This window comes from Bubalus bubalis, chromosome 10, assembly GCF_019923935.1.
Source record: "Bubalus bubalis isolate 160015118507 breed Murrah chromosome 10, NDDB_SH_1, whole genome shotgun sequence".
In the NCBI taxonomy this organism is placed as follows: domain Eukaryota; kingdom Metazoa; phylum Chordata; class Mammalia; order Artiodactyla; family Bovidae; genus Bubalus; species Bubalus bubalis.
The window spans coordinates 90,490,263-90,634,441 of record NC_059166.1 but is presented as its reverse complement, the minus strand read 5'-3'; positions in this window follow the sequence as shown (position 1 = coordinate 90,634,441).

Here is a 144,179-nt window from a genome sequence, read left to right as displayed (position 1 = left end):
TGGTGATGGACAGGGAGGCCTGGCGTGCTGCGATTCATGGGGTCACAAAGAGTCTGACACGACTGAGCGACTGAACTGAACTGAAATCCATGATGATGCCCTGTGATTGGTATTCAATGTACAAACCTAAGAGAGAGATCTCAAACCATCACACACAAAAAATGACTCCTGTTATTTCAGCCTTCCCTTGTAGGTCCAGTTGTATGTGTGTTTTAAACAGTCCAGAGAACATTTTCTTCATTTTCTTTTCCTGAGACTGTGGTTTCTGGTGCAAAGAGCAAGGCAGAACTGAATGAAATTTGTGCTGCCTGAGGGTCTTCAAAGGAGTTTTCCAAATGACTCATGAATCAATAACTGATAGACTCAGCCATGCAGGGCATTTGTTTGTTGTCTCTGATAGTTTGAATCCCTTTTCTTATAAACAAATTCCTCTTGAATAGTAAAGGATATCAAATAAAACCTCATGGTAGTGCCCCAGAAGCTGGTTCTCTCTTGGCAGTTAAGCTCTGTTCAGTTAAGATAGACGGGGACCTGCTGGTTGTAATTAATTAAAAACACTCCAAAGTCTAGCTTTAAATAAAAAACCGAGACCAGAAAGCACATTCTCAGAGTATGTACTTATTTGTTACTGTGGTTATGGGGAGATTTCAGACAAATAAATCTAACATTGTCTTAGACAAGGAAAGAGTCCTAGTGGTTTAAATAAGTATTTAAAATATTTGGCTTCATAGATCTGCCTTTGCTCTAAGGATAAATTCTGAACCCTTTTGATTAATCTTTGAAGATGGAAAATGTATTTCCTCTTAACATACATCTTTCTTCACTGACTTGGGCTGTGATAACAAGAGCGGGACACATATCCCTACTCCTACTTTTTCTTTTTAAAGAAAATTTTTTTTGTTAAATAGTATTTAAGGATATTGGAGAAGGCGATGGCACCCCACTCCAGTACTCTTGCCTGGAAAATCCCATGGATGGAGGAGCCTGGTAGGCTGCAGTCCATGGGGTCGCTAAGAGTCGGGCATGACTGAGCGACTTCACTTTCACTCCACTTCAGAAAATTCAGAAAAACTCAATCAAAAACAGCCCATATTACTCTCACATTCCAACTTACTCAACAAGGATTATATATTCCATGCAGTTTGGCACCTATTCTTCTTGAGTTATATGTGTTATTTTATGTTATCATATCTTATGGCTTTCTATATTGTCTTCCATCTTATCTAACTCTGAGCTATTGTTGTCCATACTGACAGCTTGAAAACCAAGGGGCCCTCCACTAATCTCTGTGGCCTTGTCTGAATTTTATAGTTTCCTTCTTATGTGCCCTTTCTTTCTCTCCATTTCTTCTGATCTTCCTCTAACTAACTGTGTTATTTTAGACAAGTTATTTGCTCCCTCTGGGTATCAGTTTAAAAAAATATTTATAAATAAAAGTTACTGGACTTGGACTATGACAAAGAGCTTATATTACTTTCTCCATGATTTGCTTGCAGCAACTCTTATTTATAATGGCTGCCTCTTAACTGAATGTCTCTTTGGTGTAGAGACTCACATTCTTAGAGCTGAGATACTCGGGCAATGGACAGAGGCACTGTGGAGAAATTACAATAGTCACCAATGGCAATAAACATGAAGTCATTCATTTTGAACATGGCATAATGGTTTACAAACCTTTTAAAAAATCTAAATAGGTTTGGTGCACATCTATCATGATTTTCCCAAGAAGTAATCTCATTTCTACCAAAGCACTTTGTTGTCTATATCGCTTTACCTTAAGGATTGTATTTTGTTTTAATTCTTGTTAGAATATCTTTTAACTTGTAAAGATTAATCTGAATGTGGCTAATAATGGTTATTGGATTAAACACTCCTCTCACACAACCACTAAAAACTAAACAAGCTCAAGACAATGACAGCAGTTTTTTCAGTAACCACTGATTGTCAGGCTGCAATGTCACCCTCTCTAGGGACCCACCATGGGTGTGCAGAGGTCAGAGTGAACCTTTTTTCAGAAGTATGGAGAACTTCTGACATCAAAAACTCAGCATCTGTGCAGAGATGCAGAATTGAATCTCACAGACAGAGATTTGGGTGAAGTAGAAAAGAATAGCTTTATTGCTTTGCCAGGCAAAGGGGACAGGCTAGGGGGACAGGGTGGGTTCATGCCCCAGAAATGGTGTTTTTCCACCAGGGAGGATTTAATGTGGAGTTTTATGGCAATGGTTCCAGGGTGGGGTTGTTGATAATATTAGGGTGTGTGCAAGCTCTTCTAATCTGGTTTCAGGCTATCTTTTTTTTTTAAATTAATTTATTTTTTATTGAAGAATAATTGCTTTACAGAATTTTGCTGTTTTCTGTCAACCCTCAACATGAATCAGCCATAGGTATACATATGTCCCCTCCCCCTTGAACCTCTTTCCCCAACCACTCCCCATCCCACCCCTCTAGGTTGATACAGAGCCCTTGTTTGAGTTTCCTGTGGTCTCAGGCAATCTTCTTGATGAGCTTCTCTGGTTCTTTTAGTCTGGCCTCAGGTGGTCTTCTCTGGTATGAAGAATGCTGACATCTTCCATTTGTTGGGTTTTAGTTATACAAAGAGCTTAAAGACATTGTTATGTGTTTCCCTTGAGACGGAGTCAGGACCCTGCTCCAAGGCTGCACTATTGTTTCTTCGCTGCTTCTCCCTTGACTCTGCACCCCTTTCATTCCTGGATTAGTAACTGTTCAAATCTGCCCTTTGAAGAAGGATCATGGAGGCTGGAGTCTGCTTCCTACAAGAAACAAGGGACACAGAAAAGCTTCTGTGCCCAGGAGCCCCACAGGGTCCTGCTTGGTTTCAGGCAGTCCTGACAAAGTCAAGAACCTTGAGTTCATTTTGATTCAGCTTTCAATGTCAGGGTTAAGAACATTCAAATGATATAAGAACAAAGAACCTTCAAGGCTCTATAGATTATAGACACTAAGAAGATATGTTCAATTGACTTTGCTTCAAGAAATTTAAGTAGCTTCACAAGCCAAATTCATGATGATAACATTTAATTAATTAAAGATTTGAGAAGAGAAGACAAAGGGGAGAATGATATAAGGATTCCTACTTCCTCACCTCTCCCCCCCTACCCCCTAATACATCTGACTTTCATCATAAACTAAGAAAATTGAATAGATTATGCTAAAAGTACTTACTGCTGATATGGCTAAGTTACAACTGGCATATGGTCTTTCTGTCCTAGTAAACATAATATGTTGCTTAATCCAGGAGTGACCCTAAATGTCAGCAGCAGAATAGTTGCCTGATTGGCAAAAGTTCCGAATGATTGAGATGGTTTCTGTGAAAAATGTCAATCCTTTCCCTGGGGAGAGTCTGTGATGCAGTTGTGTGGGCAACAGCAGGCTTGGGTCGAGCCAGCAGGGGGTCAGGAGAGAGCCAGACAGATGTCAGGGTCTGAGTTAAGCCAGTGATTTGGGAGTCAGGAAATGAAGACCTAGGAGTCAGCAATTTAATGTGGCCAAGAACAAGGTGGAGGTCAGGAAACCAGGATGTCAGACAGAGCCGGGAAGAAGCAGTTAGGTCTGGGAGTGAAAAATGGAAGAAGGAGAGCTTCAGAAGTTCAGATAGCTTGCAGATCTGCTATAGCACAAGCAAATAAAACAGAAATAAGAATTGGACCAGCAAATGTATAAGATCACTTTTGTAATTTTGTACTTTGTCTAGCAGGTTTGGTGGAGAAGGCAATGGCACCCCACTCCAGTACTCTTGCCTGGAAAATCCCATGGACAGAGGAGCCTGGTAGGCTGCAGTCCATGGGGTCGCTAAGAGTTGGACATGACTGAGCGACTTCCCTTTCACTTTTCACCTTCATGCATTGGAGCAGGAAATGGCAACCCACTCCATTGTTCTTGCCTGGAGAATCCCAGGGACAAGGGAGCCTGGTGGGCTTCCGTCTATGGGGTTGCACAGAGTCGGACATGACTGAAGCAACTTAGCAGCAGCAGCAGCAGGTTTGGGCTTGGTGTATGCTACCAGGTAATTTGAAAAGACTCTGATGCTGGGAAAGATTGAAGGTGGGAGGAGAAGGGGAAGACAGAGGATGAGATGGTTGGATGGCATCACTGACTCAATGGACATGAGTTTGGGTAAACTCCGGGAGTTGGTGATGGACAGGGAGGTCTGGCATGCTGCAGTCCACGGGGTTGCAAACAGTCGGACATAACTGAGTGACTGAACTGAACTGAACTGAACCCCAGGGACTCGAGTAATATGGTTTGTTCCAAATTCCTTCACCATCTTCTGATCCCTAAACTTTACTTCTTCACCTGTTAATGCAGATTCAGTTGTTTGCATTTCACAGGTCTTTTGAACACACAGGTTTGTTCATTTTGTGATAATTCAGTTTTAAAACTTTTGTCATTATATGGTGTGTATCAATAAAATGTTTCATTAAAAATGCTTGTATATACACATACATACATGTGACTGCAAGACAGTATAAAATATTTGGTGGTTTGAAAAATGAAATATGATATAGGGAACAGTGCTTTTAAATGGATTCTTGATAAAGTCACAAGTGACATTTGAACAATTCTTTAAACTTGGTTGTACATAACTGAGTTTGTTTGGCATATAATCATTTTTTTTTTTTTTTAAACACAGGCATATGCTGCTTTCTTTGTGAAGGTAATGTGGTTACAGTTGGGCTTACATAACCTCAAACAGTAAAACCTTCAGGCCCATGAATGAAAACAAGCTGCTACAATATATCAAACACCCAGATTGGCAAACATATATTTCTCTTTAGATAATTGTTGAAAGTTTAAATTCTTTTGCTTGGAATTATACAATTACCATTTCCCAAACTATGGGAGATTCTGGGTTGCTAATAGGTATTAAGGTACAAAAAACTTCCATTGCAGCTTAGTTTAGGAAGCAAATAGCCAGGATTTTTTTTTTTTTTTTTTTTAATCCTGGACTTCTCAGAGATTTTCACTTCTAATGTGCTTTGGAATTCTTTAGAAGTAAGTGGAAATTTGCATGTTTTTTGAATAGAACCATATTTTCATGAAACAAGTCGGGACATACTAATGTAGCATTTTAGGGTCCACAGTTTAGGTTGAAAGAAAAGAGTTAGTTGGCATATCAGTTGATATTGGTATTCCACAAAGTAAGAAATTATTATACTCTCCATAATCCTTAAGCCACTGTTACTACTTTACTTGGAAGCTAGGATTCAGTGATTTACTTGTGATTCAGTCCAGTAGACACTAACTGTCTCATGTACATATTTTGTGCTCCAGCTTCTGCACTTAGTAAAGTTAGGTTTAACTATAAGTACCTAAAAGAAGTTTGGGGATTTTTTAATGAAATTATATGAAAGATAGGCATTTTGATGAAGTTTTAATTACTCTAGTTGACTAAGGAGTATGGAATTTGGAAAGATAATTTATAAGTAGTGAATCAGAATTCTTCTGGCCTGGATTTTACTGACAGTGTTCAGTAAGAACACAAATTTTTATTCTCAAAGACATCTTCTCCACCTTTCATTCACTGAAAATACTGAAAGCATTCACAAGTGATGAACCTCACAACTTGTCTCCCTGCCCTCTGTCTGATCTTTCTTGTCGCCAGATTTCTTTTTCAAACACTAGTCTAAATTAGATGTCAGCAAATGTTTTCTGTAAAGGTCAGATAGTAAGTATGTTGGATTTTATGAGTCTTATAGTTTTTGTATGGGTTTCCCTGGTGGCTCAGATGATAAAGAATCTGCCTGCAGTGCAGGATATCTGGGTTTGATCCCTGGGTCAGGAAGATCCTCTAGAGGAGGGCATTGCAAGCCACTCCTGTATTCTTGGCTGGAGAATCCCAAGAATAGAGGAGCCTGGTGGGTTACAGTCCATGGGGTCACAAAGAGTCAGACACAACTGAGTGACTAAGCACACACACAGAGTCTTGGTATCTCTTGCAACTACTCAACTCTCCCACTGTAGAGCAAAAGCAATCGTAGATAATATATGAAGAATGTGTGTGTGGCTATGTTCCAGTACATTTTATTTAGAAGAACGGGCACAGTGGGCCAGGTTTGAGCCTTGGGCAATTTGCTGATTTCTGGGCAAAATCATGTCATTTAATGGTTTCCCACTGCAACAGAAAGAAATCCATTGTATCTAGCCTGGTGCACATCACACTTTATACTCTGGTCCCAGTCTATCATTCTACCATCATTTTTAATTACATGCATGCCAAACAGTCCTCTAGTGCATTGTGCTGATTACTTCCTGGGTGGTTCACACCAACAGGGGCTTTGCTCCTCAGCAGCTCTGGTATCCTGTCCTTCCATCTAAACCAACATCTTTGCTACAGCTGACCCTGACCTAGGATCATGTCTTGGATTGTACAGGCACTATGAAGTTTCAGTACCAATAACCAGAGAGGCCTATATTTAACCTGTTGAGTTGTCACCAGAAAACAGACATGTTGAGATATTTCCATTTATGCAGATTATGTAAAAGATACAGATTGATTTTTTTTCTTTTTTGATAGAAATGAACTATGGTGGTAGATACACAAACTTACATATGTGGCAAAATTGTGCAAAATACACATACAATTCAAATATATACACATGCAAATGAGTACAAGCAAAGCTGGAAGAATCTGAATAAGACTGGTAGATTTTTTTCAGTGTCAATAATCTGGTTATTATGTTACACTACAATTTGTGAGCTGCTACCATTAGAGGGAATTGAGTAAAGGGCACTTGAACTCTCTCCTATTTATTACAGCTGTAGATGAGTTTATAAGGATCTCAATAAAAATTTCAGCTTTTTTTTTTACTTTTCATTTTTTATTTTCTAGATGTAGTGGTTTTGCCATACATTGACATGAATCAGCCACAGGGGTACACGTGTTCCCCATCCTGAACCCCGCTCCCACCTCTCTCCCCATCCCATCCCTTTGGGTCATCCCAGTGCACCAGCCCTGAGCACCCTGTCTCATGCATCAAACCTGGACTGGTGGTCTGTTTCACATATGATAATATACATGTTTCAATGCTATTCTCTCAAATCACCCCACCCTCGCCTTCTCCCACAGAGTTCAAAAGACTGCTCTATACATCTGTGTCTCTCTTGCTCTCTTTCATATAGGGTTATTATTAATATCTTTCTAAATTACATATATATATATGTGTTAGTATACTGTATTGGTGTTTTTCTTTCTGGCTTACTTCACTCTGGATAATAGGCTCCAGTTTCCTCTACCTCATTAGAACTGATTCAAATATACTCTTTTTAATGGCTGAGTAATATTACATTATATATATATATACCACCACTTTCTTATCCATTTGTCTCTGATGGACATCTAGATTGCTTCCATGTCCTGGCTATTATAAACAGTGCTGTGATGAACATTGGGGTACACGTGTCTCTTTCAATTCTGGTTTCCTCGGTGTGTATGCCCTGTAGTGGGATTGCTGGGTCATATGGCAGTTCTATTTCTAGTTTTTTAAGGAATCTCCACACTGTTCTCCATAGTGGCTGTACTAGTTTGCATTCCCACCAACAATGTAAGAGGGTTCCCTTTTCTCCACACCCTCTCCAGCATTTATTGATTGTAGACTTTTGGATTGCAGCCATGTTGACTGGCGTGAAATGGTACCTCATTGTGGTTTTGATTTCTCTGATAATGAGTGATGTTGAGCATCTTTTCATGTGTTTGTTAGCCATCTGTATGTCTTTTTTGAAGTAATGTCTGTTTAGTTCTTTGGCCCATTTTTTGATTGGGTCATTTATTTTTCTGGAGTTGAGCTGCAGGAGTTGCTTGTATATTTTTGAGATTAATTCTTTGTCAGTTGCTTCATTTGCTATTATTTTCTCCCATTCTGAAGGCTGTCTTTTCACCTTGCTTATAGTTTCCTTCATTGTGTGAAAGCTTTTAAGTTCAATTAGGGACCATGTGTTTATTTTTGCTTTTATTTCCAGTATTCTGGGAGGTGGGTCATAGGGGATCCTGTTGTGATTTTTGTCAGAGAGTGTTTTGCCTATGTTTTCCTCTAGGAGTTTTATAGTTTCTGGTCTTACATTTAGATCTTTAATCCATTTTGAGTTTATTTTTGTCATTATTATGTTACACTACAATTTGTGAGCTGCTACTCTTAGAGGGAACTGGGTAAAGGGCACTTGAGATCTTTCCTATTTATTACAGCTGTAGATGAGTTTATAATGATCTCAGTACAAATTTCAGTTTTAAAAAAAGACCCACCAGGATTTATACAGGTCTTAATCCCTTTACACAAACATTTCCCTTTTACAACTGTGAATCGTTTGCATTTTCAAAAAATAACTTTCTTGTGTTAATTTATGTTTGAAATTGTTGCTTTAGTTCCACTACTTCCAGTCTTTTCTCCTGTCTGTATTTTCATATTTCTCTTCTTTACCCTCCACATCCATCATTCTCTTTTAGCTCTCCTCTTGGTCCCTTTCCTCTCTATCCTGGAAGAGTTTTGACATTGCTTCTCTAGAGTCTACAGCATAGACTTGACTTTCTATAGTGTTAACTCTTTACTGTTGATTCTGATTATTTTATGTTTACGTTTTTACTTCCTTAGACATTTTTTATCTAAGTTATTTGATATTTTTAATATGCATTTTCAATTCTGAGTTATTAAACACATTTATTAAATTGTTAACAAATTCAAAATAGCAGCCACAGTTTATTAAATCTATAGTTGATGGAAAATGAGAGGGGTGACATAGCACATGTATATTATTATCTGTTATTTCATCGGGAAACATTTTCAGTTCTGAAGATGATAGAAACGACAATATAGTTAAGGGAGATACAATAGAAGAATGAGATAATTGAAAAAAATGTTAATAGATTCACAGAATAGAAAAAATATTGTTTTGGTTTAAGACATCTTAAGTTTTGAGTGCTCATTCATTCATTCTATGAATATTTGTTGGTGGCCTACTATGTTCTAGGCACTGTTTGAAATTCTGGAATATATGGATGTTAAAGATGTTAGGAATAAATACCTTTGATTAGTATTGCAAATGTTAGACCATTAAACATTTGAAACATCTGCCACAGCCTATCCCTCTGACTCTATTTCGGGTGAGTGTATTTTTTTTGTATGTGTGTGATAATGCTTGGTATTGGGCATTAAAGTGCTATCTCGTGTGGAAAAACACTTAGCAATGATGTTGTTGTTATTTCAGATGTTGTTCTTAGAGTTCCATTTGATTTGATGCTTTCTGTCAGTTGGCTTCTCAATGTTAATGTCTCTACCAGACAGAAATAATCTGTTATCCCTAGAATACTTGCCAAATTTAATTCAAATTAATTCTGAAGTGAAAGATGACACATTTAATCCAGTAAATACACTGGTGATCATTTGAAAATACATTTTAAAAAGTGACTTTGCCAACCAGATGGTGTCTCCACACAAATAGCTAGATCTTGAAGAAATAACTCTTTACAAAGTAAATTTATTTTGTTGGGGTTGGCTCCCAGCAGGAGTGGATCATCTTCCTTATTCTTTGACCAATAATGGTTCCTGACAGTGCACTTGACCCCACCCAAAGTGGAGGTCCCTGTACAGGGTCAATGATGGTGACTAGGAAAGCTGTTCTGGGTGTTGTCTGCCTCTGTCCTGAGGGCCTTCTCTACAGGGAGCCTCCCACTGATGCCACTCAAGTGATAGACTGTTTCCAGCACTCTGGGTTCAGATCTGTAGACCAGCTCTCACTGCCTGGGGAGTGGGCAAGTGGCCTATTGCCTGGACTGTTTTTCTTTCTTGTGTTCTGTGTCAATGTGCTTTGGAGTGGGAGGACCTCATACTTGGATGAAAGTGTGGGAGGAAAAGGGGGAAAGAGGGCATTTGTGCTGTTTTGATTCTGAGTTACCTAGGCTCACCTAAGCTGGGCAAAAGGAGTCTTCAGGTGTGGTTTAGTGCAGACTCAGAGCAATAAAGTGTTTACTTGATATCATCGCCTTCTGTGTATGCATATTTCTCAGAACCTTGCAGGGAGAGGAGACAGTTTAAGGACAGGATTTTGAATTAATTTCCCATGACTGAGCCACATTTTTCTTTATTTTTGTAGGCATATATTTGTGTCACTTGTTGACATAACTTGCATGTGCTTTGAAAGAACATAAACTTGCACGTGTATTTGAGTAAAGAACTAAATTTTGTTTATTTTCATATTATGAAATGATATACACGTGGCAAAAAAAAAAAATCAAACAAACAAAACATATATCTAGTTAAAAGTGACTATTAGACCCTTAACCCACAGTTTCATTCAACAGAGATAAATCCTTCCAGAGATTTTTCATGTATATACATCGATGAATAATTTAAAAACATGTTAAAATATTAAAATAGATCATTTAAAAACACATATGCACATGAGAATAAATGATTTTATTATTTGCTTTTCTAAATTAAACAATGTCTTAAGGATTGTTTCATAGCAACACATAGAGATCTACCTCATTCTTTTAATGGCTACACCATTTTCACTTCAGGGATATAGAGTAATTTTTTCAATGAGAAATTTATTATTTCAAAGATAATAAATGTCACATTGAATGGATAGTGTTGGGTTGAAGATATTTCTCCCAAGGTTAAGACATAATTCAGACTTACCTCCCTCCTTTCTTTCCTCTGGAAAATAAAATTCAACTCTACATATGTTGTTGGAAAGATGAGTTTTGGTGATTCTAATGTTAATTTAACATCAGCTAGAATAATAACAACGAAAAGAATCCTAATAACCAAAATTGTGGCTGGATAATATTCTAGGGTATTAATTATATCTCAAATATATCCTCTTTTCACAGTGCCTGATAATGCCTTCTTTCGCAGTCCATGTCTCTAGACAATAGTCACCTGCATCAGAAGTATCCAAATGACTAGGAAATTTATAGAGAAAGCCCAATGCTTGAAATGTCAAATTTCAAGCAATTTGGTTGGAAGATTCAGAGGTTTTTCCAATTCTCAGAAACTTGGACTGGAAAAGAGGAAAAGAAAGGCAAAGGACTTACTCACAAGAGAGGAAGGAATGTGGAAAAAGCCCAGAAAGGGTGGGAGTGGTCGCTGGGAGCTGAGGAATGGGGACTCAGCTCTGGGTAAACATCCTGTTCCCAGAGACCCTCTCCAGTTCTCAAGCTTCTTCTCCCTGCTCCTCCTCTAGCTAATCATCCATGAGCAGTCTTGGAAAGAAAAGCTGTTCTCGGCAGTTTGGGGGTCTCGGACACCCCAGGGAGTGGGAAAGGTGGTAACTGCAGTATCAATCATAATGCAGACATTTCTATCTTTTGAAGGCTTACTATGTACAGGTTCTATGTGTGAGTTCTTCCCAGGCATTATCTCAGCAACCATAGGGGATCGATGTATGGATATATACCCTACAATATATATGAAATGTGATATATATCATATATGTAGTATGTAATATGTAATCTATTAAATATCTATATGGCTAGGGAAGATGGAATTTTTCTGATTTTACAGATGAAGCTGAATTATGAAGCTGTTTGTTCAAAGTTTCATAGCTAATTAAGCAGAGTCAGTATCTGAATTCAGGCAATCTCACTGTGGAGCATGAACTCTTAAACATTGAACCACATTGCTTTCCTTGATTTCAAAAAGGTATGTACATCCTCACAGTGGAGATGAGTCAAAGGCAGGAGATGTAAAAAAGAATATGATTGGAGGCAAGGGCCCTAGTTGTCTAGACTATGATGCCTAAGGATTTTTTGAGAAAGATAAATAAGGAAGGTATAATAAAGTCACCCAGGTAAAGCAATGCAATTCAACCAATGAAAGTGGCTTTGGGTGGGAGATGGAGCTCAGCATAAGGGAGGAGGCACAGTTAGTTTAAGTGGCCAGGTAACAGTGGAGAGGCGGGCAGTTTGTCTTGAAATGGAATTTATATTTGCGACCCTGACATAAAGAGTCATTTTTTTTTTTTTTTCCTGAAAGCTGGTGTCTGTAACAAAGATCTCAAGAAGAAAAGACCATAACATCGTTCATTACTACATTTTGCAATTGTAGTTTGCTACTTATTTCTTTCCTAGACTAGGACATCTTTTGGATGGTGATTTGTGCATATGAATGGACTATCTGAAGCATCACAGAGAACTCAGATGGGAGTTGTGACTGTTGATTGTTTACTACTCACCATCTCTGCTTTCTTCTGCCAATAGCCCCAACTTTCATCTGGGTGCTTATCCCCAACCCCCAATCCAAGCCTCAGCTAATTACTTTTTTATATTTCTGTAGCAACAATGATTGGTTCAGCCATGCATATGTGACCTAAGCCATTCCAATAAAAATATATTACAGTTTTTCTAGAAATAGAGTATTGGTGCTCATTTCATCTCTTTATTTCTTTTATCAAGTCGTGCCTGAGGCAGGACCTCCCCTGAACTTTCCAGTTACGGAAGACAAAAGTTTATCTTTTTGTGATTGGGTTTTATATCATTTGCAATCAAAAGAATTCTAATCAATAAATAAAGAAGGAAAAAGAAATGATAAAGTATCTTTTTAAGACTTCCCTGGCAGTCCAGTGGTTAATACTCTGTGCTTTCACTGCAGGGGGGCATGGGTTCAATCCCTGGTTGGGAAAAAAAGATCACACATCCTGTGTGGTGTGGCCAAAATAAACACATAAATAAATAAAGAAGGACAATTCTCTCTTATCCATTGGGCAAGGGAGCAGAAATGATCAGTGATGAATGCAGGCTATTTCTTTTTTGAGAGTACTATAAAAGTATCAAAATATGTAATAGTGGTATTAAAAAATTAGTATGAAATTACTTTTAACTATTCTAAATGATTAACTCTCAGTTTTCTTGTGAATAAATAGCAAGTAGGATACACTACTATTAGTACTGTGCTGAACTCAAGATAAATTCCTGAAAAATAGCATGGAGATTACATAATCTTTGAGTTCAGTTCAGTTCAGTTCAGTTATTCAGTTGTGTCCAACTCTTTGTGACCCCATGGACTGTAGCACACCAGGCTTCCCTGTCCATCACCAACTGCCGGAGTTCACTTAAACTCATATCCATTGAGTCAGTGATGCCATCTAACTTTCTCATCTTCTGTCATCTCCTTCTACTCCCACCTTCAAACTTTCCCAGCATCAGGGTCTTTTCCAATGAGTCATTTCTTTGTATCAGGTGGCCAAAGTATTAGAGTTTCAGCTTCAACGTCAGTCCTTCTAATGAATATTCAGGAGTGATTTCCTTTAGGATGGACTGATTGGATCTCCTTGCAGTCCAAGGGACTCTCAAGAGTCTTCTCCAACACCACAGTTCAAAAGCATCAATTCTTCAGCACTCAGCTTTCTTTATAGTCCAGCTTTCACATCCATACATGACTACTGGAAAAACCATATCTTTGACTAGACAAACTTTTTTGGCAAAGTGATATCTCTGCTTTTTAATATGCTCTGAAGGTTTGTTATAGCTTTTATTCCAAGGAGCAAGCATCTTAATTTTATGGCTACCGTCACCATCTGCAGTGATTTTGGAGGCACCCGCAAAATAAAGTCTGTCATTGTTTCCACTGTTTCCCCATCTATTTGCCATGAAGTGATGGGATCAGATGCCATGATCTTGGTTTTATGAATTTTGAGTTTTAAGTCAACCTTTTCACTCTCTTCTTTCACTTTCATCAAGAGTTTCTTCAGTTCTTCTTCACTTTCTGCCATAAGGATGGTGTCATCTGCATATCTGAGGTGATTGGTATTTCTCCTGGCAATCTGTGAGTAGCATGAGCTATAAACCACCCCATAGAACAACTTACCATTCTTAGTTTCAGTGCAATATTTATGTTCTGTGAATTATTTAAAGAAATATATAGAGATGGAGACAAAAGTGGAGGGTAGAAGGATGTGAGTTCAGTGCTTCTTATGAAAACATCAAACTCATAACTAACTGCTGAATAACCATTGTCAAAAAATTCTGGAACCTACCAAAAAGATAACCTACATCAAAAGATAAAGAAAAAGCTACAGTGAGACAGTAGAGGGGGCAATCATGACAAAATAAAATTCTATACCTGCTGGGTGGGCAAACTAGAAAATAATTATACCCCAGAAGTTCTCCCACAGGAGTAGATGTTCTAAGCCTCATGTCAGGCTAACTAGCCTGGGTGTCTGGCAATGTGAAGAGGAGCCCTCAGAGAATCTGGCTTTAAAAGTCAGTGAGGTTTGATCACAGGAATTCCACAGGTCTTGTGTTCACTGAGACCCAGGGTAAAAAGCAGTGACCTCATGAGAGACTGGACAAGACTGTCTGATAGTACTGGGGGGTCACCTGCTGAGACGGGGGGAAGTCATGGTGCACTGCAGGGTCAAAGACATTCTTTGTAGCAGTTCTGAGGCGTGTGCATTGGTGTGAGCCCTGCTGGAGACTATATTTTCTTACCAAGATTTGGCCCCAACAACAGTCTGTAGGCACCAGTGCTGGGATGCCTCAGGCCAAACAACCAATAGGAAGCAAAATAATCTCATACACAGTGCTTAAATTCTTCTGAGACCATAACCCTCTGGACATGCCCCTTATCATGGCCTTGTGCTCCAGAGGGACAAGACCCAGCTCCAACTAGCAGTGGGAAGGCCCTTCTCAGTCAGAAGCCTACACAAGCCTGTTAGACAGACTCATAAATCGGGGTAGACAGCCAAAGCAAGAAAAACAATAACCATGCAGCCTGCAGAATGGAAACCACCATCACAGAAAATTAGACAAAATGAAATGACAGAGGAATATGTCCCAGGTGAAAGAACAAAATAAAGTCCCAGAAGAACAGCTAAGTGAAGTGAAGATAGACTTCTCATTAAAGAATTCAGAGTAATGATAGTAAAGATGATCTAAGATCTTGGAAAAAGAATGAAGGCACAGATCAATATGATATAAGAAATATCTAACAAAGACCAAGAAGAACTAAAGGGTAAACAAAAAGAGATTAACAATGCAATATCTGAAATGAAAAATACACTAGAGGGAATCAACAGCAGGATAACTGAGACAGAAAAACAGATAAGTGAGCTGAAAGACAGAATGGTGGAAATCATGGCTGTGAATAAAGAAAAAAGAATGAATAGAAATAAAGACACTCTAACAGACCTCTGAAACAGCATTAAACACACTAGCATTTGCATTATAGGGATTCCATAAGGAGAAGAGAGAAGTGATAATAGCTGCAACTTCCCTGGTGGTTCAGACGGTAAGCGTCGGCCTACAATGTGGGAGACCTGGATTCTATCCCTGGGTTGGGAAGATTCCTTGGAGAAGGAAATGGCAACCCATTCCAGTACCCTTGCCTGGAAAAATCCCATGGGTGGAGGAGCCTGGTAGGCTACAGTCCATGTGGTCGCAAAGAATCAGATACGACTGAGCAACTTCACTTTCACTTTTTCACTTTCCCTAACATGGAAAGGACATAGTCATCCAACTCCAAGAAGCACAGAGACTCCCAAGCAAGATAAACCCAAGGAGGAACACACCAAGACACAAAGCAATCAAACTGACAAATACTAAAGACAAAGAATAATGTTAAAAGCAACAAGGGAAAAACAACATAACATACAAAGGAAGTTCCAAAAGATTTTCAGCTGATTTCTTAGCAGAAACTCTGCAGACCAGAAGCGAGTGGCATAATATATTTAAGGTGATGAAAGCGTAAAACCTACAATCAAGAATACTCTCCCCAGCAAGGCTCTCATTTAGATTCAACAGAGAAATCAAATGCTTTAAAGACAATAAAAAGCTAAGAATGCAGCACCACCAGATCAGTTTTGCAACAAGTGCTTCTCTATGTGGAAAAGAAAAGGCCACAATTAGAAATAAAAAAATTACAAATGGAAAAGTTAACCCATAAAGGCAAACATATGGTATAGATAGGGGATAATTTATCCACTAATATGATATTAAATCCAGTAATTGTGAGAAGATGAGAGAACAAATGGAGGATATTGGAAATTCATTTGAAATCAAAAGACCAGCAACTCAAAGCAATCTTGTTTATATATAGACTGCTTTATCAAAACCTCATGGTAACTGCAAACTGAAAATCTACACTAGATATACACACATAAAAGAAAAATAAATCAAAATACAACACAAAATTTAGTCACAAGAGAAGAGAACAAAAGAGAAGGGAAAGGAAGAACACCTACAAAAACAAATCCAAAACAAGAAAATGACAGTAAGGGCATGCTGTTGCTGCTGCTGCTGCTGCTAAGTCACTTCAGTCATGTCTGACTCTGTGCCACCCCAGAGACAGCAGCCCACCAGGCCCTGCTGTCCCTGGGATTCTCCAGGCAAGAACACTGGAGTAGGTTGCCATTTCCTTCTCCAATGCATGGAAGTGAAAGTGAAGTCGCTCAGTCGTGTCCGACTTTTAGCAACCCCATGGACTGCAGCCTACCAGGCTCCTCCGTCCATGGGATTTTCCAGGCAAGAGTACTGGAGTGGGGTGCCATCGCCTTCCCCGAGTAAGGGCGTACATTTTGATAATTACCTTAAATGTATTAAATGCTCCAACCAAAATATATAGACTGGCTTGAATGGATACAAAAGCAAACCTGTAGACATGCTGTCTTCAAGAGAACCATTTCAGATTTAAGGACACATGCAGACAGAAAGTGAGGGCATGGAAAAGGGTATTCCATGCAGATGGAAATTGAAAGAAAACTGGAGTAGCAAAACTCATATCAGACAAAATAGATTTTAAAATAAAGGCTGTTACAGGAGATAAGGAAAGACAATATATAATGATTGAGAGATAAATCCAAGAAGAAGATAAAGCAACTCTAAGTATTTATATACCCAACATAGGAGCATCTCAATATATAAGGCAAGTTCTTACAGCCATAAAGGAGAAATGTACAGTAACACAAGGGTACTGGATGACTTTTACACCTCTCTTTCATCAATGAACAGACTATCCAGACAGTAAATTAATAAGAAAACTTACAAGCCTTAAATGAATCATTAAAACAGACGGACCTAATTGATGTATCTTCAGGACATTTCATCCAAACGCAGAAGAATATACTTTTTTCTCAAGTGCATGTAGAACATTCTCCAGGACAGGTCACATCTTGGGTCACGAAACAAGCCTCAGAAAATATAAGAAAAGTGAAATCACATCAAGAAACTTTTCTGACCACAACACTATGAGATTAGAAGTCAGCTACAGGAAAAAACTGTAAAGAACACAAACATGTGGAGGCTAAGCAATATGCTACTGAACAACCAATGGGTCACTGAATAAGTCAAAGAGAAGATTAAAAATTACCTAGAGACAATTACAATGAAGACATGACAATCCAAACTTATAGGATGAAGCAAAAGCAGTTCTAAATAGCAATACAATCTTACCTTAGAATAAGAGAAGTATCTTAAACAACTTAACGTTACACCTACAGCAGTTAGAGAAAGAAGAACGAACAAAATCCAAAGTTGGTAGAAGGAAAGAAGTCATAAAAATCAGAGCAGAAATAAGTGAAATAGAGATGAAGAAAACAATAGCAGAGGTCAATGAAACTAAAACCTGGTTCTTTGAAAAGATAAAAAAAATTGATAAACCTTACCCAGATCCATCAAGAAAAACAGGATAGGGGTCAGTCAAATTAATAAAATTGGAAATTACAAAGAAGTTACGATGGACATCACAGAAATACAAAGCATCATGAGAGATTACTGCAAGCAACTATATGTCAATATAATGGACAGCCTAAAAGAAATTGAACAAATTCTTAGAAAAGTCCTGTCTCTGAAGACTGAATCAGGAAAAAATAGAAAATATGAGCAATCTCAAGTACTAAAATTGAAACTATGATTTAAAAACTCCCAACAAGCAAAAGTCCAGGGCCGGATGACTTGAGAGGTGAATTCTAGAGTTAACACCTATTCTTCCAAAACGCTTCTAAAAAATTGCAAAGGAAGGAAAACTTCCAAAATCATTCTATGAAGCCACCATCACCCTGATACCAATATCAGACAAAGATATCATGTAAAAAAGAAATTACAGGCCAACATCAATGATGAACATAGACTCAAAAATCCTCAGCAAAATACTAGCAAACTGAATCCAACAATATATTAAAGGGATCATATACCATGATCAACTGGAATTTATTTCAGGGGTGCAAGGTTTTTTCAATATATGCAAATAAATCAGTGTTATACTCCACATGAACAAATTAAAACATAAAAACCATGATCATCTTGATAGATGTAGAAAAAGTTTCTGACAAAATTCAACATCCATTTATGATAAAACTCTCCGGAATGTGGGCACAGAGAAAACATACCTCAACATGATAAAGACCACATATGACAAATAGAAAGGCTAAATAATTTTGTGAAGAAAAATGGACATCACAGTTAATTTTTTTCAAAAATATTCTTATTTATATTGCCTTTTATTCAAGTTATTCAAAGATAGTGATTGTAATATTTTACACTTTTTATTTTAATGACTTTTTCTGCCTCAATTAGAATCATACTTTGAAATCAGTAAATTCCTAAAATTATTGTTTCTCTCCTTGGAAAATTTAACAGATGCTAGAACATCATACCTAGAAAAGCATGATGAATAGAAAAATATAATCAAGAAAAACTGAGAATTATGGTCATGGTAATTATTTTGTGTATAGGCAAAAATATTAAATTTACATAAGTACGCTGCTTGGACAATAGAATCTTAAACTTCTTAACTTTTCTTGATGATTTGGAGTAGTTAAATAAGGAATTGTTATTAATAACGTAAGACAGTCCAGCCTAGATTTTTTATTGGAAACAAGGAAAAATGAACATGCTTTAATTGTTATGGATGCATCTTACTAAAGGATATACTTTTTATAAATTACATGAGTAAACATTTTTCCTCACAGTAATATCTTTTAGTATATTTTGTTTTGTAAAAAAGAAGACATTTAATTTTTAGTGTAAAAACCAGAAAGAAGTAAAGCCTGCCAGGAAGCACTAAAGATTTCATTTTACATCCCTATAGTCCTGATTTTTCCGTTGTGGATGAGTGACTTAGTTTTATAGTCTCTTTAAGAGCATATATTTTCAGAAAACCAAATCATCTTTCTTCCATTGTGACCTTCTAAAAACAACTAGTATAGAAGGGAATGACCTTAGCAAAATCTCTTTGTCTTGAGGTACAAATATTATATCTTTTTACATTTTAGAAGGTAGGAACTTTAAATGTGAATTTTTCTGTGTAGACTGAAGTCATTATATGGTGAGAATGTTAGGAAAACAATTTTATTTATAGCAGACATCTGATTACCTATATTTTAGTGAACTTATCTTTATAGTAGACATTCACTTATCTAGAATCTAAGTATCCAGAAATCTGAACTATTCAGATTTCTCCCCCTGCCCCTAACTCGCTTTATGAGAGAATTGGAGCTAATCCACGGTCGAGCAAGGTATACAGCGGTAAACTGAGGATGGGGAATTCGAGGTCCATTTCACCTAGGGAAGGTAGCTGGTCTGATATTTTGGATATATGGAAAGAAGACCTGAAAGTGATGCGACTGACCCGTCTAAGAGACCACGTTGCAGTGTCTGTGCCGCTACTGTACCCACTGTGAGCATGTAGTGTCATCCAGGCATTTTCTGTCAGTGTAAGTGAGGGTGCAGGTAACATAGACCAAGTGGAGGCAGCAGCCGCAAGTGTTGGGAACTCAGTGATGTAGAGCTGAGGGTAAGGGAGGGGATCTGGTTATTGTGAGGACCAGCCCATGGTCGTTCGTGTGAGGACTGCAAACTCCTTGAAAGCAAGGGGGCAGCTTCCAGTTGTTTCTGTGGTTTCCCTAACATACTCTTCAGTGCATTGTAGGTACTCAGTCTATTTCTGGTAAATGAGAAAAAAAGGTAGAGACCTAAGTACACGGTGTACATGTGATGTAATTAAAGTTATTCAGAAACTGGGTGTGAAGGAAGGACTTGGAATATAAGGTGCGAAGAAAATTGGTCTCTGGTGGATGGGAAAAAGAAAGCAACAAGACACAAGGGTACCATTAATTCATTCAACTGCTGCGTATTTACCAAACACTCACTCTGTGGTCTGTGTTGTACTAGCGTTTACAGAGAGGTGAACAATACAGATAAGGTTTTCCCTCATTGATTCTAAATTTCTGGCTTGGGAAAGATTGTCCCATTGCTAAGAGGGAGAGCTACATTCTGTTTTAAACCCGTTAATATTCCAACTGGACTTTTGTCCTTACCATTTTGGCCAGACCATCCTTATTAAGGTCACTGGTGATTTCTAACTGGTCAGTGGTTAATTCTAATCTTTCATCTTACCCTCCTATTAGAAGTGTTGGACAGAGTTGGTGATTCTTTTGTTGACTGACTTTGCTGACTTTGAAACTTTAAGGGAGTGACTGCTAATCTCTGCTTGCCTAGGTTAAATTTTTAAAAGAAGGACATATTTATTTTTAATATAGTCTGAGTATGTTGTTGATCAGAAATTATTTCAGATAGTTCATGTGTTCTTGAAATAGTCTCTGATGGTATCGCTGAAATTTACACTCATAGGACTCACTGATATGAGTAAGACATGTTATTAACACTTCCAGATGTACAAGCTGGATTTAGAAAAGGCAGAGGAACTAGAGATCAAATTGCCAACATCCATTGGATCATAGAAACAGCAGGGAGTTCAAGAAAAAAACATCTCTGTCTGCTTCACTGACTATACTAAAGCCTTTGACTGTGTGGATCACAACAAACTGGAAAATTCTTAAAGACACGGAACTAGCAGACCACCTTACGTGTCTTCTGAGAAACCTGTATGCAGGTCAAGAAACAACAGTGAGAACTGGACATGGAACAACAGGCTGGTTCAAAATTGGGAAAGGAGTACATCAAGGCTGTATATTTTCACCCTGCTTATTTAACTTATATGCAGGGTACATCATGAGAAACACTGGGCTGGATGACTCACAAGCTGGAAACAAGATTGCCGGGAGAAATATCAACAACCTCAGATATGCAGATGATACCACTAGAGGCCTAAAGCCAAGAGGAACTAAAGAGCCTCTTGATGAGGGTGAAAGAGGAGAGTGAAAAAGCTGGCTTAAAACTCAACATTCAAAAAACAAAGATAATAGCATCTGGTCCTATCACTTCATGGCAAATGGATGGGGGAAAAGTGGAAACAGTGGCAGATTTTATTTTCTTGGGCTCCAAAGTCAATGCAGACAGTGACTGCAGCCACAAAATTAAAAGACAGTTGCTCCTTGGAAGGAAAGCTATGACATACCTAGACCGTATATTAAGAAGCAGAGGCATCACTTTGCCAACAAAGGTCCATCTAGTCAAAGGTATGGTTTTTCCAGTAGTCATGTATGGATGTGAGAGATGGACCATAAAGAAGGCTGAGCACTGAAAAACTGATGCTTTTGAATTGGTGCTGGAGAAGACCTTTGCGTGTCCTTTGGACAACAGGGAGATCAAACCAGTCAATGGTAAAGGAAATCAACCCTGACTATTCATTGGAAGGGCTGATGCTGAAGCTGAAGATCCAATATTTTGGCCACCTGATGCAAAGAGCTGACTCATTGGAAAAGATTCTGATGCTGGGAAAGATGGAGGGCAGGAGGAGAAGGGGGCGACAGAGGATGAGATGGTTAGATGGCATCACCGACTCAACGGACATGAGTTGAGCGAACTCTAGGAGATAGTGTAGAACAGGGAAGCCCAACATGCTGCAGTACATGGGGTCATAAAGAGTCAGACACGACTTAGTGACTGAACAACAACAAGAGTATTCAGAAGAGGTGTGAGGAAAGCCAGGAAGATTTAGAGCTGCTGATGGAATCTCTCAGTCTATGTTCTTTCTCCACTTTTAGATTAGTTAGTTTTACTATTAATGATATTAAAATTTCTTAATACTTTCAAACATCCCTTAACTTAGCTTTTGTGATTTATTCTTTTTCTTCTACTTTGCATTTTTCCTTCAGATTTTGTTTCCTTACTTGCTAATGTATTCAAGTTTTGCAATTTGCATGACATTGTTTTCTCTACATAGTCATGCTATAAACCCATTTGCATGACCAAAATTAGTCCTGAGGTCTAGTCTTGCCCCTGAAAAAAATAAGTTAAGGATGCTTCCCCAAATGTGGCAGAATCGCTTTAGTCCTGTGTGAGTTAAAAGGACCTACATTAATAGTGTAGTTGAATAGTGTAGTTGAAATGTTGGTAATTTTGAATCCCTTAATGGGTTGCATTAAAAAAAAAAGCAACAACCAAAAACACATCTCTTTTTTCCCCCATTTGATGTTTCCACTGTTAAAAAGACAGAGTAAACGCCTCTCAGGCTTACAAAGGGCTATTCTTTTCCAGCAATGTCTGGAGTGTAGGAGTGAAACTGGGAGTGAGGTTGCATTAACTTATTTCATCAATTAACATTTCTGTGCATGTTTCTCAAGTGCTGGCTTCTTTTGTGAGTTGGGTCTGGGGAACACAGAGCTCTGCATCTGAAGTCCCCAGTCCAGTCCTTTCTGTTGGATTTTTTTCCCCCAAAAGCACCACCAGGGAAGTGTGTGGACTAGTTTGGAGTCTGTAGATCCTGATCACCATGGCAGAAGCTTGAAGAATACCAAGGCCAAACTATGAATGTAATTCATATGTGTTACCTCTGTAAAAATATCTGCCTTGTACTTCAGGTTGAAGTACATTATTGATTCCATAGGGTTTGGTTTATTTTATTGGAGAAAAGTTTTACAGTGCAGACATGATAGTGTGTGACATGGGAGCAAATGTGAAGGCAAAGCCCGAAGAAGGATTCCAGGGCGAGCTAGGGATACTGGCAGACTGGGAAAGTGAGATCACATTTTTATGTGGGGAGATTCCTCAAAACAAAACAAATGACAATAGAGCAAAGTAATGGAAGACATGAGCTGTCTTCTAAATTTTGCCCAGGGCAGACTCAGCCTGACTCACACTCAGCCTTTTGACTTCTAAAGCATGTCCTTTGACCCGTGATCACTCACTTAAGACATAAAGCAGCTGGGTCTTGTGGTTGAAAGTTTGGTGACCTGGGAATTTCAAACAATAAACAGCTAAACCGAGTTTACCGTAAAATAAACAAAATGCATCTTAATTTAGCCTGGAAATATTTAACTGAATAGAGCTCTCTGACTAGGCTTGATAAGGTCTTGGGAAATTGGTGTCAGTCCAGCAGAGAAAAGTACTACAAGGTCAGGTCATTCAAGACTGTGGTTTTATATAACACAAGGAGCCCAGCCTGGAGCTCTGGGATGACCTAGATGGGGTGGGATGGGAGGGGGAGGGAGGCTTAAGAGGGGGGATATATATATATATATATACTGATTCTTGTTGTTGTATAGCAGAAACCAACACAACACTGTAAAGCAATAACCCTTCAATTTTAAAAAAAAAGATTATGGTTAATTGGTCTTTATAATTAGAAAATTTTATAAAAGATGAATTTATTGGGATGACAAAATTGAATGATTTATGAGACAATGATAATTTATGAGACAGGGCTTCCCTGGTGGCTCAGATGGTAAAGAATCTGCCTGCAATGCAAGAGATCTGGGTTCAACCCCTGGTTGGGGAAGATGCCCTGTAGAAGGGAACCCACTCCAGTATTCTTGTCTGGAAAATCCCATGAATGGGGGAGACTAGTGGTCTATAGTCCATGGGATCACAAAGAGTTGGACACTACTGAGTTACTAACACTTTCACTTTCTTCATGAGACCATGCAGAAATGGTCTACATGCAATGCCAATAATTGCATATATGTGCAAAAGTGCTGTAACAGCAAATGGAAAAAAAAACCCTTCAGTTCAGTTCAGTTCAGTTGCTCAGCTGTGTCTGAATCTTTGTGACCCCATGAATCGCAGCATGCCAGGCCTCCCTGTCCGTCACCAACTCCCGGAGTTTACCCAAACTCATGTCCATCGCGTTGGTGATGCCATCCAGCCATCTCATCCTCTGTTGTCCCCTTCTCTTCCTGTCCCCAGTCCATCCCAGCATCAGGGTCTTTTCCAATGAGTCAACTCTTCGCACGAGGTGGCCAAAAACCTTAATATACAGTATATAATTTTATTCTTTCTGGGGTAAATATGAAGATGCAGGGTTTCTAAAACCCTGCACAATGCCCCATCCTGGCATTGTGTCTTATATGTATAACAAAAATTCTTCATGTTGTGACAAAGATCCAACAAAGTATTGATTGTAATTTATGTTTTTTTTTTTTCCTATAATGCAAGAAAATAAAAATTCTTTGAAGTATGAGGTGGTTAAGCTTCACTTATTTGCCTGAAATATTATTGTTTCATTTCTGTATCCTCTCCCCTTGCATCTAATTATTTACCAATTTTTGGCAGTTCTTTTACGTGCTCTCTCACACACATTTCTTTTCTTCCATCTCCACTGCTGTTGCCTGTTTCAGCCAGTTGCTCTTTAATTTGCATTTCTTCTGGGGATTGTCGCAACTGCATCTCCCTGCATCCAAGCCCTCCTCATGTTTCATACCTTAGTTAAAATATGACATTTTCATTCACTTTATAATAGTTATTCTGGTAGGTGTGAAGTGGTATCTCATTGTGGTTTTAACTTGTGTTTGCTGAGTGAATAGTGAGTTTGAACACTCTTTTTGTGTTTATTGGACATTTGGATATCTTGCTTGTGAAATGCCTTTCAAATAAATCTCTTGCCAATTTTTCAGTTAGATTATCTTATTTAAATTAAGTTATGACAGCTTTTTGTATATTATGGTAATAAACTCTTTGTGAATTGTATGTTTGGTGAGGGTTTTCTACTGATCTATGGCTTTCTTTTTTACTCTTTTTATGGTATCTTGATAAGAAAATTTTACTAATTTAAATATTTCCCAATTAATCAATCTTTTCCTTCATAATTATGATATTTTAAGTATTATTTAAGAAATAACTGCTGGCAGGAAAGTCATAAAATAAGCTCATATGTTATATCTTATAAACTTTATTTTTTTTTCACATTTAGATGCACAATCCATCGGGAATAGATCATTAAGAGTGTGAAGTAGGAGTTAAATCTCACTTTTTTCCCTGTGGATGTCAGATTGTCACTATACCATTTACTAAATAAAGGCTTTATATACTTCTCTGTAGTGCCACCTTTATCATAAACCATGTTTCTATATATGTGGGGGTCTTTTTTATGACTCTTTATTCTAGTCCATTGGTCCAAGAGGGTAACAGGCAGGAAGGCCAGGGGTCTCCAAACGCAGGAAATAGCCTGCAAGTGTCAGACATTTTTATCTCTCTTAAGCGGCAGGAGGAAACAAACTAGTGATATTTTTTTCCTTCTCTATACAAATTTAAAAGGAGGTTTCTGTTAAAATACTGTGTTGCCATAATGACATCTGATTTCACCTGAAGTTAACTATTCTCAAACCTTGAGATAACCAATGCATTTTTCTTATGGAAATGTTTGTCTTAAGCTATGTTAATGTACTATGCATTTACCCCAAACTCTATCTTTGGTTCTACCTAATGACTCAGAACCTACTTGACAAACCAACATGTTATACTCAGATATTGTTCCCCTAATCTATGTAAATGAAACTATTTGTATGGTAATCTGCCCTTCTACAAGATTCAAGTTAATCATTTTATGGCCTGGGATGAACCTTTTGGTGCCAAGATTATCCCAAAATGCATCTTATGGGTGAGGGGCCTGGTACGATTCTGAGTTTTAAGACATTCCTTTCTTTCATTAACAGACTGCTAGTGACTATATAACATCCAGCTGAAGACTAGCAGGGGGGTGCTCTTTCTGCCCCCTTCTGATGCCTATGTCAGAAGCTTTCTCTATCTTCTTTATACTTTAATAAAACTTTATTACATAAAAGCTCTGAGTGATCAAGCCTCGTCTCTGGCCCCAGATTGAATTCTTCTCTGGAGGCCAGGAATCCTGGCGTCTTTTCATTCAGCAACAACCTTTCGGGTCTACTTATCAAAACTTTGTAATGTCCATCTTTGCCTGCTGATTTTCTTGGAAAGAAAAAGTATTTTTCTGGATTCATCTCAGGAAAACACAAGGGTAGCAAAATATATTAACAGTTTATATATAATTATATATGCTGTTTATTGAGGCATAATTTATATATAGTAAAATTCACTTTTAGCTGTATAGTCTTATGACTTTTGACAAATTCATACGGGTATACATACATTAGAAAAATCAAGGGATAGAAGATTTCCAACACCCCTGAAATTAACTCAGGCCCCTTGTAGCCAGCAATTTTCCCTACTCTCAGCTTTTGGCAAGCTCTGATTTATTTTCTGTTCATACAGCATTCATTCTGTTAGTTTCTTTTGCAGAGCAGATATATTTAATTTGGATGAAGTCCACTTTATCAATTTTTCTTTATAGATCATGCTTTTGGCCTTGTGTCTAAGCAATCTCTCCTAATATCGCAAAATTTTTCTGCTTTTGTTTTACATTTCAGTCTATGATCTGTTTTGAATTTTTTGTAAAGATGTGAAATATGAGTCAAAGATTTTTTTTTTTGCATGTGGATATTCAATTGTTAAAGTACCAGTTATTGAAAGACTTTCTTTCCTCCAATGAAATGGCTTTGCACATGTATCAAAACTCAGTTGACAATATATGTAGGTTTTTCCTATATCTATTTGCCTTTTTATGTTTATTTTAAATTCAGTTTGTAAATTTGTATTAAAATATCCTTCCAGGATTTGATTGGAATTGCATGAAATGTATGGTCAGTTTAAAGATAACTGACATCTTCACAATATGGAATTTAAACTATGAATATAGTATATCCTTCATTTTCATGTAGATCTTTAAAATTTTATCAGCATTTTATAGTTTTCAGCACATAGATCTTGCATATATATATTTTTTAGGTTGATACCTAAATAATTCATACTATTTGATGCTATTATATACTTTTTTAAAAGTTTACTTTCTAATTGTTCTTTCATAGCATATAGAAATACCGTTGAATTTTTGTATACTTGTCTTATACCATGTAAACTTTCTAGACTCACATCACTTTTAGCATTTTTGTAGATTTAGGGGGATTTTATCTGTAAATAATTGCTTTAGTTTGAAAAGTTGTGTCCCCTAAAAATCCGCATGTTATAATCATAACTCCCAAGAGTTAGTTGCTCAGTTGTGTCTGACTCTTTTGTGACCCCATGGACTGTAGCTCGCCAGGCTCTTCTGTCCATGGGATTCTCCAGGCAAGAATATGGAGTGGGTAGCCATTCCTTTCATGCATTGGAGAAGGAAATGGCAGCCCACTCCAGTGTTCTTGCCTGGAGAATCCCAGGGACGGCGGAGCCTCGTGGGCTGCCGTCTATGGGGTCGCACAGAGTCGGACACAACTGAAGCCACTTAGCAGCAGTAGCCATTCCTTTCTCTAGGGGATCTTCCCAGCCCAAGGATTGAACCTGGGTCTCCTGCATTTGCAGGCAGATTCTTTGCTGTCTGAGCCACCAGGAAGCCCCATAACTCCCAAAGGAGATGATAATAGGAACTGGGGCTTTAGGGAAGTGATTAAATTATGAGGGTACAATTGCCTTGAGTGGGATTAGTGCTCTTATAAAAGAGGCTCTGGAGAGCTCTCCAGCCCCTTTCACCCTGGAAGGATACAGAAAGTCTTTACCTGAAAGAGAGCCCTCACTTACCCATGCCAGCACCCTCATCTTGAATTCCAGCCCCCAGAACTATGGGAAAAAATGTTATAATTTTTTATGAACCACTGGGTGGGTTCATAAGCCACCCAGTCTCTGGTATTTGGTCTAAAATCCACAGAGCAAATGGACTAAAATAATAATAATGTGGCCTATAAATAAAGATGGTTTTATTTTTTCCTTTCCAATTTACTGGATTTTAATTTCTTTTTTTTAATTTTATTTTATTTTTAAACTTTACAATATTGTATTGGTTTTGCCAAATATCGAAATGAATCTGCCACAGGTATACATGTGTTCTCCATCCTGAACCCTCCTCCCTCCTCCCTCCCCATACCATCCCTCTGGGTCGTCCCAGTGCACCAGCCCCAAGCATCCAGTATCGTGTATAGAACCTGGACTGGTGACTTGTTCCATATATGATATTATACGTATTTCAACGCCATTCTCCCAAATCATCCCACCTTCTCCCTCTCCCACAGAGTCCAAAAGACTGTTCTATACATCAGTGTCTCTTTTGCTGTCTCGTACACAGGGTTATTGTTACCATCTTTCTAAATTCCATATATATGCGTTAATATACTGTATTGGTGTTTTTCTTTCTGACTTACTTCACTCTGTATAATAGGCTCCAGTTTCATCCACCTCATTAGAACTGATTCAAATGTATTCTTTTTAATGGCTGAGTAATACTCCATTGTGTATATGTACCACAGCTTTCTTACCCATTCATCTGCTGATGGACATCTAGGTTGCTTCCATGTCCTGGCTATTATAAACAGTGCTGCGATGAACATTGGGGTACACGTGTCTCTTTCCCTTCTGGTTTCCTCAGTGTGTATGCCCAGCAATGGGATTGCTGGATCATAAGGCAGTTCTATTTCGAGTTTTTTAAGGAATCTCCACACTGTTCTCCATAGCGGCTGTACTAGTTTGCATTCCCACCAACAGTGTAAGAGGGTTCCCTTTTCTCCACACCCTCTCCAGCATTTATTGCTTGTAGACTTTTGGATCGCAGCCATTCTGACTGGTGTGAAATGGTACCTCATAGTGGTTTTGATTTGCATTTCTCTGATAATGAGTGATGTTGAGCCTCTTTTCATGTGTTTGTTAGCCATCTGTATGTCTTCTTTGGAGAAATGTCTATTTAGTTCTTTGGCCCATTTTTTGATTGGGTCATTTATTTTTCTGGAATTGAGCTGTAGGAATTGCTTTTATATTTTTGAGATTAGTTGTTTGTCAGTTGCTTCATTTGCTATTATTTTCTCCCATTCTGAAGGCTGTCTTTTCACCTTGCTTATAGTTTCTTTTGTTGTGCAGAAGCTTTTAAGTTTAATTAGGTCCCATTTTTTTATTTTTGCTTTTATTTCCAATATTCTGGGAGGTGGGTCATAGAGGATCCTGCTGTGATGTATGTGGGAGAGTGTTTTGCCTATGTTCTCCTCTAGGAGTTTTATAGTTTCTGGTCTTACGTTTAGATCTTTAATCCATTTTGAGTTTATTTATTTCTTTTTCTTTTCTTATTTGCATTGGCTAGTGCATCCAGTATGATGTTAAATATCACTGGTGAGAACAACTACTCTTGTCTTGTTCTTGATCTTAGGAGGAAATAATTGTCTTTAACCACTGATTGTGATGTTGCAGTAGCTATTTTTGTGGATGTTTCTTATCATATTAGGAAACTCTCATTCTGTACTTAGTTTACTGAGAGTTTTTTTTTTTTTTTAAATCAGGAAAATCTGTTGGATTTTATTAAATGTTTTTTTTTTTTTTTTCTGCAACAGTTGAGATGACCATACAATTTTTCTTCTTAGTCTGTTGATATGGTGAATTATATTATCTGATTGGATTTTCTTTTTTGAATGTTAAATTAGTCTTGCAGTGCCTAGATAAACCTTACTGATCATGAGGTTTGTATATTTTAAAAATATTGCTGGATTTGCTTTGCTTCCATTTTATTGAGACTCTTTTTATGTATGTTCATGGAGAGATAGCTTTCTCTAATTTTGTTTACATATATATATATATATATATTTTTTTTTTTTTTCTAGTATTGTTGTCAGGGTAATGCTATCTTCATAAAATGAGTTGAGAAGTGTTCTCTCCTCCTCTGTAATCTGGGAAAAAATTTTTTTTTCAAGTTATAGGTTTTCTTCCTTAAATGTTTGATAGCATTTACTAAGTTATCTGGACCAGGAATTTTCTTTGCAGGTGTTTATGTATGAATTCAAATTCTTTAGTACATATGGGACAAATCAGTCTAGCGAGTACTTTTGGGATAAACTTTGGGAAGTTGGTGTCTTTCAAGGAATTTGTCTATTTTATCTAAGTTGTTTGTGGGCATAGAGGTTTTTTGGGTAATATTCCTTATTATTTAAAAAGTTTATGGGGTCTGTAGTAATGTGTTCTCTTTCATTCATGACATTTGTTACTTATCTTTTCTCTATTTAACCTGGTCATTCTGGTGAGAAATTTATAAATTTTATGGACTTTTTTCAAGAAATCAGTTTTTGGTCTCATTGATACTTTCCCTATAATGCTCTACTTTTTGTTATTTTCTTTGTATGATTGCTCTCAGTTAAATTTTTTCTTTAAATTTTTTTTTATAGTGGAAGCTTGGATAGCAACTGGATGCTGTGTTAGCAACATCTCACAAATTTTGATATGTTGTATTTACATTTTCATTCAATATAAGGTAGTCTCTAGCTTTCTCTGGAGTCCCCTTTCTGACTTATGGGTTATTCAGAACTTTTTTGTTTGATTTTCATGTATTCGGGGATCTTAAACATATATTTATTTTTGGTGTCTAATTTAATTTCATTATAGGAGTTAATGTAGAGAAACTGGGTTTGGATTTTATAGTTGCTGTGGTTATCTTCAGGATGTCAAATTATTCTAATATGTCCTGTGCTTAGAAGGAAGATCTGGTGCCTGAAGGTTTATTTCAATCTTTGCCTTCAACCCTTAACTTGTAGCTGTCCTTTCTGCCTGCTCCATGGTCCCGCATTTTCCCAAATGGTAGGCTGGTGTGGCTTACTACTCAAAGTTTCTTAGATGGGTAGAGGGTAGGGCCAGATGGTCCTCTAGTGTTCTGGCCCGCACTTGAGCTCATGTAGATTGCTGTGACTCAGATTCTTAGAGTGGAGTTTTCCCAGTAATCTTCCTCCTCACAGCAAGCAGCCAATTTTCTTCTTGTATCTGGGGCAAGGGTTGAGCAGGTTTTCTTGCCCTAGCTGAGTGGCAGGAGCCCTCTAATATTGCTCCTGAAGAATCCTGACTCAGGACTATTTCCTGGCCTGTACATCCCCAGGGATCGAGGTATTTTCTTCTGTCTTTTCAGGAAACAGGGTCTGTTCTGCTGAAGGTGACAGTGATTGCTGTACCTCCACCAGAAGCCTGAGCCTTTTGAAAGAAGGGTCTAATACAGGAGCAGGGCTCCCTGCCTTCCAGCAGTGGTGGCTTGTCCTCTCCCCCAGAGGGAATCGTCTTGCCCCGCCTCCAGTATTTCTTGGGAGCCTCAGTTGAACATCTGCTAAATAAAGCCTGAAAGTGTGTGGGGACCTCCCTGTGTGTGCAGCTCTCTCTGCTTTCCAAGAAGTGCACACGAATGCTTTTTTTTCCCACCCACTTGAATGGAAACCTCATTTTCCTCCCTTGTGCTGCCACAGGTGGGACCATGTTTTTTTTCCCACTCTCCTTGGTGAGGGCTCCTCATCTTGGGATTTCAGGCTGATGGGTTATCCTGCAATGCCAGCTCTCTGATGTGTTCAAGCAAAGTGATTTTGTAGTTTTACATTGTTAGATAACAAGTGATGCTCTTTTTTTTTTTTTAATGGGTTTTTACACTCTAGGTAGAAGCAAAACAAGAAATTGTGTGTTGATGCTTAATCAGAATAAATTGTTACTCTTCTTGAGGTAATATGACAAATTAGTCTTTATCAGAGATCTAAATTAGCACTTTGAACATAAATGTTAACATCACAGTGTTTTCTAGAGTACTGTACAACAATAATCAAAGTTCACAATGATGTCACTAAAATATCAACTGACCCCAAGTTGCCATTACAATCATCAGAAAATATTAAATTAAATATAGCTTTACGAATGTATTCATTTGAGGAATGTTCTTTGAACAATAAGAGCCTGGGTATAGCATCTGGGCTTCCCGGGTGGCACAGTAGTAAAGAATCCACCTGCCAATGCAAGAGGTGCAAGAGACACAGGTTCGATCCCTGAGTCAGGAAGACCCCCTGGAGAAGGAAATGGCAACTCACTCCAGTATTCTTGCCTGGAAAATTCCATGGACAGAGAAGCCTGGTGGGCTATAATCCTTGGGATCACAAAGAGTTAGACACGACTAAGTGACTGAATACACACAAATACAGTATCCATGACCATAGTCTATTAATTTTGTCACTAACTAAATTTGAAAATATAAAATTTTATTTTGATTTCAGGTATTTTAGGCAATAAATACTTAAAACATTCAGGCAACTGGAGCTGCTGCCTAGTTTTGTGTAATGTCTGCACACTCTTTTATATGCAGTTGATCCACCTTCACTTCACACTACATGTTAATTATACTATTGCACACCTCAAGGATAGGAGAAGTCTACCAGTACACATGAAACAAAAATTTTGAATTTTCATCTATCTTTAAGGTAAAACTCTCTTTGAATGGATGTCAAGTTTAGCAGGCTAGATAAGATACTAATGGATAATATTACAAATTATCCAGTTTAATTTTATTTTACTCTTATTAACATTTACATCTCTTGTCTTTATAGAAATTATAAGAAACCTTAATTACAACTTGTGAAGCAGAGACAATGTTTAATTTTACAGTGCACACAGTATCCAGAAAATCACAGAATGAAACAACACATTGTTGGAACTCATCAAACATAAATAACTATACTTCATTTGGCAAATGGTGATAGTTGAACATACATGTAGGATTAAGAGTAGTGTAGTACATCTGTACCTTAAGAATTCTCATAGCTATCAAATACTATAGAGGAAAATTTTTGACATTTATTTATCTTGAGAGATCATATTCAACATCTGTTTTTTCTGTGTGTGTATGCAGAACATGCTTTAAATGATTACATCAGTTGCCTTTTAAAAAAATGTGAGATGATTAATCTTTTTCTTATTGTGAAATGAGTCCTAGAATGAATTTCAAGTCTGATTCAGGGGAAAAAATCTTGACCACTGTGGTTCAATTTTGAATTCTGCAGGGTGGAATATGCTTGTAATACTGTCAGCTTTGACTCCTTGATATTGTCAGGCTACGGAGACATTCAGCTATTTAGGGAAATCAGAGAGAAAAGGCAGTGAGGTGGGACATAAGACTGACTTTTCTCCTTTCTTCTGCTTTTCTCCTTTCTTGACTTTTGCTTCTGGGACTACGTTGAGAGCAGGACTCATTTGGCTGTCCAACTGGGATATGAAGCTAGGGATGATAATTTGACCTAGGATATAGATAAATACATGGTTTTTAATTTAATAAATAATTTTTAATTTTAACTTTATATGAAGTTACATGATTCCGATTGGCTAGTACTGACAGGGTCCATATAATGTTGCTCATGAAGCAGTTAATCTGGAAAACCTTGGCATCACTGCTCCCAGGGGAATGTTCCGTGTGGCTACACAGAAAGGGTTGTAGTGGTAGGCAACGAACGGAATCCAGGTTTACTTTACTGTAAGTAACTGATTTCTCACACCACAAGTATATTTTATAATTCTATCACTGAAACTCAATAAAGGGTGCTGATTGTGTAAGGGGTCACAGATGCTGAGGTAAAGAGGACAGTAATAAAGAGAGAGTGGCAGAGAAAACAAGGACTGTTCCCAAAATCACAATGAAAAGCAGAGTCTAGCATGGAGTAGCTTACACTTAAGGAAATTATTACTTGGTGAAGATCCGGTATTTGACGTGAAGGTTGAGAATTTGTGATGCACATTGAGGACTATGCAGGGAATAATCAGGCAGTGAAAGCAAAGGCCTGATGAGTGCAGGCCACGGGGAGAGGGCAAAGCGGCCTGGAGGCATAGTTCCGTATAGCCTGGGAGAGAAATCTAGCTGCACTAGATCAGAAATCTCACCCTTCACACTGCTGCCCCAGAAAGGGAGTTTGATGTGGACAAGAGCCTCCTATACACTCTTTCAATTAGAATCAACTATTCAATAATATAAGGTATTCAGTTCACATTGTATAAAGTGGGTCTAACTGCACTCAAGTTCTCTCTCTCTCTCTTTTTTTTTTTTTGCCATTTTCTTAAAGTCTTGGACTCTGTGACCCTAATTGACTAAGGTAGTTAAAAGCACATAGTTATTTATTTATTTTTAATCAGAGGATAATTGCTTTACAATACCGTGTTGGTTTCTGCCATACATAAACATGAATCAGCCACAGGTATACATATGTCCTCTTCCTTTTGAACCTCCCTCCCACCCCAAAAGTACATATATAGATTGATGTTAAATGGCATCTCTTTGAGGATACTGTTTTAAAACACTTCTGTTTGAGTGTTCTATACTTTACACTGAATACATAGCCCACTGTCTCAAAGTATTGAGGCATCCCCCCAAAGTATTTTGGGATGATCAAATGAAATAATCAAAATCCTTTATTTCAAAGCTAGATTGCTTAGTGTACCTGCCTCAATTATAGAAGAAACAGAACTGCTCAAGTTCATACAGCTCCTAGGAGGCTGAGGTGGATTAAAGCCCAGGTTTCTTAACTTCTTATCTCACTGTGTTTGCTATAACATTCTATAAATACAGCAATAACATTCTAAAACTCTTTACAAAAACTTGTTAAAAGTTTAAAGTAAATTGAGTTATTATTCCTCTGGAATACACATTAACAAATGTGTTTAAGCTACAGTTACTCAGGAATATTTGTTAACTCATGTGTTTACACCCCCCAAAAAATCTTCCTAGGAATGAAGATTTGTTCTTCAAATGTATGCTTTGTTCCTTGGCTGGATACTCTAGCTTCTGAGAATTGTATTAGTCAGGGGTAGTTTCAGCTGTGTGTGTCATAGATTACAAAATAGCATAGGCTTGAATACAAGAAAATCAAATCCAGAGGCAGCTGGCTGTCTGTAGCTGCTATCCTGTCACAACTCCACCACATTCTGAGTTCTGAAACCCAGACTCATTTCAGCCCGTGGGACAGCTGTCCCTGATGTGATTCTCATCCTCATGGTCCAAGACGGCTGCTAGAGCTCTTGCCATCAAAACAGCACAATGACAGATAGATATTTATGTAACCCTCCATTTTCTACCTCAAAGTAACAGATACTTTTTATTTCATTGTTTTCATACTTTTATCATTTCTGAAAATAGGAAAGAAACTGTTGCCAGGCAAATGGTCTTATTGCCATGCTAAATTTTGCTTCTGCCTTCCTATTTGGATAGGGAGAGTTCTTACGTGGGAACACTTTGATCCTTCTGAGGCTTGTTTGTAATGCTTTGTTAGGCAGGACTAGGACAGCCCTTGGTCTAGGGCCAATTTTGCTCCATTTCTGAGGAGACGATGCTGTGAGTTACGAAGTTTTCCACTCTGCCTGGTGACAGCGCAGACTACTTCAGACCTGGTGTGAGTCTCAGGGCTTGTTCTCTCTGCGGCTTTTGGAGGGCAGTTTACCCACTTTGGGTAGTTTCCACTCACATGCACACACACACACATGCACTCATGCTGATCAGCACTCGTCTCAGCCCTTGACGACTTTGTGTGGCTGTCTCCTCTCCCATGCTCTGGCTTTGAATGCTAGTTCCCTGGGCCTTGCAGATGTCTGCTCTGCCTTCTCACTCTTGGCACCTGCTGGACCCTGCCTGGGTCCCTCTCTCTGCTCTGTGGCCTGGAAACTCTCTCCAGATAGCAAGATGGGTCATATGTGGGCACTGCCTCCCTCTTCTCTCTGGGATCACTGTCCTGTGCAGCCTAAAGTCCAATGTCTGAAACTGGATTTTGTGCATTTTGTCCAGGTTCTTAGCAGTTTCAAATAGGAGGCTAACTTCCATCCCTTCTTGGTCAGAAGCAGAGGTACTCCTAGTGTCTTCTTCACTGTTTTCCCATTCAGTTCTTCGCTTCCCTAGTTACCACACAGGCTGCGGCTCATCCCAGGCTGAAGTGAGGAGGAGGCAAGTGGGGTGAAGGGCTGACAGTCTTCCCTGGGGCACAGCTATAATCCTGCCAGGGCTCCTTCTGACTCCCCATCTCGTCTTGTGGGTGCTTTAGCTGCGGTGTCTCTAGCCAGAAGCTCCCTGACATGGCGAGCCTGCCTCTTTCTTTCAGCGGCTTCCAACTTCTCTTAGCATCTGGCTTTTGGTGTTCCACCATCATGGACTCCTCTAGAGATCAGTTTACCCTTCCAACTGACCTTTTTGGGCAGTGCCCATTTCCAGGAGAACCAATATGCTCCAGCCAGTGCCTCACTAGTCTTTTCAGGAGAATGTGGCACGCCGGACTCTGTGCCTGAAACTCTTGAGGTCACAAGTTAAGTTTTCTGAGTGATTCTGAGTCTCTTCCTCACTTGGTTTACAGAAGGGGATAAATAAGAGGAAGAAGGGAAAAACCGTAACACACTAACAACTTTCTTTAAGAAAGTTAGTACTTCCAAACTCTTCATCAGCGTTTACGCGTCTCCTTGGTGTGGGTGTTTATCTACATTTGGGGATGTCATTAGCTGCAATATGTCTGGCTCATTTTTCTAGAAGGTATGGGCCTTTAACATCCTTTATTTTCAGTTTTGGGTTTTCCACAGAAGTTGGGGAAAGAAAGAGTTCAAATTTAGCCTCTTATTATAGGTATGATGTATTCTATTAACTCAATAATAAAATAACATTGCTTCTGCTTTTTAAAAAAAATGTCTATTGACCTTCTTTCCATGTTTTCCCAAGTATATTAATATGTCCTGGGAAGAAAAATTATAGACATTGTGAATTCAGTTTAGTCAGTTTCTTAGTAGGTAATTTCCAGACCTTCAGAAAACGGAGTGTCTTCCCCACAGCTATTTCTTCCTCTGGCACAGTCACACACAATGCTCACACACGCACACATTTACACTGTGGCCCTGAGATTGAAGTGTTTGCCATAAAAAATTCAAATGGAGCTTGTCTAGGGACTCCTCAACTGTTCTCTTGTGGGTGTCTGTTGGCCTCGCATAGTCAAATTGCCTTTTCCTTCTTATAAAATTCTTTCAAAAACCAATTCCGTGGTGAATTTGTTCCTTGTCCTCTACTCTCCCCTCTTTGTGGCATCCTGAATACAACCTGCTTGCACACCTCTTTGCTTTTCTATATGTTATTTTCACTGGGAAACCCATTTCATTCTTTAGCAAATTCCTGCTCATCTTCTGAGATGTGGTTCGGGCTTCTGGGAAACCATCTATAACCACCGTCCACACTGAATTGGGTTTCTGTTTGATGTTCTCCTAGGTACTGCCTTATATAGCACTTAGCAGGCTGCCTTGTTGCCATCATCTGTGTATTCCCATACTGTGAGCTCCTTGAGCACAAGACTGTATCTTCCTTAGTTTGTGTCCCCGGTGCTTGGCTGGTCATCTAATCAGTCATGAAAGCTAACATTTCTTAAGTACTCGCTTTATCTCAAACATCTTCTGAACATTCTACCTACTACTACTACTACTAAGTCGCTTCAGTCATGTCCGACTCTGTGCAACCCCAGAGACGGCAGCCCAACAGGCTCCCCCGTGCCTGGAATTCTCCAGGCAAGAGCACTGGAGTGGGTTGCCATTTCCTTCTCCAACATTCTACCTAATAACTCTATAAAGTAAATGCACGACTGCTAAGTTGCTTTAGTTGTGTTCAACTCTCTGTGACCCTATGGACTGCAGCCTACCATGCTCCTCTGTCCATGGGATTCTCTAGGCAAAAATACTGGAGTGGGTTGCCATGCCTCCCTCCAGGGAATCTTCTGGGCCCAGGGATCAAACCTACATCTCATCGGCAGGTGAGTTCTTTACCACTAGCACCACCTGGGAAGCCCTCTATAAATTAAGTACTATTATTCTATTTTATAGATGGGGATACCAGGCACAGAGAAGTTAGGTAAGTGGTGGAGCCCAGTTAAACTTAAGGAGTCTGACTTTAAAGACAACACTTAATTCATTTACTGCCCCTGTAAGGAAAATAATTAACAAATGTTGGTACTTAATAATTTAATATTGAATGACTGAACAGCTCCTTAACTCTTCAAGTCTTATTTGCTTAACAGAGTAGAGTTTTTTAGACCTGTATATAATGTTAGTGACGTTTTAACACAAAGCAGGGTTATCTGGAAACCTCAAAATGGTTCCCTGTGTCCTGGAGCATATTTGATATAAGCCCCTCCCTTGAGCTCCCAAGCTGGATTCGTCTCAGGTCCAGCTTCGCCTGCTCTCTCTAGATTAGAGGCTTTCTGCTAGATTTTCCAAACAGCCAAGTGGTAGCCACTGCAGTCCTGAATAATCAACATTTTCCAGGTCTCATCAATAACTCCTCAGGGCTGAATTTACTGTTCTGTCAAAATCAGCACCCTTACTAATGGAAGATGTGTTCAACTCCAGTAACCATAACCAGTTCTGGCTAGGCTTGAAAGCAGAAAAATATTATCGCTATCAACAAAATTATTATCATATCCTGGTGCTTTGTTAAAATGCCATTCCTGGGTGAGAAATGAGAGCTATTTTTCTGATGTCACACATTGAAAACTGGTCAAGGGTCATCAACATTCTTTTGAAAACATTTTTTTAAATCATAGAACAAATATAATTAGCCCAGTGTGGTAGGCACAATTATGGCTTTACAGAAACGTTCACGTTGTAATTCCTAAAAGTGTGAATGTATTACCTAATTTGGCAAAGGGACTTTGCAGATGTGATTAAATTAAAGGATTTGCAGGAAAGAGATTATCTTCAATTGTCTGAGTGAATACAATCCTTTCCTTGGTATGGGCAGAAACTGTAAAAGGCAAGGAAATGGATTTTCTCTTGGAGCCTCCAAGAAGGAATATAGCCTTGGAGACACCCTGATTTTAGCCCAGTGAAACCTACATTGGATTGTCAGTTCAGTTCAGTTAGATAACACATTTGTGTTGTAAGTTTGTGGCAATTTGTTACAGCAGCCATAGAAAACTAAGACAGGCAGTGTTTCTCCAACTGCCTTGCTCAGATTAGCTGGTTCATAATCAAGTTGTCTTTCAGAGAATGGAAAACTATCAGAAACAGAGGGACAGAGAGCATTCCATAGTGATAAAGGGGTCGATTCTCCAAGAAGACATTACAGTCCTTAAAGTGGATGCATGTAATATCAGAGCATCAAACTATGTAAAGCAAGAACTGATAGAACTGTAGAGAAGTAGACGAATCCTCAATTCGTAATCATAAATGGAGACTTCAATGCCCCTCTGTCATAAATAGGTCTAGCAGACAGAAAATCAATAGGGACATAATTGAACTCAATACCATCAATCGATTGGAGACAATTGACATATATAGATTTCTTCATCCAACAATAGCAGAATGCACATTCTTCACAAGCTCACATGGAACACTTACTAAGACAGATCACATTCTGGGCCATAAAACCTACTTTAACAAATTTAAAAGAGTAGAAATCATACAAAGTATGTTCTCAGACCATGATGAAACTCAACTAAAAATAAATAATAGAAGGAAAAAATAGTTGAAGATTAAACAACGCATTTGTAAATAACACATGTCAAAGGAAAAGAAACTTGAGAAAATAAAAATATTTTGAACTAAATGAAAATGAAATTACAACTTATCAAAATTTGCATGATGTAGCGAAAACAGTGCTAAATGGAATTTTATCAGATCAGATCAGTCGCTCAGTCGTGTCCGACTCTTTGCGACCCCATGAATCGCAGCACGCCAGGCCTCCCTGTCCATCACTAACTCCCAGAGTTCACTCAGACTCACGTCCATTGAGTCAGTGATGCCATCTAGCCATCTCATCCTCTGTCGTCCCCTTCTCCTCTTGCCCCCAATCCCTCCCAGCATCAGAGTCTTTTCCAATGAGTCAACTCTTCGCATCAGGTGGCCAAAGTACTGGAGTTTCAGCTTTAGCATTATTCCTTCCAAAGAAATCCCAGGGCTGATCTCCTTCAGAATGGACTGGTTGGATCTCCTTGCAGTCCAAGGGACTCTCCAGAGTCTTCTCCAACACCACAGTTCAAAAGCATCAATTCTTCGGTGCTTAGCCTTCTTCACAGTCCAACTCTCACATCCATACATGACCACAGGAAAAACCATAGCCTTGACTAGATGAACCTTTGTTGGCAAAGTAATGTCTCTGCTTTTGAATATGCTATCTAGGTTGGTCATAACTTTCCTTCCAAGGAGTAAGCCTCTTTTAATTTCATGGCTGCAGTGACCATCTGCAGTGATTTAGGAGCCCAGAAAAATAAAGTCTGACACTGTTTCCACTGTTTCCCCATCTATTTCCCATGAAGTGATGGGACCAGATGCCATGATCTTCGTTTTCTGAATGTTGAGCTTTAAGCCAACTTTTTCACTCTCCTCTTTCACTTTCATCAAGAGGCTTTTTAGTTCCTTTTCACTTTCTGCCATAAGGGTGGTATCATCTGCATATCTGAGGTTATGGATATTTCTCCTGGCAATCTTGATTCCAGCTTGCGTTTCTTCCAGTCCAGCATTTCTCATGATGTACTCTGCATATAAGTTAAATAAGCAGGGTGACAATATACAGCCTTGACATACTCCTTTTCCTATTTGGAACCAGTCTGTTGTTCCATGTCCAGTTCTAACTGTTGCTTCCTGACCTGCATACAAATTTCTCAAGAGGCAGATCAGGTGGTCTGGTATTCCCATCTCTTTCAGAATTTTCCACAGTTTATTGTGATCCACACAGTCAAAGGCTTTGGCATAGTCAATAAAGCAGAAATAGATGTTTTTCTGGAACTCTCTTGCTTTTTCCATGATCCAGCAGATGTTGGCAATTTGATCTCTGGTTCCTCTACCTTTTCTAAAACCAGCTTGAACATCAGGAAGTTCACGGTTCACATATTGCTGAAGCCTGGCTTGGAGAATTTTGAGCATTACTTTACTAGCGTGTGAGATGAGTGCAATTGTGCAGTAGTTTGAGCATTCTTTGGCATTGCCTTTCTTTGGGATTGGAATGAAAACTGACCTTTTCCAGTCCTGTGGTCACTGCTGAGTTTTCCAAATTTGCTGGCATATTGAGTGCAGCACTTTCACAGCATCATCTTTCAGGATTTGGAATAGCTCAACTGGAATTCCATCACCTCCACTAGCTTTGTTCATAGTGATGCCTTCTAAGGCCCACTTGACTTCACATTCCAGGATGTCTGGCTCTAGGTCAGTGATCACACCATCGTGATTATCTGGGTCATGATCTTTTTTGTACAGTTCTTCTGTGTATTCTTGCCATCTCTTCTTAATATCTTCTGCTTCTGTTAGGTCCATACCGTTTCTGTCCTTTATCGAGCCCATCTTTGCATGAAATGTTCCTTTGGTATCTCTGATTTTCTTGAAGAGATGTGCAGTCTTTCCCATTCTGTTGTTTTCCTCTATTTGTTTGCATTGATCGCTGAAGAAGCCTTTCTTATCTCTTCTTGCTATTCTTTGTAACTCTGCATTCAGATGTTTATATCTTTCCTTTTCTCCTTTGCTTTTCACTTCTCTTCTTTTCACAGCTATTTGTAAGGCCTCCCCAGACAACCATTTTGCTTTTTTGCATTTCTTTTCCATGGGGATGGTTTTGATCCCTGTCTCCTGTACAATGTCACGAACCTCATTCCATAGTTCATCAGGCACTCTATCTATCAGATCTAGGCCCAGCACTAAATAATTAAGGTGTTAAAAGGGAAGATCCTGAGGTCTTACCACAGAGCCACTGAGTTGGATCTCTGCATGTAGGGTGGGGCTTGGGGAACTGCAGTTTAAATAACAGAAATAGGTGATTTTAATGCACCCTAAAATTGGAAGGTTCCTTGATTTTTTTTTTCTTTCAAAAAATGATTTATTTATTTATTACTTTATGGCTTTGCTGGGTCTTTGTTGCTGTGTGCGGGGTTTCTCTAGTTGCAGAGAGCAGGGTCCACTCTTCATTGTAGTTCATGGGCTTCTCTTTGAGGTGGCTTCTCTTGTTGCAGAACACAGACTCTAGGTGCATGGGCTTCAGTGGAGGTGGCGTGTGGGCTCAGTAGTTGTGGTACATGGGCTTAGTAGGGCCAGGGATCGTCCCCTGCATTGGTAGGTGGATTCTTAACTACTGGGCTACCAAGGATGTTCTCTTGATTAATTCTTCTTTTTTCCAATTTGTTAATCATGAAAATGAAGGCAAGTTCATTAATAGTAAACTTTTTGGGAAGAGTCTAAGTCATTGAGTATAAATGGAGATACTTCTCCACCTCCCCCTGCTCATAACACCTACCCCCGTAACATACTACACATGTTTCCTGCCAACTAAAAACTCTTAAGATATCTTAAGCCAGATTCTGTAACTTCTCAGCCATTTTTAGATATTATTAGAATAGTCTCATCTTGGTAAAAACTTTGATCAACTCTCTGCTTAAAAGATCTTTTCGTAAACCCAGTGCAGGCTAGGATGGGACTAGGGAGGTGGAGAGCTGGAGGAGGTACAGAAGAAAAGACAAATGATTTGATTTGATTCTGATTTGAGGAGTTTGGGTGCTCTCCTGGGTTTGATGCTGTTGAATTTAATGTCCAGGTGTTTGGCTTGGATGGGGTTCCAATGTGCACCTTCCAGCAGCATCCCCAGGCACTGGTGATTCCTAGTGAGGTTTGTTCATATCTTCTGGATTATCCCGGCTGTTGGAGCCCTGTGTTTCTTCCTGTCCCTAAGGGATCCATCTTCCGAGACCAGTATTTGGACCTGTTGACCAGTGGGGATCCCTTGAATTTATCTCTTTGAAAGAGAAATCCCCATTCCTCTACTGTTTTGTCTTTTCTTTGTTTCTCAAGACTTTTGGCCAAGCATTCAACTGAGGTTGCTGTCTTCTTTTTTTTCATTTTGGACAAAGGATATGCTTGGCTTCCCTTAGTCACAGGGCAGAAATAATGATCTTCAAAGATACAGGCCTCCTCTCTCCTCAGTCCCACTGTCCAGCTGACCTCCATCAGCCTCAATTGTCTTCTTATATTTCATGTTCATGTGTGGGAAGGAGGGGTTCATTGTAAAGTCATCTTTCTGAATTAGCATCCCTTAGTAAGCCCTCTAGGAAGATCATAGGCTTGCAGATCCTAGAAGATGGGGTAGCCAGGCCTTCCTCTTCTTAACTCTGGGCCTAGACCTGGATTCTAGGAAAATAAAAGTTTCACTCAATAGCTTGTTATGTTCTCTACTGGGAGATTGATATGCATTTCTGAGTTGAGAAATAGCAATTGTCACCAAACTTCTTCCAAATATTAATATTAACAACATGAATCATTATAAATGAGCTTGCCTTTTCAAAACCAGAGACAGCAAATCATAACTGGAACTTAACCAAGTACACCTTAAGATAACTTCAAAAAGCAATCTTTTAAAAAGTATGTTTCATTTTGTTTAAAAATATTTTATTGGAGTATAGTTAATTTATAATGTTGTATTAGTTTCTGCTGTACAACAGAGTGAATCAGTTACACATATGCATATTTCCACTCCATTTTATATTCTTTCTCCATATAGGTCATTACAGAGTACTCAGTAGACCTCCCTGGGTTGCAGAAGAAGGTCCTTATTAGTTATCTAGTTTCTATATAGCAGTATGTATTTGTCAAGCCTGGTCTTCCCATTTTCCATTCACTCTCCCTTCCCTCTCCCATTTTCCCCCTGGTAACCATGTTTGTTTTCTACATTTGTGACTCTATTTCTGTTTTGCATAATAGTCAGGACATGGAAGCAACCTAAATATCTGTCAACAGAGGAATAGATAAAGAAGATGCGGTATATATATGCAATGAAATATTATTCAGCCATAAAGAAAAGAATGAAATAATGCCATTTGTGCAATATGGATGGACCTAGAGATTGTCATTGGAGAAGGCAATGGCACCTCACTCCAGTACTCTTGCCTGGAAAATCCCATGGATGGAGGAGCCTGGAAGGCTGCAGTCCATGGGGTCACTAAGAGTTGGACATGACTGAGTGACTTCCCTTTCACTTTTCACTTTCATGCATTGGAGAAGGAAATGGCAACCCACTCCAGTGTTTTTGCCTGGAGAATCCCAGGGATGGGGCATCCTGGTGGGCTGCTGTCAATGGGGTCGCACAGAGTTGGACACGACTGAAGTGGCTCAGCAGCAGAGATTGTCATATGAAGTGAAGTAAGTCAGACACAGACAAATATGACATTGCGTATATGTAGAATCTAAAAAAAAAAGATGTACAAATGAACTTGTTTACAAAAGGCTGTCTTAAGTTGAGGGCTTCCCTGTGGCTCAGATGGTAAGGAATCTGCCTGCAGTGCAGGAGACCTGCATTCGATCCCTGGGTCGGAAAAATCCCCTGGAGAAGGAAATGGCTACCCACTCCAGTATTCTTGCCTGGAGGGTTCCAAGGACAGAAGAACCTGGCAGGCTATTGTCCATGCGGTCACAAAAGAGTTGAACATGACTGAGCGCCTAACACTTTCACTTTCATCTTAAATTAAGGCCAGCATGTCTGTCTTGCCCAACGCTTCCCAAGCTGATCATTTGGCGTGGCACTAGCTGGTCTGCTTTTGGAATATGAGTACTATGTGGCTAAAACTCTTTGTGTTTGGCAAACCAGCCAGCTATTATAGGACTGCAGAGGAGCAGAGCATGGCGGGAGGGCATATTGCAAAGCTTGGGTTAATTCTAAGAAATGTCTTGAGCAGTAAAAGCAGCCATGATTCTGGGCTGTGCATTGGGCTCTTTCATCCAGTCAAAACTCTTTGCAAGCCAAAGCATTCTTTCTGCTTGTTGTCATTTAATTTTATTCTAACATCACTTTCTATTATGATTTCTCACTTTTAGCTACCGAAATGGGGAAAGAAAAACTGAGCTCTAAACTTTTTTCATAGCTATTTGAAAACATCAGTGAATTAAAAATTTATAGAGTTATATGTCTTAAGGCTTAAATCAAATGGGAATGATTGAGACTGAGGTAAAAATGAAGTAATTTAAACATGTATGGGAACACCACAAAAATATTTTTCAGTGAGCACACAAGCTTCTAAGTTTACAAATGTCACAAATTATTTTAAAATATTTGACATTTAATAAAGTCCAAGCTCATTGTAACCAGTATTTTCCCCCTTTATTTATTTTCAAACCATATGCAATTTTTTAAGGAAAATCTAATTCACATGTTTTGAACTCATTTGGCTATGTCATCAAAACTGTTTTGTAAGAATTACGTGCGTCCAAGTAGTGTATTTTAAAATAAGTTTTGTTTTTTTTTTATTATGTCTCTTTTTCCCTTGTTAAATGAGACCATATTTTCCCCCTGGTAGGTAAATTCTAACACAAAGAGATTTGTTTTATTGATAATTCTATAACTGTAGATTCCACATTATTTTATTAAATTAAAAAATATAAATTTCTTCTTATTATAAAACTAATCAATTTTGCTTACTGTCTGCATTTACAGAGCATTTCACTAGTGGTAATAATAGGTAGAACTTGGCAATTGTGAATGTGATCATAAGGATTCAAAGAATTATTTTGTAAATTATAAACTGAAAGTCTCAAGCTGAATCCTACTTTTGACACATGGAAATAGGATCTAACTAATATTATTAAGAGCATCTATATGTTAGGAGTTGGCTCAAAACTTTACATTTAATTTTAAAACATTCTATTTTTAGATTCTTCTGAGATGGGCATTTCATAAAAAAGCCAGGATTCAGCCTCGTCAGGAAATTTTCCAAGACCGTGAACAGAGTCAGTGGTAAAATCCGAATTTGGTCTATGGTGGATGGTATCACTGACTCGATGGACGTGAGTCTGAGTGAACTCTGGGAGTTGGTGATGGACAGGGAGGCCTGGCGTGCTGCAATTCATGGGGTCGCAAAGAGTTGGACATGACTGAGTGACTTAACTGAACTGAACTGAATGAACTAACATTAATTCTTTGTTGCAAAAAATAATTCACAGCTCCTTTAATTATTACAGCTAATAAAAAAGTATTATCAATTTTACTAGAGACTAAATCAGTGTGACAACATATTAAAAACAGAGGCATTAATTTGCTGATATAGGTCCATCTAGTCAAAGCTATGGTTTTTCCAGTAGTCATGTATGGATGTGAGAGTTGGACTATAAAAAAGCTGAGCACCGAAGAATTGATGCTTTTGAATTGTGGTGTTGGAGAAGACTCTTGAGAGTCCCTTGGACTGCAAGGAGATCAAACCAGTTAGTCCCAAAGGAAATCAGTCCTGAATATTCATTGGAAGGACTGATACTGAAGCTCTAATACTTTGGTCACCTGATTAGAGGAACTGACTCATTGGAAAAGACCCTGATGTTGGAAATGACTGAAGGCAGGAGGAGTAGGGGACTACAGAGGATGAGATGGTTGGATGGCATCACTGACACGATGGACATGAGTTGAGCAAACTTCAGGAGTTGGTTGGACAGGGAAGCCTGGCGTGCTGCAGTCCATGGGGTCGCAAAGAGTCGGACATGACTGAGCAACTGAACTGAACTGAACTGAAATCAGTGTGAATACTTTATACTCATATATATTATAATTAAAGACAATATACCCATTGTTGTTGTTGTCTAGCTGCTAAGTCGTGTCTGACTCTTTTGTGATCTCATGTATTGTAGCCTGCCAGGCTCCTCTGTCTGTGGGATTTCCCAGGCAAGAACACTGGAGTGGGTTACTATTTTTTTCTCCAGGGAATCTTCCTGATCCAAGGATTGAACCCATGTCTCCTGCACTGAGGTGGATTCTTTACCATTGAACCACCTGAGAAGCCCTAATTTACCTATTAACCTAGGCATATTTTTCAAGATAAATACACTATTCCTTAGTTAGGTAACATCTTAAATTCACTTATTACATATTTATTGAGTGCCTACTCTATGCAAGTAAATTATTATTAAAAATAATTATTAATTCCTGAATAATCTATCACAAAACTTTGGGTAGACAGTATCAATTAGCTTAAACAAAGAATTAATCTTTGCAGAGAGCAACAGTCAAAAACCAACTACTATGCCCACTACAATATTGGAGGGATAGATATATTGATATGCTACAGAGAAAGTTTTCTTATCTAATTTTATTTTTCCATAGTGGTTGATAGAAATCAAATCATGCTATTAATAGTCCTCAAATCTCAGTATTTTAAAACAACCAAAGTTTATTTCTTGTTCATGCTTCATGTTCAATGCAGGTTGGAGGAGGGAAGGCTTAATTTAGTAACTCAAGAACCCATACCTATGAGGGTTTCATCTTTACAGGTGGGAAAACCTGAAGAGTTACTTCTATTAACATTCAGTTCCCAAGCTTGTCACATGGCCTGCTAAATTTCAAGGAGGTGGGAAGCACAACCACAGAAGCAGAATGGCACCAGAAATCCACAAGCAGTATAATGTCTTCTACAGAACCTAACTTATATATATATTTTTTTTTATGAACCGATGTTTTTTAAGTTAAATTAAAAACATTGAACTATAGCTGAAGTTTAACTGAGTTAGACAAGGCTGTGGTCCATGTGATCAGATTGGCTAGTTGTCTGTGACTGTGGTTTCAGTCTGTCTGTCCTCTGATGGAAAAGCTCAGTTTTTCATTCCAATCCCAAAGAAAAGCAATGCTAAAGAATGCTCAAACTACCGCACAATTGCACTCATCTCACACGCTAGTAAAGTAATGCTCAAAATTCTCCAAGCCAGGCTTCAGCAATACGTGAACTATGAAATTCCAGATGTTCAAGCTGGTTTTAGAAAAGTTAGAGGAACCAGAGATCAAATTGCCAATATCCGCTGGATCATCGAAAAAGCAAGAGAGTTCCAGAAAAACATCTATTTCTGCTTTATTGACTATGCCAAAGCCTTTGGCTGTGTGGATCACAATAAACTGTGGAAAATTCTGAAATAAATGGGAATACCAGACCACTTGACCTGCCTCTTGAGAAACCTGTATGCAGGTCAGGAAGCAACAGTTAAAACTGGACATGAAACAATGACTGGTTCCAAATAGGAAAAGGAGTATGTCAAGGCTGTATATTGTCAGCCTGCTTATTTAACTTATATGCAGAGTACATCATGAGAAACGCTGGACTGGAGGAAGCACAAGCTGGAATCAAGATTGCCGGGAGAAATATCAATAACCTCAGATATGCAGATGAAACAACCCTTATGGCAGAAAATGAGCTAAAGAGTCTCTTGATGAAAGTGAAAGAGGAGAGTGAAAAAGTTGGCTTAAAGCTCAACATTCAGAAAACGAAGATCATGGCATCTGGTCCCATCACTTCATGGGAAATAGATGGGGAAACAGTGGAAACAGTAGCTGACTTTATTTTTTTGGGCTCCAAAATCCCTGCAGATGGTGATTGCAGCCATGAAATTAAAAAACGCTTACTCCTTAAAAGGAAAGATATGACCAACCTAGATAGCATATTAAAAAGCAGAGACATTATTTTGTCAACAAAGATCCATGTAGTCAAGGCTATAGTTTTTCCAGTGGTCATGTATGGAGGTGAGAGTTGGACCATAAAGAAAGTTGAGCACCGAAGAACTGATGCTTTTGAACTGTGGTGTTGGAGAAGACTCTTGGGAGTCCCTTGGACTGAGAGGAGATCAAAGCAGTCCATCCTAAAGGAGATCAGTCCTGGGTGTTCATTGGAAGGAATGATATTGAAGCTGAAACTCCAACACTTTGGCCACCTGATGCGAAGAGCTGACTCATTTGAGAAGACCCTGATGCTGGGAAAGATTGAGGGCAGGAGGAGAAGGGGATGATAGAGGATGAGATGGTTGGATGGCATCACCGACACAATGGACATGGATTTCGGTGGACTCTGGGAGCTGGTGATGGACAGGGAGGCCTGGCGTGCTGCAGTCCATGGGGTTGCAAAGAGTCAGACATGATTGAACAACTGAACTGAACTGAACTGGTAGCTGAAGTATAATATCATATGTTATAGGAGTACTATATATACCTATTATAAAGTATTGGCTATATTTCCTGTGTTGTACAGTATATCTTTATTGTTTGTTTTATATCCAATAGTCAACTACTCCTATCTTGTCAGTGTTTGTCTTTCTTTGTCTGACTTCTCTCACTAAGAATAATATCCTCTAAGTCTGTCCACATTGTTGCAAATGGCAACATGTTATTCTTTTTTATGGGTAAGTAACATTCCATTATATATATATATATATATATATATATATATATATATATATGTATATATATTTACATATATATACACACAGATACCACTTCTTTATCCATCTGTTAGACACTTAGGTCACATAACTATCTGGGCAATTGGAAATAATGCTGCTATGAACACTAGCATACATATATCTTTTCAAATTAGTGTTTTTGTTTTTAATGAGTGAAGTAATTCATCCAGAACTTGTGATGATTTAAAATTGCTTTTGGAATGAAAAATAATTAGAATAATCATGTATAGATCAAATTCAGTTAATAAGAAAGAGAATTTCTTTAAGTATGTACTTCTTTAGCATTAACATTGCAATCTGGGATGTGATTCACACATTAAATGATTCAATATGTGTACTTAAAATAGCTTTTGCCAGGATCACCGTATTGTTTTAGTAATCTTCTAGTAGTTGTTCTAGCTAGATGTTAGATGTGTTAATTAGTAGATGGTTCTCATTTCCACCAGCCATGTTGATTCCATCTTCCTCTCTATTAATTTTGTTTCTTTTCCAGTCTATCACATGTTTTTATTTTTTTTTTTAAATTTTATTTTATTTTTAAACTTTACATAACTGTATTAGATTTGCCAAATATCAAAATGAATCCGCCACAGGTATACATGTGTTCCCCATCCTGAACCCTCCTCCCTCTTCCCTCCCCATTCCATCCCTCTGGGTCGTCCCAGTGCACCAGCCCCAAGCATCCAGTATCGTGCGTCGAACCTGGACTGGCAACTCATTTCATACATGATATTTTACATGTTTCAATGCCATTCTCCCAAATCTTCCCACCCTCTCCCTCTCCCACAGAGTCCATAAGACTGTTCTATACATCAGTGTCTCTTTTGCTGTCTCGTACACAGGGTTATTGTTACCATCTTTCTAAATTCCATATATATGCGTTAGTATACTGTATTGGTGTTTTTCTTTCTGGCTTACTTCACTCTGTATAATAGGCTCCAGTTTCATCCACCTCATTAGAACTGATTCAAATGTATTCTTTTTAATGGCTGAATAATACTCCATTGTGTATATGTACCACTGCTTTCTTATCCATTCATCTGCTGATGGACATCTAGGTTGCTTCCATGTCCTGGCTATTATAAACAGTGCTGCGATGAACATTGGGGTACACGTGTCTCTTTCCCTTCTGGTTTTCTCAGTGTGTATGCCCAGCAGTGGGATTGCTGGATCATAAGGCATGTCTATTTCCAGTTTTTTAAGGAATCTCCACACTGTTCTCCATAGTGGCTGTACTAGTTTGCATTCCCACCAACAGTGTAAGAGGGTTCCCTTTTCTCCACACCCTCTCCAGCATTTATTACTTGTAGACTTTTGGATCGCAGCCATTCTGACTGGTGTGAAATGGTACCTCATAGTGGTTTTGATTTGCATTTCTCTGATAATGAGTGATGTTGAGCATCTTTTCATGTGTTTGTTAGCCATCTGTATGTCTTCTTTGGAGAAATGTCTATTTAGTTCTTTGGCCCATTTTTTGATTGGGTCATTTATTTTTCTGGAGTTGAGCTGTAGGAGTTGCTTGTATATTCTCGAGATTAGTTGTTTGTCAGTTGCTTCATTTGCTATTATCTTCTCCCATTCTGAAGGCTGTCTTTTCACCTTGCTAATAGTTTCCTTTGATGTGCAGAAGCTTTTAAGGTTAATTAGGTCCCATTTGTTTATTTTTGCTTTTATTTCCAATATTCTGGGAGGTGGGTCATAGAGGATCCTGCTGTGATGTATGTCAGAGAGTGTTTTGCCTATGTTCTCCTCTAGGAGTTTTATAGTTTCTGGTCTTATGTTTAGATCTTTAATCCATTTTGAGTTTATTTTTGTGTATGGTGTTAGAAAGTGTTCTAGTTTCATTCTTTTACAAGTGGTTGACCAGAGTTCCCAGCACCACTTGTTAAAGAGATTGTCTTTAATCCATTGTATATTCTTGCCTCCTTTGTCGAAGATAAGGTGTCCATATGTGCGTGGATATAAAATCAACACACAGAAATCCCTTGCATTCCTATACACTAATAATGAGCAAACAGAAAAAGAAATTAAGGAAACAATTCCATTCACCATTGCAACGGAAAGAATAAAATACTTAGGAATATATCTACCTAAAGAATCTAAAGACCTATATATAGAAAACTATAAAACACTAGTGAAAGAAATCAAAGAGGACACTAACAGATGGAGAAATATACCATGTTCATGGATTGGAAGAATCAATGTAGTGAAAATGAGTATACTACCCAAAGCAATCTATAGATTCAATGCAATCCCTATCAAGCTACCAACAGCATTCTTCACAGAGCTAGAACAAATAATTTCACAATTTGTATGGAAATACAAAAAACCTCGAATAGCCAAAGCGATCTTGAGAAAGAAGAATGGAACTGGAGGAATCAACCTACCTGACTTCAGGCTCTACTACAAAGCCACAGTTATCAAGACAGTATGGTACTGGCACAAAGACAGAAATATAGATCAATGGAACAAAATAGAAAGCCCAGAGATAAATCCACGCACATATCACATGTTTTTAAAAACCTCTGTTTATCTCCCTCTCTTATGGTCTTATTTATTAACTTCTCCGGTCGAGACAGGATCACTTTGGTAATGTAGTAGAAGAGAAGCTTTAACTTGGGTATATCTCTTTTGCAAATGCAAAGCCAAAGCCTTGTATTTTCCCTGTGGCCTCACCATCTGTAGTAAAGCTGTATGGAAGGAGGCCAGAAAGTAAAACAAAGATAGGTGTTGGAAACTGTATGAGAAGTTTTTTTTTTTTTTTTTTAACCCTAAAGATGGCTCTATTTTACTTAAACAAAGCCTTTCTTTTCCCAAACATCCTCGGCAAGCATTAAAATTTCCAGTACTTGAACTGAAATGCTGTAGAACATTTGAATTAAAATGTAAATAGCTGAGAAAAATTACCTTGTTTTCCTGTAAAATAATAATGGTTTGCCACATTCTTAAGGAAAGATGTTTCTTGATCTAAAATATTTTGCACATCTGGGGCCAAAGGTTTTTTAATGTTCCCCTGTAGGAAAACAGCTCTAATATGATGATGGGAGTCAGTGAGAAAATACTACCAATTAAAAAAAAACTTAAAGTTTTAATAATTTTTTTAAAAGGAAAATCAAAGCAAAATACTTCTGTGATAGCCACATTACTGAACAGATTGTAAGCGGTAAAAGGAGTGCTTTAAAAGAATATATTCAAGTGTGCTGGCAAAGGGGAAATGTTTGTATAAATGGTATGGAAATAAGATAAAACACTTGGACAAAAATCATGGAGGAAAATTATGGCATTTGGTATTTTCTGTGTTTCTTTATTAAGTAGTTATTACTTTATTTTCCTCCACATCAATGCACTAGAATCATTGAGCAGTCCCTAAGAGATTTAAGAATAATTATAAAAAACAATGACTCATATAAAACTGTAAATAACAAAAATGGAATCTACTCCTTAAAACTATTCAGTGTAATTAGAAATTTTCCTTAGAGAATAAACTCTAACAAGTGACTTCACCATTCATTTGTATCATTTATTTGTGGCTCTATGGTGACCAGACTTCACACCAGTTCAGTAGTGAAACACTTGGCAATTGTTTTCTTGAAAGAGACATTCTGAAAATTCTTGTACTAAAATAGCTTTTTCGTCACTACATTCAATTAAAATTTTTGAGAAAAACAAACACTTGCATGAGTCAGAGAGATGACTAATGAATTTTAATTATAACTACATTCTTCATATTTTATCATTATTTTGGAGGTTTAAGGAAATTTCCTAAATTCAATAAATTTACCAGTGGCCCTAGATTGTAGAGACAGTGGGTGAACTCAAATTTCTCTTTTTTCTTTTAACATCCTTGTTCCAGGATCTACTGTAGTCAAAACTATCTGAATATTAACAGATGAATGATTAACTTGAGGGTTTTTTTAGTTCTTTATTTACTTTTATTTTTTAATTGAGATATAGTTGCTGTACAATATAATGTTACATGTATACAACAGTGATTCATATTTTTTAAAGGTTATACTCCATTTATGTGTGTGTGCATGCTAAGTTGCTTCAGTATGTGTCTGACTCTGTGTGACCCCATGGACTGTAGCCTGCCACGTTCCTCTGTTCATGGGATTCTCCAGGCAAGAATACAGGAGTGGTTTGCCATGCCCTCCTCCAGGAGATCTTCCCGACCCAGGGGTCAAACTTGCGTCTCCTGCATCTCCTGCATTGCAGGCAGTCTTTACCATTGAGTCACCAGGAAAGCCCATACTCCATTTACAGTTACTATAAAATATTGTGTATATTCCCTGTGTTTTACACCATGTCTTGTAACTTATTTGTTTCATGCATGACTGTTTGTACTTCTTATCCCCTCCTTCTTTCACCCCTACCACTGCCCTCTCTTCACCGGTAATCATTAGCTTGTTCTCTCTATCTGTGAGTCTGCTTTTTTCTTTTGTTGTTGTTATAATAAGTACTTTGTTGTGTTTTTTAGATTCCACATATAAGTGATATCATACAGTATTTGTCTTTTTCTGTATTTGACTTATCTCACTAAGAATAATACTATCCAAGTTCATCCATATTGTTGCAAATGGCAAAACTTTTTCTTTTTTATGGCTGACTAGTATTGCACCTTCCTTATCCATCTGTTAGGCACTTAAGTCACTTCCATATCTTGGTAATTATAGGTAATGCTGTTATGAATATTGGGTGTATAGGTGAAAGAGGAGAGTGAAGAAGCTGGCTTAGAACTCAACATTAGAAAAAAACTAAGATCATGGCATCTCGTCCCATCACTAATGACAAATAGAAGGGGAATAAGCGGAAACAGTGACAGATTTTATTTTCTTGGGCTGCAAGTACCATCACTGCAGATGGTGACATCTATGACAAACCTATACAGTGTATTAAAAAGCAGAGATGTCACTTTGCCAACAAAGGTCATGTAGTCAAAGCTATGATTTTTCCAGTGGTCATGTACAGATGTGAGAGTTGTACCATAAAGAAGCCCGAGCACCAGAGAATTAATGCTTTTGAACTGTGGTGTTGGAGAAGACTCTTGAGAGTCCCTTGGACAGCAAGGAGATCAAACCAGTCAATGCTGAAGGAAATCAACCCTAAACATTCATTGGAAAGACTGGTGCTGAAGCTGAAGCTCCAATGCTTTGGCCACCTGATGCAAAGAACTGATTTATTGGAAAAGACCTTGATTCTGGAAAGATAAAAAGGCAAAGGAAGAAGGGAGTGGCACAGGATGAAATGGTTAGATAGCATCACCAACTCAATGGACATGAATCTGGGAGACAGTGAAGGACAGGGGAGCCTGGCGTGCTGTAGTCCATGGGGTTGCAAAGAGTTGGACATGACTTAGTGATTGAATAACAACAAACAATGTTTTCAAGTCAGTATTTTCTTTTTCTTCAGATATATACACAGGAGTGGAACTGCTGGGTCAGATAGTAGCTCTGTTTTCAGGTTTTTGAAAAACCTGCAAACTGTTCTCCTTCGGGGCTGCACCAATTTACCTTCCCACCAAAAGTGTATGATGGTTCCCTTTGCTCCAAATCCTCACCAGCATTTGTTGCTTATGTTTATTTTGATGATAGCCATTCTGACCAGTGTGAGGTGACATCTCATTGTGGTTTTAATTTGCATTTCTCTGATGATTAAGGATGTTGAACATCTTTTCATGTGCCTGTTGGCCGTTTTTAATTGGGTTGTTTATTTTTTGAATGTGAAGTTGTATCGTTTAGATATTTTTTATACTAACCCCTGATAGGGATTCCCTGGTGGCTCAGATGTTGAAGAATCTGCCTGAGGTCATATCATTTGCAACTATTTCTCCCACTACTTTAATCTTTAAGGTTAGTTCTGTCACTATCACCTATTTTTCTAGTATGGTGGTGAAAGGAAAACATTTTTAACACAATAAACAAGAGCATTTTATACTTAGGAGAGGTAGGCTATTATTTCTATAACTATCATTTGTAGACTCTCCAAAGTGTACGCTTCTCCCCAAATCTCTTTTTTTTTTGATTGCCCGATGGCTACCATTTTACCCTCCCCATCCCCTTAGTTAGGGTTTCGTTCTTTGCACTTCATTTGACATTTCTACCTCTCTGTGAGTGAGTTGATAAAACACTTTCTTTTGCTTTGTATAAGTGAGAGGACATAAGATATGTCATGAGTAGAGTCTGGAGTAGAAAGCAAAAGGAACCCAGTGAAAGAGGATAGAGAAAGGCTATTTTAAAATGTCACCTGCTTCCTAATCTTGCTGAGAAATGATTTTATGCATTAATAGCCAGCCATTAATGCAGGAATAAGGAGAAAGTCAGTAGGAAGCACTTTCTGGATCTAACTGAGGCCTCCTGTTCATTTTCCTGGATAGATTTAAAGTCATTTAAATCACTTTTGGGGAGAAGGCAATGGCACCCCACTCCAGTACTCTTGCCTGGAAAATCCTATGGATGGAGGAGCCTGGTAGGCTGCAGTCCATGGGGTCACTAAGATTCAGACACGACTGAGCGACTTCACTTTCACTTTCCACTTTCATGCATTGGAGAAGGAAATGGCAACCCACTCCAGTGTTCTTGCCTGGAGAATCCCATGGATGGAGAAGCCTGGTAGGCTGCAGTCCATGGGGTGGCACAGAGTCGGACATGACTGAAGTGACTTAGCAGCAGCAGCAGCAGCAGCAAATCACTTTTGGGGCACTGTTGATCTAACTTCTTCACAAACCGGTCAAAGGTGTTCCTCAAACACTCCAGTGTCTTGCTTTATGACTCCTTTAATTATGCAACGACTGAACCATTCTGACGTTTAATTTTCAGTGAAATGGAGCTCTTCAATAGTTAGCATAAAGATTATAGTAGACTGGCTTGACTAAATGTGACACGTCACCAAGCACGTGGAGCGCATGGTTGCAGGCTGGATGGGCACGCTTACAGTTTGACTGCAGACCAAATATGTGCTGATTTCTTAACGGAAGTGCTAGTGTTAAATTCTTCCTAGATTAGGCTTAAACATGGAAAAATTCTTTTTTAGCTGCTAAAAGGTGGAGATGTGGTAAACAGCATCAGCACCTGTCACCTGCCACTTAAACCCTGAAGCAAATGTTTCCCAGTCACACCAGCAGAGCAGGTGAAGTCCAGGATGTGACGGGGGAATTCCCTGGACGCTTATTCTGTTGCTATCATGAGCCGCTGTGAGGAAGCTGTGGGAGACCCTGGGAAGTGACTGCAACATTAACCAGACTCTCCAGATGCTCTGCAATTTTCTTAGTCCTGTGCTAGACGGAAAAGAGCCCCTTGGAACTGGGCCACTTTCTGCAGCCTTGGCAGCTGCTGGTGGCTGAGTCTGAGGCGGGGAGTTGGAGTTGGGACAAATTCTAGTTCCAGAAGCTATAGGGGAAACACGTTTCCTTTCATGGGGCTTAATTTTAATTCTATAAGGAAAAAAAAAACATTTCTAGCTTTACTTTATTTGAATAATTCTAGGAATTACTGCATTAGACAATTATGGAATTGGAAGATTCCTTAGACGTCCAACTCCCCAGTTTAATAGACGAGAAAATTAGAATCCGGAGAGGGTGAGGAATGGCAGATATGGAGCCAGATTTGTGTTTCCTTCTCCGTTGATTTTTGAATAGGTTTACTAAATGAGAGTTGATTTGGCAAACATAGGAGATTTGGTTCTATGTTGTGTTATGTTAAGTTACAGGATCACATTATGTTTTGTGTTATGTTGAATGTTCCATGGTTGAAACCAAATAAAATGTCATTTCTAGGGCTGTTTTCACAGTCCAGATCCACAGAGCTGTTTGTTTCATACCTCCTTTTCCAGAAGTGGGGCTACTTTCTTCTTCTCCAAACAATTCCTTATGGTCCTAAACATTAAGCAGAGTTTGAACAGGAAGTGGTGTTTGTTAGGGTTGTTAAATGTGGTTCCCTGCAGCCTGAGAGTGGCCACTTAAGTCTTCCTGAGACTGTCTCCCACTCTCCTGCCAATGGCAGACTGAGTGGTGGGGAGGTTTTTTTCTTCCAGCTTCTGGTGCTTTGTCAGATACTCTGGGCCTTTGATTTTCTATTAGACCTTGAGGTATGACTTCATATAAGGCCTGGGTTCCTGCTTGCTTAATTCTTCTTGCTTTTCCCCATCTTTCTGTTCTCTCATGGCCCTCGCCACTGATCCTGCTTCTTCCTACTCCTGTACATGGAGAAAACCAAGTGCATCCTTCTCTCCTTGTCTTGGTTTTGACTTGATCTCTGTAAGACATACTTCCAAATGCTTTATCATGATAGAATTTTTCATATTTTTGCAATGAAACAACTGAATGTCACATTTCCCATCATCTTGTTAGCATTATCAAAACTGTTAAGGAGAACTGACAAAATGCATCTCATTTGGTTAGTGTATAAATCTGGAGGGGTTTTTTTTGGCTTAATATCCTGATTCAATTTAATTATGGATTACTTTTTTATTTTGTCTTGAGTTAAATATTTCCAACTTGCCTCTAAAAATGGCAGCCTAATAAAGACTGACAGGTCGAATATACAATCAGATAACTTTATTTTATCTTTGGGGAGTTATTATGGTAGATGTTCATTTTTTTCTAAAACTTTAAACTTTTCATTTTGTATTGGGGTAGACAGCCTATTAGCAATACTGGGGTAGTTTCAGGTGAATAGCGAAGGGACTCAGCCATACATGTACATGTATCCATTCTCCCCCAAACTCCCTTCCCATCCAGGCTGCCAAGAACATTGAGCAGAGTTCTCTGTGCTATACAGTAGGTCCTTGTTGTTATCCACTTTGAATATAGCAGTGTGTACATGACCTTCCCAAACTCACTAACTATCCCTTCTCCCAAGCAACCACAACATGGTTTTCTAAGTCTGTGAGTCTCTTTCTGTTTTATAAGTAAGTTCATTTGTATGATTTTTTTTTTTTAGATTCCACGTATAGGGGATGTCATATGATATTTATTCTTCTCTGTCTGACAGACAATTTTAGAGCAATTTTTCTTGTACCCTAAAATCATGGTGAAATGTTACTCTTTTGAGAGCTACTTGTCAGATAGTGATATAGAATGATAACTACTTTTTCTCCTCAGCAGTGCAAGAGAAGATATTTTTAACCAAAATTTTTTGAGCTCTTTTATTAAATCTTTCCCAGAAACAATCTTATATAAATCCATGAAAACTGAAGCTCCTTCTTCATTTATTAAAAAAGGGAAAGTGAACCCCCACCGGCTTCCTCTTCTGGGTCCTTAATCCTTGAGAGAACAAATCAGAACACAGTTTAAACATCACAATTTTACATAACAATTTGCATGAGCAGATTCATGTAAATTTCAAAATCAAAAATGGGTTATATTTCAAAAGAATGTAAACTAATTGCTTCAAACCCAGAATTAAAGATGTTTCACATTGGAGAATAAGCTGGTATGGTATTTTGTGGATGGGGAAAGTTTGGTAATGTAAATTAAAACCATTTTTCTATTCTAATAAGATTTAATAATTCCACTTCTAGCCACTTATCACTTGGAAATAAATGATCAGAAAAATTTCCAAAATGTATATGTAATTGTGTTCATTGCAATGTTGCATGTAATAGTGAAACCTGGAGAACAGTCTATAAGTCAGACAAAAGACCAATTTATTAATCATGTACATGCATGCAGTTTATTCCTTGTAGCTTTAAAAATGGTTATGTACTTATATTGTCTTTGTGTTTGGCATGGGAATATGTCTATAATATATTAAGTAGCAATATTAAAGATAGTATTTATGCTTTATAATACCATTTGGAACATGTATGTGTATATATACAAATATAAAATATGGACAAATGTTCACCGAAATATTAACTGGTGATTTCTGTGTAGTAGAATTAGAGATAATTTTTGACTATTTTGTTACCTTTATGCATGTCTATTTAAAAAGAGGAATTTTAATGTGTTGCTTTCATTGAATGATATTAATTTTTCTGTTAATATTGTTATATTATCAGACAGCCTTTATTTCACACAAAGAATGTGAAATTAGAACTTCCTTTTGTCTGAAGGATCATGGAAAAAGCAAGAGAGTTCCAGAAAAACATCTATTTCTGCTTTATTGACTATGCCAAAGCCTTTGACTGTGTGGATCACAGTAAACTGTGGAAAATTCTGAAAGAGATGGGAATACCAGACCACCTGACCTGCCTCTTGAGAAACCTATATGCAGGTCAGGAAGCAACAGTTAGAACTGGACATGGAACAACAGACTGGTTCCAAATAGGAAAAGGAGAACATCAAGGCTGTATATTGTCACTCTGCTTATTTAACTTATATGCAGAGTACATCATGAGAAACGCTGGGCTGAAAGAAGCACAAGCTGGAATCAAGATTGCCAGGAGAAATATCAATAACCTCAGATATGCAGATGACACCACCCTTATGGCAGAAAGTGAAGAGGAGCTAAAAAGCCTCTTGATGAAAGTGAAAGAGGAGAGTGAAAAAGTTGGCTTAAAGCTCAATATTCAGAAAACTAAGATCATGGCATCCGGTCCCATCACTTCATGGCAAATAGATGGGGAAACAGTGGAAACAGTGTCAGACTTTATTTTTCTGGGCTCCAAAATCCCTGCAGATGGTGACTGCAGCCGTGAAATTAAAAGACGTTTACTCCTTGGAAGGCAAGTTATGACTAACCTAGATAGCATATTCAAAAGCAGAGACATTACTTTGCCAACAAAGGTCCATCTAGTCAAGGCTATGGTTTTTCCTGTGGTCATGTATGGATGTGAGAGTTGGACTGTGAAGAAAGCTGAGCGCCGAAGAATTGATGCTTTTGAACTGTGGTGTTGGAGAAGACTCTTGAGAGTCCCTTGGACTGCAAGAAGATCCAACCAGTCCATCCTAAAGAAGGCCAGTCCTGGGTGTTCAATGGAAGGACTGATGCTGAAGCTGAAACTCCAATACTTTGGCCACCTCATGCGAAGAGTTGACTCATTGGAAAAGACCCTGATGCTGGGAGGGATTGAGGGCAGGAGGAAAAGGGGATGACAGAGGATGAGATGGCTGGATGGCATCACTGACTTGATGGACATGAGTTTGGGTGAACTCCAGGAGTTGGTGATGGACAGGGATGCCTGGCATGCTGCGATTCACGGGGTCACAAAGAGTCGGACACGACTGAGCGACTGAACTGAACTGAACTTTGTCTGCAGAGTACATCCTTCCTCCTCTTTGCATTCTAAGATTAAACCTTGACTCTTTGAGCTTTTAATCTTGTGCGAACTATAGGGCTGCCTATAGGTGGGTTGAAGCTGCAAGGGACTGGGTGGGTCCTTTTTGGTGACAAACACTCCAATGGGCAGGCGACACTTTGCCAGGCATCCAGAGGGGCAGAAAGCCCCCAGCAATGGCGACAAGGCATTCCATAATTTCTTAAGACAAAGCCTGCTTGTATTAAACATCACCACAATATGATATCAACCAAAATTAAAATAGGAGCCATTCATTTTACATCAGAGTCCCTAAATGATTTTTACATGAAACTAGCGAAGGGCTATTCTGAGCCATAGAATACAGTTCTCACTGTCTTGAAAGAAGAAATGCTCCTGAGTCATCTTGAGGCATTACCACAGTCCAGATGCATAGTTTATATCTTCCAGGAAACGTTTGAGGAGGTTATTCCCCCCCAGAAGTATTAGATTGTATTTTTCCAAGTTGACTCTCCCTGGCTGCACTTTAAGCTTGTAATGATTCCTTACTTCTATTCCTTAGTATAGTAAGTACTACTTTGTGATTATTAAAGCAAATAGTAAAACTACCAGAAACAGAGATTATCTAAGGAATAGATCCTACAGGTAAAATTCTCACCTAGTCTTTTAATCACAGGACTCAAGCAGTGTCGTCTTTAATGAGAAGACAATGTTTTATGTGTTTTATAGAAGCACATGTAATACATACATTTATACCTATGTTTATATCCATATAAATGTGCACACATGACAAAGTTCTCCTAATAAAGCCAAGTTAGGAAGTTCAATTATGGCTGAGTCTACATGACCACAAATGTGTTGATAAAAAAAGAGCAGAAGTGGTTAATCAATCAACTTCTGTTTATACAAATTGGGCTTCCCCCATAGATCAGACAGTAAAGAATCCGCTTGCTATTAGGAGACCTGGGTTTGATCCCTAGGTTGGGAAGTTCCCCTGGAGAAGGAAATGGCAACAGGCTTCAGTATTCTTGCCTGGGAAACCCTGTGGACAGAAGAACCTGGCGAGCTACAGTCCATAAGGTCTCAAAGAGTTGGACACGACTGAGGGACTCACACAAATTACCTGGTAATGGATGTAATCAGGGAAATAAATATGAAATAATGAGGCTATCAAAAGAGAAGAGAAGGTAAAGATTCACCTTGGAGGTTGGTCTTTGAGGAAAGACTTGAGGTGGACAAGAATCTTTTTCAAAGAAAATAGTAAATATCATGACTGAAGAAGATAATTAAATAATTACAAGTGAAGAAGCAGTAGAAGAAAGACACAAAGGGAAGCTTGCTGGGATTTGTGTGGGCTGATAGGCACCATAGTTAGCTGTGTGGACAGTTCTTTGTTTTATGAAACTTGCAGGATATTAGTCATCCTTGGCTGCTGGGTAGTAAAATCCAGTAGCTCTTCCCAGTCATTGTGACAACCAAAAATGTCCCACAAGTTTCCAAACATCCTTGATCGGAGATTTATTGTTCTGCCTTAAGGCAAGATAATGAGAGCTTCTGAATGCTAGGGTGAAAGGCCAGGATGCCATCAGATTTTCATATGTGGATTACTTCTGTTTTTTATTTTTCTGCTTTCTTTAGGAAGACACACTGTAAAACTATACTCTTCTCCATAGTGTTTACAACACATCCCTATCCACTATTAACTGTGGTGAATTCAGTGTAGAGTTAATTCTGATTCTTATGGCATCCATTATATGCTGCCTTAATTTCAGTTATTGCTGTTTATAATTATGTTTATGGCAGGTTTGGGTGAAACTTAGGGGCACCAGTGGGTTCATCAAACATCTGGAATGATTTTTCAAAAATTCTGGATTAACTAAAACCCAAACATTCTGCCAAGCACCTCTTCTCACCCCCTTTATCCAAACTTAAAAAAAACACACACATATATTTTAGAGAACATTGATTCCATGTGTTATTAATTCATTTTAGTTCAACTCATCAAAATAAAAAAAAAAAAGTGATTTGGCAACCAAGAAGTCCATTGAGACTTTAAAAGAAATAAACTTTTAACAATTTAAAAAAATGTCACAAAAATATCTTGAAATAGCAAAAGGATAAAGTTTTGATGGAGAATGATTGGAAATGAAATTTGGCAAGATTATTTTTCCACACTAATTTATAGTTTTCCATCCAACTTCCAATCCATGATCTGGAGAAAATGAATTGGGTTAGTTAATCTAAAAAAAATGTTGTATCAAATTCTCTATGCAAGGACATGCAGCATCTTGGAGAAAAGATTAGGAAACCAACTTAAATCAAATGGTCTATTAATTTTTAATATTGAGAATTTTACCACATAGTCAGCTATACTTATGTAAGAAACTCTTAGCGCAAATTGGCAAATATAAGAGGTAATTAGAATAATAGTAATTTGAAAGAGAAAATGAATTTAGTCATGCATTAGCTTATAATTGAGATATATCAGCTATTCTAATGATTTCAGGGGTTGAAGATTAGATTGTTGATGTTCACTGATGCTAAAGGTATACACACACACATATATAAATATACCTGCTCATATAAATATATCTATTAATTAAAAATCCATGACAGCACTTATATTGAGGCAAATAAATTGTGTAACATATGGAATGGTTAAAAGTCCTATTTAAAATCTGTCCATATAAATAATTGAGAATATTCAGGAAGATTACAAGATGACTTTTGAGGGTTTGAAAATAAGAACGGCTGGTGCACTGGGACGACCCAGAGGGATGGTACGGGGTGGGGAGGAGGGAGGAGGGTTCAGGATGGGGAACATGTATATACTTGTGGTGGATTCATGTTGATATATGGCAAAACCAATACAATATTAATAAAGTTTAAAAAAAAACTAAAGATACAGCTTCTGTAATAACCTTGGTGAAAAATGTTAAATATTATTAGTATGGGAATGCAAATATAAATGAAATACCATTTTCTACTTCATATCAGAAAAAATGTTTCAGCTAAGAATATCCTGTGATCTTCTATCATTATTATTCAAGGTCTCCAATAGAAATGTTCAAGTAATGCTGATAGAAAAGAAAATTGAAAGATAAATAAGGTAATAATCTTTAAATCTAATAACTCTACTCTTAGGAATAAATCTATACACACACACTAATATGTTTGAGGCAAAAAAGTTAAAACAATCTAAGAGTCCAAAAACAAGGAAGTGTTAAATATATAATACGTATATGGAAAGTTGTGTGATGTTAAATATGATGTTGATGAAATGTTTATGATAAGTTAAAGAAGTGGTTGGTCTTCCCTAGTGGCTCCAATCCAGGTGGTGATAGTGGTAAAGACCCTGCCTGTCAATGCAGGAGACATGAGAGATGTGGGTTTGATACCTGGGAGGGGAAGATCCCTGGAGGAGGGCATGGCACTCCCAGTATTCTTGCCTGGAGAATCCAATGGACGGAGGAGCCTAGCAGGCTACTGCCCATTAGGTGGCAAAGAGTCAGATATGACTAAAGTGACTTAGCATGCATGCATGCCAGGCAGTTTCTCACTGCATCTTTGGGCTTCCCTGGTGGCTCAGACGGTAAAGATTCTGTGTGCAAAGCAGGAGAGCCAGGTTCAATCCCTGGGTCAGGAAGATCTCCTGGAGAAAGGAAGGTTACCCACTCCTGTATTCTTGCCTGGAGAATTCCAAGGATAGAGGAACCTGGTGGGCTGTAGTCCATGGGGTTGTAAAGAGTTGGATTTGATTAACACATCCACACTTTCAGAGAAATGGTTACATAAAATGAAATACAAAATATTATACTATGGATTTTTAAAATTGCATAGAAAAAAATATGGTATGCAAAAGCACCTGATTTTGCTTTATCCGTTTCACAGCTTTGGGTCAATATCAGTGGCAGAATTTAAGTATCCAATAATTCCTAACTATATGTGCATACACTAAGTACTCAGTAAGTGAAGACGATTTTTCATATTAAAGTTTTCAAATTAATTGTATGTAAATTTAATTTTTTTCTTTCACAAGAAAAATTTTTTTCTTTTATTAGGGAAACAAGCAAGACTTCTTGTATTTGAGAATAAAAGTTATATTGTTAATTCATTTTAGAGAGTAATAAAGATTTTTGAGAAGAAGTCTTTATAGTTTAAATTACAATTTGAGTTAGGTTTAATCATTATGAAAACTAAGTTTCCATTGAAAGTAAATTCTCGACATTAACATTTTTACTGTGTATAGCTGGGGTATTGAGGTTGAGGGTCAAATTGCATGTCATAATTAGGCCAGAGTGGTCCTTTACCATGGCTAATAGGAGCAAGAAGTCCAGTACACTCCCTTCCAAAATCTCATTGTTCTTCTTTTATACATCTATGGGTCTCTATCTATTTTTCAGGGGTCTGAGAAACAGAAGAAAGTTCTTCTCTGATTCAGTCCTATTTCAGTATGCTGACTCTCTTAGAGGCTGCATGCCTCCTGAGTAGAAACCGCCTCAGTAGGCTGTTCTGGAAACACAAGATGGGGAAGTGTTCCCTGTGTTCTGGAATGCTGGCCTGCCTAGTCTGGAAAGGAAGGCTCCTTCCTCCACTTACTAAGGCACCTTGAGTTCCTCAAAAATTGACTGGTACCTTCAGAGTCAAAATTCTATCAATTCCTGAGCCAAGGGCTGCACCAGGGAGCAGAATCAGGAACAATATTTGACATTCATCATCTTACACAGAGAAATGATGGCAAATTGGACTCTAAAGAAGACAGGCCAGTGGGTAAGGCTAATTAGGAGCAGCCACACCGCCTCCTGAGGGTGAGTGCTCTTCATGGGTGACCAGAAGCAGCAAAGTTGTTCATAGCCCTGGGATTGCACCAACGCCCCCAGCTCCAGCCCTCCCAAGAACAGTGCAGAACCCTGTTTCAAGCTCGAGGAAACGCTATGCCTCGGAAAACAGCCTCCAGTGTTTCAGCGCTGTGAACATTCTGCACTGTTGTTAGGTTGGACTAAGTCTGTCATTTCCTTAAGCAATACAAGGTTTAATCTAAACCTTGGGACACAATGGTTCCATGAAGTGTAGGTCCAGACAGGTTCAGGCTTGTACCTTGTTTGTTAGTGTGTGTCCCTCAAGAAGTAGATGTAACTGGAGCCTATTATACAGAGTGAAGTAAGCCAGAAAGAAAAACACCAATACAGTATACTAACGCATATATATGGAATTTAGAAAGATGGTAACAATAACCCTGTATACGAGACAGCAAAAGAGACACTGATGTATAGAACAGTCTTTTGGACTCTGTGGGAGAAGGAGAGGGTGGGATGATTTGGGAGAATGGCATTGAAACATGTATAATATCATATATGAAACGAGTCGCCAGTCCAGGTTTGATGCACGATACTGGATGCTTGGGGCTAGTGCACTGGGACGACCCAGAGGAATGGTATGGGGAGGGAGGAGGGAGGAGGGTTCAGGATGGGGAACATGTGTATACCCATGGCAGATTCATGTTGATATATGGCAAAACCAATACAGTATTGTAAAGTTAAAAAAAAAAAGAAGTAGATGTTAAGATGGAATGAAATGTGCAAGAATTTTATTGGCAGGGGGAAGTGCCTGTATGAAAGGAGAGCGATGGAAAATGCTAGTCTGATTCACATGGAAGAGAGAGGGAGAGTAGGTTGGGTGCCAGGCTCCTAGACTTCTGCATGGTGTAAGGACGTTTTGGCAGTCTTAGGGGAGTTCTTAAGTCAAAGTCAGCCAAAAAAGGAGTCTCATGTCACCCATAAACAGGTCATTGGCAGAAAGTCCTCCATGGGAGGCGTGGCCTTGGCACAAATGCAGGAATGGTTTTCAGGGTGAGGCCCCAGGGACCTCAGTTGGTGATGCTCCTGTAGGTGGAGGTCCACCAGGCTCATTTTCATAGCTGCCGCATCTTGAGACACGAAAGTAGAGATGATGCCTGATTCATTCCTGGCCTCCTTCCGTTGCCATCTCTTTGCTCTTTATTCTTGTTTTAACTCTAGTCCAGTCTTGTTCTTCAGTGCCTTGAGGCCACCCAAATCCATCTTGACTTTTATGGAGAGGAAGTTGGGGGCAGGGAAAAGTACTGCAGTCCTTTCTATTCCAGAAAATCACTAGCTCCTTATGCAAATTGGCCCACAACTTCCAAGAGCTAATAGAGGAAGCTTTAATAACTATAACAGAAAATTCCTTATTTCTAAAGGTGAGGTTCCGTGTGACAAAAGTCTGCAAAACAGAGGTCACAAGCACTGGATCACCTTTTGAAAGCCTGCATAGTGTAACTATCTGCTTTATTTCATCAATAAAGGTGAAAGATGGCTATGATAGGGCTCCCAGCTGCATATAACAGCCTGTAATAAGAAAACCCACATGGTAATAAAATTAACACATACCAAATGTGCAAGTATAACTTTATATTATAAAATAACTTTCATAAATCACATTTAATTTCTATTATTGAAATATAAAGCTTGAAAGTGAAATATGTAAACAGATAATGTATACATGTGTTGTGTATGTTAAGGCTAAGTTTTTGTTGGGAGAGTTATAATGGAAATTCAATAATTGCCTCAACTAAAAATAAAAGTTTATTTGACTCTGACTTAGCTTTTGGCTGAGGACAATTGGGAGAAGAGAGGTCAGTCAAGTTATCTGGGTAATTTCTCATTTCTGTTCCAAGTATAGACCAGATTTTTTGGGGGAAGCTTAACCATGATCTTAAAAAGCACATGTGAATTAAACTTGTATGAAAAAAGAAAACCCTCAAAATAAATGTTGAAAGGAAAGATGAAAACAGAGCTAGAATTCTTTTTTTTTTTTTCTCCTTGAAGGGGAGACTAAAACCATCCACACAAAGATCTGGTAAATGTGCCCTTGCACGTTCCTTATACAAGACGCAGCCTTACACAGTTCTTCCATTCACTCATGGGCTCACATCTGCTGGCCACCCATGCTCCCTGAAGACAGCTTATGGTGCTGGATTGCATCAGTGAGGCATGATGGATGATAGGGAGGACATCACCAGGGAGGGAGGACTCTCCCTTTGGCTTGGTTTAGAATCAGATGTGAAGGAAAGAGGAGCAGTAAAGTTGGAAGTGATGTTGGAAGAAACTGAAATTTATTTTTAATCTGTTTAAGTTCCAAAGAAGGAACAAAACCTGCAAATATGATGATGAGATGATTGGGCTAATTTGTAAGATAATTTATCAGAACACAGGAACTGGGAGTTCAGCTCTGGAGGCATGGGGAGGTGCCGAGAAAGGACTACATTTTAACTTCCTCATTTGGGAGTTTTTAAATAGACCTCAAACTCTGATTCTACAAGTGCAATTGGAAAGGCAGAGAAAGTACAGTCTTTGTACTCTGCTTTGTGATCCAGCTAGATTTGGATGTGATGTTGGAAAAAAATCTCCTTAAACAGGAGGTTAAACACAAATGAAAATGATTTAACATGCAGCACATAAATTTAATTAAGGATACTAGAACCTAACAACATCACAGAAAATCTAAATCAACAAGTTTTGGAGGAATCTGTCAAATTCTTTATGCCTATGCCACTAATTAATAAAGCTGTATCTAAAGCTGAGAGCTGTGAAGAAAGAAATTTTCGCGAAGATGATTGTGTGATTTTTTTTTTAATTTTTATGGTATCTTGCAAATGAGTTTGTGCTGGCATCCACTGGCTTTGTTGACTGCATTTTTGTGGCAATGTCTCTCTACTTATTTTTAAGGAATTTTCAACAGACTGCAAAGGCCACATAATGCTTCAATGATGCTATGCTTTCATCTAGGTAAGTGAAAGTTACTCACCCATGTTCGACTCTTGCGACCCCACCATGGACTGTAACCCACCAGGCTCCTCTGTCCATGAAGGTTTCCAGGCGAGAATATTGGAGTGGCTTGCCATTTCCTACTCCAATGTTTTCATCTAGGTAAACAAGATCCTAAACTGGCAATTAAATTTACACTTATAGAATCAAAGCCAAGAAAGGGATTGCATAACTATTTTGACAATTTGATGATGTGACATATGTAAGACTCTGAGTATAATGATGGGTACAAAATTATCTCCTTTATAGATCCTGACCTGTTCACTGGTAGTTCATACGGAAGACAGTTGACGTATCTAAATGATTAGATTAGAAAGTATAAAATAAAATTGCAAAAGTATTATGGATGATTTGGAAAATTCAGAGTGGGGTGAGAAATTGCTTGCATATGTGGTGGAAGTGAGGCTCTCATTAGAGATAGAGGGAAGGACTCAAGGTAGGAGAAGGCATGAACAAAGAGTGGTGCTGCAATTTCAAGTGATTCAAGCGGGCTGGAGTAAAGGAGTCATTGAGAAGAGCAGGTGGGAAATAACACTGGAAACACAACACAGAATATGGGCCACATGATAGGGACCTGAGAATGCCAGGGAAAAGGGGCTGTCTAGGTAATGGGAAACCACCAAGGTTTCTGAACAGATAAGTTCCTTAATGAGAATGGTGACTAAGAAAATAATACTGTAAAACGAATTTGGATTGGGGAAGATTCTGGGCAGAAAAACTCATAGGAGACCTTTTCAATATCAGAGACCGTAAATGATAGGGACTAACTTAAGAGAGAGAGAGAACTGAGATGAGAGAACTAGCTGGTGCACTGGGACGACCCAGAGAGATGGTATGGGGAGGGAGGAGGGAGGAGGGTTCAGGATGGGGAACACATGTATACCTGTGGCGGATTCATTTTGATATTTGGCAAAACTAATACAATTATGTAAAGTTTAAAAATAAAATAAAATTAAAAAAAATAAAAAGATATCGTGGGAGTAGAATGTATAGAATTTAGTTGAAACTTAAGTATTATGGAGGACAAGAAATAAAAGAATGAGAGGTGATGGCAAAGTTGTAAATCTCGGTGCATGGAAAGATGACCACATTTCTAGCAGAAATGGAGCAGTCAAGAGGAGGACCTAGTTGGGTGGAAATGCGACAGATATATTGAGTAGGAAGTAAAAACAGCACAGGTGGAGCCCTCCAGGAGGCGGCTAGAAACTTCGGAGAGAGAACATGACTTGGATTTCAGATTTGGAGACTGTCTTCACAGAAGTGTTGACTTAAATGAATGGTTTGAACATATTGCTCAAGGGGGAGATAGTTGGGAAAGAGAAGTGAAAATGCATGGAAACTTGGATGATAAAGACAAATGTTCCAGAAACTGAGGTAGGTAAGAAGAGAGAAATGATGAGGTGTGGAGGGAGATGCAAAGAATAGTCTCTCATTGGAAGGGAAGAGGAACCAAAATGAACGAGATGATCAACACATGAGAATGGGAGAGTAGGGAAATGACCATTGGATTGTGGTTTTAAGGCTCTACCTTTTTCATTTGAAATATACATATATTTTTTCTAGACTTGAATCATTCTTCATCTCTATTAGTTTTGCCCTAACCTGGGCAGCTTGCTTTGAATTTTGCCTTAAAAGACACAGTTGTTTTAATAATGTGTAAAGCCTCATTTCCCCTTCATGGATCACAGCCTTGTTATTCTGAAGGGGCTTGCATGACTCAATGAAGCTATGAGCCATACTGTGCAGGGGCATGCAAGATGGATGTGAAGAGTTCTGGCAAAATGTAATCTACTGGAGAAGGAAATGGCAACCCACTCCACTATTTTTGCCTGGAGAACCCTATGAACAGTATGAAAAGGCAAAAAGATATGATGCTGAAAGATGAGTCCCCACCCAAGGTTTAAGGTGTCTAATATGCTACTGGTAGAGAGCAGAGGACAGTTACTGATAGCTCCAGAAACAATGAAGGAGCTGGGCCAAAGTGGGGGTGATTCTCAGCTGTGGATATGTCTAGCGGTGAAAGTAAAATCTGATGCCATAAAGAACAATATTGCATAGGGACCTGGAATATTGGGTCCATGAATCAACTTAAATAGGACGTGGTCAAGAAGGACATGGCAAGAGTAAACATCGACACTTAGGAATCAGTGAACTAAAATGGATGGGCATGGGTAAATTTAATTTAGATGACTGCTATATCCACTACTGTGGGCAAGAATCCCTTAGAAGAAATGAAGTAGCCCCATAATCAACAAAAGAATCTGAAATGCAGTACTTGGGTGCAGTCTCAAAAATGACAGAATGATCTTGGTTCATTTCCAAAGCAAACCATAAACATCACAGAAATCCAGATCTGTGCCCCAAACACTTTTGCCACAGAAGCTGAATTTGAATTGTTCTATGAAGACCTATAACACCTTCTAGAACTAACACCAAAAGAAGATGTCCTTTTCATCATAGGGGATTGGAGAAGTGGGAAGTCAAGAGATATCCAGAATAGCAGGCAAGTTTGGCCTTGGAGTACAAAATGAAGCAGGGAAAAGGCTGACAGAGTTTTGATAAGAGGACACGCCTAGTCAGAGCAAACACTCTTTTCCAACAACACAAGAGATGACTCTAACATGGACTTCACCAAATGGTAAATACTTGTTATTGATTATGTCCTTTGCAGCCAAAGATGGAGAAGTCAGCAAAAACAAGACCCAAAGCTGACTGTGGCTTAGAGCATGAGATCCTTATTGCAAAATTCAGGCTTAAATTGAAGAAAGTAGAGAAAATCACTAGACCATTTAGGTATGACCTAAATCAAATCTCAGTAGAGATGATGAATAGATTCAAGGGATTATGCAGACAGAGTGCCTAAAGAACTATGGATGGAGGTTCATAACATTGTACAGGAGGCAGTGCCCGAAACCACTCCCCAAGACAACGAATTGCAGGAAGGCAAAGTGATTGTCTGAGGAGGCTTTACAAATAGCTGAGAAAGGAAGAGAAGTGAAAGGCAAGGGAGAAAGGGAAAGATATACCCAGCTGAATGCAGAGTTCCAGAGAATACAAAGGCATGATAAGAAGGTCTTCTTAAATGAACAATGCAAGAAATAGAGGAAAACAATAGAATGGGAAAGGCTAGAGATCTCTTCAAGAAAATTGCAGGTATCAAGGGAACATTTCATGCAAAAATGGGCACAGTAAAGGACAAAAGCAATAAGGACCTAACAGAAGTAGAAGAGATTAAGAAGAGGTGGCAAGAATACACAGAACTATACAAGAAAGGTCTTAACGACCTGGATAACCATGATGGTGTGGTCACTCACCTAGAACTGGACATCCTGGAGTGTGAAGTCAAGTGGGTCTTAGGAAGGATTACTATGAACAAAGCTAGTAGGGGTCACAGAACTTCAGTTGAGCTATTTCAAATCCTAAAAGATGATGTTGTTAAAGTGGTGCACTCAATATGTCAGCAAATTTGGAAAACTCATCAGTGCCCACAGGACTGAACAAAGTCAGTTTTCATTCCAGTCCCCAAAAAGGGCAATGCGAAAGAATGTTCAAACTACTGTACAATTGCACTCATTTCACATGCTAACAAGGTTATAGTCAAAATCCTTTAAGCTAGGCTTTAACATTATGTGGACCTAGAACTTCTAGATGTACAAGCTGGGTTTTGAAGAGACAGAGGAAACAGAACAAATTGTTAGCATTCATTGGATCATGGAGAAAGCAAAGGAGTTCTAGAAAAACACCTATTTCTGCTTCATTGCCTATGCTAAAGTCTTGACTTTGTGGTTAACAACAAGCTGTGGAAATTTTTTTTTTAAAGAAATGCAAATATCAGACCACCCTACTGCCTCCTGAGAAATCTGTATGCAGGTCAAGAAAAAACAGTCAGAACCAGACCTGAAACAACTGACTGCTTCAAATTTGGGAAATGAATACAACAAGTCTGTATATTGTCATTCTATTTATTTAACTTCTTATGCAGAGTGCATCATATTAAATGCCAGGCTTTGGCTCAGATGGTAAAAAAATTCTCCTGCAATGCGGGAAACCTGGGTTCAATCCTTGGGTTGGGAAGATCCCAGGAGGATGGCATGGGAACCCACTCCAGTATTCTGGGCTTCCCTGATAGCTCAGTTGGTAAAGAATCCACCTGCAATGCAGAGGACTCTGGTTCAATTCCTGGGTCAGGAAGATCTGCTGGAGAAGGGATAGGCTACCCACTCCAGTATTCTTGGGCTTCTCTTGTGGCTTAGCTGGTAAAGAGTCTGCCCACAATGTGGTAGACCTAGGTTCGATCCCTGGGTTGGGAAGACCCCCCAGAGAAGGGAAAGGCTACCCACTCCAGTATTCTGGCCTAGAGAATTCTCCTAGAAAATTCCATGGATTGTATAGTCCATGGGGTCGCAAAGAGTCAGATACAACTGAGTGACTTTTACTTTCATGCATCCCAAGATGGAATCAAGATTGCCTTGAAAGATATCAATAACCTCAGATATGCAGATGATACCACTCTAATGGCAGAAAGTGTAGAGGAACTAAAGATCCTCTTGATGAGGGTGAAAAGGAGAGTGAAAAAGCTGACTTGAAACTCAACATTAAAAAACTAACGTCATGGCATCTGGTCCTATCACTTCATGGCAAATAGGTGGGGAAAAAGTAGAAGCAGTGACAGATTTTAGTTTCTTGGGTTCCAAATTCACTGCAGAAAGTGACTGAAGCCATGAAGTTAAAAGACACTTGCTTATTGGAAGGAAAGCTATGACAAATGTAGACAGCATATTAAAGATAAGAGACATCAACTTTGCTAACAAAAATCCATATAGTCAAAGCTACGGTTTTTCCAGTAGTTATGTACAGATGTGAGAGGTGGACTGTAAAGAAGGCTGAGAGCCAAAGAATTTATACTTTTGAATGATGGTGCTGGAGAATACTCATGAGAGTCTCTTGAACACAAGGAGAAAAACCAGTCAATCCTAAAGGAAATTAACCCTGAATATTCATTGGAAGGACTGATGCTGAACTGAAGCTCAAATAATTTGCCACCTAATGAGAAGAGTTGACTCATTGGAAAAGACCAATGATGCTGGAAAAGACCAATAATGCTGGGAAGGCAAATGGAGAAGGGGGTGGCAGAGGATGAAATAGATAGTATCACTGTCTCAACGGACATGAATTTGAGCAAACTCTGGGAGATAGCGGATGACAAAGGAGTCTGGCATGCTACAGTCCATGGGATTGCCGTGTCGGATTCTACTTAGAGAATGAACGACAAAAACGACTAAACCTCATTTCAAGTAATTCATTAAAAATAATAACCATATGCTAATTTTTCTTGTGGGCAGGCTTCATGCTAAAGCTGAGCACCATATGCATTGTTTTAATTTTAATAATGAAGTGTGTCTCTTTATTCTGCCATTTGACAGAACAGCCCAGAGAGATTAAGTGGCTTGTTTAAGATCATGATTGGTAATTGAACAATTTTCTCCGTATCCTGGTCCTTATCCTTAATGAGTAGTCTATATTGCTTTCCTAATTCATAGGTTTTCACACATACGAAAGTACCAATAACCTGAAAAGTTTGTATTTGTGGTGTTAGTAGGTAGAGCGCTTTTGTTAAAGTGCTTTAGCATAGAGGCTTAAATTGCTTCATTGATGATATTTTCTTATGAATGTATCTTATTTTCCAGACTTCCTTCACTTTCCTTTATTTATAGCATGTGAACCAAATGTTCATTTTATAATGGAAAAGTCTTAGATACACAGTGTCTTTATAATATCAAGATCTAGAAATTGCCAAGAGAATTTGGATATAATATGATATATGAGACATTAAAGGGAAAAAGCACTTTGTTATCCTAATCTTTCAGAAAATGTGACATCAAGTACTCATTCACAATTTACAAAGCCCAGAATCTGGCACTTTGGACTCACATGAAAGGACAGAAACATTCCTGTTAAGTTTGAAATACCCAAGAAAAGAGCAAATGTGTACAGCTTTTAAAAAACTATAGAGTGAAGGAGGAGGCAAAATAATAGTGTAAACAATTTCCCATTTTTAAAAGGAAGAAAATAATTTTGGAAAATATCACATTTTTATTGACTCTCTAGTCATAACTCACTTATGACCAGAGTGTTATTTGAATCTTATGATCACTTTTCATTTAAAAAAAATTCTGCTTCCCTAACATTGCAATAATGAAATTGGATATTGTGCCTATTGAATAACAGTTATTTGGGCAAATAATGCTTCTCAAGTGGATCAGTAGTAAAGAATCCACCTGCCTAGCAGGAGATGTGGGTTTGATCCCTGGTTCGGGAAGATTCCTTGAAGAAATAAATGGCATCCCACTCCAGTATTCTTGCCTGGGAAATCTATGGAGCCTGGTGGGCTATAGTCCACAGGGCTGCAAAAGAGTCAGACATGAACAACGTTTGGATAAAATTTCATATTTGCCTAGAAGTAGATTATACAGAATTTGCACCATCACGCTTTCTCATAACTTCACCCACCCTTACTTTCTACCCTGCAGATTCTCCTCTGCTTACTTCAGTGCTCTGAGTATTTCCTTTAGAGGACAAAACCAACAGGAAAATCTTGGAAGAGTAGAGAGCAATCTTGTTTTGATCATCATCCATCAAGAAGGGGGATTAAAAAATATGCAATCTCTTCCCTCCTTCTTATAACTGAATCAAGAATTGGCCGCTCCAGCGCTTTGACAGTGTGCGTCTGAACCAAGCAGCCCACTGAACGGACAGCACCTGCAATTCAGATTTATACAATGTAATTTTTCACTTGATAAAAATCATATCTCACTGTTGCTCTTAGGGTAGGATTACACACTTATCCTCTTGCTATGTTCAGGAAAGGAGATGGGTGATATAATTTTATACCAGTCATTCACTGGCAGAACATTGATTGAATGGCTGCCATTTTCCTTTCATTGTGAATTCAAAGTTATGGCTTCTGTCCTGAGCAATTTTGACCTCAAGAGTCCTGATCTTAAGTATAAACACACACTGATTTTCTTTTCCTGTTAATATCTTACATTAACCAAACTTCTCTTTATTTTGTCCTCTGTGCATTTGGCTTCAGTGTGGGATTTAGAGAGGACATCTCTATTATGTGGGGATGTGGGAAAAGGAGCTTGTGTGCATATTTGCGAGGAAACTGCTTTTTAAAAGAGGTATTTTTAAATAATTCTCCCAACTTTATTTTAAAAATCAGACCTGGATAGAAATAACTTCTCATCTAAAACCACACTGTCTTACTAGGCATTTGGCATATATTGTTCCTTTTGTTGAGTGACTGAAGAAGGTCTATTTGTACTTTGAAGTTTGGTGAAAGATGGTTCCAAACATTTAAAAAATAATACATTTATCTTTATATTCTCAACCCTTAGCAAAGTCCTTATACGTTGAATGAGTGGAGCTATGTGGTTCTCTTATATTGTAAGTAGGACAAAGGATAATGAGCGGATGTGGTTTTCTCACTCCTTAGGAGAAAAAATTAACACACTGTTGAAAATCTGTTGTCTTTTTCAAAGTACCCTTCTATATATTCAAACAATTTTTGTGTTTTTGACTTTATTAAAACTCATATTAATCATTCCTTGAAACACTTTTCAAGCTTAATTGAAATTATAGAATAAATATAGCAAATTTTGTCTTAGAAAATACATTTCAAAGTCCAATCGTATTTTCTTACATTAATCCCATTAACTTGAATATTAAAAAGTTGTTATATTTGTTTATATGGGTAATTTTCTCCTATAAATGTGCAATCTGTGTAGTTGATCTAACAAAAATCGAGAACAGTTTTTAACATATTTTTTAAGTTTCAATGCTTAGGAGTAGTGAAACTAGTAAATGCGTTAGAAAATAAAGGGAATCTAAAATAACCTAAATTAATTTATATAACCAGGTTCGATGCACGATACTGGATGCTTGGGGCTGGTGCACTGGGACGACCCAGAGGGATGGAATGGGGAGGGAGGAGGGAGGAGGGTTCAGGATGGGGAACACATGTATACCTGTGGCGGATTCATTTTGATATTTGGCAAAACTAATACAGTTATGTAAAGTTTAAAAATAAAATAAAATAAAAATAAAATAAAATAAAATAATTTAATAACAATAATTTAAAATAAATAACAGGTAAAATTTCTAGTAACAAGTTATATTGGAAAGGGAAATAATTTCCTAGGATAGTGAGAACACAGTTCTCAGATAATTGAACAGGCATTGATGAAGTACTAAAATGCACAGCAGGGAAAAAGGCTAGACTGAAACACTCTTGGGTGAACGATCTTTTCTCTCTTTTCCATCTGCTTTATGCTATTCACAGTTTGTATTTTTCTATGTAAAGTCATTCAGCCACTGGAGGTCTCTGTTTCTCTGCACAATTTTAGCAAGATGAGTGTATGTCATTGTTTATTTAAAAAAACATTGATGCTGAATAAGGAGGTTAACAGGCTACATTTCTAATGAAATTTTTAAAATTTAATTAAATTATTTTAAATTGAGGTATAATTGATTTACATTATATGAGTTCCAGGGGTACAGCCTAGTGATTCGATATTTTTATACATTGCAAAATGATTACCACAGTAAGTCTAGTTACCATCTGCCACCATACAAAGTTACTACAATATTATTGACTCTCTTCTACATGCTGTACATTACATCCCTGTGATTTATTTTATAACTGGAAAGTTGTGCCTCTTAATCTCCCTCATCTATTTAATCCATTTCTCCTTTCCCTTTCTCTCTGGCAACCACATTTGTTGTCTGTATTTATGAGACTCTTACTGTTTTTTTTATTCACTTACTCCACATGTAAGTGAAATCCTGCAGTATTTGTCTCTCTGCCTGTCTTATTTCACTTTGCATAATACCTTCAAGATCTATCTATGTTGTCACAAATGGCAAGATTTCATTTTTTTCATAGATGAATAATATTCCACTGTATATGTATGCCATATCTTTTTTATGGGTATATGACCTTTATAGGCTGTATTCCCTATATTGTACAATATACTCTTGTAGCTTATTTATTTTATATGTAATAGTTTGTAGCTTTTATTCTCCTTCCCCTATCTTGCCCCACCCCCTTTCATCTCCCCACCAATAAACACTAGTTTGTTCTCTATATCTGTGACTCTACTTTTTTTGTTATATTCACTACTTTATTGTATATTTTAGATTCCAATATAAGTGATACCATATAGTATTTGTCTTTCTGTATCTGGCTTATTTCACTAAGAATAATACCTTCCAAGTTCATCCATCTTGTTGCAAATGTCAAAATTTTATTCACTTTTATGGCTGAAGAGTATTTCATTGTATTATATGGTGTATATATATATATATATATATATATATGCACCACATCTTCTATATCCATTCGTCTGTTGATGGACACTTAAGATTGCTTCCATATCTTGGCTGTTATAAATAGTGATGCTATGGACATTGGAAGGCATGTACCTTTTCGAATTTGTAATTTCTATTTTCTTTAGTGTATATATGTAGGCGTGGGACTGCTGGATCATCTGGTAGTTCTAATTTTAGATTTGTGAGAAACTTCCATTCAGTTTTCCATAGTGGCTACATTCCCACTAACAGTGTATGATGGAGAAGGAAATGGCAACCCACTCCAGTATTCTTGCCTGGAGAATTCCATGGACAGAGGAACCTGGTGGGCTACAGTCCATGGGGTCGCCAAGAGTCCGCCACGACTGAGCACATCAGCAGCAACAGTGTATGAAGGTTCCCTTTTCTCTGCATCCTCACCAACATTTGTTATTTGTGTTCTTTTCTTTTTATGCATTCTGACAGGTGTGAGGTAATATCTCATTGTGATTTTGTTTTGCATTTTCTTCATGATTAATGATGTTGAGCATCTTTTCATGTGTCTGTTGGCCATCTATTTGTCCTGGGAAAATGTCTGTTCAGGTGTTCTGCCCATTTTAAATTGTTTTTTTGATGTTTATTTTATGAGTTATTTAGATATTAACCCCTTACCAGATGCATCATTTGCAAATACACTTTCCCACTTAGAGGCCACATTTTTCATTTATAGTTTTTTTTTTTTTTTTTTAAAAACCTGTATAGTTTGATGTAATCTCATTTTTTTTTTAATTTTCACTTTTGTTTTCCTTGCCTGAGGAGACATATCCAAAAAATATTGCTAAGACTGATGGCAAAGAGTGTACTGTCTATGTTTTCCTCTAGTTTTGTGGTATCAGGTCTTACATCTAAGTCTTTAATTCATATTGAATTTATTTTTGTATATTGGTTGAGAAAGTAGTCCAGTTTAATTTTTTTACACGGATTGCCTAGTTTTCTTAATATTATTTATTGAAAAGACTGTCTTTCCCCCATTATATATTCTTTGCCTTTGTTATTGATTAGTGAACTGCACAAGAGTGGGCTCATTTCTGAGCTCTCTGTTCTGTTACATCAATCTATGTGTCTGTTTGTATGCACGTACCATACTGTTCTGATTACTGTAACTATGTAATACAGTTTGAAAACAGGGATTGTGATACCTCTGGCTTTGTTATTCTTTCTCATAACTGTTTTGGCTCTTAAGAGACTTTTGTGTTTCTATATAAATTTTAGAATTGTTTGTTCTAGTTTGGTGAAAAATGGCATTGATATTTTATTACTTTTAATAGTTTTTTTTGGTGGCATATTTAGGATTTTCTAGATATAGCATTATGTTATCAGTGACAGTTTTACTTCTTCCTTTCCAGCTTGGAAATTCGTTTTCTTGCCTGATTGATGTGGAAAAAGTACTTTCAATACCGTCTTGGATAAAGGTAATGAGAATGGGTGTTTTTGTCATGTTCCTGACCTTAGAGGAAATGTTTTCAGCTTTTCACCACGGAGGATGATGTTGGATGTAGTTATGTTATATATGGACTTTATTATGTTGACAAATTTCCCCTTTATACCCACTTTGCTGGGATTTTTCATTATAAATAGCATTGACATATACACACTACTATGTGTGAAATAGCTAGTGGAAAGCTTCTGTATATCACAGGGAGCTCAGCTTGGAGCTCGTGATGACCTTGGATGGAATAGGAGGGGTTGGAGGGAGACTCAGGAGGGAGGGGACATATGTGTACATATAGTCAATTCAAGTTGTTGTACAGCAGGTACTAAAACAGCATTGTAAAGCAATTATACTCCAACTGACAAAGTAAATGGATCTTTGATTTTGTCAAAAGCTTTTTCTGCATCCATTGAGATGATCACATAATTTTTATTCTTCAATTTATTGATATATTGTACCACATTGATTTGCAAATATCAAACCATGCTCAAATTTTTGGGATGAATCCCACTTGGTTATGTTTTATGATGTTTCAAAGTATTGTTAAACTTGATTTGTTTAGATTTTGTTAAGGAATTTTGCATCAAAACTCATCAGTGATTTCGTCTATAATTTTCTTTTTTTGTGGGATCTTTGTCTGGTTTTGGTATGAGGGTGATGCTGGTCTCATAGAAGGAGTTCAGAGGGTTTCCTTATTCTTCAGTATTTTGGAATACTTTGACAATAATAGGTGTAAACTAGTCTCTAAAGATTTGGTAGAATTCACCTGTGAACCTGTCTGCTCTTAGATTCTTGTTATTGGGAATTTCTTAAATTGGTAATTTGATTTCATTATTGACAATTGTTCTGTTCATATTTTCTGCTCCCTTTGATTTAGTCTTAAGAGATTCTACATTTCTAAGAATTTATCCATTTCTTATAGGTTGTCTATTTTATTAGCATACATTTATAGTAATCTCTTATGATCCTTTGTATTTCTGTGGTGTTGTAACTCCTTTTTCATTTCTGATTTTGCTTATATTCTCTCTTTTTAACTGAGTTTGGGTAAAGTTTTACCAATTTTGTTTATCTTTTCAAAGAACCAATTCTTATTTTCATTGTTTTTTCTATTGCTTATTAGTTTCTATTTCATTTATTTATGTCCTGATCTTTATTCTTTTTCTCCTTCTACTAATATTGAATTTTGTTTTTTCTTTTTCTAGCTCCTTTGTATGCAAATTTAGGCTTTTTATTTGAGATCTCTCTTCTTTGCTTAGGTAGTGTACCACTATAAACTTCCCTTTAGAACTGTTTTTCCTGCATTTTATAGATTTTGGATGGCTGTGTTTGAATTTTTGTTTCCAGGTTTTTAAAATTTCCTTTTTGATGTCTTCAGTGACACATTGGTTGTTTAGTAACATATGGATTAGCCAACACATGTTTGTATTTTTTTTTTTTTGCAGTTTTTTTCTTGTAGTTGATTCTAGTCTTACATCTTTGTGGTTAGAAAAGATGTTTGACCAATACAATATTGTAAAGTAATTAGCCTCCAATTAAAATAAATAAATTTAAATTAAAAAAAAAAGAAAAGATGTTTGATAGTATACCAATCTTAAATTTACTGAGACTTATTTTGTAGCCTAGTATGTGCTCTATCTTGGAGAATGTTCCATGTGCACTTGAAAGATGTTCTGTGTGCACTGTCTTTTTAGTTGAAATGTTCTATATATATATTATATATATATATATTATATCTGTCTGCTCTAATTTGTCATTTAAGGCTAGTGTTTCCTTGTGTATATTCTGTTCAGATGATCTGTCTCTTGATGTAAGTGAGATATTACACTCCCTTAATATTATTGTGTTACTGTCAATTTCTCCCTTTATTTTTGTTAATATTTGCTTTACATATTCAGGTGCTGCTATGTTGGCTGTATAGATGTTTACAATTGTTGAGTTTTTTGGGATTTGTCCCCTGATCATGGTGGAAAGTCCTGTTTATATATTGTTGCAGTTTTTGTCTTATAGTCTGTTTTTGTCTTATAGTTCTGTCTAGGTGTTGCTCCCTTGGCTTTCTTTTTGTTTCCATTAGCAATATAATACTTTTCCATTCCCTCACTTTCAGTCTGTTTGTGTCTTTAGATCTGCAGTAAATTTCTTATAGGGAGCATATATATGAGTCTTTTTTTTTTTTTAATTCCTTCAGACATTCTATGTCTTTTGATTGGAATGTTTAGTCTTTTAGATTTAAAATAATTATTGATAAGTATGTACTTATTGCCATTTTGTTAATTATTTTCTGGTCATTTTCATAGCTCTTTTTTGTTCTTATCTTCTTTTCCTTTCTTCCCTTGTGATTTGATAATTATCTTTAGTGTTATGTTTGAATTCCTTTCTCTTTTACTGTGCATATCTATTCTAGATATTTGGTTTGTGGTTACCATAAGGTTTATATTTGCAATGTACATATATATGAGATTATTTTAAATTGTTAATGCTTTAAGTTCAAATGAAGTTTACTGCATTTTTTTATTACCCCCAAATTTAGTGCTTTTGCCATCATATTTTACATCTTTTTGTTTTGTGTATTCCTTAACTACTAATTGTGGATATAGATGATTTTTACTAGCTTTGTCTTTAATTTCCTACTGGCTTCATAACTGATTGATCTACCAACTTTACTGTATGTTCGCCTTTACTGATGATATTTTTTTCTATAATTTTCATACTTCTAATTGTATTTTTGTGTGTGTGTGCTTAGAAAACTCCCTTTAATATTTCTTGCCAAACTAATTTTCTGGTGATGAACTTATTAGTCTCAGGTTGTTGGTAAAACTCTTGGGCTTTTCCTCAAATCTGAGTGGTAGCCTTATCAGAGAGAGTATTCTTTGTTGTAACTTTTTTTTCCCTTTCATCACTTTAAATATATCACATCACTCCCTCCTGGTCTGCAGAGTTTCTGCTGAAAAGTAAGCATACAGTCTTAAGGGAGTTCCTTTGTACGTTACTAGTTTCTTTTCCCTTGCCACTTTTAATATTTTCCCTTCATCTTTAATTTTTTTCCAGATTAATTATAATGTGTCTTGGTGTATTTCTCTTTGGGTTAAACTTGTTTGGGACTTTGTGTTTCTGGACCTGTGTGTCTATTTCCTTTCTCAGGTTATAGAATTTTTAAGCTATTATGTTTTCTAATATATTCTATGACCCCTTTTCTCTCTCTTATTTTCTGGGACTCATATAATGCAAATGTTAGTATGTTTGACATTGTCTCAGATGTCTCTTAAACTGTCTTCATTTTTAAAAATTATTTTTTCTGTCCTCATTTTTTAAAATTATTTTTTCTTTTTCTGTTCAGTTTGAGTGATTTCCACTACTCTGTCTTCCAGTTCACTGATCTGGTCCTCAACGTCAGCTAAACTACTACTGATTCCTGCTGGTGTGTGTTTACATTTAAGTTATTGTACTGTTAATACATTTGGGTTTTTCATGTATTTTCTAAGTCTTTGTTAGGAATTTCTAACTTCCCACTTTGCTCACCCAATCTTTATAAGCATTATTTATTACTTTTAACTCTTTATCAGATAGATTGCTTATCTTCACTTAGTTCTTCTTAGGCATTTTATCGTGTTCCTTATTTTGGAACACATTCCTTTTTGCCTCATTTTATTTAATGTGCTATTTTTATTTATGTGTATCTAGTAGATTGGCAATGTTTCCCAATCTTGGTAAAGTGGTCATATATTGGAGACATCATAAAGGGTCCTATAGTCCTATAGCTCTGGTCCCCAGAGCTGTGGGGTGCTCCCTATTTTGGCTGCTTGAGCCTGTCTAGTAGTAGGCTGACTACTGTGGGGATGCTGGTAGGTGTGGTTGGCACTTAGTCCGCTTGGTTGCCATATCCCACCTAGCGAGGAGACTGCTGGCTGCTGGTGGTTAGGTCTGGGTCCTGGCTTCGTGGACTAGGGTGTCATTGCTGGACTAGGGTGGTGTTGCTGGCCCACTGATGGGTGGAACCATATCTCAGGATGGCTCGTTGTGGGGTTGGGGTCCTGGTGGTAGGCTGGGTTGTGGCCTTGTGGTTATGGGATTGTGACAGACTGCTGATGGGCAGGGTCAGTTTCTGACTTGGCTGGCTGCAGTGTCCGGCATATTTCAGAGCTGGTATTGATCTGATGGTGAGTGAGGCTGGATTCTGGGTGGCCAGGTGAGGAGCCCAGGATGTCAGTCCTCTTGTGGTGGGCCAAGTTCTGACACAGCTGGCTGAAGGACTATGTCAGTCCTTGTGTTGGTATTCACACATTGGTGGTTGAGATCATGTCCTGGGGCTACTGTTGCCCCATTGGTGGCCAGAGCCAGGTCCTGCTATCTCTAGCTGTTGGGAAGGCCCTGGGAGTCCTGGACTATAGGGTGGACAGAACTGGGTCCCAATGTCTGGCTATGGGTCGCTAGGGATCTTGGGCTGTTGCCAGCCAGCCCCACTGGTGGGTTGGTCTGAGCCTTGGCACTAATAGGGTAGAGGAAGATTTGAAAATGGTGCTTACCAGCACCAGTGTCCTTGTGGTAGAATGATGTTCTCCAGATTGATGCTGCCTGGGTCCTTTTTCTCAGGGTGAGTCCCAGTTGCCCTTTGCCTCTCAGAAAGGGTCTCTAAAATCAGCAGGTGGATCTGACCCAGGCTTCTTTCAAATTACTGTTTCTACCTTGGGCCTTAGAGTGTGAGATTTTATGTATCCTTTAGGCATAGAGTCACTATATCCCACAGTCTTCTGGATCTCCCGAAAGTCCTGCTGGTCTTCAAAACTCGTGGATTGCTTTCCCAGTGACAGATCCCTGGACCGGGGGGTCTGGTGTGGTCCCTAGAACACTAATTCCTTGGGGAGAACCTCTGCAATTGTAATTATTTTCTCACTTGTGAGTTGCCCACCTGTGGATGTGGATTTTGACTATACTGTCTCTACCCCTCTTGCTCATCTTGTTGTGATCCCTTCTTTATATATTTAGTTATACAAGATCTTTTATGCTAGTCTTCAGGTTGTTCCAATCAATAGTTGTCATGTAAACAGGTGTAATTTTGATACGACCTTGTGAGGAGGTGATCTCAGAGTCTTCCTACTCTGCCATCTCAACCATTCCCTACAATTCTACTTTTAATAGATAGAAAAATATATGTTGCTTCTGATGCTGGAGTTATAGCTTTAGTTAAACTGAGCTAGATTTGTGGCCATTATTCAAGTGCGTATAAGATTAAGTGGATGTCAACATTCAAGAATATTCAATTACTTTTGTCTTCAGAAAAGTGACAAAGAGCTGACTGTAATTGGTGAAATCACTTTATCTTTTCTTTTCCACATGTGGAAAATCTTATGTATTTTCCTTCACTATAAAATTCAAGTTGAAATTATGATTTTTGAAACATTGAAAATGTTACTATTCATGGGATCAATGACTTCTCACCACAGACATTAATAGTGAAGGTTCATTTCATTGTAAAAATTATTTACTAAACACTTGTCTTCACTGAACACTTAATTTATATAAGTGTGCTATTTTATGGGTTCCATAGGTGAAGAATAACTTGTTTGTTCTGAATAAATTTCTAGCAAATAGGGAGTGAGGATAAGAGAAAGCTGAGAGAAAACATGACTTAGCATAAATAAGGTGGTATGGAGACTCTAAGGTGGAAAAGAATATCAGAAAAATTTCATGTGTTAGCATTGAGGTGGATGGAATTTAATAGACAACTATTTGGGGAAGTGCACAGTGGATTGCAGGAATAGCGGGTGGAACAGTTTGTTTGAAGGACAGAGTATGTGAAGACAAAGACAGTGAAGACTTATTGGCCCAGAGAGTTCCTGTGATTTTTACTAAGGTCACACTGAGAGTAGCTGAGAGAGTGGGCTAGCACTTCGGCCTAGAGAACCCATCTCACAAACTTCACCCTCCTTACTGTTTTATGGAAACTGGGGGAGTTCGTCATGGCTTATTCATCAACAGAACTCAGGAAAGGAGGCATTGGCCACAATTTGATTGGAAATCTGTCCTTAAAAGGGAACTGATCCTTGGGGAATTATGCTTGGGTGATCGGCTAGATTTTTCAACTCGGAATTTTAATACAGCTGAAATAAATAAATCTGGACATAATGGGTAGCTTTGAAAGAGAAAGTGGGTGTACATGGCTCCACATGATGATGTATACAGCTAAGGAAGTTGAAAAAGCAGAAATTATTCAGTCTACACAGCTCAGTATATAGTAATGGATTTTCATTGACAAGGATGTTTTTGTTGTTTAGTTGCTAAGTTGTGTCTGACTCTTTTGTGAACCCATAGACTGTAGCCTGCCAGGCTCCTCTATCCATGGGATGTCCCAGTTAAGAATACTAAAGTGGGTTGCCATTTCCTTCTCCAGGGGGTCCTCCTGACCCAGGGATCAAACCTATGTCTCCTGCATTGGTAGAAAGATTTTCTACCACTGTGCCATCAGGGAAGCTGATAAGCATGCATGAAAGCTTAAAGAATCAGGACCCCCTTTGGGCAATCTTAGTAAGGTGACATATTCAAAAGAAATGGCATTTAGATATCTCAAAAATCTTTGGAAAGATATTTAACTGTGTACTAAAGCCTGGTGAAAAGATTTTAAATGTGTATTCCATTTGTCACACAGAAAGCTACCTTAAAATGCTTTCTGTATCACACTATATCTCACTATTGTTTGGCAGTGGCTTTAGCCTCTTGTAAACTTTGTCAAAGTTCCATAGCATTCTCTTTCCAGACTCAACTCTCAACAGCTCTTCTTCTTTTCACTCCCTTCTATCTTTCTGGTTTGTTTTCTTCCACTGAAGAGGTTACTCCAAAAGGCAATGGAAGCAAGTACTGAAACCTCCTTGGATGAGAAGCCTCCTCGGAAGGCAGGCTCTGTGAAACTTACATAATCAGAATATGACTGGGGACCCAGGTGGCCCAGGGTCTGGATCACATCACTGTTAAAGAAACAGGAGCCTGGCTCCAGAAACCAAGACAAATAGTGTTGATCTTTACATGTTTTGAAAGCATGTAGTGCAGAGGTTTTATACAACACTTTATGTTGAAAACTTTCTAAAAATATTTTTACATCTCTTTCTCTCCAAGTATCCCACTGGAGACAAATGTGAGGAATCCCCAAGTAGGGGAATTCACCACTAGGGAGAATGAAAGGGAGTGTGAGAGTATGTGATATGCTTGGTAAAGGGGTCATTCTGGAGTTCTTTCATTCACTCAATCAGGAAGTGTTCATCAAGCCTCAACTAGAGCTGGATGCTGTGATGGGGATACTATAGTGAATTTGACACTTGCAGTCTGTCAGGAAAGTAGACATCAAATGTTAAAATTGTGATGAGTTGCTATAATGATATCTTACATATCTTGAACACTAACTTTGTGCCAGGTATTGTCTAAAAGCTGTACATTTAATCTTCATTTAATATTTTCAATAAATTAATATGATAAACACCATTATTTTTTCCATTCTACAGGTGGAGAAGCTGGGTTTTATGCAATAATTTATCGAGGATCACACATTTCATAGATGTTGGAGTCAAGATTTAAAACCAAGTTTACCTAACTTTTGGCCTAAAGTTCTTGAAAAAAGTGAAAGTGAAGTTGCTCAGTCATGTCTGACTCTTTGTGACCCTATGGACTGTAGCCCACCAGGCTCCTCTGTCCATGGGATTTCCCAGGCAAGAATACTGAAGTGGGTTGTCATGTTCCCCTCCAGGGGATCTTCCCGACCCAGGGATAGAACCCACATCTCCTGTGACTCCTGGATTGCAGGTGGATTTTTTTTACCTACTGAGCCACCAGGGAAGCCTGATGCAGAGTATACCTGCAATAAATGATAGGTATTATTATTGCAGGCTGTTTGTAGGTTAAATGCTTGCTATGTTGTTTTCCTTTTTTGTTTCTTACTTTTGTTGTGTTTTGTTCTATGAACCAAATTTCTTTCTAGGGCTCTGTTTATGAGAATGCATACAAATAGATCCCGTTGTATGACCTGATATGCAGTATGTTTTTGGCATACTAGATGGGGCATTACTAACTTTTATTATTATTATCATCAATACCTATAGCTGTTGTGTAGGGGGCCACTTACCACATCAGCTGGTATGCAAGGGAGTTTGCATACGCCCTGGTATTCCTTCCTCACAGGAAATCTGTGAGGTGGACACTGTTATTAACTCTATTTTGTGTTAATAACAGTGACAAGGATGCTTAACTTTTGAGACCTAAGTGACTTGCCCAAGGCCACATCCTGTAGATTTTGGTTCCAGGTTTTGAGCTCAGTTCGGCCTCCTATGTTTGAAAGGAAATGTTTTCAAGGGGGTTAGCTGGTCCCTGGGGTGGAGAGTGCGGCAGTCAGAACTGCTCCTCCGTGCACACACATCTGTGGCCTCTTTCCTCATCCCTGTTTCAAGCCTTTTCTTGGCACGTGTCCAGATCATGCAGAGGTGCAGGATCACCCACAGGCAGGTGATGGAAGTAAGCCTACCCCGGAGTGCTGGGGGCTTTCACTGTGTGTGAAGTATTTCATGCTCAATGGCTCTTCTAAAATCGTTAGATGTGCCTGTGGGCCCTGAGGTAAAGTATTTAGGAAAGGGTGAAGGTCCAGGGAGTAGCAAGGCCTGGGGGCAATTCTAAGTTTCACAAGAGAGAGCTTCCAGCCACTTGGGCTCCATTTCTTCCTGGAAAGTTTTCTTTCTTTTTTCTTTTGGATATTCTATCTAACTGGGATTATCACATTTTGATTTTGTTGGAATGCTTCAGCACTTGGTGGAAAATGGAAAGCTGGTGTGAACGCTCTTTCCCTTCTCAGGGATTTGGAGTCTTATTACTGTATGGTTTTAGCTTTCCATGTCTTGGTTTTTAATGCTGTGGTCTACATGTAGCTCAGAAATGTATAATGCTGTCACTTTGCTTTCCTGAGATTTCCTTCAGATCTATTATTGTTTAAAAGTTTAAACTTATTTTCAAAAAATCCCTATGAGGTGGTTTTCAGTATGAAATAAATATAATACAGCTCAATTATCAGCAAACATTCAGATACAGATCTGAAGTTAAATTGAGAAGGGTAAATAGATGTAGTGATTATCTGGGATGAGTAAGTTATTACATCTGAGGTTTAAATTTAGCTTTGAGATTCTTGGAAATCAAGGTAAGGATGACATAATGGATTTTACAGTATTTTTGAACTGAAAAAAGGAAGTTGTTCTTGCAGAAAAGAATTCTTCCAGGACCAAAATTCTAGTAGACAAAATGTGTGGGCTTTTGTATCACAGAAACAGATGAAGGTATAGATACAGCTTTGCTTTTAAAACATATATAGACAATATGTACAGATATGCAAACATAAACACATGAAAATTAATCCCTGTGTGTGCATACATACATGAATATAAGGGTAGGCAGATGAACAACCCAAAGCTGTCTACATCCTTCTATTCCCTGGAACTTGTGGATATGTTAGATTAGAGGAGTTAGGTTCCATATGGATTTGGGGTTGCTAATCATATGACTTTAGAGCAAAGAGATTATACTTGATTTTCTGGGTTGGCTAAATATGATCAGAAGGGTCCTTTAAAGTAGAAGAGAGAGGTAGAAGAGGAGTCAGAGTGACAATGAGAAGGAGTGGATTTGCTGTTGTGGTTTTAAGGATGGAGGGAGAGAACCATAAACCAAGGAGTACAGATGGTACCTAGAAACTGAAGAGGCAAGGGCATGGATTCTTCCATTGAACTTCCAGAAAGAAACACAGCCCTGCCAACACCTTGATTTTAGCCCTAAGACCTATGTCAGACTTCTGACCTATATGACTAAAAGATAATATGTTAACTCACTAAATTTGTAGGAATTCATTTCAATAGAAAACTAATGCACACACACACACACACACACACACACACAGAAATTTACACAGCCACTACTAAAATAAAAAGATCAGAAAAAGAGAAAAGGGATCTGTGAAGATATTTCTGTAGGCAATTAAAATAAGGTAGTCTAGGTACCTTGGTTGTAAAAACTGCCACTTAGATCTCATATATAAATACAATTAATGTCTTGACTCTTGGGTATTTAACATAGTTTTTAACTTTAGTCCAGACTACATTAGGATTCTTGATTTTATTCCTTTTTCAAAACTTGTTCCAACAATGATGTACTGGAGCAGACTTCTCCCAGGTCCTGAAAGCCGACTTGGGACCATCTCTCATTCACTGATGTCATGTCTGTAGAATGAGTTAGGCAGTGGTGGGAGTATCCACATCCTGAAATGAAATACAAATTTTTCCTCCAAAGAGATTTTTCCTCTAAAGAGCTAGTTGTTACACATTTACTGGTATACCACTGCTTTCACAGACTTATCTACCTCAGTAAATAGTATGATCATGCACCTAGTTGCTAAATACTTAGGGGTCATCTTTGAATCTTCTTCCTCTTATAGGCTATATGTAACCCATTATCTAGTTCTGCCAAGCGCATGCTTAGTCTCTCAGTTGTGCCCAACCCTTTGTAACCTTAGGACTGTAGCCCTCCACACTCCTCAGTTCATGGGATTCTCCAGATAAGAATACTGGTGTGGGTTGCCATGCCCTCCTCCAGGGGATCTTCCTGACCCAAGAATCGAATACACATCTCCTGCATCTCCTGCATTGCAGGTGAATTCTTTACCTACTGAGCCATCAGGGAAGCCCAGTTCTGCCACCTTTACCTCCAAATCATACTCACCTTTTTCTATTTCCACAGTTACCACTCTAGTCTAAATTACTAATGCATCTTGCCTGAACCATTACAATGGGTTTGTAATGGTCCCCCCTACTCTACTTTAGCCCCCTACAATCTTTTAAAATATAGGTCATATTGGTCACTTGACTTCTTACAATCCTTAGAGTACAATCCAAGTGCAACCACTCCAGTCTATACTACCCTTTCTTTCTTACCTCAGCTTAACTTTCCAGATGCATTTAGTCTTCTCTCCAACAATCTCCCTGAGTTCTGGTCATGATGCTCTTTCTGTTACTCCGTTCGCCAAGCTCATGTCTATCTTAAGGCCTTGCATACCGGTTCCCTTTGCTGTGAAGGCCTCTCTCCTGCCCCCAGTTCTTTGTGCAGGTGCTTCTTTTTTCCCATCATTTAGAACTTAGCTTAAATATTCCCACCTCAGTGAGACTTCCCCTAACCACCCAACCTGTAATATCACTCTGTATTATTTTCAACTTAACACCTGCTCCTACCTACTGTTTCTTTGTTCATTTATAGTGCCTGGCATACAGTAGACTCTTAATAAATCACTCGTTGAAAGAATGAATTAGCTTAGAGTGTTTAAAACGTTGGCTAGAAACATGTTTCACTGACAGCTTCTTTCCTGTCTGGGGCCTACTGGCAGCAGGTGGATAGTAAAAACTATCAACCCTGGCATGGATAAGAAGGTAGAAAATGGTTGGGGTAGCAGAAATGTAAGTTAGAGGGCCCAACAGGCAAGGGAGTTTGGCTAAGGATATTGCAGATTTGATAAAACGTGTCTAAATGTCAGATATCAGAATGAGTATGGCAACTAAATGCTAATCTGTAAAGGAAGAAAAGTGGAGGCTGAACGCATTTGTCAGTCCTGGTCCAGACATGCAGGAGGCCATTGTAGGGGCTCAGACCATCCTCCCCAGGTATGTCAGATGTGCTTACCTATCACGAGCTCTTTCTGAAGGCCTTCTCATAAAAGCCTAGCTCTCACATATCAGTTATCACAACTGATATTTCCCCCTGGGCTTCCAAAGTGGTGCTAGTGGTAAATAACCCACTTGCCAGGGCAGGAGACTTAATCAGTCAGTTCAGTCACTCAGTCGTGTCCAACTCTTTGCGACCCCATGAACCCCAGCACGCCAGGCCTCCCTGTCCATCACCAACTCCCGGAGTCCACCCTAACTCATGTCTATTGAGTCGGTGATGCCATCCAACCATCTCATCCTCTGTCATCCCCTTCTCCTCCTGCCCTCAATCTTTCCCAGCATCAGGAGACTGAATAGACATGGATTGAATCCCTGGGTCGGGAAGATCCCCTGAAGGTGGGCATGGTGACCCCCTCCAGTGTTCTTACCTGGAGAATCCTATGGGCAGAGGAACCTGGAAGGCTACAGTCCATGGGGTTGCAAAGAGTCAGACACGACTGAAGGGACTTAGCACACACACGGACAAGCACACATGCGTTTCCCCCTTAGAGAAGTTTTATGAGAGAGGAATACTCCACCACTAGCGTTTATGGCTCTTCCAAATAGGATTTTCATATTCTCTAGGTATAAAAAGGCAAACTATTCTCCACTGTTAGATTAAGGAGTTTCTCTTTTTAAACTTTTTTACGGGAGCATGGCTGATTTACAACGTTGTATTAGCTTCAGGTATCCAGCAAAGTGAGTCAGTCACACATACACATATATCCCCTCTTACTGAGCAGAGTTCCCTGTGCTGCCCAGCAGGTCCTTGTTAGCTGTCTATTGTACATATAGTCGTGTATGTGTGTCAGTTCCAATCTCCCAGTTTATCTGTCATCCCACCTCTTACCCTGGTAACCTCAAGCTTGTTTTCTACATCTGTGACTCTAGTTTTGTTTTGTAAGTAAGTTCATGTCTACCACTTTCTCAGATTCCACATATAAGCAATATCATATGTATTTGTCCTTTGCTGTCTGACTTACTTCACTCAGTATGAAAATCTCTAGGTCCATTCATATTGCTGCAAATGGCATTATTTCATTCTTTTTAATGGATGAATAATATTCCATCACACATATGTGCCCCATCTTCTTTAACCATTTCTCTGTCAAGGGACATTTAGTTTGCTTCCAGATCGTGGCTATTGTAAATAGTGCAGCAATGAACATTGAGGTGTATGTATCTTTTTGAATTATGGTTTTCTCCTAGATATATGCCTAGGAGTGGGTTTGCTGAATCATATGGCAGCTTTATTAACCACCAGGGTTATTAATGTTTATCTTTTTGGTTAAGTAAGCTTCCCTGGTGGCTCAGTCGGTAAAGAATCTGGCAGCAATGCAGGGGACCCAGGTTTGATCCTTGGGCCAGAAAGATCCCCTGGAGAAGGAAATGATAACTCATTACAGTACTCTTGCCTGGAGAATCCCATGGACAGAAGCCTGGTGAACTTACATCCATGGGGTCACAAAGAGTCAACACAACTGGGCAACTAACACTTTCATTTTTTTTCCCCGCAATGAGTGGCTTTGTGAGTAAATTATTTTAAGTTTGTGGGGGGGGAAAAAAAAACAACAAAACTATCTTGAAACATTCCCCGGACAATGTGATGATATTAGGAGGTTTGGACTTCTGGAAGGTAACGAGGATCAGATGAGGCCATGAGGGCAGAGCCCTCATGAACTTGTTCGTGCCCTTATCTGAGTCAGGGGAGAGCTTGCTCTGCTCTGCTGTCCCATGGAGAAGTCGGCATCCACAACTAGGAAGAGTGCTATCAACAGGACCCAACCATGTAGAATCCTGATCCTGAACCTTCAGTTACCAGAACTGTGAGAAATAAATGTCTATCATTTATAGGCCACCCAGTTTAAGGTAATTTATTATGGCTGCTGGAACTAAAATAATTGGATCTCCATTTTCTTCTATAAACATAAAATACACAATAAATTATGAGGCATATTGCTGTTATCAAAAGTAGTAGGTACTTCTGTCAGCACTCTAGAATAATAAAAGTTTCATTTAAACATAATTTATGGCTTCTAAATCCTTTCTTATTTTAGGCTAAAACTTATCAAACTTTTTCTAAAATATAATTTTTATTTTAAATAGAGTATATGTACGAACCTAGTTAAGTACATGCTCTTATTTGAGGAATAAATCACTTTTTAAATAAGAAAATGATGACTAAATTATATACGTTGCTGTAGTATAGATGAATAAGTTATTTTAGTATTTTGGAAAGAAAAGACTGGTTATTAATGAAGATGTTTTTTGGAAATATTTAAAACTGTCTTGTGTTTATATGTGAGTTGAATCCCTCCTCTTCCCTAAAAATATTTTTCAGAACAGAAAGAATATTACTGTGCTGGGATGTCTATTTCTGCTCTACCTATACTCTATTGAATTTAGAAAAACATGTTGCATCAAATCAGAGTCTGCCTTACTTATCATTTTGATTAATATTGACTTTTGGGGCTACTTATTATTTCTTTAGTGAAATACAGTAAGGTTACTGTATTACTTGATTATTTTGTAGCTCCTCAAAACTGAAAGAGAATTGTATTCAACTGAGCATAAGCGGGTTTATTTTAGCTTGACTCAAATGCAAAAGTGGAGTTGCTCAGTCATGTCCAACTCTTTGCGACCCCATGGACTGTAGCCTACCAGGCTCCTCAGTCCATGGAATTTTCCAGGCAAGAATATTGGAGTGGGATGCCATTGCCTTCTCCAGGGGATCTTCCTGACCCAGAGATTCACCCCCAGTCTCCCGCATTGCGGGCTTTACCGTCAGACCGCTTTACTGTCTGAGCCACCAGGGAAATTTGACTCAAATGCAAAAACAAGGTGTAAAATCTTACTCATTCATTACTTCAGCAAATATCTATTAAGTGATTACAGGTGTCATACACTGTATTAATTCCTGGAAAATCCCTGACTTCACTGAACCTTGGCAAGAAGGAAATTAAGGAAGGAAATCCCAGCAATTACAGCACATGCATATGATGATAGGGTGAGATAGAAGAGCTACAGTGGGTTCTGGAATACACTGAACCTAGGCCCCGGGGAAGATTTACGGAAGAAGATGACCTCACAGTGAGGTGTTGTTCAGAGGGGACAGCAGGTGCCAAGGTCCTATGCTGAGAAAACAGTTTTGGAATTTAGGAATGGGGAGGTAAAGGCAGGAGTGGAGGGAAAGGCAAGGCTGAAGGTTGGAGAAGCTCCAAGGGAATTCTGGATTTAGCCATATTGGAGAAGTTTGGAACCATGAAGAGAAAGTCTTTCCAATGAAACTTTCCTGCTTTTTCTTTTTCAATCCCTAAGATTTTAAGGAAGAAATTATCTCCAAGTTACCAGTCAGAAGTTTTTAAATGCAGAGCTTGTTTATTCTCTATATCAGAAGAGTCAAGGACTCTGTCCTTCTTCCAGACTCAGGAGTTTTTCAGCATGGGAACATGAACAAGAATTACAGTGGAAAGTTACTGAGCCAAGTTTCTGGAAAAGAATGCTTCTGCAGCAGGACTTTATTCCCATGAAAGAGAACTTGACTGTCTGTGGAATGGAACCTTCAAATCGTGGAAATAGTGCATAGATGGGGCTCAGAATTACTTAATAAGAGGAAAAATGTGGTGTGGTGAGGGAAATAGGAAGTAATGGCTATTATCAAGCTTGAAGAATTTGGAAACTTGATTTTTTGAAGTCAGTTGTTGGCAATCATGATCATAATTAGATGTTTTCCCTACCATTTTCATTACTAGTGGCTCAGATCCCTTACACTGAATTTTCTACATGATGTGAACAGAGACAGAAGACATTGAAGGAGTATCTGAGAGGCAACAAGGAAGCTTTGCCTTATTTCTAACTCTAACGGCCAAAATTTGAAGAACCTTGCTTGATTTGAGGAGCTCTTGAACTTGGCTCCAAAGAACAACTGAGTCCAATTTGTATGGAGAGATGGAGTAACTGAGATAGGTTCCAAACTTCCTTCTAAGGATTTAGAGTAGAGAATGCTTATTTTAGGAACAAAATCTTGCCAAGTTTTCCTTTTTCTTCCTTGTTCCTTAATGTTGATGGAGATTTAAGCTTTGACTTTTCAATATATATTTGAAGTGACTGTCCATATGTAATACCATCCAGTAGAATAAGAAAGTATTTCCAGATGCTGTTCCTTTATAACCAAATGTTAGACTTGGCAGAAGTTGGAGGAATTTTGCCACCTGATATTGTGGCTCCCCAGAATGACTGCCTGCTTCTGCCACTGCAGTAGATGAAGCAGATGGCAGGAGGCCCCGTCCTTACAGGATTTTTTTTTTCCCTCTGTATTTTACATCTCAGAGACTACTGAGCCTTGTGGATGGGAGGCCAGTGTCTTTCCTAATCTTTGGGCGGCCCTCATGTCGTCTTCCTTCACTGTTACAAGAAACTACCTTTGTGGCTATGAAAGGCTCTGCTGAGAGCTGTACAGTTCTCCTGTAGGGAAACTAACAGGTTTTACTTAAGAGCCTTCTGAACTTGCAGAAGCAGTACTCTTTAAGTCTCTGCAGAGTTGACGTTGAGGCAACACTCTGTAGGATGTTGTCTTTGGCCTGGGAGGTTACCAGTCTTTGACCAAGTTTTTCCTGCTCTGTTCTTTCTTATGAAGTTATATCTTTTCTAACTACTTACACATAAGAATGATGATAGTTAATGGTAGAAATTTTTATTTTTTTAAATTAAAATTTAGGAAAAAAAGACATGGAAATTATTTTGGTCTTAATTTTTAAAAATTGCCAAGAATTCTGAAGATTCTGAGATTTTACTATACTTGCAAACTAATAAGTGTGTTGTAGTTTCATGGATGCTGTGTGAAGACAAAGAACTCCTCAATCAGAGACAGATGATTTTATTTTCATAGTAGAACAGGCAGCTTGGGCATCAGTACATGTACATTAGTTTCTGGAGTCCCAAGGGAAATGTACAGAGGGCCAGATTATAGTAGCTCATGCAGAGAGTTGCACGAGAGAAGAGGAGCCCTGAGTTTTGGGAACTTGAATCTTTCGTAGTAGAGAGCAAGCAGGCCTACCCTTTGGTACTCTTAAGGCAGAGAGGCCATCTTTATCCTGCAAGGCTATTTGCAATAGACACATTCTTGGAAAGATTTTGAAACAAGAAATGGTAAATGTAACATGTTGAAGCACAAAAGTAACATGACAATTTTCTCTCAATGAAAGGTAATTTTTCTGTTCAGCCAAATCTCTAAATCTAGAAACTACTGATTTGAACATAACTCCAGAGAATAAGGAGAAAGGGGAAAAACAGTGAAAAAAGACAGGACAGTTACTTTGTGCAGTGTGTGGAAGTGAAAAAAGTTCTTGCTGAGATTCCATACTTAACCGATGCTTAATTCTAATTCAGCTTTTAAACTTAGCTTTATGTTATGTGTGCTATTAATATAAATATTAACTTTAATTGTTTTCAGCTATTAGTTTATTACCATTATAATTCTGAAGTCTTTCCTGTAACAATGTAAAAAACTTGGACCGTGTAAAGTTTATTAATCACTGACTTTGTACTACTAAATTTTGAATTTTTATCAGCAATATGTATATTAATATTCCTTAATAAAAAGGGAAGATAATCTTACATAAAAAGGGAAGATAATCTTACATTTTTATAAGGTGTTCATTGCAGTTTTTAAAACAATTTAAAAAATAACTATGGAAGGAGAATGTGTATATTTTGGAGAGAAAAACTTAACGACAATTTACTACAAGCATCTTACATGAAGTTTTCCCCTTTGTAACTACTCTGATTTTTTATATTAAGATTTCAGTTTTGTTAGGATTGAATCCAGTCAGAAATAACTATGTGTTTCCAAAGAACACAGGCTAAGGGAGGTTGTAAATGCTGAGTGCGTGTCAGACCTACGTGATTGAAGAAAGAGGAAACTTCTGCAGAAACTGGAGAATAAAAGTCTTCAGGCTTTGGTCACAGGAGTCATTTTTTAAAAATGGATTTCCAGGAAGTATTTCAATAGAGGATGCTAGACTATATGCTCGGCCTAGTATGTTAAGATTTTAGACTTTCTAAGTTACTTTGGTAAATGTGTACAAATCAGATTTTCAATAGTAAAGTCCCAAAAAGTGTTCATGGAAGCATATTCATGAAGTCCATGTAATGTGCCAAGTGATGGATAAGAGACACAAATGACACAGTTCTCACCCTTTGGGGAACAATTGCCATGAACTACAAAACAGGAAAAAAAAGGTTTAATGAAATGCTTATATATTTCATCAAAATAATGGAGATACAAAGTGGTTTAAGGAAAAAGAAGGAAAACAAGAAAACAGAGAAAGAAACAAAGCAGTGCTGATTAGGCTCCGGGAATTATTCTGTCTTACGGCTGGCTGCCAAACCATACAGTCCTAAAGCATCTTCTCTTCAGATGGAGAAGCCTGACGTCTGCCAGTCACTGTTGATTACAGCACTAGAGGAAGGGTTTTCCTTTTGAGAAACACAAGACACCTTGATGTGAGAACATTGATAGGATTGGTGGCATTGTGGCAAGTAGGGGAAAAGACAGGGGAAGAAAGGAGAAGCATGGAAAAGAAACCAGACAGTAAAATTCTGTCTTTTGTAATGTAACATGGAAGAACAAATCTGACTGCATATTAAATCTCTTCCTTTTACATTAACCTTTGTGCTCTGCTGCCTGTGCCTAGTTGTACTGTCTCCGCACTTTTTGTAAAAGAATGTTGCCTGCAGCCTGAAACATACAGAATAGGCCTTTCTCCAGGCTCTGACCTTTAAGGGTAATAACACTTTCCCACTCATATAGAGATAAAAAGTTGCAGAATGGAGAATAACACTTACCTTGTTGGAGGTTTACAGGAACTAAGTCAAATATCAAAATAATTTCAGCTGTCCCCAATCAAATTGGAGATCTCATATCCGTAATACTCTCAACCCAAGTATTTGTATTCTGCAGCAAAATTAACTGAAATTAAAGTCATATACAAAATATCTAGGGTTTTTTTTTTTTTTTTTTTTTTTTAAAGAAAACCTTAAGTCTCTCCTGTTGAGGAAAAGTTACTTTTAAATTTATTTGATCTTTGTAAAATCTGAGTACATTTAGTCTTGATGAGTTAATATTTTGTAGGTAGCATAAGATAAACAAGAGGAACTATTCTCATAAAAGACACATTCTTGTCTATTTAGCAAGCTGTATTTAAGAAAAGTATTTAGAACACTAGGCCTTATTCATTTATAGTTTCTTAATCACTCAATTGCAGCTAGCATCCATCATTTTCTGCAGAAAGTAAATATGTAAATAATTTCTGTTGATTAAACAATGGTTTCTTTCAAAGATGGGACTACATTTTTTTTTTTAAAGCACATTTCATGATTACAGGTCTCGCTCTTTCTTCTTTAACTGCTTCCTTAAGGATTTTCCAACAGTTGAGTGATAAAGGTTGAGTATTTTCCCCAGAAACGCCCATAGCTTGCAGTGGAGAGACAGGCTTTTAAACCAAATTCTCTCAGGAAAAGCATTTGCCGGGAAAGCATACAGACCCTTCTAATGTCGCTTTCAGACTTCTTTACCTGTACATGTCTCTGGAACAATCAGTTCATGGCATAGGCTCATCTAACACTGGTGGTGTTAGAAAAAAGTAGTTTCGCCTTTAAAAAAGCCGCTTTACACATGTGCTAGTGTGGATCAAATGTGGATCACTTCTTTAAAGCAAGAAGTGCTTTAAAAGTGTTAGGTAGGAAGTTAGGCATGAACAACGAGTGCCCTAGCTGAAAAGGAGGCAACGGATCCCAGGAGAGCTCACAGATATGCCACAAAGATAACCACAGAGACTTTTCCAACTCCTGCGCATGCACCCTAGGTACACAATGTGGTTAGTACACAAACTAACCACAGAGGCTTCTCTTAGGCAGCCAGGAGTCCATTAAGGGTTCATAAATATTCTACATATATATGCATCTGATTAAACAGACTGAATTATGGGAAGACAAAAACAACAGAGCTTGCTCTTTTATAATTTGCAATTGTCAATCGGTCTTGAGCATATGCCTATTTACATTCCCTTCCCTGGTGGTTCAGAAGGTAAAGCATCTGCCTTCAATGCAGGAGACCTGGGTTCGATCCTTGGGTCAGGAAGATCCCCTGGGGAAGGAAATAGCAACCTACTCCAGTACTCTTGCTTGGAAAATTCCATGGACGAAGGAGCCTGGTAAGCTACAGTCCATGGGATCACAAAGAGTCGGACACGACTGAGCGACTTTGCTTTCACTTTTCTTTGATTGGTGGTAGTTACAAGCCACCATTTGACCTAACCAAAAGGAGGAGAAAGGAAATATAAAAAGGGGAGGCCAAGAAGAAGGAGGACTCCTTTGGAGTCAGCCTGCTCCCATATCTTGGGAGTGCCTGTCTCATAAAAGATCTGTCTGCTTGACCTGAACCGAGCTGTAACTTGTCTGTTGTTTTAAACGCTTATGTCTATCATTCCAAATTTTTGTTGTGATGAGATAAGAACCCAGGAAGAGAAATAAACTGACCTGACAAAAGATATACCTTATGGGTTTCTGTGGTACAACTAAGGGAAGAGGGCCAAGGCAATCTGTGACATAATAAATGATAAATGATGAAGTTCAAAGCTGTGGGACATTGATCAGAAATCATTAAATATTCTGTATCAAGAAAATGAAGAGATGATTGTTTTTAAGAGACAGCTGAGAGCAATGCAGGGGGCTTCCCTGGTGGCTCAGTGGTGAAAAATCCTCATGCCAGTGCAGGAACTGAAGGTTCAATTCCTGGGTCAAAAAGATCCCTTGGAGAAGAAAATGGCAACCCACTCCAACATTCTTGCCTGGGAAATCCCATGGACAAAGTCTAAGCCTGGTGGGTGACAGTCCACAAGGTCACAAAGAGTCAGACACGACTTAGCAACTGAGCAACAGCAACAAAGAATAATGCAGAAAAAAACCAAATTCAACATTTTTTGTTTGGATTTTAATTTCATTGGAAATCAACTGATAGCTATCTGGGAAAGAGTGCCTTTGGTAAGAGTTTGGGAATCCTGAAAATAGAAATGCATCTTTTACCTTACTCACTTTGCAGATAATATCTGTGAAGTATAAAATAAAAAGAGCTTAAAATGCTAGTAAAAAGTAATTACTATTGTTATGTTAATAGTTTCATATTAATATATTAACTGAAATTCTATTAGTGAGTAATTCTATTGCAAGCAAGAAGTGATATTGTAAGACCTAATGGGATAAAACTAGGTACCATCAAAAGCAGCAGGGAACTCTTCCTTGATGCCTTGTTTTGTTTACTTTCTTTCAGGCTTTCATTAATCAGACAAGTATTTGTGATGCCTACTATGGATGAGGTTCAGTTCTAGGCACTGGAAAAATAACTATGGGCAAGGAGACAAGCTCATACATATTTTTGTTTTTTTTCTTGCTTGTTTTGTTTTTCTCAAAAGTAAACAAAAATACATCCATCCATAAATATTTATATAGTTAAAAGTTCTATGAAGAAAAAGAAGTTAGTTAAAGGGGATAAGAAGTGACAGGAAGGTTAGGTCAGATAAAATATGTCAGGATTTGCAGATGGTGGGGTCGCACAGAGTTGGACACGACTGAAGTGACTTAGCAGCTTAGCAGGGGTGCCAAAGAGAAGGAAGGGGAGTAGTAATAGGGGATAGGAGGTGCTTTAATTAGGCGGAGAAGACTGGAGAAGGAGGGGGGTGGCTTGCAGAGGAAGAAGTGAAAGTGTTACTGGGAAGTCAAAAGTTCATATTCAAATGGAGAGTTGCCAGTTGTATAACAAACCTGAAATTGGGGAAGAGTCAGGGATTCTGGATTTTGTATGTAAATTTTGGATTCATGAACATATTAGTGGTATTCGACACCACAGTGTTGGCTAAATTAACCGAGGAAATGAGAAGAGTGAATATAACAGAAGATTAAAAAACTGAGGCAGGGGCACTCCATCAGTTAAAAGTTGATCAGAGGAGGAGCAATCAGCAATAGAAACTGAAGTTGTAGACAGTGTGGTGGAAGAGAACTGAGAGTGTGTGTCCTTCAAGACAGTTGGTAAAGAAAAAGTAAGAAATCATCCATGACGAGTGCTGCAGTGAGTCAAATGAGTCTTAAGAAATGACTTAAATTTATGTAAGTGGAAGATGCACAAAATAATTCAGAAAGAACACATGACAAAGAGTGAAGGAGAGAAATATTAATATAGTAACTGGTCATTCCTAAAGGAAACCAACTGTAAATATTCATTGGAAGGACTGATGCTGAAGCTGAAACTCCAATACTCTGGCCACCTGATGTGAAGAACAGACTCATTAGAAAAGACCCTGATGCTAGGAAAGCAGGATGAGATGGTTGGATGGTATCACTGACTCAGTGGACATGAGTTTGAGCAAGCTCTGGGGGATAATAAAGGACAGAGAAGCCTGGTGTGCTTCAGTCCATGGGTTCTCAAAAAGTCAGACATGACTGAACAACTGAATACCATATGATCCTTTTTTTTTTTTTTTTTTTTTGCCATAAGGAAACGATAGCTTACGGTGAACGGTGTTGGATTCATGATCTCCAAAAAAGAAGACTTAGCTTTGGGACCAGGGACCAGGCTTTTGTGTAACAGAGTTTTATTAAAGTAAAAGAGGACAGAGAAAGCTCCTGACACAGACATCAGAAGGAGGATGGAGAGTGCCCCCCCATCACTAGTCTTATCAAGGGAGCTATATACTTTTTAAATTGGTTATTACAGTAAATCAAAAGAATGTCTCAAGGTTGTAAAGGTCTTACCAGATCCATTCCCACAGTATACATTTTAAGATAACAGGATTGGAAGTAACAGTAGAAAGATTTTACCAGACCTACTCTGACAACACACACTTTAAGATGACAGAATTATTCTGAAGGTTCTTAAGAAGGAGAAACATGTCCTCAAGCAGCATACATTGTTGTTATATAATCATTGGTACAGAGTTTAAGAAAAAACATATCATTGAGCAAGATGAGTTGTTTTGTTGTGTGATCATTAGCTCCAGACTTAGAGAAAAAAGTTTGTTCTTTTCTTTCCTTGAGAACTCCAGAACTCTCTTTCCTCACTGGGGACCCCAGACTTCTTATCAACCTACCTAGCAATTGACTCTCTCAGAAACTCCTAGTTTTTTGTCTTCTTGAGTGAAAATAGACCCCTAGATATTTCTCCAACAAAGATTGGTTTATTCAGAATCAGCAGAAAGTGGTAATTTGTGATGCAGCCATGGTGAACCATGTGCAAGTCACCATGTGGTAAGGATAGGAGAATACTTTTATAAAGAAAAAGGAAATTTGGAGGACCATAGTAAAAAAGTCCATAGCTTTTCATTGGTTGAGTCTTTGCCAGGAAAGAAGAGCTGTCTTTCTTCTCTCTTTGGACTCTGCTATCATCACAGGGTGTGAGAGCTCCCTGCTGGTCTCCCAACTGCATTTAATTGAGGTTTCTGCTGATTAATTTTTGCATTTCCCCCCTTTTGACCAAGATCTTTCTCTGGCAGCTTGGTTAATCAAGAGTCAGGTTTTTTAGTTTCATCAGCTTTTTGTCCCACAATTTCAGGAAATATCTTTCCTGAGTAGTGTCTTACATCAGAGGAAAAGTACAAATTGGAAACCTATTAAGATTCAGTTCAGTTCAGTTCAGTCGCTCAGTCGTGTCCAACTGTTTGCAACCCCATGAACCACAGCATGCCAGGCCTCCCTGTCCATCATCAACTCCCGGGGTTCACCCAAACTCATGTGCATCATGTCAGTGATGCCATCCAGCCATCTCATCCTCTGTTGTCCCCTTCTCCTCCTGCCCCCAATCCCTCCCAGTATCAGGGTCTTTTCCAAGGAGTCGACTCTTCGCATGAGGTGGCCAAAGTATTGGAGTTTCAGCCTCAGCATCAGTCCCTCCAATGAACACCCAGGACCGGTCTCCTTTAGGACAGACTGCTTGGATCTCCTTGCAGTCCAAGGGACTCTCAAGAGTCTTCTACAGCACCACAGTTCAAAAGCATCAATTCTTCAGGCTCAGCTTTCTTCACAGTCCAACTCTCACATCCATACATGACCACTGGAAAAGCCGTAGCCTTGATTAGATGGACCTTTGTTGGCAAAGTAATGTCTCTGCTTTTGAATATGCTATCAAGGTTGGTCATAACTTGCCTTCCAAGGAGTAAGTGTCTTTTAATTTCATGGCTGCAGTCACCATCTGCAGTGATTTTGGAGCCCAGAAAAAGAAAGTCTGACACTGTTTTCACTGTTTCCCCATCTATTTCCCATGAAGTGATGGGACCAGATGCCATGATCTTCATTTTCTGAATGTTGAGCTTTAAGCCAACTTTTTCACTCTCCTCTTTCACATTCATCAAGAGACTTTTTAGTTCCTCTTCACTTTCTGCCATAATGGTGGTGTCATTTGCATATCTGAGGTGATTGATATTTCTCCCAGCAATCTTGATTCCAGCTTGTGCTTCTTCCAAGCAAGTGTTTCTCATGATGTTTCTCTTTTAACTCTGCATATAAGTTAAATAAGCAGGCTGACAATAGACAGCCTTGACGTACTTCTTTTCCTATTTGGAACCAGTCTGTTGTTCCATGGCCAGTTATAGCTATTGCTTCCTGACCTGCATACAGGTTTCTCAAGACGCAGGTCAGTTGGTCTGGTATTCCCATCTCTTTCAGAATTTTCCACAGTTTATTGTGATCCACACAGTCATAGGCTTTGGCATAGTCATTAAAGCAGAAATATATGTTTTTCTGGAACTCTCCTGCTTTTTTGATGATCCAGTGGATGTTGGGAATTTGATCTCTGGTTCCTCTGCCTTTTCTAAATCCACCTTGAACATCTGGAAGTTCACGGTTCATGTATTGCTGAAGCCTGGCTTGGAGAATTTTGAGCATTACTTTACTAGCATGTGAGATGAGTGCAATTGTGTGGTAGTTTGAGCATTCCTTGGCATTGCCTTTCTTTGGGATTGGAATGAAAACTGACCTTTTCCAGTTCTGTGGCCACTGCTGAGTTTTCCAAATTTGCTGGCATATTGAGTGCAGCACTTTCACAGTATCATCTTTCAGGATTTGAAATAGCTCAACTGGAACTCCATCATCTCCACTAGCTTTGTTCGTAGTGATGCTTTCTAAGGCCCACTTGACTTTACATTCCAGGATGTCTGGTTCTAGGTCAGTGATCACACCATCGTGATTTTCTGGGTCGTGACGATCTTTTTTGTTCAGTTCTTCTGTGTATTCTTGCCATCTCTTCTTAATATTTTCTGCTTCTGTTAGGTCCATACCATTTGTGTCCTTTATCGAGCCCATCTTTGCATGAAATGTTCCCTTGATCTGCAATTTTCTTGAAGAGATCTCTAGTCTTTCCCATTCTATTGTTTTCCTCTATTTCTTTGCATTGATTGCTGAGGAAGGCTTTCTTATCTCTCCTTGCTATTCTTTGGAACTCTGCATTCAAATGGGAATATCTTTCGATTTCGCCTTTGTTTTTCACTTCTCTTTTTTTCACAACTATCTGTAAGGCCTCCTCAGACAGCCATTTTGCTTTTTTGCATTTCTGTTCCATGGGGATGGTCTTCATCCCTGTCTCGTGTACAATGTCACAAGCCTCCATCCATAGTTCATCAGGCACTCTGTATATCAGATCTAGTCGCTTAAATCTATTTCTTACTTGCACTGTATAATCATAAGGGATTTGATTTAGGTCATACCTGAATGGTCTAGTGGTTTTCCCTACTTTCTTCAATTTAAGTCTGAATTAACTTGAGTAAAAAGAAGGGGTAGAAGGGAGAACTCTCAGGTTCTGTTTATCTAAAATGTTTATGTTATCAATATCATCAACATTGGAGATCATCTGAAGCATTATGTCATCATTAGAGATTCAGTGACAAACTTCCAACAGTCCTGATCTGGATATCTTAGTAGAGCTGTCCCATCAGATGTCTCCTTCAGTTCTAGGAAATATTTTCTTTCAGATCACCAGATGATACACTATTCTAGTCAATGATGTTTTCTTTAGGTGTGTCATGTGAATCCAAGGCACATCTATTCCTTAGTTTAGCAGCACAAAGATTGGTTAGCAGTGCCTGATAGAAGCCTTTCTACAGATGTGGGGAGCTTTTGGAGGTGTCTTTCCTAATGGATGAAATCCCTAGGTTGTAAGGTGATGCTTATGCTCCAAGGGAGCACCATGAAATGATTGCTTTATCAAAGCATGGTTATTTTTAATAGAAACAACTACACCTTAGCAATTTTGGAGTATCTTTTCTGTTATCAATTGTGGGTCAAAAGAAGCAGGAGCCAGTTGCAATTAGTATCCTGTGACTATCTCAATGTGTGAGAGCTTGAGTTCCAAAAGGGAGTATCTGGCAGGTAGAAAAACCAACATCAATGCTTTTGGCCAAGGTACTTGGAGGGCCTCTACAAATTTTGTCAATGGATTCTCAATGATGCCATTACATTAGTGTGTTTAAATCAGAGGACTGAGGGTGGTAAGCATAGTGAAAGTGTTGTAAAACCAGCTTTGATTGTGTAGTGCAGACATGTCAAAGTACCCGGTCCAGTAAAGTGGGTTCCTTAATCAATATGATGTTCCAAAGGAGTTCCACAGAAAGGGATAATCTTTTCCAAAAGGGTGTGAGCCACAGAACAAGAAGTAGCCTGTGTGCTAGGAAAGGCTTCAGTTCATGTGAACTGAAGAAATTATGCATGCATGCATGCTAAGTCACTCCAGTCATGTCTGACTGGGGCAGCATCTTTACAAATGGCTACTTCAGTCCAACAGGCTGAATCATATGCTTTTATACAGGTTTGTTTTAGCCAAGGACAAAATGCCAATTTTATTTGATAGTAGGTATGCTGCCCCAACAGCATCAGAAAAAGTTGTGATAGCATAGTATGTAAAAGCAAATCACTCTTTTATATTGTCACCTTTTAAATAAGAAATATAAGTGAGCTATGAGAAGTCAGTGTTGCCCAGTGGAATTCCTGTAGATTGCCACAAAGAGTCAAAAGGTGTTCTGTCAGCATTAGGCAGTCATGAGGGACTTCTTTTTGATTAAACTGGGGAGATACTTTCAGATTTAAGGTTACTACAATGAAAAATAGTTATTTAAGGACAGGTAACAGAAAGACTTCCTAGGTGGTGAGGTAGTTGACTGAGAAATATTGAGTATGATGAAAATTCAGGAGAACTTCTACTGCATAAGGTACAAAAGTGGTTAAAGGGGATCTCACAACAATTTCTTCATTAGTCTTAATAGAGCCTTAGTGGCCATCAAGACTCTAAAGCAAGGAGATATCTCTGTCCAGTTGAAGGCTATGCTACCTGATGTGTTCATGTGTTCATTACGTTTTGGGATGAGTACCCAAAGGACATCCCCTTCCTTTTCATATACAAAAAGGAAAAGGGGAATCTGATAGTTGGGCCACCCAGGGACAGGTAGGTTCATCACCCTCTTCTTTAGTTTAAGCTCTCCATAGCTCAAAGGCTATGTTGTCTAATTCTTCCCATAAAATTGGGGTTGTTATTGCTTGGTAATGGAGAAGGCGATGGCACCCCACTCCAGTACTCTTGCCTGGAAAATCCCATGGACGGAGGAGCCTGGTAGGCTGCAGTCCATGGGGTCGCGAAGAGTCGGACATGACTGAGCGATTTAACTTTCACTTTTCACTTTCCTGCATTGGAGAAGGAAATGGCAACCCACTCCAGTGTTCTTGCCTGGAGAATCCCAGGGACAGAGGAGCCTGGTGGGCTACCATCTGTGGGGTCACACAGAGTCGGACACGACTGAAGCAACTTAGCAGCAGCAGCAGCAACAGTTTTGCTTGGTAAAACATCGATGTTTGGCCATAAAAGAGAAATGTGGAATCTAATCTTGGCAATAACCAGCAAGACTGTGAAAACTATAGAGTTGGCACTTAGTTTTGGGTTTTGGGAAACTTAGGACACAGTGAGGTCTGTAGGGATATAGGTGTTCTGATATAAGATGCCCTAAAGACCAAACCTGGGCTTGGGCAATCTGCACTTTTTCTTGGTGACCTTATTTCCTTTTAAGGCTAAAAGCTTTAGCAAGTAGATGTTGTATTCTTGTGAAGAGGCTTGAGAAAGAGAGCAAAGAAGCGAAGTTACTTATGTATTGCAGCATATCTATAAGGAACTTTATATCATCCAGATAAATCTTCAAGATTTGGAAGAAATAAGCACTCTCAGTAAAGCCCTGAGTCCTTACTGTCTCAGTGAATTTTTTTTCTTCCAAGGTGAGGGCAAAAAGGCAAATTGAAGGTATTGCCTAGCTCCATCAACAACCAAAGAATGTACTGTATAAATCAATTATGTAAAGAATTTGTTTCTGGTGGGAATGGATGTTAGTAGCATATGAGGGTTAGAAACAGCAGAGTGACAAGGGAAAACAGTGTTTACTGCTCTGAGACTCCGGACAAATCTCCACCTTCAGCCCTCAGATTTTCTCAGGGGTAAAATATAAAGTGCTCCAGGGGTTTAGTACAAAGATAATGAGGCTTTGAGCCTGTGATTTTCTATTATGGGTTTTATGCCTTGAAGGGCTTCTTTAGTTATTGGTATTGATCAGTCCTGGGGAGAGGTTTAATGGGGTTTATTTGAACCTTGATGGGAGGTGTGATGTGAATATTGCCAACATCAGTTAGAGGTTTTGCCCATAAGCAAGATGGTACAGTGTGGTGCATGCATGCTCAGTCATGTCTGACTCTTTGCAACCCCATGGGCTCCTCTGTCCATGGGATTTTCCAGGCAAGAGCACTGGAGTGTGTTGCCATTTCTTAATCTAGGGGATCTTTCTGGCCCATGGATTGAAGCCACGTCTCTGGCATCTCCTGTATTGATAGCAAATTCTTTACCACTGGGCCACCTGGAAAGCCCTAAGGAAAATGGTAGCTGACTTTAGAATGAGTTATCAGTGTTTTCAGAATCTACTTTAGTACTGTTACAGATGAAACAAATTAAAAATGTCAAGGGGTCATTTAATTCACTCGGTTATTTTTATGACTACTGTCAAGTTTTAGAATTATTTCTCCCTTTCAGAAGAAAGAAATTCTGGCATTTGGTTCAAGGCATTTATATTTCTCTAAGAAATCTCAGCTTAATAAATGAGCAGGGATAGAGGAACTAAGGAGAAAAGTGTATCTTTCAAAGAGCCTAAACAAAAGGGAATAGGTTCAGAGACAAAGCCCTCTTGAGGTTCATTAGACATCCCCACTAGTTACACTGTTTTACTACTTGGAGGCAGGGATTGTTTTATAACACTGGGTTTGAGCACCAGGAGTGTGGTTTTGCTGTCATTTAGGACTAGAAGAGATTCACCCCTGATCTGGAGAAATGTTTCTCCAAGCCCATTAAGAGGCATGATTGGGAAGAGCCCCTGTAGTTCCTGGGGCTTCCCAGGTGGTGCTAGTGGTAAAGAATCCACTTGCCAATGCAGGAGACATAAGAGGTGTGGGTTGGATCACTGGGTTGGGAAGATTTCCTGGAGAAGGGCATGGCAACCCACTCCAGTATTCTTGCCTAGAGAATCCCATGGACAGAGGGGCTTGGCAGGCTATAGTCCATGGGGTCAAACAGAGTTGGACATGACTGAAATGACTTCTTGGAGCCCCATTACTGAGAGTACAAGGACATTGGAAATGCTAGTTAGTGGACTGAAGATTCCCGAAGTGTTTAAGTTTGTAATAATCTTCCTTCCAATGTCTTGTCTCTTTGTAATAATAGCAGAAACCAGATGAATTTTTGTTTTATCCAGGTGCCTTTATTTGCTGAACTTGCAGATGAAGAATTTTGGCAATCTTTCTTTGAGGTGACTCATCTACAGTGTAAGAGAGCTAGATTTGCCATATTAACTAATTCTGGAGTGGACATAGTTTTCCATTTCATCCTGGTCATTTTTACTAGAAACGAAAGGTCCCTGTTCAGCTCATTGATAAACAGAGTTAAAAGCTACCAGGGTGAAAAACCAATGTACGAAGGAAAACCAGAATTTTATTTAAAATCTATCCAAAGTCAATTGTAATTATCATGATAGGTTCATTATATTTTTGCATGCAAGCCTAAACTCTATTCAAATCAACAGGCAATAGAGAAGTCCTAGGAATTGCTCTATGAAGTCACCTAGTCATTGCCTGGGCCTGTTCATATAACAAGTTAGCAGGCTGGTCTCATGGTTGTGATGGGATTTTTCCCAGTTAGCAGCTTCCATCCAGTACTGGGCCTGATCTTTACTAACAAGGCTACGAATTAGCTGATATAAGTCAGAGAAACCAGGTTGATAAGTTTGAATGACTACTAAATTCCTCACCAAATCGGTGAAGATCTTTGATTATTTTGAGAAAATCTTCAACTATGGCTGTCAGCTTTAGTCCAGGAAATATAAAAAACTAAGGATTTGGCCTCTGGATTCTCAGAAGGCTAAATTTTATTTTATTTTTAAAATTGAAGCATATTTGCTATATAATATTGTATAAGTTACAGATGTAAAACAGAGTGAGTCACAAGTTTTAAAGGTCACACCTCATTTATGGTTGCTATAAAATATCGGTATTTCCCATGTTGTATGATATGTCTTTGTAACTTATTTTACACCTGATAGCTTGTACGTCTTAACCCCCTACCCTTATCTCGCCCCTCTTCTCTGCCCTCTCCCCACTGTCACTCAGTAGCTGGTTCTCTGTATTGGAAAATTTAATTTAAAAGGATAGGTTCTGACACGCTCCGATGAAAGGGAAGTGGGGAGAGTTTCAGAGACAATGAGAAGTGTGGCCAGATAATTAACATTGGGGGATTGAAGGTATAGAGGAGGCATAAACAGCGTAGACAAGAAAGAGAAGGAGGTGAAGTCTGACCATGAGAAGCTGAGAGAGAAGATAAGATGGCTCAGAGGGGGACCCTGAGAAAAAGAAGTCAAGGAGGAGGAACCTGAGGCTTTGGCAGCAATTTTGTCATTCCTTTATAGGAATGACGTTACTATTAATATTATTCTCCATTATTCTTAAAATTTTATTTTTCAGAGTAAATTTTAGACTCCTGATAATGTTAAGAAGCCTAAAATAACAATCAAGAAAATAATTCTACTTAGTCCTGGAAACTTTTTATTCATTTTAGTCAGTTAAGTTTGAAAAAAAATTAAGTTTGGAAATTTCAAATGTTCCCCATAAAGGTGATTGATATTTTAAATTGCCTTTGGTCAGGTTGGTCAGTTTAGTTAGGAATGGGCATGTGAAAAAGCCACAATTTTAAAGCATAAACTAGGCTGAAATCCTTGTGTGTGTGGGGAATCCATGAAATGCTTAGATAACTGGGATTCATTTCTAAGAGATTTTCCCTCTAAAGAACAATTTCCAAATAGCTTAAACAGCTTACAGAACAAACAGCTCAATTCAAATATCTTGCAAGCTAATCCCAGCCAGTCCTAAGGAGAGAGCTTGGTTTCAGAGGAGCCAGTATGAAGGTTTTTTTTAGCCGGGCTCCTGAGGACAATCCCTTCTAAAGGAATAAGCTAAAGGCTGAAAAACCAGCAGTTTAGAGAAACAACCCCTGGTCCTGAAGAAATGGGTTGAAGGCTAACCAGTTTCAGCAAAACAGTCTGATCTCAAAATCAGACTGAAGTGCTAAACAAGTACCCGCATAGAGAACAAGGTCTTAACCAGAAAGAAAAAAACTTTTAAATAGAGTAGAATAAAATCTGAAGAGCTTCAAATGCAAAGAGGGGTGTGAGTTCAGATCCAGGAGAAAGACAGAAAGACATACCTTCAAGCTCTAGGATACTGAGAAAAACAGTGAATCTTGTTGGTTATAGTTCTCTCAAGACCAGAACCAGTATACCTTTTCACAGACAGAAATGTCCCCTATCCCTCTTTCATTTGGATCTTGATTTCTGTTAGTGAGTCCTGCTACTGAGGCCTAACTCCCTTCAATATCAGCACCCTTTACCAAGCGACATCCCTTAGCTGTTCTGGTTGCCTCGATATTTTTCAGTTTACTCCCAACTAAAGAGCCTTTTGGAGAAGGCAATGGCCACCCACTCCAGTACTCTTGCCTGGGAAATCCCATGGACAGTTGAGCCTGGTGGGCTGCAGTCCATGGGGTCGCAAAGAGTCGGACACGACTGAACGACTTCACTTTCACTTTTCCCTTTCATGCATTGGAGAAGGAAATGGCAACCCACTCCAGTGTTCTTGCCTGGAGAATCCCAGGGACAGGGGAGCCTGATGGGCTGCTGTCTATGGAGTCGCACAGAGTCGGAGTCGGACACGACTGAAGTGACTTAGCAGTAGCAGCAAAGAGCCTTTTGATGAAGGTGAAAGAGGAGAGTTAAAGAGCTGACTTAAAACTCAACATTCAAAATACAAAGGCCATGGTATCTTTTGTGAAGATTAGCATAGTCAATTAGCATTGCATATGAAAAGAGTGAAAAACTCAACATCTAAAAACTTCATGGGAAATAGATGGGGAAAATGTGAAAACAGTGTCAGATTCCATTTTCTTGGGCTACAAAATCAACGGAGATGGTGACTACCGCCACAAAATTAAAAGATGCTTGTTCCTTGGAAGAATAGCTATGATGAACCTAGACAGCTTATTAAAAAGCAGAGACTATCACTGTATCACTTTGCCATATAGTCAAAGCTATGGTTTTTCCAGGAGTCACATATGGATGTGAGAGTTGGACCATAAAGAAGGCTGAACACCAAAGAAATGTTGCTTTCGACTGTGGTGCTGGAGAAGACTCTTGAGAGTTTCTTTGGCAGCAAGGAGATCAAGCCAGTCAATCCTAAAGGAGATCAACCCTGAATATTCATTGGGAGGACTGATACTGAAGCCGAGGCTCTGATACTTTGGCCACCTGATGTGAAGAGTCGACTCGTTGGAAAAGACCCTGATGCTGGGAAAGATTGAGGGCAGGAGGAGAAGGGGGCAACAGAGGATGAGATAGTTCGATGGCATCACTGAGTCAATGGATGTGAATTTGAGCAAACTTAGGGAGATAGTGATGGATAGAGAAGCCTGGCGTGCTGCAGTTCATGGGGTCGCAACGATTCAGACACAACTTAGCAACTGAAATACAACAACACATCTATTGCATCATTCAGGTTCCAGAAACCACTGGCACAGAGGGATATAATATAGAGACATAGGTGCTTAAAAATCACTGGACTCTTCGGAGGAGCAGGCTTTGTGCTGACCTCCAAATGAACCCCAGAACAACATGGCAGAATGGGTTTTCCAGGGAGTGTCCCATCTCAGTCTATCTCCAATATTAAGCTCCTCACCCTCTGAAGAAAATCCTTCTCCTGAACTGATTACTCCACAAGTTTTTATCTGTTTCTCACCTTGCCTTCACTCCCATATTCTTGAAAGTTTAGTATATCTATAGTCTCTTTCCCTTTCTTACAACTTAACTTCCTGTATATGATTTCCACAACTCCTTCCTTTTCTACTCCAGGAACATAGCATTTTACCTCTGATGGGGGAGTCCTGAAGCCACTGCCAGAACTGTGTATTTTAAAGCCATCCACTGTCTGCTAATCAGCACCAGTTAACTATATTTTAAGTGTTGTCTCTCTTCATTTAGTTCAGTTCTGAACCTAAGTCCTATGCACCTGCATTTGATTGACAGAGCCTGAGTCATGCCCAGAACAGTAGCAGAAAAGGGTCTGGGAAATCAATCTTTTAGCTTTCTGCAGAATATGCAAGCAGATTATAAAAATAGAGCAGATTTGATATGGAAGAAATCTATTTATCAATACCATGCCTACTACATTCTTCCTTCTCAGGCTTCTCTTAAGAGTCTCATTACCTGGACTGGCACTGCACAGAGTTTTGACTTGCATCTCCGAAGACATACATCAAATCTGCAGTACAATGTCAGTGAACATAAATATCTCCCTTTGTAGTCTGAAACCTCATCATTCCTGTTTTATTTTTGTTAGAAAGAAGACAGAGCCTTTGTTCCTTATGGCTTTGTTTACTGCAGTGAGAAAGTCCCTAAATTACTGTGATTTTTTTTTTACTTTATCATTATGACTCCCGCCTCTCACTATAAGTTGTTTAAATCTTTTTTTTCTCAATCCAATGCAAATAGAGCATAGAGACAAGGCATCAGATGTGAAGTAGAATTCAAACAAAACCATGTAAATGAGAAATTCAAATGAAGCATAAGATTGTTATGCTTGAGTTACACTTGACATGGTTTATTAATGACATCCATTCATGAAGACTAGGAAGAATTTGGACTAAGTTTGAAGTGACTCCCTTTCTCAAAATATCTCAGCATATGTATTCACCAAACTTTTTTGTTCTTTCTCAGAGGCAAGCTGCTTATTCTTTCTCTAGGACTAATCTGCCAGTATATGCTCAGGGTTCAGTTACTTCCCAATTCTTTCATGCCTTACTTCAGCAATCATTCCTTTTGTTCCCCAGGGCCCTTTATTCCTTCCCTCTCTTAGAGGTATCACTCTCTTCTGACTTTGCATAAAGTTTTTGATTCTTCATCTCTTGAATTATTACCCATTCTCCTTTTCTTCACAAAAATTCTCAAGAGTGGTCTATAGTTATTGCCTCTACTTTCTACCTTTCCCTTCCTATCCGTTTGCAGTATTGCTTCAGTTCCCAACAAGCAGTTGAAGATATTCCTTTTAAGAGCACAATTTGATCTCTTAGTAGGCAGCTAATGGTCATTTCTCAGATTTCCTTATTCATTTTTTTTCTTTTGTACCCTAACAACACTGCCATCCTACTATCAAAATCATCCAAAACCTTTGGTCTTTGGGTTCTCTAGATGCCTGTCATCTCCCACGTCTAAGCAGTTGCCAGATCCAGCCAACTCTTCCTAATACATCTTGTATTTGTTTTTCCTATTTCCAGTTTCCCCCCTCATTTACTCTTACCTGGACATGTCAACGGTTTTCTAATTGATCTCTTCATGTGTACTGTTTGAGTTTTTGAAAAACTATGATGAGATTATACATCCACCCCAATAGCTTGCCTGTAAGACACACAGGATTTAAGGAATACTCATTGGATGAAGACATTGCAATATAAGGATGGTTTAGTAAGCTGTATTCTTGGTCATAATTTGGATGGTCCCCTGAGATCCCTTTGCTCCACTTAGGTCACCTACCAGTGGACCCATATGTCTGATATCATGGTTTTGGTCTGGAGCCTGCTTTTACCTACTCTCTGTAGCATATGGCAGTCCACCCCATTATTCTTGCTTGGAAAATCCCCATGGACAGACCAGCTTGGTGGGCTACAGTCCATGGGATCACAAAGAATTGGACACAACTGAGCGATTATGCAAAGTCCCATGGACGGAGGAGCCTGGTGGGCTGCAGTCCATGGGGTGGAGAAGAGTTGGACATGACTGAGTGACTTCACTTTCACTTTTCACTTTTATGCATTGGAGAAGGAAATGGCAACCCACTCACTCCAGTGTTCTTGCCTGGAGAATCCCAGGGACGGTGGAGCCTGGTGGACTGCCGTCTATGGGGTCGCACAGAGTCGGACACGACTGAAATGACTTAGTAGCAGCAGAGTGATTATGCACAAGCACATTAATATTTATAACTCTCACAGATGTCAACATAAAAGGAAACAGTTTTACTATAGATACACACACATTTGCTTTACTTGTAATATAGATGGAAAAGATGTTTATCCCTCTTAAAAGTGGTCCTCGAGATTAATCTTTGGTCATCTGCTTTTGTATACATGCACTGTCTTTACATTTGATCATTCACACTTTGCTGAAAGATGGAAATTCATCAAGCACAATTATGATTGACATCCTTCTTGGAAAATAAATTCTATTGCCCAGAATTTAAGGTCCTATACAATATGACTCCAATCTAATATTCTGATAAGTGGCCATGAATCCTTTTTGGAGCAAGGTGAAATATAAACAAATGAACATATAATTTATCAACTTTTTTTTTTTTATTTTGCAAAGGCTCTCATACCATACCTAGAATATGTTAACTTCTCTTTTATTTATTTCTGCAACTTTTGTTTTGTTGTTGTTGTTCTAATGCCGTCCTGAAATAACCACTCCCTTCTATTCTTTGAGAACTAGATTTTCATGGTCATCTCTATCTTCAAGCATTTTCTGCCTGCCCCAGCTCATCATATGACTTTTAATGTGATTCAAATCTTTTTTATTGTTTGTAAGATTTGTTCTGTTACCTCCACCTCCTATCATGCCCCAGGTTTTAGTGAGTCCCTAGTCATTGTGTCAGGAGATTACCGGGCCATTGGAAATTTTAATTATTAATTAAATTTTATGCAGATAGACCTTCTATTACCTTGAAGAATAAGTAATAATAGCATATTACTTATTCTTCACAGAAAATTTTTTTATCTTACCTCACTTGTATTAAGGTCTTAGCCCAAATCACAGAGGGTCAGCAAAGCAACTGGGCCCCACAGTTTCACTCCCCTGCCCTCCATTATCCCAGAACTTCCTCCATAGAGATGTAAGCACAATTGATCTCAAGACTTTTTGCATCTATCTCACCATTGTCACCAATTTGCATAATCACTATATTGAAGATGTTACTGATAGGCTTGGAAGGCTGAAAGGATTCATACACAGGTACCACTTGGGTAAATCTAGAAGATTTAATTATCTAAAATAAGCATGAAGTCAGCTCAATTAGAGAACTTAGTTGAGAAATCACAACATTGTTTGATGGAAGATGGTGCAAGCTTGCCAGATCCTCACATTGAGCACAGAGTTGCACACGTTAAATTTGAGTGAGCAAGGATAACATTAGGTCTCATGAAGTTCAGAGTCGCACAATGTACAATATGATTGTAAAGGTATACTTAGTCCTGAATATCTTTATTTTTGTGTGTGTGTTTTACTTTACATTGGTGTATAGCCAGTCAACAATGTTGAGACAGTTTCAGGTGGATAGCAAAGGGACTCAGCCATACACGTACATGTATCCATTCTCTCTCATACTCCTCTCCCATCCAGACTGTCACATAACATTTAACAGAGTTCCCTGTGCTATACAGCAGGTCCTTGTTGGTTACCCATTTTAAACTAGCAGTGTATACAAAGCCCTGAACATCTTTCAGGGCTATGTAACATCCATCATTGCCAACCTCCTGAGCTGTCCTAGCTTGGGCCAAGCACATTCCTAAGTTAATTTCTGTGGAACTGTAACAAAAGTCTATTATCCAGATGACTTTGGGAATCTGGAATTTGGCAAGCCTTTAGAACTTCCACTGGATCCATTCTATGTAAGATTTATAGTCTTGTAGCAATTTCTGTTCCTATCTGTTCCTTTGTCATCCAGGTTGTTGCCTAACAGTGTCATTAATATTTTAATAAGATTTATAAGACCAAATAAATAACATGTTTTGTATCCATGATTCCTAACATACCATACTGCATTCAAAAATGTCATTTCATAAGTCAGGCAGAGAAAGACAAATATTGTATGAGATCACTTATACGTGGAATCTGAAAAATAAAACTAATGGATGAATATAATAAAACAGAAATAGACTCACAGACGTAGACAAAAAAACTAGTGGTTACCAACAGGGAGAGAAAGAGGGGATGGGGCAGTATAGGAGAAGGGGTTACAAGGTACAAGCTGCTGCTGCTGCTGCTAAGTTGCTTCAGTCGTGTCCGACTCTGTGCAACCCCATAGACGGCAGCCCACCAGGCTCCCCCGTCCCTGGGAGTCTCCAGGCAAGAACACTGCAGTGGGTTGCCATTTCCTTCTCCAATGCATGAAAGTGAAAAGTGAAAGTGAAGTTGCTCAGTCATGTTCGACTCTAGCGACCCCATGGACTGCAGCCCACCAGGCTCCTCCATCCATGGGATTTTCCAGGCAAAAGTACTGGAGTGGGGTGCCATTGCCTTCTCCGAGGTACAAGCTACTAGGTATAAATAAGCTCCAAGAATGTATTTTATAACATGGGAAATATTGCCAATATTTTATAATGACTATAAATGGAGTACAACCTTTGAAAACTGAATCATTCTCTTGTAGGTAGGTAACTTATACAATATTGTACAGTAGCTATACTTGAGTAAAAAATAAGTTATGTTGACAAAATTTGAAAATATAAAAATGTTATTTTATTAAGCACTTGTGCACTTACTGAGTTTCAGACACTGTAACGAATGCTGGAAACAGGCAATGACTATGACTTGATGTGGAACTTGAAAGAGTTCAGCATTGGAGCAATCAGACAAGGAGCAGTCATGCAGGCACAATTCTTAGCTCTCCCTTCAAGAGAGAACTTGCCACTCCTTGCAGTTACTTGACCTGCCCTGTACCCGTTGGATTCACAGCAATATTTGAGCTGAGGTGAAGCTCTCCCCAAGGATCTCCCAGTCCACGATTGAGATGGTTGGAGGTATTGGGCCTGATCCCTTTGTCTAAGGCAGGATTCCTCCACAGGTAATCTTTGGGCTGCATTTCCCCATTGTCCTGGCCAAGACTTTCTTTTTTTTAAATTAACTAATTAATTTTAATTGGAGGATAATTACTTTCCAATATTGTGATGGTTTTTGCCATACATCTACATGAATCGGCCATAGGTATACATGTGTCTCTCCGATACTGAACCCCCCGCCCACCATCCTCCCTTCCCTATCCCTCTGGGTTGCCCCAGAGCCCCGGCTTTGAGTGCCCTGCTTCATGTATTGAACTTGCACCGGTCATCTCTTTTACATATGGTAAAGTATATGTTTCAATGCTATTCTCTCAAATCATTCCACCTTCACCTTCTCCCACTGAGTCCAAAAGTTTGCTGTTTATGTCTCTTTCTCCTTTGCTGCCCTGAATGTAGGATCATGGGTACCATATTTCTAAATTTCATATATATGCATTAACATACAGGATTTGTCTTTTTCTTTCTGACTTACTCTATTCTGTATAATGGACTCCAGGTACATCCACCTCTATAGAACTGACTCAAATGTGTACCTTTTTATGGCTGAGTAATATTCCATCGTGTATATGTACCACAACTTTCTTATCCATTCCTCTGCTGATGGACGTCTAGGTTGCTTCCACATCCTAGCTATTATAAATAGTGCTGCAGTAAACGTTGGGGTACATGTGTCCCAAGACTTTCTAAACACTGCCCTGCAGTCTGAAGCTCTTCCTACACAATCCTGCTCCCCCCCTCTTTTCCACTTGCAGGTGGCAGGTGTGCCTCACCGTATAATAGCTGTCCCTGCCAACTCCTGCTCCGTGTCTTGTTTCTCGAACTTCACCTCCAATACCTGTCTTGTACTTTATCTTGGCATCTGCTTATCAGAGAACCTGAACTGATAACACAAAGATCAAAATAATTATAAAAAAATGTGATAACCTTTATCATTAGAATAATGTGCAGACTATAAGGGAATCTTTTCTTGCCTTTCACAAAAAGACTTAGATATTTTTTACTTAGGTTTTCTACTGCTTTCCTGGGGTCTCAGATTGTACAGAATCTGCCTACAATGCAGGAGATCCAGGTTCAATCTGTGGATCAGGAAGATTCGCTGGAGGAGGAAATGATTACCCACTCCAGTATTCTTGCCTGGAGAATTCTGTGGGCAGAGGAGCCTGGTGGGCTGCAGTCCACGGGGTTGCAAAGAGTTGGACAGGACTGAGAGACTAACACTTTCACTTTTTCTACTTTATTTTGTACAAACTCTGCCTTTATTATCAAACCTCTCTTGTTATAACTGTTTCTGAGTATGTTTGTCAGTTCATTAGATTGTGAGTTCCCTGAAAGACAATGACATTTTGTCTTTGTACCTGAAATGTCTTTTATTAAGCTCAATGGTACCAAAAATGCTTGCTGAGGAGAGGGGAGGATTTTGTGAAAAGAATCACAGGGGAGGAATAAAAAATGTTGGTTTCAAAGGATAAGCTGGTATTTTCCATGTTAATAATAAGGATGAACATTTGATTGGACCATCTCCTAGAATCATGTGCATTCTAGAATCACAGAGGCATGACACTAGATCACAGAGGCATGACCAAGTATTCAGGAAGGTGAAGGTCATTTGGAAACGCTAGAGTTTATTGTGCTTGGAGGTGTTGAGGAATAAGAAATGATGATATATAAATTCACCTTGCATATAGGTTGTGCTGAATGTAAAAACTATATATGTCACTTCTCAAAATATGTTCTTCGAGGAAGTGTTTGTGTGTGTGTGTGTTGCATGTGTAAAAATAAAAAGATCTGGATATATTTCATTCTGCATGAAAAACAGAAGAAAATTATGATAAAAAGATCTGTGACCATGAATGTTTCAATTTTCTATAAAGAGGCCAAGATAAAAATCAATTTCTGTTTGCTAATAATTCTATAGCAATGGAAAACACTCTCCAGTCTCATAACTTCAGAGCTATTTCTGACTATTTCTTTTCCATTTGGCACACACCTCCTCTTATGTGCCAAATCCTTCTAGATTTTCCTCTGGAATAACTCGGGAATCGTTCTTTTCTTTCCGTATTCACCCATCACTCTTCCGCAGTAACTACAAACTTCCTATTGAATCTCTATACAGTATCCTAACATCTCTGATTTGGGCATTTCAGGTCCGTATTTACAATTGGAGGAAAATATCCTACAAGAACTGTTTTTATTACAGTGCTTTCTTTGGTCAGGAACTTAATGGTAGTTTTCTGTTATCAGTTATCACATATGTAAAGTTTTGAGTCTGATCTTCAAGATCCTCTGATTCCTACTTTCATGTATCACCATCTAACAATTTTTAGCTTCATTTCTGGATAGTTTGCAACCTGACCAAAGACAACCCTCAATTATTTTCTATACAGTTTTTTCCTGTTGCTGCTGCTGCTGCTAAGTCGCTTCAGTCGTGTCCGACTCTGTGTGACCCCATAGACGGCAGCCCACCAGGCTCCCCCGTCCCTGGGATTCTCCAGGCAAGAGCACTGGAGTGGGTTGCCATTTCCTTCTCCAATGCATGAAAGTGAAAAGTGAAAGTGAAGTCGCTCAGTTGTGTCTGACTCTTAGCGACCCCATGGACTGCAGCCTTTCTCAAACAGGGAAACCTGGTGTGCTTCTGTTCATGGGGTCACAAAGAGTCAGACATGACTTAGCAACTGAAAAACAACAACATGCTATTTTTCCCCATTTGAAAAACTCTTTTATTTTAACTAGTATATTTTCTTATTAACCTGCCCACCTTAACTCTGAGTACACTAAGGTATGAATATAAGTACCTGTATATACATGAGCACGTACACACATAAAATATGATATATATGTTTATCTAGCATATGCTTCATACTTATTCTCTCATTTCATTCATATAGGTTTTATTTTCCTTTTCTCAGATTAGGTAAAGACTGAGTCTTTTAGCATCTTGGGTATGTCTGGTAATATTGGTAGATGTTGTAAATTCCACAAGCTCTTAAGGAATGAAGAAGTGATGAATAAGAGCATATCTCTCTGATAATATATTTTTAGACCTTGATTGCCTTTAATTCTCTCTCATTGTCAATCACATCCTGCATAGAGCCCAGATTTTTTCTTCCCTGACAGATCTCAAAGGCTATGAGTGGGAGGATGTGGAGGGAAGGCTAGATAGAGTGGTCATGCCCAACACCTGCTAAGGGACTTTATTATTTTCAAGGGGAGTAGAAAGACATTCTCAGTTTGAAGAGTTTGAAGACATTTTCTCAGAATTATGATTTGTTCCCCCCAGGGCATATCTCTCCCCGCTACACTGCCAAGAATCACTAATCACCAAATCATGTTACTCTTTAAACAACTCAGTCACTGGATTTATTTTGAGGCTCAATTTCATTATTATTAATAGTATTTTCATACATACAATTTTAGATTCAATTGAGTTTTTTGAATATAACTAATGAGCTAGAAATGGCTAATTAGGCAAACATTGGAGAAAAAAGCTGTTCTTTTTTTTTAACCAGAGGCATGACAGCTAATACTAAGCAATTGATTCATGAAGCAGCATTCTTATTAATCAGCAAAGATTATAAGAACACTGTATTAAGAGGCAAGACCATGCTTTCTCTTCTCAGCCTTGCTACTGTTTTTGCAGGTTTGGGCTCCTAGGCCTTATCGATTCATTTGTCATATGTAGTTAATGTGCATTACCTACTTCTAATTCTAATAACCTCTTCAAATTCCTGCTCGATGCCAAGCAGAGTACAAGGTGAATATTTAGTAAATAAGACTTGGTTTCCACTTTCATAGTGGTGGAGAATCATAGAGAAATAGTACTGTGGGTCTGAACATCTTCCTTGGACGTTATTACTTATAAAAAACTTGACAATTTACAGAGGATATGAATACACTGTCAACAACTTCTCAGAAGAGAATTTCTCTCTAATAAGTAGAAATATCATCCTCTAGCCTTTAAAATTCACAAAGTTAGTTATATTGCAGAACACACGTTATAAGCTCTTTGGTAACAGGGCATACATTTTAAAAAAATCATCAAGATAGGTAGTAAAAACCTGACACCATTATGTTCAAGTAATCTAAGCTTTCCCTCTCCTCTGTACAAATCAAATGTATTAGCAATTCTATTTCTGTGAGGAAGAGAGGCAGAGAGAAGGATAGCAGGAGGAAAGCTGTTGTGTCTCTAGAGTTTTCTTTCTTCCATGTGATCCTGTCAAGTACCTCAAGATAGTATGTTTCCAAGAGCAGGACTTTGTCTTTTTCACCTATGTTTCCCAGAGTTCCTGGAAAAGTTAGATAGTCAATAATTATTTGTTGTCAAAAAGTCTAGCTCAAATAGTTTGAGGATTTTATCTTATATTTATCAGAGATCCAGGAGAAGAAAATGGCAACTCACTCCAATACTCTTGCCTGGTGAATCCCAGGGACGGAGGAGCCTGGTGGGCTGCTGTCCATGGAGTTGCACAGAGTCGGACATGACTGAAGCAACTTAGCATGCATGCATGCATATCAGAGATTTTATGCTGAGAGTTTAGATGATCCTCTCCAATTCTTTCCTGTTGCTTTTCCCATTATTTTCTCTTCTTTGTTTTGTGTTAAGTTAGGTTCACCTAAGCTGCTTGAACAAAGAAATTCCAAAATTCAGTGGCTGAAAGACTATGTTTTCTGCTTTCCCATTTTATCTGAAGTAAGTGCTGCAGACTGGCAGCTGGCTCTTGGTCTGTGCAGGGATTTTGGGAGCCAGGTGAATAGTGGTGTTGCAATGGCCAACAGGTGACATTCAGGATCTCCTGGCAAGAAAAAGGAGGAAGAGCAAAAGTCTAAGCCAGTGAAATGGAATCAAACTATAACCTTTGTTCCAGTCTGCTGACAAACTCATGGGTCTAATCACAGAACCACACAAAGGGAATGGAGACTGCCAGCAGCTCCCTCCCAGCTTGGGCAACCATTTCAAAATGGCAAGTTTTAGAGAGAAGAAAGGAAGAACTCCATTCTCTTTCTCGGTGGGCAGCTAGTAGTCTCTGCAACATCTTTTTCTTCCAGTAATTTGCTATGTTTTTCTTACAGACTTAGTCTCCAGGAAACATTTCAAGGAAAACCTGTCTTTTTTTTCTCTAGGCACTGATTTCTTTTTTTTTTCTCTAATTTTCTTTTTTTTTTAAATTTTATTTTTAAACTTTACATAATTGTATTAGTTTTGCCAAATATCAAAATGAATCAGCCACAGGTATACATGTGTTCCCCATCCTGAACCCTCCTCCCTCCTCCCTCCCCATACCATCCCTCTGGGTTGTCCCAGTGCACTAGCCCCAAGGATCCAGTATCATGCATCGAACCTGGACTGGCAACTCGTTTCATACATGATATCATACATGTTTCAATGCCATTCTCCCAAATCTTCCCACCCTCTCCCTCTCCCACAGAGTCCATAAGACTGTTCTATACATCAGTGTCTCTTTTGCTGTCTTGTACACAGGGTTATTGTTACCATCTTTCTAAATTCCATATATATGCGTTAGTATACTGTATTGGTGTTTTTCTTTCTGGCTTACTTCACTCTGTATAATAGGCTCCAGTTTCATCCACCTCATTAGAACTGATTCAAATGTATTCTTTTTAATGGCTGAGTAATACTCCATTGTGTATATGTACCACTGCTTTCTTATCCATTCATCTGCTGATGGACATCTAGGTTGCTTCCATGTCCTGGCTATTATAAACAGTGCTGCGATGAACATTGGGGTACATGTGTCTCTTTCCCTTCTGGTTTCCTCAGTGTGTATGCCCAGCAGTGGGATTGCTGGATCATAAGGCAGTTCTATTTCCAGTTTTTTAAGGAATCTCCACACTGTTCTCCATAGTGGCTGTACTAGTTTGCATTCCCACCAACAGTGTAAGAGGGTTCCCTTTTCTCCACACCCTCTCCAGCATTTATTACTTGTAGACTTTTGGATAGCAGCCATTCTGACTGGTGTGAAATGGTACCTCATAGTGGTTTTGATTTGCATTTCTCTGATAATGAGTGATGTTGAGCATCTTTTCATGTGTTTGTTAGCCATCTGTATGTCTTCTTTGGAGAAATGTCTATTTAGTTCTTTGGCCCATTTATTGATTGGGTCATTTATTTTTCTGGAGTTGAGCTGTAGGAGTTGCTTGTATATTTTTGATATTAGTTGTTTGTCAGTTGCTTCATTTGCTATTATCTTCTCCCATTCTGAAGGCTGTCTTTTCACCTTGCTAATAGTTTCCTTTGATGTGTGGAAGCTTTTAAGGTTAATTAGGTCCCATTTGTTTATTTTTGCTTTTATTTCCAATATTCTGGGAGGTGGGTCATAGAGGATCCTGCTGTGATGTATGTCAGACAGTGTTTTGCCTATGTTCTCCTCTAGGAGTTTTACAGTTTCTGGTCTTACATTTAGATCTTTAATCCATTTTGAGTTTATTTTTGTGTATGGTGTTAGAAAGTGTTCTAGTTTCATTCTTTTACAAGTGGTTGACCAGATTTCCCAGCACCACTTGTTAAAGAGATTGTCTTTAATCTATTGTATATTCTTGCCTCCTTTGTCAAAGATAAGGTGTCCATAGGTGCGTGGATTTATCTCTGGGCTTTCTATTTTTGTTCCATTGATCTATATTTCTGTCTTTGTGCCAGTACCATACTGTCTTGATAACTGTGGCTTTGTAGTAGAGCCTGAAGTCAGGTAGGTTGATTCCTCCAGTTCCATTCTTCTTTCTCAAGATCGCTTTGGCTATTCGAGGTTTTTTGTATTTCCATACAAATTGTGAAATTATTTGTTCTAGCTCTGTGAAGAATACTGTTGGTAGCTTGATAGGGATTGCATTGAATCTATAGATTGCTTTGGGTAGTATACTCATTTTCACTATATTGATTCTTCCAATCCATGAACATGGTATATTTCTCCATCTGTTAGTGTCCTCTTTGATTTCTTTCACCAGTGTTTTATAGTTTTCTATATATAGGTCTTTAGTTTCTTTAGGTAGATATATTCCTAAGTATTTTATTCTTTTCGTGGCAATGGTGAATGGAATTGTTTCCTTAATTTCTCTTTCTATTTTCTCATTATTAGTGTATAGGAATGCAAGGGATTTCTGTGTGTTGATTTTATATCCTGCAACTTTACTATAGTCATTGATTAGTTCTAGTAATTTTCTGGTGGAGTCTTAAGGGCTTTCTATGTAGAGGATCATGTCATCTGCAAATAGTGAGAGTTTTACTTCTTCTTTTCCAATTTGGATTCCTTTTATTTCTTTTTCTGTTCTGATTGCTGTGGCCAGAACTTCCAAAACTATGTTGAATAGTAATGGTGAAAATGGGCACCCTTGTCTTGTTCCTGACTTTAGAGGAAATGCTTTCAATTTTTCACCATTGAGGATAATGTTTGCTGTGGGTTTGTCATATATAGCTTTTATTATGTTGAGGTATGTTCCTTCTATTCCTGCTTTCTGGAGAGTTTTTATCATAAATGGATGTTGAATTTTGTCAAAGGCTTTCTCTGCATCTATTGAGATAATCATACGGTTTTTATTTTTCAATTTGTTAATGTGGTGTATTACATTGATTGATTTGCAGATATTGAAGAATCCTTGCATCCCTGGGATAAAGCCCACTTGGTCATAGGCACTGATTTCTATCTTTACAGTTTTGGTGATACTACTTGGATGAAAGGTATTATATCCTGTTTCAGTTACTCTGACATTTGGGGAATCCATAGCTTATTTCTGAGTTTTTGACATTTATTAGTTTTACAGTAAAACAACCTTAGATATATGTTGCCAAATTTTAAGAAAACCCTAACATCAGTGCTCTAAATCAAAGAATACGAAGTGCTTAACATAATGGAAGATTGCCCTGAGATGAATTTGAAAGCTTAAATGGTTCTGTGAATTCATCAGCATAACCAGTCTTTGGTTTGATATATTCCCTGTTCAATTTGTTCTAATATAACTGTGAGGTACTATCTTATTGCCTTTTAGAATTTAATAAGGAAGAGACTTTTCCAGTTTTGTAATTCTGAATTATAATCTATAAATGGATACTCTTTAATAAGTCTAATGGAAGCTAGAATGTATAACAAATCTACTCTGAGTGCTTGTATAATTGTGCTCCAAGAAAATGCTGGATATAAGAGAAAGAGAGAGGTCCAACACTGCTATATTTAAAATGGATAACCAAGAAGGACATACTGGGAACTCTGCTCAGTGTTATATAGCAGCCTGGATGGGAAAGCAGTTTGATGGAGAATGGATACATGTATATGTATGCCCAAACTCCTTTACTGTCCACATGAAATTATCACAACAGTGTTAATCTGCTATGAATCATGAGCAATAGTCACTCAGTCATGTCCACCAGGCTCCTCTGTCCATGGAATTCTCCAGGCAAGAATACTGGAGTAGGTTTTCTTTCCCTTCTCCAAAGGGTTTTCCTGACCCAGAGATTGAAGGTTGGTCTCCTGCACTGAAGAAAAATTCTTTACTGTCTGAGCCTGGAGGGAAGCCCATAATCTGCTATACTTCAATGTAAAATAAAAAGTTAAAAAAAAAGGGTGTTCTGAATTTTAAAAAATTCAAAGGATTTTCTCTTCTTCTTTATGTTTTCTCTTTTACATTCCTTCCTCTTAACTTTTGAGGATACTGTAGTTCCATTTTTTTAAGCAAAATAATTTCAAGGAGAGCTGGAATAAAGATCACTTATGTTTTAATGGCTCTGCCTGTCAGCAACTGACTTTCTGTTACTAGGCAAGCATGCTGTCTTTTCATACACAGGGGAGTACAAAACACATTTCATGATTGGTATACCCTTGAGTCCATCCGATTTACTGATTGTCAAAGTTAGAGATGCTGACAAGTGTAGACAGAGGTGCCGACTTTTTTCATACACTTTTTCTTTGAACTATAAAGGAAAACTGTGATATCAGGGTACTAGAGCAAAAAGATTCTTACTTGCTTTTCTTTATAGCACATTTTTTGATCCAGAACAATTATCTTTCACTACAGAATTATAGAAAAAGTTGCCATGGTAAATAAATTCTCTGTTAATTGCTTAAAGGTCATGACCTGAAAATCAATTAATTTTAGGCCAGCGCTAGTTTGATATGATTTGTATACTTGAGCCTAAGAAAGCCTTTACTGAAGCTTATGTGGGTAGGAAAAGCCCTGAAGGGAAATGATAATAGTAATATGTTGTGCTTAACACTGCATGCCCACTCTTGTTTATTCAAGCAAGGTTATAATCCTTATTGACCATTTTCTTTAAGCAAAAGAGTAATGAGAATGACACTTTGGGGAAACCATATAAAATTTCACCACATTTCTTTCTAATGGGGGAAGAAAAGTTTAACAGTTCAAGTCTTTAGTCCTTAGGGTTTTCACTTTGAAATTTACTTTTCACTATTTTCATTCCATTAACCCTAGCTGAAATATTTTTTTTTCTCTCCAAACTCTGTATTTAAGACTTTAAAAATATGAACAATGGTGGACTGATAGAGCAACTCTGCTCCCTACTACTTGTGCCTTAATACTAAAGAAATGTGCAGTGGGATTGTGTGGACTTGATGAGAGAGAAAGACCAACAGGCAGCTGAGCTATTCTCCCCTGGTGGAGGTGCCCAGGAAGGAAAACAAAGGGAGAGCTCTTCACTCAACCTTCAAGGAGAAGGCGCCCCCCTGCCCTTTTGCTATTTTGGCTTTGTGTTTATTTAGTCTCTGGGGTCCTGGGGAAGGCGATTTGGTTTCAGCCTCACACGGGGAGCCACACAGGCTGCCAGCCCACTTGGGGGTTTTGCACAGTGTCATTGCATGTTGGATGCATGGATGGTGTCCAAAGGCAGAAATGAGCTAATACATTTTATTATAGGATGTTGCTTTTAAAAAGTGTTTATTCCTCATGGTTCTCTGTCGAGACAGTACAGTGTGTGAAAAAGCGGAAAGTTTCAGGGGAAGTGGAGAGGATCAACACCTGCCGAATCAGATACTAGGACTGCGTAATCCTGGGAACATTTTCCACGGGCTTTTTCACAGGGTGAGTTCGTGTTCTTGGAAGGGCCAATGGAGAGGGCTCTGTGGCTGTATATCCTTTATGTTTTTATTTTTAGAATTCAAAATATATTTTAGGACTTAAAACTCATATGAATAAAATGCATTATTATGTCATCTTCCTAATCTGGAGAAGATTAAGATTAATCTCCAGATTAAGAAGATGACATAATGAGATTCCTTTTCAAAATATTTATTTATAAAGGGGGGAGTTGAGGTGTGGATGAGGTAATGTTTTTAGCTGTGATGGTTCAAATTGGTTGGTTCCAGCGTCTTTCTTGATGGTTCAAAGAAAATGGAAATGGGCTGTGACTTTTCCTTTAAAAGTAAGGTTTCTTTGGTTCTTCAAAAATGTGATGGGAAAAGGCCTGCATTTTGTTTCTGATTGGTGGTGTGACTACTGAGATTAAAGATTCTTTGGGGGGGGGCAGGAAACAGCATTGTCACTGAGATGGATGAAAGGCAGAATCTGTGGGAGAGAAGGCTACCCCTGAGGATGTCACAAAGGGGACCACACCTGGGGAAGGTCCAAGCAAGCTGGAGCTGTCAGGGAGCTTGGCTGGCAAGCTAGTGGGTTAGCGAGGTTTCCATGGTCCCTGTGGTTTCCAGTTGGCTTTGGGACTGTCCCAAGTTGTCAGGTACCTGGCTGTGGGATGATGAGTGCTTGTATATAGTGGACCTGAGTATGAGAGCCTAATGAAGAGTGTGGGAGTGTGGACTTAAGAGGAGATCAAACCAGTCCATTCTAAAAGAAATTAACCCTGAACATTCATTGGAAGGACTGATGCTGGAACTGAAGCTCCAATACTTTGGCCACCTGATGCAAAGAGCCAACTCATTGAAAAAGACTCTGTTCCTGGGAAAGATTGAGGGCAGGAGGAGAAGAGGGTGACCGAGGTTGAGATGTTTGGATGGCATCACCTACACAATGAGTTTCAGCAAACTCCGGGAGACAGTGAAGGACAGGGAAGCCTGTGTGCTGCATCCATGGGGTCACGAAGAGTCAGAGATGACTGAGCAACTGAAAAACAAGAAAAGGGAGCTTCCTGGCCAGGGCCTCAAGTCTCAGTCAAGACAGAGTTAAAACCACCACAACAAAGCCCCCTAAAACCCCAATGCTATAAGAGAAGACAGACTTCACGTAGTAAAATGGTTTAGAAATTTGTGTTAATTAAAAAACAAATAGGTTACATCTAGGTTCTGCCTATGCATACACTGGACTCTTGCCAGCACCATATAAATGACCAAGTAAAAATGCCTGGGTGTAGGTGGCAAGAACAAAACAGAATACTCCACGTTCATATCTTTACTTCCTTCTGTCTTTGGATTTATTTTTATTTTAATTTTCCAGTTTGGAATGGAAGGGAAGGTGGAAGGCTATGTTGTGGGGAGTGTGTATGTATGTGTGTGTGTGTGTGTGTGCGTGTGTGTGTGTATGTCAGGGTAGGTAACTTTGAAATCATGGTATTGCTGCTGAGTTAGAGAGAGAGAGACTCTGTTCTCCTCCAGAACATCCTTTCTCTGATGTGGCTGTGGGGCTGGATTAGCCCTCTAGTTTAGTATGAGGGAGAAATCCCTGAAAACCTAAGGAGTGACCTGCAAGCAAATAGGCTGCATATTTACAATCAGTTGAAAAAAAAAAAGGGTTTTTCTCCTGTTTCTGGGGTCCTGCTTGGGGCTTTAGTTGAGTCTGTTCTTGGACATGTGTACTGGCTCTGCGTGAGACTCAGAGGACAACTGTGTGGTCTGGGGGGTGACAGAAAGAAAGAAAGAAAGAAAGTGAAGTCGCCCAGTCGTGTCCAGCTCTTTGTGACCCATGGTCTGTAGCCTACCAGGTTCCTCCATACATATGATTTTCCAGGCAAGAGTACTGGAGTGGGTTGCTATTTCCTTCTCCAGGGGATCTTCCCGATCCAGGGATCGAACCCAGGTTTCCTGTATTGCAAGCAGACATTTTACTGCCTGAGACATCAGGAAGGGCCTGGGGGTAGATACTTGATTTCCAACAAAGGTTCCGCATGTTCAATCAGACTCGTACACTGCATTGCAAATGCCCTGTTATTAATAAGAAGAGAGAGCCCAGACAATTGCCTCGGCTTCAGTTGCCTCCCAATTGAAGGCAACCATACTTTTCTTGGACTGTCGTAAAACAGAAAGCAATCTAATGGGGAAGCCTTGAACTAATGTAGTCCTGACTGATCTTCACCAGCCCGTTAAATCTGATTCTGTAAAGAAAATATGTTCCTGTAAGGGTCATACAGGGCCTTACCTCTTGAACTCAGGCCCAGACAAGCTGCCTTACCCTGAGGCCAATCCTTGCACTTGGTTAAAGATTCCCCAAGGTCTGTATGAAAGAAAGGCTGATTGGACAACCCCAGGTTTGACTTCATTCTACTTCTCCAAATGGATTCTCAATTTAGTTCAGGGACTAGACGGTCTTTACTCTGGTAATGAGGTATTTGGTTGGACCTCAGTCATTGACTGAGTTATTGTAGGAAATGGCCTTGAGTAGAGCTTCATTCCAAGGGGTATACATAATTTTCAGTGATGACAATTACATTTGTATGTTCCATCCCTTTGAATCTTGAAATTGAAACCAATTTGTAAACAAATAGTAAAAGCAGCATGTTTGGCCTTTTCTCAAGCTTACTTATGGGGCTTTATTGACTGCCTGAGAGTACATTCAGGATCTTTAAAAATTATTTGTTATTCATACAGATGGACTCTAATAAGTACAATTTATTGTCTAGATACAGAAAACAAAGAAAAATTAGAACAAAATAATGCTCTCTGGAAATGTTTCACAGGAACCATTGAAATCTTTGCCAGAAATTCAGAGTGATGCTAATTGGCATACTTATCCATCTATGACTATGAAATAGAACTTCAGCAGTGGAATTCCAGAGAAGTTATTGGAGGATTTTCCTGATTTAAACCTGGAGCAAGGGGAGAAGAATATAGAGAGCAGACATTTCATTGATAGGGAAGCTGGAAGTGAATTCTGCCTTATGGGGATTCAGTGATAAACTGGATCTGGGTGGAATACAGGGACTACAGGTGGTGTACCCAAATGGTACCATGCACTTCCTGTGCACAATTTTATATCCCCTAAGCCTCACCTCACAGTCTAAATGTGACTGTGGTAACCAGTTCTGGACTGGTTTTGAGCAAATCATGCAAATAGAATGGGAAAAAATGGAAACAGTGCCAGATTTTATTTTCTTGGGCTCCAAAATCACTGAGGACAGTGACTGCAGCCTTGAAATTAAAAGATGCTTCAGGTGAGTTCAGCTCAGTTGCTCACTCATATCTGACTCTTTGTGACCCCATGGACTGCAGCATGCCAGGCCTCCCTGTCCATCACCAACTCTCGGAGTTTACTCAAACTCATGTCCATTGAGTCAGTGATGCCATCCAACCATCTCATCCTCTGTCGTCCCTTTCTCCTCCTGCCTTCAATCTTTCCCAGCATCAGTGTCTTTTCCAATGAGTCAGTTCTTTGAATCAGGTAGTCAAAGTATTGGAGTTTCAGATTCAGCATCAGTCCTTCCAAAGAATAATCAGGACTGATTTTCTTTAGGATGGACTGGTTTGATCTCCTGGCAGTCCAAGAGACTCTCAAGAGTCTTCTCCAGCGCCACAGTTCAAAAGCATCAATTCTTAAGCACTCAGCTTTCTTTATAGTCCACATCCATACATGACTACTGGAAAAACCATAGCATTGACTAGACGGACCTTTGTTGCTTTTCTGGAAGAAAAGCCACAACAAACCTAGATAGTGTATTAAAAAGCAGAGACATCACTTTGCCAACAAAGGTCCATATAGTCAAATCTATCTTTTTTTTTTTTTCAGTAGTCATGTATAGATGGGAGAGTTGGACCATAAAGAAGGCTAAGCACCAGAGAATTAATGCTTTTGGATTGTGGTGCTGGAGAAGACTCGTGTGAATCCCTCGGACTGGAAGGAGATCAAACCAGTCACCAGAGAAGCCTGAATTTCTCCAGAGAGATGAAGAAACTTTCTGAGAGAGAAATTTGCTTACCTTCTAGGGTCTTAAAGCTCTTTCTTTCTTTCTTTGCTGAGGTGGGTAGCAACCAGATATAAGCTATCAGTTCAGTTCAGTTCAGTAGCTCAGTTGTGTCCGACTCTTTGCGACCCCATGAATCGCAGCACACCAGGCCTCCCTGTCCATCACCAACTCCTGGAGTTCACTCAGACTTACATCCATCGAGTCAGTGATGCCATCCAGCCATCTCATCCTTTGTCGTCCCCTTCTCCTCTTGCCCCCAATCCCTCCCAGCATCAGAGTCTTTTCCAATGAGTCAACTCTTCGTATGAAGTGGCCAAAGTACTGGAGTTTCAGCTTTAGCATCATTCCTTCCAAAGAAATCCCAGGGCTGATCTCCTTCAGAATGGACTGGTTGGATTCTCCCAGTGGTGTGGGATACAGAAGTGCACCCTGGAGCTGTTGTAACCATTTGTAAACATGGAGAAGAATTAGGCTAAACTGTTAATAGAAGATTGTGAAAGAAGTAGAGAAAAATGGAGCCTGCACTCTGATTAAAGCATGCCTGAATTCACTTTCAGTTTTCAAGTTATGTAAGTATTAATACATTAAATCTTGTATTGTTTATGTCAATTGGAACTGAATTTTCTAATATGTGTAATAAAATATACCTTATTGTTAAAGGGGGTAAGAGAGGAAGGCAGAGAGGAAGCCAATGCTCACTCCATCTCTCAGTAGATGTATATTAATCTACCTGTCTAAAATTCCTACCCTCAGAGATATTCCTTTGTGTTAAACTATTAAACTAATCTAGTATTATATAACCTCAGATATGCAGATGACACCACTTTTATGGCAGAAAGTGAAGAGGAACTAAAAAGCCTCTTGATGAAAGGGAAAGTGGAGAGTGAAAAAGTTGGCTTAAAGTTCAACATTCAGAAAACAAAGATCATGGCATCTGGTCCCATCACTTCGTGGGAAATAGATGGGGAAACAGTGGAAACAGTGTCAGACTTTAATTTTTGGGCTCCAAAATCACTGCAGATGGTGACTGCAGCCATGAAATTAAAAGATGCTTACTCCTTGGAAGAAAACTTATGACCAACCTAGATAGCATATTCAAAAGCAGAGACATTACTTTGCCAACAAAGGTCTGTCTAGTCATGGCTATGGTTTTTCCAGTGGTCATGTATGGATGTGAGAGTTGGACTGTGAAGAAAGCTGAGCGCTGAAGAATTGATGCTTTTGAACTGTGGTGTTGGAGAAGACTAAGAGTCCCTTGGACTGCAAGGAGATCCAACCAGTCCATTCTGAAGGAGATCAGCCCTGGGATTTCTTTGGAGGGACTGATGCTAAAAGCTGAAACTCCAGAACTTTGGCCACCTCATGTGAAGAGTTGACTCATTGGAAAAGACTCTGATGCTGAGAGGGATTGGGGGCAAGAGGAGAGGGGGACGACAGAGGATAGATGGCTGGATGGCATCACTGACTCGATGGACGTGAGTCTGAGTGAACTCCAGGAGTTGGTGATGGACAGGGAGGCCTGGCATGCTGCGATTCATAGGGTTGCAAAGAGTCGGACACGACTGAATGACTGAACTGAACTGAACTGAGTATCATATAACAAAAATTTCTCTATGATAGAAATATTCTGTATTTGGGCTGCCCAATATGGTAGATGTTAGGGAAATATTGCTAGTGACGTTGAGGAAGTGAATCTTAAATTTCACCTAATTTCAATTAATTCAAATTTAAATTTAAGTAGCAGCATGCAGTTAGTAGCTATCATATTGACGAGGGAAAATATAGATTTCAATGTTGAAAGGCAAGGTACCTAGAAAAAGAATAAGTTGGCCTCATCATTTTATTAAATAACTAGTTTAAAAATAACATATTAAATAACTTATTAAAAGCTTCTTCTTGGTTTGGTGTATTTGATAATTTGACTTGTATTTTTTTGGAATTGGGTCATATTGGAGAGGCCAAGAATAGGGAAACACTTTTACATTTCCTCCCAATCAGAAAACTCACCCTTCAAGGATCCACTATTCTGTGAAATTACTTAAAAAAAAAAAGAAATAGTTGCCAATTTTTCCTGATATGGGCAGTGTATTTGGATGGGAATATAAACGAGTAGTATAAATAAATATATCAGGAATTCCTCACAAACGTGGTAAATGATGTGTTCCAGATGTGTGGATTTTGAAAACAGATTATATTGCATCAATGAATCTAATCAAGAAATAAAAGGAGAGTCCTATCAATTTATTTCCCTCTTTATCACTTCCTTTCCTTTCCTCTCTTCTTTCCTTCCTATCTGTTTTAGTCTGCTGGGGCTGCAGTTAAAAATACTGCAGATGGGAGGTAGTATCCAAGATTCAAGTGTTCTCCAGCTTGGCTTTTCCTGAGGTGGCTCTCCTTGCCTTGCAGGGCTCCACCATCTTGCTGTGTCCTCACATGGCCTTTTTTAACAATGGTGAGCACATCTCTGGTGTCTCTTCCTCTTCTTATGAGGATACCATTTCCACTGGATTAGGGTCCCATCCTTTTAACAGTTTTAACTTTAATTTCCTCTGTAAAGGCTCAATCTCTAAATACTAGGGGTTAGTGCTCCAGCATATGAATTTCTGTTAAACAAAATTCAGTACGTAAGCCTATCTTCCTTTCTTCCATAGATGTTTGTTAAGGACCTGCATAGTGAAGGGCATTGAGGTCACACTAAGAACAAGGAAGCTATAGTCTTTGTCCTAACAAAACCCTAGTTTCTCTGTGTGGAAGAGAGATACAATCTAACAAGCAATCTAGCTAAAAATGTCCTATAAGTTCTTAGTTCAGTTCAGTCGCCCAGTTATGTCTGACTCTTTGCAACCCCATGAACCACACAGCACACCAGGCCTCCCTGTCCATTACCAACTCCTGGAGTCCACCCAAACCCATGTCCTTTGAGTTGGTGGTGCCATCCAACCATCTCATCCTCTGTCGTCCCCTTCTCCTCCTGCCCTCGATCTTTCCCAGCATCAGGGTCTTTTCCAATGAGTCAGCTCTTCGCATCAGGTAGCCAAAGTATTGGAGTTTCAGCTTTAGCATCAGTCCTTCCAGTGAACACCCAGGACTGATCTCCTTTAGGATGGACTTGTTGGATCTCCTTGGAGTCCAACGGACTCTCAAGAGTCTTCTCCAATGCCACAGTTCAAAGCATCAATTCTTTGGTGGTCAGCTTTCTTTATAGTCCAACTCTCACATCCATACATGACCACTGGAAAAACCATAGCCTTGACTAGATGGACCTTTGTGGACAAAGTAATGTCTCTGCTTTTTAATATGCTGTCTAGGTTGGTTCTCAACAGAGAAACATATGATGAAAGCACATGAGAGGGGCATCTAAACCTGTCAGGTGGACATGAGGGGAGGCTTTTGGGAGTAAGTGAACCTAGATGAGGAGAAGGCAATGGCACCCCACTCCAGTACTCCTGCCTGGAAAATCCCATGGATGGAGGAGCCTGGTAGGCTGCAGTCCATGGGGTTGCTACGAGTCGGATACGACTGAGTGACTTCACTTTCACTTTTCACTTTCATGCATTGGAGAAGGAAATGGCAACCAACTCCAGTGTTCTTGCCTGGAGAATCCCAGGGATGGAGGAGCCTGGTGGGCTGCCATCTATGGGGTCGCACCGAGTCGGACACGACTGAAGTAACTTAGCAGCAGAACCTAGATGATATCTGAAGAAAGAGTAGGAATAAGCCCAAGAACATTGGATGAGGATGCCAGAGGGAACAGAAGGGTGAAGACATGGAGATGGGGTACAACTCAGTGAGAAAAGAGCATGGTGAGAAACAGAGGAGACAGAATGTGTAAAATTTATCAGTTGCTTAGATGGTTTAGGGAGCTATAAGGGGATGGGTGATAGCCAGGCCAGTCTTTACTCTCAGTAATTCCAGGGAAGGGAGGGAGGGAGGAAGACAGAGTCCACGCCAGTCACATCATGTCATCTGAAGGATTCTATGTTAGTAAATTGGTGCTGTTTCTCCTTCATGCCTCTCTTCTATATTCAGGGACTGGAATTTTGGAAACTACATTTTCCACATTTCCTGTCAGCAAGGCTCCTATTTAACCTCTGTTGATGAGAAGCATGTATATTAGACTTGGGAGTTAGGGAGAAGCCAATGCAGCATTTCAAGGTATAGTTTTGTGTCCTGGGAGTGACCTGTTTCTTTGCTGTAGGTAGCTGAGATCATCAGCGCGGTCTCTCTGCAACTCCTACACTGCCCGTGATTCCCCACGGTTTTTGATGTCTCTAATTCCCCCAATTAAATCCCTTCCTGCTCAAAATACCTAAAATAATTCTTGTCTTTTTTTTAAAATTCTTGTCTTCTTGATCATACTCTTGACTTATGATATAGCCATTGGGCTGAGCATGGCATATCAGATGCTAGAACTTAGTTCTAACAGTACTCTGAGACACATTCAGAACCAGCTCCATTATTCCTCATACCCAAATTTGGCTCAGTTAAACCCCAAAATTCAAACATCCTTGTCAAATATTATCACACAGACTCCTTCACACCTACTTAGCCATCATCAAATTGAATCCAATTTCCTTTCTTTTCCTTTCTCTTAAACCTGTGTGTGTATCTTCTGGAACACTCCATCTCTGTTTATCAGTCTCACTGCATCTTCAACATCTCCGAATGCTCTTTCTACCTCCTCACTAAATTAACAGTCTGGCTGTCCTTGAGGACACCGATTTCCCTGGAGCGATGAATCTCAGGGCCAGGAAGTAGGGCAGTGTTTTCCAAGGACCCCAGGCTGTTTCCAGATAATTTCTCCTAGTTCATTTGGAGTAATTATACTTGTTGATACCAGGCCCCATCTTCTTACTGCAGGTCTACAATTATAGTCACTTGGCTGCATGAGCCGTTCAACTCTTCCCTCTTTTGAATATTTTGCTTGTGATGTTTCTACCCAGGGTTGTTTGAAATTCATCACATATAAAACATTTAGAAAAATGGCACAGAGTAAGTTCTCAATGAATATTATCGTCATCATCCTCTTGTTTCCCTGCTTGCACCAGAACAAGTAAATACTGCTGGAAAAAACCACACAGCTGGGTTTATTGATTTCTCTTTGAATTCATGATTTCATCCCTGAAGTTGGCCCTCAACCCTGCCCAGTCATCAGTATTGTTCTTTATTAAACTTACTTTCCCATTCAAGGAGATGACATTAACATTTTCTTCTTTTTTTCCTATCCCACCCCACACCCCTTCACTCTAATTCTCAGTTGATGATGTCAGTTCACACTTAATTATAATACAGACCCTTAAAGATAATACGGATAAATTTAGAAACTTTCTCATCTTCCTTCTACCACATCATTTCTTTTTAATGCTTCTGCCGCTCTCTTTTTTCTTCCTATTTTCATTAGGGAAGTGGCCCGTCTTTAATCATAGTCAGTCCTTCTACATGTTCTTTGCATCCTTTCCACACCCTCTTTTATGATCCTGCTTCTCCTGTTATCTGCTCTCCTACTGCCACCAACTTGAAAAAAAAAATTAGTAACAGAAAACTCCTTACACATATCCTCTTTCTGTTCCTGTTTGTGGTAAGACTTCTAAAGTAGTGTTCTGCAGGCTCTGTCCCTACTTCCTGATCTCCCAGTCATGCTTAGTCCTTTGCAGTCTGCACTTGATCCCAACCTCTGCAGAGACCTAGAGTGCTTCTGATGAGGTCAGTATCTCCATGCAGCCCAATTCAAGTGGCCCTGCTTGGTCCTCATGTTTATCAGCCTCACAACAGCATTCAGCCCTGTTGAATTGTTCAAGTACTCCCCTTCTTGAAGAATTTCTCTATTTTGCCTTAAGTGACTCCATAGCTCCTTGATTTCATTCAAAGTTCTACTCTTTTCCTTCCAACCTGGGGCATATTTCTGAACTATTCTTTCAAGCCTTATTCTTACATTATCTCTTAAGTTTGTGAACACTAGTGTAAAGTGGAGAATAGGAGTGTGACTGAGGAGCCATATAGCTGCATACACATCCTGGCTCTACCATTACCTAGCGTGTGACCTTGGGCAGATTAACTTTTCTGTATCTCAGCTTCTTCATTCATATCATTAAGATGAAAGAGTTTTAGTTATGTGATTATTGTGAGGGTTGTATTAACAGTGTGAAACTTGTACTAAGTATTCAGTAAATGTTAGTTGTTGTTACTATATGCTGAAAACTCTCAGATTTGTATCTCTAAATGAGACCTTTCACCTAAACCTTAGATTCATATTCGGCTGCCCATTTAAGAACTCCACATGGACGACTATTAGGATCTCCAGATTAGCATGTTGGAAAGAGAATGCAAGGCTAGTTGGATCCCCAAATTAACAATTAATTGTCCCAAACAGACTTCAGAATTCCTGATTAACCACCAAACCTGTTCCTCAGTGTTAACTCTCCCACTCAAAGGCATTATATTTATTTATTCAGTAAAAATTATTTTTGAATGATTAATATCTGAAATTAGGAAATTGACCTATAGGTAGAAAAAATTAAAACCATTGTAGTGTTTCTTGGATTAGATAAAGATACCATCAACTAAAAGCACCTTGTTGAACTTTGATGATACAAAAATCCACTCTGTGTGTGTGTATGTGCATGTTGTCATTGTGTGTGTGTGTGTGTGTGCTGTGTTTGCTAGCTTAAAGTTAGGAGGAAAGCAACATGTATCCTAGAAATAGAAGATCTGTTCCCATGACTTATATTCTACAGGAATATTTTTTCTTAATCTGGACAGTTAAAACACAGTACACACAGAATCACACATATCTTTTAAGCATGTATGAAACAGCCATAAAAAAAGTAATCTATAAATATCAGTCATATCATCATGATTACATTTGACACTTGTTCCATTTCTAGTATTTTTCTCAGGAGTTTTATAACATTTTCTCTTAAGTGGTGATTGATTTTCTGCAAAATTCAGTTTTGCCATTCATACTTTTTTTTATCATATGGACTTTAAAAAATTAAATTAATTAATTTATTTTAATTGAAGAACAATCACTTCCCAACTCTGTGGTGGCCCTTGCCACACATCAACATGAATTAGCCATAGGCACACACGTGTCCCCCTCTATCCTGAATCCCCCTCCCACCTCCCCCCTCACCCCATCCCTCTGGGTTGTTCCAGAGCACCAGCTTTGAGTGTCCAGCTTCATGCATCAAACTTGCACTGGTCATCTATTTTACACATGGTAATATACATGTTTCAATGCTATTCTCTCAAATCATCCCACCCTCACCTTCTCCCGCTTAGTCCAAAAGTCTGTTCTTTACATCTATGTCTCTTTTGCTGCCTTGCATGTAGGATCATCTTTACTGTCTTTCTAAATTCCATATATATCTGTTAATATATAGTATTGGTGTTTCTCTTTCTGACTTACTTCACTCTTTATAATAGGCTCCAGTTTCATCTGCTTCATTAGAACTGACTCAAATGCATTCTTTTTTATAATTGAGTAATATTCCACTGTGTATAGATACCAGAACTTACTTATCCATCCATCTACCAAAGGACATTTAGGTTGCTTCCATGTCCTAGCTATTGTAAACAGTGCTGCAATGAACACTGGGGTACATGTGTCTCTTTCAATTCTGGTTTTCTTGGTGTGTATACCTAGCAGTGGGATTTGACAGCTTTTCTTCACTTGCTTTCATAATGACTACAGATATAGATATACAAAATTCTTTATGTATTTTGTATATTATCAAGGGAAAGAAGTTTTGGGTTCACAAAGAAAATAACTACCTTGGACTTTCATGGTCTTATAGAGTCTCTGATCTTTTAGTGATCATTACAGACATCATGCAATATTATTTGTTAATAACATAGCAATCTGGAATAATCATATTCTAGATATTGAACTAAATGATTTTTATGCATTTTGTCATTGAAGCATCAGAATAATTTTACCAATTAAGAGTATTATTAACTACAATGCCAAATGCAGAAAATCAAGCTAATTGATTTACTTTCATTAAGGTCATAAAGCTAGTAAAGTACACAGCCAGCATCCAAGCCCATATCCTCCTATCTCCAAATCAGTGCTCTTTACCTTTAACTTATTTAAACCTTTACATAGTGATGAAAAAGAAATGGTTTATTCAGTAGTGTGCCCTATTTGTATATTGCCTTTCTTTCTATTTATAGATTGCCTTTTTTTTCCAACTGATGAGTTCTTAATTTTTTTGAGATTTTCACATGAGCAACTTTATTAATTTTTTTTTTTTTTACACATTGGGCAGAAAACTTCATTACCTCATTCTCCATTATTTACCCAACTGTAAGGTTCAACTTCCAAGTTCCAGCTAAGGGTTTATAAATCAGTTTTTGTTGTATTCACCATCTCTCTTAGTACTATGGTTTCATTGTACGATGATCATTTTGAAGTCTGCATTTATTGCAAAGGTAAGACTTTCCACATATTAGTTCCTTTAAAAATTTAGCTCAATTCCCAGATCATGTCCTTGAGCTGCCAAAATGGCTCTGTGGCAACACTGAAAACTGATGATAAATAGGGAATGTTTAGATTGAGACTTGTGAAACTGGACTGAAGCACTTATCTTTAGATCCAATTTTTGGTGATGTATGTATTATGATTCCTGGCAAGGGAAAAGCAGTTTCTAGTGGATGGAAACCTTTCTCTGAAGTAGACTCTCATAGAAACTCCCTAGGGAGCAATGAAAAGAAAACACTGAATTCTCGGACTTTGTTATGAAGAATATAATAAGCAGTGTCTTCCATAGCAGCTTCACCAGTCATGCAGAAAATGTCTTCATAGGGCTGTTTCCACAATGTTGGCTTTCAATGGACAGTTAGAGAATCATTTTTACATTGTAGTGTGGAGGATATTCCCATAGGGAGCTGACATGATGAAGGCCAGGAAAGTAACTTTCTTATAACTAGACTGAGTCAAAAATAGGACTGAGGTTATCGAGCCAGGTTGATTTGCTAGAATACTTAGATTTTTTCCCCTGTCAGTCTTAATTAGCTAATCAATATCCCATATCATTCTGTAGAAGCTCTTAACCAAATTAACATATTCAGTTAAAAAAAATCAAACAATGGATGAAATCCAGGAAAGGAGAAAAGCTGGGTAAGGAATTAATAAAGACAGCAGGAAAACTGATGCCCGTAACACACCAGTCTGAAGAGTGGGTAGAGGATAACTAAGAATTGGGCTCTAAGTTTCCTAGAGAGCAAAGAAAAAGTGAAAGATAATTACAAGTCTCAGTGTCCATAATGAAGAAACCAACTTATGGGGTAACATTGATATTTATGAGAAACGCTGATACTTGTGATACTGAGACTTGAGAGAGTTTTCTCCCAGAAGTATTCATAAACAGCCTAAAATTCCTAATGACATCCTATTGAGGCAATTACATATTGTAGTGTTTGAATATATCCTTTGGAGTAAAGCAAATACATAATTCAGTCTCATCTTTCAGTGAAAGCATTTCTGTTGCCAGAGTTGGGAGTGGGCACAAATAATTTGGCCCAGATATTTAGCTCTGAGATAATATGGTGTGTTTCAAGGGAAAAGTTAGACCAACTAGTTACAACATATGTGAATGGACTACATATTCTTAAGATCATAAGTATTCACTAATTAAAAATGATCTTTTGTTATTACAAAAGTAGTATATTGATATTGTAGAAATCAAATACAGATAAATAAGGGTAAGAAAAATAAGAAGGCTTTTTATCCCTCTCCAGAAAAGATGCTCAGTGTTTTTCAAGAAAGTCATATTATGCATAATGTTTTGTAAATTCCCTTTTCCAGATAAGTTTTTAGTTAAAATATTTACTTTTTCAAGTCAAAAGGTTTTATGTCTTTTAAAAATTAGTCCATATTCCATATTTCATTCCCCAACTTCTCCCAAATATCCTTTATATAACTGGTTTGTTGAAACAAGAATTCAGTTGAGATTCATACATCGACTCTTATTATGTTATTTAAAGTTTGTTAATCTAGAACAGTGCATTTTATCATGACACTGAATTGCTGAGGAGACTGTGCTAGTTCTCCTATGTAATATTTTATCTCCCAGATTTATCTGGCTGTTGTTCTCTTATAGAAAACTTTCTATATTTCCTAATGAATTGAAATGAATTCCAGTCAAATAATTTTTGGCTGGAATACACCATGAGTAGCATTACTTCTTGTTGTTCTACCTGAATGAGACATGCCCTTCTTGATTTTGTTCTGCCTGGGTGGCTCAGTGGTAAAGAATCTGCCCGCCAACGCAGGAGCCTTGGATCGGATCCCTGGGTAGGGAAGATTCCCCTGGAGAAGAAAATGGCAACCCATTCCAGTATTCTTGCTTGGGAAAGCCCATGGACAGAGAGAGCCTGGAGGGCTACAGTCCATGCGGTTGCAGAGTAGGTCATGACTTAGAGACTAGAACAACAACAATATTGTGTCCTTCACGGTGCATCAAATCAGGAAACACGTTCTATATGGTTGCCCTACTCTTAGCAGTGCTCAGACTGACCTGTAGGTTAGGGTGATGAAAGCCTGATTCCCTCTTGGCACAGATGTGTTTTCTCACTCAATTGTGTAAATAATCAGTAAATTATCACTATATAAAATACAGTTCTCCATCAACCATTTACCTAATGGTTTTAATGAAAATTGTAATTCTTAAATGAATTAGTATTTTTTCTATAATTTGCTCTTTATTTACTGATATTCCTCCAGACCATAGAAGAATGGGCCCAGTTGGTCTTCTTAGGTGCCTTGAAGTACAGTTTCTATAGGAAAATCAGGATATCAACTTAACTCTTTCATTTTATTTTTTTTGAAAGGCAATTTTATTTATTTTTTAGAAATGAAACAAATATAGATATTTTTAATGATAAAAGGTACAATTCACAAAGAATATAGGCATCATAAACTATTAGACACATAACAACAAAGGTACACAAGGCAAAAATCAGAAGAAATATAAGGGAAAGAAAAACATATATAATCATAGTGAGACATATTAACATTTCTCTGAGAATATTTTATCAAGTGCAGAAAAAATAATAATAGGAGCATCTTGAATGGTGATATTAATAATTTATATATAATACATTCATATTTATATCAATTTATACTTATCTTATATCCTACACAGATATATTAAAAATTTTGTATCTCATATGTTGTTATTAGACGGTGGAGTGTTCTGACAAGACATGGTCCACTGGAGAAGGGAATGGCAAAGCATTTCAGTATTCTTGTCTTGAAAACCTCATGAACAGTATGAAAAAGCAAAAAGATAGGACACTGAAAGTTGAACTCTCCAGGTTCGTAGGTGCCCAATATACTACTGGAGATCAGTGGAAAAAAAACTCCAGAAAGGATGAAGAGACGGAGCTGAAGGAAAAACAACACCCAGTTGGTATGTGATGGGTGATAGAAGTAAAGTCTGATGTTGAAAAGAACAATACTGCATAGGAACCGGGAATATTAGGTCCATGAATCAAGGCAAATTAGAAGTGATCAAACAGGAGATGGCAAGAATGAACATCGACATTTTAGAATCAGTGAACTAAAGTGGTGTGGAATGGATGAATTTAACTCAGATGACCATTATATCTACTACTATGGGCAGGAATCCCTTAGAAGAAATGGATTGGCTCTCATAGTCAACAAAGAGTCTGAAATGCAGTACTTGGGGGCAATCTAAAAAACGATGGAATGATCTCTGTTCATTTCCAAAGCAAACCATTCAAAATCACAGTGATCCAAGCCTATTCCCTAACCAGTAATGCTGAAGAAGCTGAAATTGAATGGTTCTATGAAGATCTACAATATCTTCTAGAACTAACACCCCAAAAAAGATGTTTTTTTCATTATAGGGGACTGGAATGCAAAAGTAGGAAGTCAAGAGATACCTGGAGTAACAGGCAAGCAAGAACACAAAATGAGGCAGGTCAAAGGCTAACAGAGTTTTGCCAAGAGAACACATTGGTCATAGCAAACACCCTCTTCCAAACACAGAAGAAGATTCTACACATGGACATCACCAGCTTGTCAATACAGAAATCAGGTTGATTATATTCTTTGCTGCCAAAGATGGAGAAGCTCTATAGAGTCAGCAAATACAAGACTGGGAGCTGACTGTGGCTCAGATCATGAACTCCTTATTGCCAAATTCAGATTTAAATTGAAGAAAGTAGGGAAAATCACTAGACCATTCAGGTATGAGTTAAATCAAATCCCTTATGATTATACAGTGGAAGTGAAAATAGATTCAAGGGATTAGATCTGATAGAATGCCTGAAGAACTATGGATGGAAGTTCGTGACATTGTACAGGAAGCAGTGATCAAAACCATCCACAAGAAAAAGAAATGCAAAAACCAAAGTGGTTGTCTGGGGAGGCCTTAAAAATAGCTGAGAAAAGAAGAGAAGCTAAAGGCAAAGGAGAAAAGGAAAGATATTACCCATCTGAAAGCAGAATTCCAAAGAATAGCAAGGAGAGATAAAATAGCCTTCCTTAGTGATCAATTCAAAGAAATAGAGGAAAACAATAGAATGGGAAAGACTAGAGATCTCTTCAAGAAAATTATAGATATCGAGAGAACATCTCATGCCAAGATGGGCATGATAAACAACACAAATGATATGGACCTAACAGAAGGAGAAGATATTAAGAAAAGGTGGCAAGAATACAGAGAAGAACTATACAAAAAGATCTTCATGACCCAGATAATCATGATGGTGTGATCACTGACCTAGAGCCAGACATCCTGGTATGCAAAATCAAGTGGGACTTAGGAAGCATCACTACGAGCAAAGCTAGTGGAGGTGATGGAGTTTCAGTTGAGCTATTTCAAATCCTAAAGATGATTCTGTGAAACTGCTGCACTCAATATGTCAAAT